At 41.3% G+C, this 144,179-nt stretch overlaps 1 pseudogene; it reads left to right on the forward strand.

The window, feature by feature from the left end:
- Positions 1-40,711: 40,711 nt before the first annotated feature.
- LOC148020087 (uncharacterized) lies at positions 40,712-112,945 on the forward strand (annotated as a pseudogene).
- Positions 112,946-144,179: the final 31,234 nt, after the last annotated feature.

Raw genomic sequence — 144,179 nt, forward strand, 5'->3', positions numbered from 1 at the left:
CTTCCAATGCATAATCTTCGTCATCTCTTTTCTTGAAAATCTTGATTCTTTTTCCAGCAATAGGCACTCTAAGCACTGTCCCATCCAATTCTGTCAACTCATATGTTGCATTATCAAAAACATGTCTGACTATGTACGGCCCAAACCATCTTTTCACCATCTTCCGAAGTGCAGTATGCTGATTTTCAAGGCTACTATCAAAGATAATACCCAATCTCCCTCTTCTATTGCTCTAGGCCGGAAGCGATGCTTGCTATCAAACCTGTCCTTATTTCTTAGTCTAGCAACCTTCAACCTGTCAATAGCTAACTAAATATCCTCTGGCCTTCTCTCCAACTGTCGAATCCAAAGAGCTAAGAGCTTCTCTCTCGTCAAATCCTCATGCCAAGGTAAAACTGACCAAGTCAAAGCACAAGTCTCAGTCGGCATAACCGGTTTCTGACCATACATCAACTCTGCAGGCATATATCCTATGGTAACACTGTGAGTCGTATGATCAGCCCACAGAGCAAATGGAAGAAGTCTCGGCCATTCTCCAATCCATCCTTTGCATGTTTTGGCTAATGCTTTCACTATCGGCGGATGCCCTCTTTCACTCTTCCCATTTCCCTCTGGATTGTATGCTGTGGTTGGAGCCAACTTGATTCCTAGCTGAGAGAAAAACTCCCTAGCTTCATCTGCATCCAATTCACTGCGATCCGCAGTGATCTTACCCACACAATCATACCTGCAGAAAATTTCTTCCAATAAGAACTTACACACTGCACTAGTGGTCTTCGTTCTCAAAGATCTGTCCTTAACATGATTGGTAAGATCCTCTCTAGCCAAAACAATATACCTCATCTGCCATAGACCCATAGGCATAGTAACCAAATCAACTACCCACTTATAATGAATGCATAGCAGATAGGTCGGATGAAGCTCATCTCGATGACGCACTACCGAATACATCTGACAGTCTCTACAAGTCTCAACAAAGTGAGAAACATCTCTATACATGCCTTTCCACCAATATTTCTCCTTGATTTTCTCATAAGTAGCCCACACTCCTCTATGACTAGCCCAAGGACTCTCATGAAACTCCCTCATCACCTGTAACTGTGTCTCTCTATCGCAGACAACCCGCAAAGGTAATCCGCCTCTTTTCTTTGGATGCTTCCAAAGAAATCCATCCTTGAGAAAATAACCATAGGCTTTCCTTCTGATCTTCTTGAACTCTTCATCTGTCTATTCATCTCTTTTGCTTAATGTACTAAGGTACCTGCCAATCTGCAACTAATCTCCAACATAGAGTTCTTCTATGAAAGCCACAATATCATAAACATGGCAAACATGATCAACCATAATGGCTGAAATTTCTGCATCATCCTCTTCTGCAAGTAGAGTTTCCTCATCATCATATCTGGCTCTAGATAGCATATCTGCCCACTGGATTATCCTTCCCTGCTATGTGTTTAAATTCCGGATTTAATGACTTGATGTATGCAATCCATCTCAACATAGCTATATCCGGAGTAGAGCAACTCGTAATCATACCAATCAATGGCAAGCAATCTATCTCTACCACAACTGAAGCTCCAATAAAGTACTCCTTGTCACATTTAAGAGCCGTAACAATCCCCAGTAACTCCCTCTTGATTTGCGGATATCTCCTCTGTCTCTCGTTTAGGACTTTTGCCCCAAACCGAATAGCATACTTGTTTCCATCTGCATCATCTTGACCCACAGCCCAACCTATGCCAATTGGACTAGTGTCAACTGTCAATACAATAGGCCTTCCGCAATTATAATCCGCTTTCCCCTGAGTAGGGGCATTCTGCAATAACTTCTTCAATTTCCGCATGGCTCTAGTGTGGCTCTCATCCCAATAGAATTTCTGCCCCTTTCGAAGCAGCTGATATAAAAAATCTGCTATGTGTGCAAAATGAGGTATCCAAATCATACAAAACACACAAGCTCCAATGAATCTCCGTACCTCTGAAGTGGTAGAACAATACTCCGCAATCTTGTCTATAGCATCCACCTTATCAGGTGAGGGTTTCCTGCCATAATACCCACACATATGTCCAACAATGACAACCTCATTCACTCCAAAAACAGATTTTTGCCCTGAAAGTGTCAAGTTCACTTCTTCTAACCTAGCCAAAATCTTCTCACAAGCTGAAATATGATCAGCCACAAAGTATCTGCATCCTGCTCATTTAGACTCTCATTTTTCTCTTCTTCTGCACACCCCTTAATGGGCACATCATCCAAGAAAAGCATGGTAAGCTGAGGTATATAATCACGAAGAACCTTATGCATGGCATTCATCATATGTGCAACAGAATTAGTGGCACCTTGAGGTAAGGTACACATCCTGACAAGCCCAATAGGAGTTCTCATGGTGGTTATGTCCCTGCTTTCCAAAGCCAGCTGAAACTGATCATATCCTGAATACAAATCACCTAAAGAATAGATGGCACGTCTAGCAAATGCTTCTGCAAACTCATCCACAACTGGACCTATACCAACATTCCTGATAGTAACTCTGTTTACTGGCTGCATGTCCTGTATAAATCGAAGAGTACCATTCTTCTTTGGAACCGTAAACCACCTGTTTGAGTATGGTGCAGATGAAGGCTCAAGAATTCCCATCCTGATTTTCTCATTCAATAAATCAATCAGCTTTGGCAGGTGTGCCTTAGGCACTGGAATAGGTCGGAGATTCCATGGAATATGAGGAATAGTAAAAATCACCATAGGAGCAACAATATCCGGATTCACACATCCAATCTCATGCGGAAAAAAAGCAAATCCCCTTCCATGCCGCTCAAGCATCTCCTGAAAGCATTGCTTCTTTGTGGATAGCAAGAAATCACCATTTCCAATTTTCAGTTCAGCAAGAGTCTCTGCTGAAAATTTATGACCAATATGCTCCGGATTCCTCAAAATTGGCTGTTTGGCAGCCCTCTCTATTTGCTGATCACTGTCAGGTGGAAGCGGTACAGCTACCGGCTTCACCTTCTTATCCATAGTTTTGTATTTCGTGTCAACCCTGGCTTCGTTATGCTCTTCTGCATTACTCAAATCTTGCTGTAAATCAGCAATTCTGCACTCCAATGGCTGAATATCCTCAGCCCTCTGCTCTATGGACTGCATAGGAACAGCCCTAAACTCTGGATGCTGAAATATTTCAGCAATAAACTTTGTTGGCTGAAAATTTTCAGCCCTCTGTGTCTCTGTAAGCTGATCATAATCAGCCGGAAACTCTGTTTGCTGAATTACTTCAGCACTCAACACTTTTTGCTGAGCCACCTCAGCCTCTGACTCAATCTGTGACACAAAATCTGCAATTTCATGAAACATATCCAGGGATTGCACTAATACATTACTGTGACAACTCTGCATATTAGTTTTCAGCATATCTTCCATCTCTTCCATCGTATCTGCACAAATCATACTGTCATACATCCCATCTATGTGCTCATCATCCTCTAAAATTCCTGCATTTTTCAAAATTTTCTCCAACCTGCATATGTACTGCCTCGCAACTCTAGGCAACCTAGAAATCTTCTGATAGCTCATCGAACTATTTGCTGAAATCCCAACAAAACCGGAGGAGAAAACACTACTGCCAAGAGGCGAGAACTCCAATCTCCTCTGCTCTGTACCACCGTCGTCTCGCGAAACGGCGGTACCTAATGAAAACCCGAATCCCTCATAGTGGGCAAAGGTGCATCTCTGAGAGTATCCCTGTTTCTAACATGGTTCACACACACAGTCATAAACTGAACTGCTCTCATACCATCTTTACTGCGAATCCGTACATAAGCAGATCCATCATCCATTACCTTTGTTTCCATGAGCATCTCTGTGATGAATGGCTGTCCAAGAATTATGGGATAAGAGCATGAATCCTGCACAAAGAAATGGAAATCCTCCTCTACATCTCCAATAGAAACCTTGACACTGGGACATGCAGCATACAAATCACCTGCAGTGTTATTGGCGGCTCTCATATGCCACCCATGCTCTACATCCATAGGCCATCTGTTACTCTCATAAACTCCACGAACTATGAGATTAATCTCTGAACCATGATCCACCAATGCAACATAAGGCACCTGTTTCTCTCCAATCTTTACCATCGTCTCTGTAGTTGCCCTAGCCCAATGACTCCACGAAAAGTGACTATGCAGTATCAAGACAGGCTCATCAGTTTCAGCATAATGCATAGGTTGAACCCTCTTCTCTACCTGCGGAAAAATAGAAGCATTCTCAACCATAACCTCATTCTCATCCTCATCCAACTCTCCAATCAAAACTCCCTGTGTCTCTTCCTCTTCAGGACCTCCTGAAACTGATCTTGAAACTCTCTTTTCGAGATGCCCAAAACCTCGGAAATAGTGAAAGTCACCTCACTGCCAAGTATCTTGTCATTAAAGATTTTCTTCATGTCTGTAGATGTCTCAATATTGGACATCAATCTAAACCCTGGTTGCTTTCTCTCTCTAGGCTCTTACCTCTTTTCTCTCTTTTGAGCATCTTCCATCTGTCGTTCTGGCCCTGGTCTCAAAGACGGTCCTACAGTAGGTGGAGTAACAAACTCACCCCCTCTAGTCTTTTTAGTTGCACTTGGATTTTCTTCATCCCTCTTACGCTTCTCCTCAACAAGTACATCTGCTCCTTGAGACTTAGCCAAATAAGCATAAATAGAGTACCTGTCAACAGGCGAATCCCAACCTGTCTCAGATTTGATGCTAGAGCCTGCACTAGTCAAAATAGTTTGTTGAATTTTTCCCTTGTTTGCAGTCTCCATAGCATAAGTCCATAGTGCGGACTGAGTCTCTGATCCCTTCTCAATCTGGACTCCATATGCAGAAGCATCACCTCTAGCTGTCACATAAGAAGTACGCGCAGCCATGTCATCCACTAACTTCTTCATTCCACCTTTACCAAAGTTGGTAGCAAGCGGAGCTCCTGTTTCAGTCAACCAAATCTTACCATCCTGTCCCCAAAATACCAAATTCTTCCTCCTTGCATCCTGAAAATATTCACAATCCCTGCAATGCTGATGGTCCGTACTATCACACCAAATACATCTCTGATCTCTCCTAGGTGCACTAGTAGCACTCCTAGGTGCAGTTGGAGCACTAGAAGAAGTAGTAGGCGCAGTCGAAGCAAACTACTCTTTCAACTTTCCCACCAACTCCGCTTTAACTGACTCCAGTGTCAAATCCGTTATGCCTTTGATTATGTCATCAAGAGAGATAGGCATCGATGGAGCGGATGGTTTTGGAGCAGAAGGTGCAGGCATCGGTCGTGGAACAGGAGGAATAGGAGCAGTGGAAACAGTAGGCACTGGCATAGGCCAAGAAACTAGCTGAGGAGGAGAAGAAATAACAGGGATAGAAGCAGGCATAGGAGCAAAAGAAGGTGTCGGTGTCATAGAACCATTCTGTAGGCGGGTCTTCCATATCCTCCTCTTGGTCAAAGTCGAGACTGCATCTTGGGCATCCTGCCAATCCGTTTTAAGTCCCATAGGCTTCGTGCGATCCTCAAGAAGCTCTCCCAATTCTTCCTGAAGAGCAGGATCTGCAGCTTGCAAGAAAAGCTCAACTTTTTCAACATCCAATGCTCTTTGTTCAATGGCATCAAGCTGACTATACCTCTCTTCTAATTCCTGAATCAGCTCTAAAGCAGCTAAACCTTTGTTTGGCATGTAGACCCACTCTCGGAATGACCGCCATGTAGCCATCCCAAAGTCCTCAAGGAAATACTCTTCTTTCCGAGCCTTCTTAAAATCTTGCCAATGTGTATTTTGAATAAAAAGATCAGCCACTTTTGCCCTCAAGGCGGGTGTGACAAGACGAAGGAAGTACTTACTCATAAGTCCAGTTGGAACTCCAAAAAACCCCATCTTGATCTCATATGTCTTCAAATATGCTGAAACATTACGGCCATCAAATAGCTTCTTCTCATTCTCAACTGCTTCAATCGCCTTAGTCGCGCTGTTTGCATTCTCCTGCTCCGAATATAGTTGCCTTTGCTGAGACAACTGCTGTTGATGCAATTGTTGCGGCTGCTACATATACAATTGTGTCTGCTGATTTTGAAGCTGCATATACATGGACATATTCTGCAAAATCTGCTTTAGATCATCTATTGAAGTACTTGACGTAGCAGTCATTGAAGGAGCTGAAGTAGAAGACGCAGCTGGAATTGTAGAAGAGGCTGAAATAGATGCTGAAGTATCTCCCATCCTGAAATTTCTGCGACGCTTTCACGTCGGGTTCACCAAAGATGTCAAAGGGTTTTGAAAGCAATGTCGCGACTTTAGAAGTCCTTGATTATTTTCAAGATAGAAGATCAAGCATGTGAATAAGCAAAAGCAAAGTAACAATTGTATTACTGTCAAGATGTTTATAAAATTCAAGATGAATTCCAATCTGTTCACTTCACTGGCTCTAGATCACTCGTTTTAATTCAGGCTTGGTTTAACAAGTTTTACATATTGAAAGTGCTGTTTGGGAAGACCAGAGTATGCTCCAGCATTACATTCCTCTTCCATAGCTTGTCCACCTGAGCTAAAGTAATTGCAAAAAAGCTCTAATCTTCAGAGTATAGTATTAGCCACAGAAGAATCTGCATATTGTGGGCTTTCTGTTGAAAGTTTGTCCTCTATCCTTTTTTCCTTTTCTTCCTCTTTACGATTGTGCCTTTGCTTGGCCTGCTTTTTCTTTGTCTCTTATCTTTTTTAGAGGTGAAGGTGCTGTTGAAGCCACTCGATGCACTGTTTCAAAGAAGCAATGACAGTCTCTACATTCAAGCTTCCCGAACTGCGTGTGCCTCTCCCTCTGCTTGGTAAACACTGAGTTTGATCTGCTATGTTTATCTTCCTCCTAGATTCATTAGCAACATCACTGTAAGATGGTATGTAATCTAAAGAGCATGTGGATGAGATGTCATCAAGAAGGGCTTGATGATTCCGACTAAACCTTCCATTTCTGCACACCCCCACAAAGCAGCACTCGCTTCAAGGCATTGACCTCCAGACCTGCATTCTCTACAAGCTGACGAACTTCATGGTTACGTCCCTCAGATACCACAATCCGCAATCTACTCTTTGTATCATCTCTCTCCACATCTAATAGCTCAACCATATCTAGAATGCACCGCGCTCCTTGTACTATGGTGCCATCAGCAATTGCCTGAAGTTGTCTCTTACTAACTCTGGTGTCCACGGTAGCTATATATTGTTTAGTAAAGCCAAAAGAAGGATGAGAAACTATGCTGTTTGATATTTCACCTCACAGACAGCTGCTGGTCTTCTTCGATCCATATTCAAGTGTCGCCACCACTTTTGGCATTGCATCTCCCCCTCCTATAGTTCGTGGTTCGCTCCAACGTTTTTAGCACGGATAGACCGCTTTTTCCCACAACCTCCCCTTGTGTGGGTTTGGTAAGGAGTCGATTCCTCCGTTCTGCAGTCCCGGTTGTCTACTTTTTTTTTCTGTCCACCCCAGAAAAGCTTCCCCTTCCGATTAATAAAGCGGTTGGCTTTTTCTTTCAGCCATTAGGTGATACATGTCAAAAACTGCTGCTGCTACATTTTTGGCAACATGTTCTAGGTTTTCTCTGATCTCCTCATTTTCACAATCAGCATTTTCTGATGCATGTACTGAATCTGAATCATAAATCGGAAGAAGAGTTTTGTCCTCCAAAACTTCTGGTGCTTACACTTGGCTGAACGGAAAAATGCCAAAAGTACCCATCAACCCTGTGTGTGTTTTATCATTGCCGGTAACAGCCTCCCTTCTAGTATAGGAGCTCACAACTAGTTTTGCGAAAGGATCCATTGTGGAGGAATCAGGGTCATTTGATAACAATGGACTGTCAGTCCTCCCATAGCTGTCACTGGGTACAAACACATGTTTATCAATCAAGCTCTTGTTGCTACCTTTCTTGCTTATGTTGGAGACCTCAGAACCAAACGATTCATTGTGACGTCCAGTCATGTTGCCACTAGATGATTTTATATGCCCATCTTCCCCTATCAAATTGATTGTATAATCAGAACCATTTTTATTTGACTGCTGGTCATTGTCATTACTGCCTAGATAGGACATCAAGTTCCCTATCAACTTGCCCTCCTTCTTTCCCTCTTTGGCTTTTTCAGAGAAACAGAAAAATAGCAATCCTTTTCCCACATTCTACATATCCTGAAAGCTTCGCAGTCTAAGAAACTGTGTTTCAAACTGGTAGCGTGGCAAAAACTTGGCAGCATCTCCATGAAAACCACATCTGGTATACATTTCTACCAGCATGTTTCTGCACAAGGATTTCCCCTTTCAAATCCCCTTTGAATTATTTCAGCATACATTTCATGTCCTGTTTCCAAAGCTCATGTAATGCTACAAGTTTTCAAGTTGTAAAGATAAATAAAAGCATCTAGACGTACCTCTTCATCAGTCCCATGTTCAGCATATCTTTTTGGTGGATTCCACATCTCGGATGCGCACAGTACGACAATGACGTCTCCTGTAGCCTCTCTCTTCCCACCCACTAAAGGGGGGTTTTTATTGGCCAAGGGGGGAGAGAAGACCTTCCCCACGTGGGCTGTGCATGCAGCCCACTACTCCCTCTTGTAACCTATCTCTCCCACCTAGCCCATCCTCTTCCCTCAGCCACGCATCGGCCGGGGGAAAATTAGCGAAAGAATTTGCAATTTATTAGCACATTATCCACTTAATCCCCTCCCAAGAGGGTGTTTACCCGCGGTTTGCGGATTTGAACCTCTAGGTTCAGTTTGCCAATGCGGAGGTCACGATTGCCACGCATGCGGGTTACTGAATAAATTATCAGCAATTTCCATACGGAAGATGCCCTTGCACAGGGTTTATGCGGTGTGCGGGAAGTTGGGTTTAGTAATATTTTTTGAACGGGAATATTACAGAGGGTTGTTTAGTTCACAATCATTTGTGTCAACCATCAGCGGAATGAGGATTCCTTGAGGGATTCCCCTCTTCCAGCAGGAGAGCCTGGTTTTTGCTAGGTACCAATGTCTTGTGAGATGATGGTGGTACGAGACAGGGAAAGCTCTCACCTCCTGGCAGAGGCAATTTTTCATCAGATGTTTATGGTGTATCTACTGAAAGTAATTTGTGTTTTAAGAATATTTCGGACATGATTAGAGTTGCCAAGAAATATTTCAAGAGAAAAGAGAAAGAATTGAAGCTTACAGGTATTTTACAAGATGAAGATAGGGTACATGGTCTTTATGATGGGCTATCATGCTCGGATACTATGGAGAATCTTTCAACATTGCTAAAATTTGAAAATCAAGAGTTGTCATATCTCTTACAAGGCCATTCTCTAGCAGTGTATTGTGAAATTGCTGATTTTATGCTTCAAGAAAATTTGGATGTTGAGAATTTTCAACAAAAAGTTTTCTGTGCTGAAATATTTCAGCAAAAAGAGTTGGATGATGTTTATACATAGAAAAAATTCTGTTTATCAGGGTAGTTTCAACAAGGGCTGAAATTTGTAGGTTGTAGTAAAGAAGCCAGAGTATAGTCAAAAGATAAGATAGTTGACAAGAAGGTTAGACCATTTGCAAGACCACTACCATTGGGTACATGGATGAGATGATTAAGAGAGCAGCTATGCACCCTCCTTTATCAGATCCTACATGTATTGGACATACGTTTTTAGCCGAGACACTAAAAGAGATGAAGATTAGGACCATAGACTTTTTGCTTCCAATAGAGGCCAGATGTTTCGAGGAGATGTTGAGCAAGCATGGGAGAGCTTTTGCTTTTTTCCCACATGAGATTGGATGCATTGATCCTAGGGTTGTGGCGCCTATGGTTATTTTGACCTTTCCGCATGTTCCTTGGAATCTATGGCCTATTCCTGTGCCTAGGGCTCACTTGCCCAAATTGGTGGAGCTTTTGAATGAGTGCATCAAGATGGGGATTCTAGAACCATCTTCAGTTTTATATAAGTTTATATATTATTTTCAATGAGCAACTTATGGGCATCACATGGTCTTAGGGGGATGCTGGGTGGATGTGATCACTAGAGGACATTGATGATACAAAGTCATTACTCACTTTTTTTCCTTTTATATATGATAATGAACCTCCTTCATGAGATAATATTGACTCTTTAAATCAAGATTCAAAACCTGCACCTACTAGTATTGATGATGACCTTTGCATTGATCTTTATGTTGATCTTTCAATTGATAATGAGCATGGTACTTGTTATGATTATGATGCCATATCATCCCCACAAAAGGAACAATGGTAGGAGGCCATTGAAGTTGAGTATGAATCTCTTCTCTCTAAAGGTACATGGGTTCTAGCTAAGTTACCACCTGGAATACTACTATTAAATGCAACTCGATTTATAATAATAAAACAAAATCAAGTGGAACATCTGACAAATTCGAAGCAAGGCTACTTGCCAAAGGTTTCTCACAAATTACAAGAGTTTATTATCAAGAAACTATCTTACATGTTGTTCATATTACTAGTATTCGAGTCTTGTTGGTTTTTGCTATTGAGTTTGATTTGGAGGTTCACCAAATTGATGTGAGAATTTCTTTTCTTAATGGTGATTTAAAGAAGAGATCTACATGCAGAAACCAGAGGGATTTATAGCCAAACATAAGGAAAATATTGCTTGTAGATTTTATCAACCACTCTATGGTCTCAAACAATCTTTATGAGCTTGGTATCAAAAGATTAATCTCTTCCTTACAAAATAAGGTCTTATCGCTTGTTCTTTAGATCTAGAGAGTTTCGAATCTATGAGCTCAATTGGAATCCCAAGATCTAGAGAGATTTGAGGAAGTCATATGAGCATATGTTGAGGGTTTTACTTGGTCTTATATTGACCTCAAAGGTATTAAAGATGAACTTTGTCAAGACTACATTAATCTGGAACCAACCACAAAACATGTATGCCAGTGTGAACAATGAACCAATCCTATGTATACGGAGCTAGAGAAGGTTGAGATTACTAAGCTTCTTGATAGATGATTTATATATCCTATTCCATATAGTGAATGTGTATCTGCTATTGTGGTGGTATCAAAGAAGAAGAGTGAGAAAATTCATAGTTGTGTTGACTATAGAAAGCGTAATAGCAAAACATGTAAATATCGTTTTCCTTTGCCATTTATAGATCAAGTACTTGATATGGTTGCAGGCCATGAGCTATATTCTTTTATGGATGAGCTTAGTGGCTACAATCAAGTGGTTATTCATCTTGAAGATCAATCTATGCTAGAGCATCACCCCTTTTTTTGTTTGTTTTGGGTATTTAGAAAAGGTTCATGTCTTGCATATTTCTTAAACTACTATATCATTCAAAGAAATGGCACAAAACTATCACAAAGGCAATTAGATTGACCAACAATTTTAGCTTTACAAGATAGGAGGTTTGGATAACATCCTTGCAAGATCTATCACAAGAGGTAGAAAACATTTTGGATTACTCACTATTCTAGCAACATAGATGGACCTTCTCTTTTAGGAAACTATCATAAGATGAGATGAGATCTCATTATAAGGTAGCCAATTAAATCATGCATATTGTTTTCACCACCCATAAATACATGGAAATATACTTGCCATCAAGATCTAGAATAGCATGTCCCTACGGCCCATGTTCTAAATTTGTATCGATGTTGTCTAAACTATCTTACACTCAATGCCAAGCTACACATGTTCAAAAGATAAAGAACATCTTCCTTGTAGTTCCATGCTTGAGTGGATGAAATAGAGGAAACAATATCACCCCCATGTCCAAGCATGATCCCATGGTGAAGCTCTACACCAAGGATATCTCCAAGAGAGAGATAACTATTTTGCACAAGGGAAAATCCCATGCAGTTCTAAATGTTTATCAATGTTGTCTAAACTATTTGGCACTCAATGCCATGTTAAAGATATTCAAAAATATTTGTAACATATTGCCTCTACTACCATGCTTTAGTACATCAAAGAGAGGAAACAATCTCACCTTTGAGTCTGGGCATGAGCATAGGACCAAGATCATGCATAAGAGCACAAACAATCTCACACTCAGGTTAATGCATGAGTGCATAGTGAAGCTCTACACCACAGAGATATCTAATAGAGAGATTTCTATATTACACAAGGAGAACTCCCATTTCTGGAATTTGTATCCGTGTTTTCTAAACCATATTGCACTTGGTAGCATAATAGAGATACCAAAAAAGATCTAGACTATCTTGCCCCTAGTGCCAAGCTTGAGTGCATCAAAGAGTGAAAACAATCTCATCATTAGGTCATACATGAGGGTAGGGCCAAGTTTGTGCATTCAAGAGGAAACAATCTCACCCTCAAGTCCCCAACCAAGAGATTTCCAAGAATATTTGGAACATCTTACCGCTATTGTGAGGCTTGAGTCCATCAAAGAGTGGAAATAATCTCACCCTTAGGTAGGATGAGTGCAAGCCCAAGCTGGGGCATCAAAAAGTGTCAACAATCTCAACCTTGTGTCTATACAACATGAGCACATGGACAAGCTCCACACCAAGGGTATATTCAAGAGAGAGATGACTAACTTGCACTATGAGAGCTTGCATGTCATGAATTTGTGTTGGTCTTCCCTAAGTATATTGCACTCACTGTTTGGCTAGAGATATCCAACAAGACTTGGAACAACTTGGTCCTAGTGCATGGCTTGAGTGCATCATCAAAGAGAGATGAAAATCACATCCTCATGTTCAAGCATGAGCACATGGTCAAGAACTACACCAATGATATCTCCAAGGGAGAGAGAACTATCTTATATAAGGAAAACTCCCATATTGTGAAATTGTATTGGTGTTCTCTAAACCATCTTGGACTTGATGCTAAGCTAGAGATCTCTTGCAAGATCTTGAACATCTTTCTCATAGTGCCACACTTGAGTGCGTCAAAGATAAGAAAAAATCTCACCTTCATGTCTAGGCATGAGCCCAAGGCAAGGCTCTACACCAAGGATATCTCCAAGAGAGAGATAGCTATGTTGGCAAAAGGGAATTGCCATGTTCTAAATTTGTAACAATGTTGTCTAAGCTATCATTCACTCATTATTAGAGATATTCAATAAGAGTTAGAACATCTTTCCTCTATTGCTAGGATTTAGTGCATCAAAGAGAGGAAACAATCTTACTCTTAGGTCCAAGCATGAGCACAAGGCAAAGCTCATGCATCAAAGAGCAAGCAATCTCACCTTGAGGTTGAATCATGAGAATAGGGCCAAGGTCTACACGAAGAAGATCTCCAAGAGAGAGACAACTATATTTCATAAGGAGAATGCCCATTTCCTAAATTTATATGGGTGTTCTCTAAACTATCTTTGATTTAGTGACATGCTAGAGATATCAAAAAATATTTGGAACATCTTGCCCCTAGTCCCAATCTTGACTACATGAAAGAGAGAAAAAAAATCTCACCTTCAGGTCTGAGCATGAGGATAGGGCCAAGCTTGTGCATGAAAGAGAGGAAAAAATCTTCCGCTCAAGTCGAGCTATAAGATATAAAAAAAATTTGGAACATCTAGCACCTACTGGTAAGCTTGAGTGCATCAAAGAGAGAGAACAATCTCACACACTTAGTTCAAAGCATGAGTGCAAGGTCAAGCTAGTGTATCAAAGAGGGCAAACAATCTCACCCTGATGTTCATCCATGAGCACAAGGCCAAGCTCTACACCAAGGAGATCTCCAAGAGAGATATAACTATCTTGCACAAAACACCATATTAGAGATTTTGAAAAATTTTCAAGTTCCATTTTCAAATAAGTGATAAATATTTGACCACGTGGCTAAATCTTGATCCATATTTGAAATTGGGATTTGGAAAGGTAGCTTATATAGTATTTAGGGTAGACTCCACCTTTAAGTAAGACAACAAGATTTGAGCATATGATCAAATAATGAAGGTACTGGGAATTCCCAAAGTGAATGGAAATTCCCAAATTTCCTAATGTAGTGTTACAAGAAAAACTCCCATGTCCTAAATTTGTATCGGTCTTCTCTAAACTATCTTGCACTCACTCCTAAGTTAATGATATCAAACAAGACTTGGAACATTTTGCCACTAGTGAAGGGCTTGAGTGCATCAAGGAAAGAGAAAAATCATAACCTCATACTCAAACATGAGAGTAGGGCTAAACTTTGCACCAAGGAGATCTCTAAGGGGGAGGGGTAACTATCTTGCACAAAGGAAAATTGCATGGCATGAATTTGTATCAGTATTCTCCAAACCACCTTGCCCTCAAGGCCCAGCTATAGATTTCCAAAATATGTGTAACATCTTCTTTGTAGTGCCACTCTTAAGTGCATGAGAGAGAGGATAGAATCTCACCTCAGGCACATGACTACATGGTGAAGCTCTACACCGAGGATATCTCCAAGACAGAGAGAACTATCTTGCACAAGGGGAAATTCCATGTTTTGAATTTGTATTGATCTTGTCTAAACTATCTTGCACTCAATGCCATGTTGGAGACATTCAACAAGGCTTGTAACATATTGCCTCTAGTGCCAAGCTTTAGAACATCAAAGAGAGGAAACAATCTTACCCTCAAGTCTAGGCATGAGCATACGACCAAGCTCCTAGATCTAAGAGCAAATAGTCTCACCCTCAAGTTGAGGAATGAGTGCATGATGAAGCTTCATACCAAGGATATACCTAAGAGAGAGATAGCTAAATTGCACAACGAGAACTCCCATTTCCTTTATTTGTATTGATGCTTTCTAAATCATCTTGAACTTAGTGGCATGCTAGAGATATCAAACAATATCTAGACCATCTTGCCTATAATGCCAAGCTTGAGTGCATCAAAGAGAGAAAAAAATCTCACCCTCAAGTCTTAGCATGAGGATAGGGCCAAGATTGTTCATTGGAGAGAAAAAAATCTCACTCTCAAGTCTAGCCATGCTATTTTCAAAAATATATGGAATGTCTTGCCCCTATTGCCACGCTTGAGTGCATCAAAAAGAGGAAACAATCTCACACTTAGATTTAGGCATGAGTGCAAGGTCAATATGGGGCATCAAGGAGAGGAAACAATCTCACCCTCAGGTTTTGGAATGATAGCAAGGCCATGGTGGGGCATCAAAGAGAGTGAAAAAGCTTACCCTTATTTCCATATGTATGAGCAGACATCCAAGATCTACACCTAGGAGATATTCAAGAGAGAGATGAATATCTTGCATTAGGAGAGCTCCCATGTTGTGAATTTTGTTGCACTCAATGCTTGGCTAGAGATATCCAACAAGACTTGGAACATCTTGCCCCTAGTGCAAGGCTTCAGTATATCAAATAGACAAGAAAATCACATAGTCATGTTTAAGCATGAGCACATGGCCATGATCTACACAAAGGATATCTCCAAGGGATAGATAACTATCTTGTATCAAGGAAACTTCCATGTCTTGAAATTGTATCAATGTTCTCTAAACCATGTTTCACTCAATGCTAGGCTAGATATTTCCAACAAGAACTCGATTATATTGCCCCTAGTTCCATGCTTGCGTGCATCAAAGAGATGAAACAACCTCACCCTCATGTCTAGGCATGATCTCAAGGCGAAGCTCTACACCAAGGATATCTCCAAGAGAGAGATACCTATTTTGCACAAAGGGAACTCCTATGTTCTAAATTTGTATTGATATTTTCTAATTTATTTTTCACTTAGTGCCTCAGACACATTTGTCACGTGACACAATATTCACAAGCTAAATACATCATTGTGGCCACTGACTATCTAATGAAATGGGTAGAAGCACAAGCTATGAGAAAGAATAACTCTAGGATCACTGCTAAGTTCCTATGGGAGCAAGTGATCTCATGATTTTCCTGCCCCATCGAACTAGTCAGCCGACAAGGGCACACACTTCATCAATGAAGTAATAGCTCACCTCCTGTCCTCCTTCCTAATCATCCATAAAAAATCCTCACTTGATTACCCACAAGCAAATGGTTAAGCTGAATGGACAAATAAAATCCTAATAAGCATCATGAGACCAAGGTAGTCTTTGCTTCACACAATGATTGGGATAACAAATTGATGGCCACCTTGTGGGAATTCTTCATACCAAGCCTCAGGATTGCCCTTCAAGAAAGATGGGATGGGAAGGGGGCATGGACATAACACTTGATTGAACTTGAATGCTTAATGGAAACCCGATTTCTAGCCACCCATGCACTCATATGCGAGAAGGCAAGATAAAAGACTGGTTTGACAAGCATGTTAGGCAATGTAGCTTCAAACAAGGTGACTTAGTACTATTATACTCAATCAAGGGATATAAGCAAAAGGTGAAGTTTCAGGGATACGACCTTTTAAGATTCGAACCATCAACCGAACTGGGAACGTCAAACTAGAAACACTAGAGGGTGAGGGCATAGGCTTCTTTAATGGCAGCCACATAAAGAAGTATTCCCCTCCCACGCACCCATTGCATAAATCCCCCAATGCTAGCACCCCCTGTCCACGTAAGAGTAGCCACTATCATTGAGGTGGACGGTGAGGATGAGGAAGCAGTACCACCAGCTTACCTATGCATGACAGTCACTACTAAACACACATGCACCATCAATTCATTGATCGATGAGGGAGCTGATTTTAATATCTTGACTCATGACCATTGGACCCAAATTGGCAAACCATAGTTGTAGAGCCCACTAATGCTAATCTCACTTGTTATGGGGAGGCCAACCCTACACACTGTTAGGAAAGTGCAAGGTTGCAGTTTCTATTGAGTTTGAAAGTGTGACGATAACCTTCTATGTGTTGCCCAACACTAAGAATGCAGCCATAGAATCATTGTTAGGATGAACTTTCAAGAAGAAAACTCATTGCAATGATCGCAGCATATCCACCTAGCCATGGGCAACGTTCACATTATTACAACTTTCAATAAGGGTGGTGCAAACTCTTTTCAAGACCGCGAAGCCACCGGTAGAGGAATCCACCGTCAAGACTAAGGAGGGAGGTCGTGACTTGTCACAACCTACCAAGCCTCAATGCCAACAACCCACTTGAACCAACACTGATACCCATGAATCCCAATTCAAATTGGTACCTAAACATAGAGTGCAACCTAGGAATAGAAACCCATGGCCTCACCAAGTTAATGATCTATACTCAAAACCTAGAAAGCCAAGATGAAACTATAAACATCAATGTACCATTGAGCCATGATAGGTCCCCAAGGTCTTATTGCACGCATAAGACTACTATGCGGGTAACACCTGGATTTGGCTGCCTAAAGCCAAAAAAACCAAAGGCTCTACTCAAGTTCCAACCTCAAGCTTGACCACACAAAGCATCATGCCCAAGACACTCACAACATAAGAGAATCAGGCTGCTAAGTCCATAGAACCTCCAAAGTCTAACTCAGCAGGGCCTGAATCAATCCATCGTCCAAAATTGCAGCCTGCTACTAGCAAAATGCCTAGCTCTAGTGCTGATGATACCCCTTAGATTTCAAGTGCATCTAATAGCACGATAATCGCAACTACCTCCAAACCCATCGAATGGGAAACCAAGCTCCAACCTAAAGAGAAACCCAAACTGCGACTATTAGCTACTGAACTCTGTAGTCCTATTAAGCCTCAACCACCCACCGGCCTTCGATCCTCTTATGAGCGATGATTAATTCTCACCTTGGCTGCGGACTTAGCTAAAAATACTAGGGACGACTTGGGTGCTTGCCTCCGACACTTGGATGCTACCTTCATGACATTGGCTAAAATCTATGATCTACTAGACTTAGGCTGCTTACAAGAACCTATAGCAACGGAAGTATGAAAACTCCCTTGCTTTTGGGAGGAGTCAGAATTTGTATTCGTTAAAGCTTCTGAAGCAGCTGAGGAGTTGATTGCAACCGAGTTACCTGAGGAACAAGCAATCAAACAGTGTCTCATTACATCATATAGCAAGAACACGATCAAGGCCACACACCAAGAAATTGAGAACTTGCAACAGCTTGCTGAAAGCAACTCTCCCTTCTTATGGAAATGGTATGCTCTATGACCGCAATGGGAGCTAGACGAATGCCAAAATAGTGACAAACATGGAGCAACAATGCGCAATCAAGGCATTGGAGTATGATCCCACCTATGTAGCCCCAACTTCATATAGAATATTGACCACCCTCTGTAATCAACCCCTCGAAGAACGCATTACAGGACTTCCTTATTTAGATCGCATCCTCATTGAGGAGCAGTTGTATGTTGCTAGCCAATTGGACTCCGGTGACTTCTTACTTGAGGTCCTCACTTACATTACACATGTAGGCATCCACCCTTCCAATTTAGATGGCTATGCTAATTTAGAATATAATCCAAATTTCTATACCTAGCTCATGCAAAAGTAAAATACTAAGACAATTTGTTGAAGGACCTTCATCCTCTAACCCTTTAATCCTAGGAAGGATTCTTCTCATTTCAGGGGAGAAAGGGTAAGGTAAATCAAACCAATCACATAAGGATTATTTTTATTTTTTTTAAAAGCACACATTGCAAGAGTAGGATGAAACAACTTGTGGTTGAGAAAAATGTCAATAAAAGTGAAAACAATAGACCACTAGAAGGAAAAAGTCTACTTCTGCACTCAAACATTTCAATTCGGCAAGTATGTACTCATTTCTCGTTGCTTGTAATTATTCTGGAAAACATTAATTGTGAATATAGCTTCATGATAGGCACCCATCATGGCAGGCCAAGAAAAGGCTAACAAGCTGCCTTTTTTAGACGAAGAACAAGCAAGATACATGCTTTCAATGGAAACACGAGCCTTCAATGACTTGAAATTCTGGCATATCTTCAACCTAAAAGACGTTGCCATTGAAGAATGGGCGGTGAGTTAGATCATTGAGCAATGCAATCTACAAAAATACTTGGAAGCAGTGAGCCAGGGGTGGACTACTTCCAATGTGCAAAGTTCTCGAATACTTTCCACAAAAACTGCGGCACCATGACTATGCATGAGGAAGAGGAAACTCACCAAGTGTAGACTCAATTGACCCCAAAGCTTCTAGAAAAGACATTGGGACTGGCAAACAAAGTAGAAAGGAAGTCGAAGAGAGATGCATATGCCTTGCTAGGGATGGACAAGGTAAAGGTCCACACCAACGACAGCATCAGCTTGGTGGATATTCCTGACCCCGAAATTCAACTCCAAGCCAAGATAGTGTTAGCTATATATAGTCTGTCTATATATAGCTCCCCAGGTGCCCTCTATATATTTCTATCATGTGTGCTCAGTTGACACAATTCTGGAGTTCCAGTTCTGGTGTCTCATATCTCTCTTCTCTCCTCTCTTCCTTTCATCTCTCGTCTTCATCGCAGTTTCCAACATGGTATCAGAGCGAGGCTCTCTCTTCTCTCCTCTTTGGGAAAAACTCACAGAGCCCGTGTGTCGAAAACATTCCCAGAGATAGTATGGGCTCCAAATTCTGCTCCTTTCTCGACAACGCAGACAGAGAGATCGGTATTGTTCTGCTGGCAGAGCTGCTTGATTTTGACGGCAGCAGAGAGACCGGTCGGACCACCTCCTACGATGACCAAGTCATAGTTCATGCGCTCTCGAGCCTCACCGGATTGCGAGCAGAGGCCAGCAGGTCGCTGCCAGGGGTAAAGCTGCTGCAAGGGGGGACATCCCGCACCTCTGCGTGAGATGCATAAACTCAGTCGATGCATCCTTTATAATTCAAGTGAATCACAGCAATTCTGAACTTCTGAGGGATTGAATTGCAATTGCCCTTTTCTCATTTGCTTCTTTGTGTGGCTGCTTTCTGACACGGCTGGCTGTCTGTGGTGGTAGGCGGGTTGCTGCACTTTGACTGGAGAGAAGGGAGCGAGGAGCTTCGACAGGAAAAGAGGAGAGATGACTTCCGACTGAGAAGCGGCCCTGCTACTACGATCTAAAGGGGGGCCTGTTGTTAAGGAGGGGGGTAACGATTCTACAGTAAGGAAGGGAGCAAATAATTGCACGAACAAAGGAGGATAGCATAAGGAAGAAGGCGGCTCTCCTGGAGTAAGGAGGCCTGCTATGAACAGAGGCTCCAGGGAATCGTGTGCTATAGCCGGTTACAGAGGTTGGCTTCTTTTGATTTCTCGTGTGGCAGAGACTGCATCGTTTGTGGTCTAGGCATATGCAGAAGGACGGATCTGCATGAAGGAGGAATGACCTTTCAACAATATAGAAGTGTGATCATGAGGAGAGGAGTTTTTTGGGACGATTGAATCTTGTAGAGAAGGGCTAGATGATGATGGAGGGTGGTTTCATCAGCAGAGGGACGCTTGACTCACTAGGCTGGCCTGTCAGTAGCTCTGGTTGCTACTCTGTTCTTCTTCCGACGCAACGAAACGTCTTCTTCATCGCATGATGGCTCTACCATTCAGAACTATCAGAAAGTGGTCTGTGAGCCTTCATAAACATAGCCAACGTTCCTGAGCGTGCATCGCTACCACATGACAGCGTCTCAATCAACAACTCACCTCCCGAGAACAGCATATTGCCACTCTTGGATTGCACTCAGGATTTTAAACTTGAACCTCAAGAAGGCTACTGAGAAAGATCGCTCACATGAGAGCGTCTCAATCAACAACTCACCTCCCGAAAACAGCATATCGCCACTCTTGGATTGCACTCAGGATTTGAAACTTGAACCTCAAGAAGGCTACTGAGAAAGCAGAAGTGCCCTTTGAAACCTTGAATAGGGGAGCGACTGTGTCAACACAGGTAAAGTGTGGTTTCTTCTATCTGTCTTCATAATCTTAACAGCACGCATGGACCGTAGCAGTGTTAGCTATATATAGCTAACACGTAAAGTCCTATATTAATGATGCAATACAGTTCTGTTTGTTGGTCGTGGATGGTGATGCACAATCAGATCATTATTAAGAGTCCTCTAAAAAATTCTTCATTTAGCTGCTGTTTAGAATCACTTCCAGAGTGGGCTTTCTTGCAAACTCAAAAGCTTGTGGAGAAGCCAACCCACTTCCCAAGCTGATGACACATTATTTCGTTTATATTCTTTGCAGCTGATGAGCGTCTATATTCCAGCTGATGACACATTATTACGTTTATATTCTTTCCAGCTGATGAGCGTCTATATTCCAGCTGATGACAAATTGTTTTATTTATATTCTATTCATGGGGCCCCACATGTGTTATGTTGTCTATAGAGCGGCGTCGCGAACCGTCTCTATAGACCTTGTGTTGTTCTAATGTCACTGTAACATTTTTCTTTAAGTTTTGATGTGATAGATATAATGCTTACATCCCAAGTTCACTTGAAGGAATTTCTTGGAGATTTTATCTTTTGCAATGATGTCGCTTATCCTTATTTTACATGTTGTATATTTAGGAGTGATAAAGCTCTATTTAGGAGTGATAAAGCTCTTTTGATACCTTTGAATAGGCTGTTGTAATATAGGAGTGATATAGCTCCTTCTCTGTTGATGTTGTAATTCACGAGTGATGTAGCTCCTTTGATGCCTATGAATAGGCTCTTGTAAGTTCAACCTTGTAATTTTATATTTTGAATATTAATATAACAGTAGGCCTTATATAGAGTTGCGGGTTTTTCCCTTGAGCCTCCAAGGGTTTTTTCATCCATAGTAAGGGACCTTTATTTGAGCGGGGGTGTTAGCTATATATAGTCTGTCTATATATATGTTAGCTATATATAGTCTATCTATATATAGCTCCCCAGGTCCCCTCTATATATTTCCATCATGTGTGCTCAGTTGACACACTTCTGGGGTTCCACTTCTGGTGTCTCATATCTCTCTTCTCTTCTCTCTTCCTTTCATCTCTCGTCTTCCTCGCAGTTTCCAACAGATAGTGCACGTTGTTTTCTAGCCAAAGATACAACACCATAATGAGCCACATCAACGTTCCCCTGCTAGAGAATGTTGCAACAAGGTTGCTAGATGAGGTGAACCTTAACAATTTTTTGAGGAAGACCATTGAGACCTCAGCAAAATCCTTGGCAAGGAGAGGACAACCTATCGGAGGAGAATCTTTCGCCACCAAAGCTAAAAGGAAAGATTTGTCTTCAAAGGCTATAGTCATTGGATTTGGTGGGGTCCTCACTGCGATCATCAAGGAAGCCTTAGGATAGAGGCAGGAAGAGCAAGGAGAAGGGGTGGACGAAACACCAGGCAGGTGGCCACCTCACCAGGAATGGAAAGCATAGTCTAGTAAAAGGACACTGAGCGAAGAAGAAGAAAGCAAGGAACAAGAAGAGCAAACTAGCGAGAAAAGGCCAGGAAGACGAAGAAGAAAACTACACAAGAACAGTAGGAAGAGAAGAGGACGAAATAAGAAAATGTGAACTTGCAAAAGGCCCGCAAGGAGTCTAGAAAGGCTGAGGAGGACAGGAAGAGAAAGCAGTAGGAGGAGGAGGAGGAGAAACTGAGAAAAAAATAGGAGAAAGACATGGCCCTTGCCATGCACTGTCGGAGGGATCTTTATCGAAAGGTCGAATCCAATGGGGATCAGAGGTAGAATGAAGTAGAGATAGGAGATGGAAGAGAAGAAAGAGAATAGACAAGAGGTAAACACAACAAAGACAAAGCACAATGAACTGAATCAATATGTATTGAAAGAACCTAGAATCTTTGCAGTACTCAGAAGCAATCTCCAGGCATTAGATCTCCTTGAGCTTCTTCGTAGAACAAAACATGCATCAAAATTACAGCTCCTTCTCTGTTGCTTCGAACCCAATTATGATGTCTCCGTTGGCTCCAAAAGGGGGGTAAAACTCCAAGACACTTGATCACGGATCTCCCAGATCACTCCTTCTTCTTCTTTCCGTTCAAAGTGCAGTTTTCAGCCTATTTACAACGATCGCGACACACGCATTTTGCCAATCTATCTTTTTTATGAAAAATCTCATAACTGACTGAAAAAGTAACTAGCTTTTTGAATGCAATCCTAATCTAGAATCTTATTTAACTTTTTTAGATTTTTACAATAAATAATATAAAAAATAAGCTAAAATTATCCAAAAATCTAGTATTTTTGGATAATCCATACAACTCACACTAGTACTAATGACTGAGGTCACATTGACTCGATCAATAAGAAAGACGGATGATGATGCATTCTATGCTTTTTCACATTGTGTCCGCATAGAATCACGACATCCACCCCCTCTGAACCTGCACATCCTCTGGTATGTGCCAAAATCCTAGTTGTCACCAGATTCTGAGTCCTCCTCATCCTCTGTAACCATATCCTTTGCTTCTTCATCTTCCATATTTTCCTGGCTATCTCTTGTATCATGGCTGCCATTCTCTTCCAAATTTGGCAACTCATAGGGAGTAGATTCCTACCTCTTGAATAATTTGATTCTTTTCCTTGCTACCAGAAGTTTTATGGTTGTTCTATCCAGCTCATTTAATGCATAAGTAGCATTGTCAAATACCTGTCTTACCACATAGAGTCCAAACCATATTTTGGAAACTTTATGCATGGCACTATGCTAGTTGTCTAAATTGCTATCATATACCAATACCCAATCCCAATCTTGTATAGTTCTTGGTCTCAGTCTATATCTTTTGTCAAACTGTTTCCGGTTATTTATCCTTGCTACCCTTAATTTTGCAAGTGCTGCCTCTATGTCTTCTGACTTCCTTTCCAACTGTCTAATGTGTAAGGCCAACAACTCCTCTCGATTCAACTCCTCCTGCCAAGGTAGCACACTCCACGTGACTGTTATCTCTTCTATTGGCATGATAGATTTTTGATCATACATCAATTCTGCAGGCATATATCCTATAATAGCACTATGAGTTGTTCTGTCAGTCCACAAAGCATAAGGGAGAAATTGTGGCCACTCTTTTACCTTCTCTTCACATGCTTTTGCCAATGCCTTTACAATGCTGGTTGTCTAAATTGCTATCATAAACCAATACCCAATCCCAATATTGTATGGTTCTTGGTCTCAGTTTATGCCTTTTGTCAATCTATTTCTTGTTCTGTATCCTTGCTGCCCTTAATTTTGCAATTGCTGCCTCTATGTCTTCTGACTTCCTTTCCAACTGTCTAATGCGCAAGGCCAACAACTCCTCTCGATTAAACTCCTCCTCCCAAGGTAGCACACTCCATTTGATTGTCATCTCTTCTATTGGCATGATAGGTTTTTGACCATACATCAATTCTGCAGGCATATATCCTGTAACAGCACTATGAGTTGTTTTGTCAACCCACAAAGCATAAGGGAGAAATCGTGGCCACTCTTTTACCTTCTCTCCATATGCTTTTGCCAATGCCTTTACAATAGGTGGATGACCTCTTTTACTTTTGCCATTTCCTTCACGGTTATAGGCTGAAGTTAAAGCAAGCTTTATCCCCAACCATGCAAAGAAATTATGAGTTTCACCTGGATCCAGCCCACCCTATTTGCAATAATTTTTCCACACAGCCATACCGATAAAAGATCTCTTCTAAGATAAAAGTACACACAACATTTGTTGTCTTAGTAAGTAAAGCTCTGCCTTCCACTTGATTAGTCAAGTCTTCACGGGCAAGTAGAAGATACCTCATTTGCCAAAGACCTATGGGCATTGTGACCAAATCCACACCCACTTTAAATGAAGAGATAATGGATATGTGGGCTACAATCCATCCTTATGTCTCACAGATGAATACATTTGACATGTCGTACATGTTTCCACAAAGTGAGCAATATCCTTATACATACCCTGCCACCAATATCTTTCTTTGATCTTTGCAAAAGTACCCCAAACACCTCTATGACCAACCCATAAGATTTCATGAAATTCTTGCATAACATTTACTTGTGAAGCTGTGTCACCCAAAACTTGCAATGGCATACCCTATTTCTTTTTAGCATGTTTTCATAAGTATCCATCTTTTAAGAAAAACCCATAGGCTTTCCTCTTGATCTTCTTAAACTCCTCATCTAACCATTCATCTCTCTTTGTTAATGTACTAAGGCATTGATGAATTATCAGCCACTCTACTGCATATTTGTCTTCCAGAAACACTTCTACACAAGATGTAAAACATCTAAAGTGTCTTCTCTTTGCTGTCCAAGCTTCTGTTAGTGCTATAGAAACACGTTACATTGCTAAATTCACTCTTACAACATCATTTTCAACCATAAGAAAGTCATCTTCTTCCTCCTCATCCATCATCCCATCTTCATTCTCATAGAGTGCTAGAGATAACATGTCTTCCATTGGGTTATCTCTTCATGCAATATGCTGAATTTCAAGGGTTCAAAGATTTGATGTATGCAATCCACTGGAGCATAGCAATGTTTGGGGTAGCACAACTAGTAATCATACCCAATACCGACAAACAATCGGTCTCAATGACTACATGAGTACCCATAAAATAATCCTTATCACATTTAAGGGCTGTAACAATTCCCTGTAATTCTCTTTTCACCTTTGGATATCTTCTCTATCATTCACTCAATATTTTAGTACCAAAGTGAATTGCATATATTTGCCCTTTCTCATCATCTTGCCCAATTTCCCATCCAATCCCGATTGGGCTTGTATCAACAGTAATAATGATAGGCTTTCCATGTGAATACTCAGCCTTTCTCAATGTAGGAGCAGATTTTAAGAGTTGCTTCAATTTCTTCATTGCTTTCTGATGCTTCCTTTCCCAATGAAAACTCTGACCTTTCCTCAGAAGCTGATAAAGAGCATCGGCTACATGTGCAAAGTGAGGAATCCATATCAAATAGAACACACATGCACCCAATAATCTACACACCTCTAATACATTCATGCAAACATCTTGCATTCTATCAATCCCATCTATTTTTGCTGGTGATGGTCTTCGCCCATAAGGCCCACACATATGGCTAACAATCAAAGCCTCTTCAACTCCAAAGACAGACTTTTGTCTAGAAAGAGTTAAATGCACCTCTTCTAGACACATCAAAATCCTCTCACAATCCACAAGATGGTCTGCAACAAACTGTCTACATCCATGAGCATCCATCTCTTCATTATTTTTATCCACTACACACCCCTTGATTGGAACATCATCCAAGAAGGGCATTGTCAATTGTGGTATAAAATCCCTGAGTACCCTCCTATTCATAGCGTTTGTCATGTGTGCCACTAAGTTTGTTGCACCCTGTGGGAGAGTACACATCCGTACTAGCCCCAAGGGAGTCTTCATGGTTGTGATATCCCTGTTCTCAATTGCAAGCTGAGACTGATCATAACTTGAGTAAAGATTACCCAAATAATAGATCCCTCTGCCTACAAAATCCTGTGCAATTCATCAACCACAGGACCTTCACCCACATTTCTTATGGTCACTTTATTGACTGGTTGCATGTCTTGAATAAATCTCAAAGCCCCATTCTTTTTAGGCATAGTAAACCAACGCTTTGAGTATGGGACTAAAGATGTCTTGAAGGATACCTAAAAGAGAGAGAGAGAAGGAAGAAGACTGTAGAAGAGAGAGAAGAACAGAGCAGAGGACAGAGAAAGACTAGGAGAAGAGAGAGAAAGAAAGGAAAAGAGAGAAAGAGGGGGGAGAGAGAGAGGAATCCATGGGAGGTGAGAGTGAAGGTGAGGAGACATATTTGTATTTATCAAAATGGTACTCTAATCAGGTCCTAGTACACCTTAAATACGCCATCAGTGTAACTGGGTATTCGCATGTGCTAACCTCATGTTAACCCCATGTAGAAGGAGACCTAAAAGAGAGAGAGAGAGAGAGAGAGAGAAGGAAGAAGACTACAGAAGAGAGAAAAGAAGAGAGAAGAGGAGAGAGAAATACTAGGGAAAGAGAGAAAAATACTAGGAGAAGAGAGAGAAAGACAAGAAAAGAGAGAGAAAGAGTCCGGGAGAGCGGGAAGGTGAGGAGATAGATTTGTATTTATCAAATGGTACCCTTATCAGGTCCTTGTACACCTTAAATACCCCATCAGTGTAACCGGGTATTTGCATGTGCTAACCTCATGTTAACCCCGTGTAAAATCCTCTAATCCCATTCTTTACATTCCATCCCGACCCAGAAGGTTTTTGCCCTCAAAAACAAAAAGAGGATGTATTGGTATGGCTGGGTGGGGCAAGGGGGGGTGAAAACTTCTGGAACAGTGGCCTATGAGAATGTATGCAGTGTGAGAATGAGGGAAGAAGGTAACTCAGTACAAGGATAGGTACCAATTCCAAACAAGAAGGGATGGACAACATTGGACAGCATGCTGTCCCAAACAGGCCTGTAGTGGAAAAGTGATCATAACTTGCCATGGGCAACTCCAAACGAGACGTTTTGCCTGAGTGTACTTTCAGCCCAGGTAGGCCATGCATGGGTTCAATTAATGTAGGCCCAAAATTATTTGAAAACAAATGGCTGTCTACTACAAAATAGGCCCAAATTGAGTTGTTCTTCAATCAAGGTTGCCGCCTCAAGGTGAGGGAGCTGCACCGGGGGAGTGCTGATGTAGATAGAGTTTTTTCCAACCCTCGGGATCAAATGGATAACCTGCATGGTAAGCATCACCAGCATACAGGTCATCCATGTAAGCATGGGTCTCTGCACTACCACCGGGATCAAATGGAAAGTGGTTATTCTTTCCATGTATTCGGTTACCATCCACAAGTAAAGCTGGAATGGTCAGTACCACTAGCTGTTGCATCGAGTCTGCCATAAGCATCATATGATTAAGCTCAATCTGCACTTGGATGTTGTCAATAACACATGGGGTTGCAGAAGCTGAAAAGTGTACTGCATCAAGCCTTATATGTGACATGTGTACCGACTGAAGGGTCTCCTAAAAGGACATGTTTTCTTGATCCGTAATATGAGCATGATCATTAAGATCTACATGATCTTCTTTCTTGAATGAAATTTCTCCTTGCTTTGGACCCACATCAAAATGGACTTCAGCAAGATATTCATATCCTTGGCATAATGATATTCGAATACAAATAGGAGTTTTGCATTCTGTGCTCTACATTTGTCTGGATGATCACAAGATATCGGGTTAGCACATCGATAGCATAAGCCCGCAACATGCAGTTCTCATATTGTATCACTAGTAAGGTGTGTAATGCATTTAGCCTTCGATAGCAATCTACACACATGCTCATCACCATTGGTCAGCTCAGTAGTAATTGTGACATGCTATTCAGAGTCATCTTGTTGCTTATGTACAATAAATGACTACCCATGACCATAATGCTCATGATTTCCATATGGAGGGTCATACCAATGTGGCTGCTGCTCATAATGATACTCATTTTTCCATACTACATATGGTGATAATAGCCCTATTGCTCATGTACATCTATTAGCTATTGACTATTACCAAAATTTTGGCCATATTGTTGCCCATAAACATGCTGCCCAAGATTGCATGATGACTGTTCAACATGACTACAATGGTGTCATTGCATCCTAAGTTGACCATAAATATGATGAGTGGCAAGTCCATGAGCATAGGTATTGGCATGATCCTGGTCATAATCACTGGCTTGCTGCTCCTGCATTGCATAAGAATCTCCATCTACATGCTAATGACTATTACCAAAACTTTGGCCATATTGTTGCCCATAAACATGCTGCCCATGTAGTACATGCAAACCAAACTGAACATTGGGGCCTTGCTGCCCAAAACTGCCATGTGCATGCTGCCCATTACCATGTGCATGCTCCCCATGGGCACCTTGCATACTATGCTGCCCAAAATGTGCATTTTTCCCTTGCATATAGCTTCCACTACAAGGGAGCTATCGTCCCAAGGATGGGATGGAAGGGTTCATCACGAATGAGGGGAGGATGGGCTCATCATGTCGCATAGAGGGCTCGCCCAGCTCATAGGTGCTATGGAAAAAACCATGGGTGCTACCAAAACCTTGCTGGCCACATCCCGTCTCCAAGGGGGGAGGGCGGTTGGTCTCCCGGGGAGGGCCATACTCCTTGGGCTAAGCCAAGGAGGGTGAGAGGGTGGAGATGAGGGTACCCATATGCTCTACGAGCAAGTCCATCTTAGCCATCATCTTGCTATGACACTGATCTTGGTGGTTTTCCATCACCCTATGGCAGTGTTCTAGCTCTCAATGCCGCTTAACATAAAGGGTCTCATGTTGGCATAGTGTGTCGTTAAGCATAGCAAAACGGTCCGCCATCTGAGGGGCACCTTCTTCAAGCATGTCTTCACGATCCTCTTGGGTGAAGCTAGGATCATTCATAGATACACGAGAATCTTTGATCTCGCACTGGAAATCTTCTTGGGCCTTTGCTTTTCCCTTGTGGCCTTCCATCCTAAGTGCTCCACTAGACCCCCGTTGTTACAAAAATGGCAATATCTTGAGCTAGGAAGCTCCAATCATTGAGCTTTTTGATTCAAATTAAAATTCTCAATCCCTTCTAGGAGGATATGTAAAAATATCTTTGACAGTAAATGATCAAGGCTTTGCTATAATTGACTTTTGTGGGCTGATTGTGTAGGATTGCTGCTTGTCCCACAGTACCTCTTAGCACAAATTGGATGTATCTCCCAAATCGTAGGGTGGAATGGGGAGATTTGTGGCACAGATAGAAGGGTACTACCTCTTCAAAATGAGCTATGGGGTTCAAGCTTAGTAAATTAAAAGGGCTTTTCTGTAATTACTTTTGTCAGCAGTTCCCTGAGTCTGCATCCTTGCAATACTTTGCAACTTCCATGCATCACTGTGCATGGAAACCATTGCCAATATGAACCAAATCCTTGCTGATTAGGGATATTACATTGCCAAAAAGAGCATAACCTTACCATACATGACATCTAAAGACCAATCATAAGCATCATTACCAAGATTTCCAATCAAAGACGTAGGCATACCCTGTGAGTACCATTGCCACTTGTATAAACATCTTCATACCAACATGAGCATATAAGTGCCACTATCAAGAGAATCAAAGTGCAAAGTCTTAGCTTTGCAACTAAATCACTGCACTTTAGGCATACACCCAATGATTTCTCACACATCCAATGCATTCCAGTGCTTCAAATCCCCTTGAATCTAAAGCTGGTAGCGCTTTTCCAATTTCCTTTTCGTTGGGTAGATCAATAAGCTTATGTGAGGCTTTGGTTTTCAAAGAGACCTATCTTAGTGAGTGCAACCTACCCATAATATGGCATCCAAGACCGATTGAAATCAGTAAGACTTTGAAATCCTACCTCGAGTATTATAACTATTATTTTGTGGTGGATTTTCTTGCCATAATTCAATGTCATATTGTGCTTGTGGTTTCCATGGTGTGTTGACTATGGGTGTCAAATGCTCTAGTCGAAACTCTTTCTCTTTCTCCTCTCTCTTCTCTCAACCCTTCTCTCTCCCCCTATCTCTTTTCTCTCTCTATCTCTCTTTATATTTCTACCTCTCTCACTTCTATCCTCTTCTTCTCTAACTTTACTCTCTCCCTAACTCTTGTCTCTCTCTTCATCTCTATATAAGTAGTCGTAGTTGTGGTCGTGGTCGTGGTCATAGTCGTAGTCACAGTCGTGGTCGTAGTCGTAGTGATAGTCATAGTCATGGTCGTGATCGTGGTCGTAGTCGTTGTCATAATAGTCATAGTCATAGTCATAGTCATAGTCGTAGTCGTGGTCGTGGTCATGGTCATGGTCATAGTCGTGGTCGTGGTCGTCATCGTCATAGTCATAGTCGCAGTTATGGTCGTGGTCATAGTCGTGATCATGGTCGTGGTCGTGGTCGTGGTCGTGGTCGTGGTCGTGGTCGTAGTCGTGGTCGTGTCGTGGTCTTTCTCATAGTCATAGCCGTGATCCTTAAAGAAAATGAGAGAGGGGGAGGAAGAGAAAAAAAAAGAAGGAACGAGAGAGAGGGAGAGTAAATACATACAGCATAATAAAGAAAGAGAAAAAGAGAGAGAGATGGAAGAAGAGGAGAAAAGTTTAAGAAAGAAAAAAAGAATGATAACAAAAACAAATTGTTTGTTGTGACATAGACAAAATGGAAAACGATGAAGGTCTTTTTGTTCAAGATCGCGAGGCGTATCTTAAACAACATGTCTCATGTCTTTGCTCTCAATGCAAGCTGGCAATTAGAAGAAAACATTGATTGTCTATAGAACACGTACAACGCTTCGGCGAGTTTCAATCTGAGATCATTGATCAGGCGATTGCAGATTTTCAGCAAATGGTAAGAAAAGTCAATATCAATCATGCATTGTACTCACAAGCTAATTGTATACCATATACAAGAAGATTGGGTGTGGTTGGGAAATTTTCTATCCAGGGAGGTGACGTCTCGTCCCAAGGAGGAGTACCCTTTGCGGCCAATTAGAAGAGTTTGTGGGCGTGTGATGGATGGAGTGCATGAGCTAATCCACCACTTGCAAGGCACTATCCAATCTATATCGTCAAAGCCAGAGGAGACAGGCAGCCTTCCAGACCTACCTACAATCTTGGAGCCTGAGATGGAGGCAATGATCGATGCATTGATTCCCATGGATGTTGAGACTTCTGATCCGCTTAGAGAGAAAGCATCCATATCATTATATGATGGGTACCAAGTATCTTGCCTGAAGACACTGCTTGCACTCCTAAGTGTGTAAGAAAAATACGGGTGGAGCGATGCGAGTGTGATCGAGTTGTTTAGGTACCTTGTACGTACGCTTCGTTGATTTCTTTTTGGCACTATTATTAAAAACATTTGTGCTTTTCAAGGTGTTTTATGATTTTTTTTAGGTTATTAAAATATCATATATTATCACCTGCAAATACCATGCCTAAGTCTCGTGATGATGCATGACATGTTTTATGAAAGCTTGGCATGGACTACAACAGCATCCATACATGTATCAATGATTGCATACTGTTTCGAGGAGAATACGAAACTATGGAGACATGTCCAAAGTGTGGTGCTCATAGGTATCGATAGGACTTGCAAGGGCAAACCATCCCTCAAAAAGTTCTCAGACACTTTTCGCTTATCCCCCGCATAAACCACATGTTTCATACATCCGGCATGGTGAGCTTGACAACGTGGCATGCACAGAATAGGTCCACAGATGGAGTTCAACGAATATCAGTGGATTCATGCGCATGGAGCCACATTAACTCTACCTTCCTAGGCTTTTCCAGAGAGTAGAGGAATCTTCGGATCGGTCTTGTAATGGATGGCGTGAGCCCATTCGGTCTGCGCTCAACTTCTTACAGTGTGTGGCCTATAGTCCTTGTCAACTACAATATCCCTGCATGGCTTTCTACGAAGAAAGAACATCTCATCCTTAGCTTACTCATCCCCATCCGCTACAAAGTCAAAAATATGGACATGTATCTTCGTCCATTAGTCAATGAGCTTAAGATTTTGTGGGAGGAGGGGGTCACCATGCAAGATATGAGCAAGCACGATGGTCAACGGTCCGCCAATATTCGAGCCATTCTCATATGGAGGATGCATGACTTTGCGGGATTCGGAGAGTACTTAGGTAAATAGGCTTCCATTCTCGTTGGTAATATTTATATTTTATCTCGTTCAAGTTTGTATTCATTGGGTCATGGTGTTGGAATAGGTCTGGTTACCTCATGTTATTATGCATGTTCATTGTGCGGGCCACAGTTAGACTCCCGAAGGTCACAAACCATGAAGAAGATGGTATTTCAAGGACATGCCGCTTTCTTGCCAGAGGGTCATGAACTCAGGGAAGGTTTTCTTGGACGACCTCCAACGCGTATGAGTGCCGCAAGCTGGTACAAGCTGAAAATAGTCCACGCAGAGTCACATCCAAATCGAATGCAGCAGTTCTCAGTTTTCTACAAGTTGCCATATTGGACCCACTTACAGGTCAACCACTTGTTGGATCCCATGCATATTTTCAAGAATGTGGACAGCTTGCTATGGGACCACATCACAGGAAAGAGAGACACTACAATGGCACGAATGGATTTGAAGGAGATAGGTAAGATGGAGGTACTTTGGATGTAGTTGAGTGCTGATGGTCGCGTGTAGCTACCTCACACTCCTTGGGTTTTGTCCACTAAAGAAGAGCGCATTGTGAAGCAAGTAGTCAAGTCTATCCGCACTTTGATGGGTATGATGTATTCTCTCAGGTCTGCATCTTCTAAAGACGACCAATTATCAGGGCTAAAATCCCATGACTGGCATAAGATATGTCAGTTTTGTACTACGAATGGATTGTAATTGGCATGCCCATTTTGCTATTCGGAGTGTAACCATTGTTCATAATGCTTTCTCATTTGTGGAAGTTTGTACTACCAATCGCGATTGCAGGATGCCTTTCTCGAGAAATACACGGGACCATTTACAGGTTGTTGACTTTGGTGTAATGGATCTCATAGAAGGAGAATAAGACGTCCTCTATTGAATCCGCGAGGCAGGGAACAGTGGAGACGATCTGTCTCTTTGAGAAATACCAACCTACCAGCATGCTCACAATACAAATCCACCTTCTTGTGCATCTTGTAGATGAAGTGGAGATTGCTGGACTTGTCCATACGTGATGGATGTTCTTCTTGGAGTGCTTCGTGAAAACCCTAAAAGGCTTTGTGCGACAACGAGCTCAACCACAAGGTAACATGGTTGAAGGTTGGTTGGTGTTTGAGGCGCTAGTGCATATTTGACAATGGCTACGAGCGATGGATCTAGACAACAAAATGCTATGGTCACTGAAGGACGATGATAGACTGACTGGAGATGTGGTGGTTGGAAATGGGGTAGAAAAAAGAATGGATGCTGCAATGGAGGAGAAGGTTGAATTGCTTTTGTATGTTGCACCATGCTTCTATGGAGACGTGGCTCGCCAAGTACTAGATCGCTAGGCAACATCAAGAGAAAGCATGATCTGAATTTCGATGTAGTACACGCCATCGACCGATTTGATATTGCGAGGGCATGGAGGAGATGCCGCGGTTCATGTCAATGCAATGGTTGCATGGAGCTTTGACCGCAGTGTCTCGCGAAGGGGCGGAGGTCTCAATGGAGGAGTGGGAATTCTCGAGGGGATGTAGTCCAAAGGTGATGACGTGTTTAGGATTTGTCATATAAATATTTTATATGCAACAACTAATTTGATTGTTTCAATGTACAATACAAAATATATAGTGTAGCGTGGCACGAACGATATTTTCGCGTGGAGCGTATTGACAAAATGTGCTCCACAATGGACTGTGGTATCATGGCAAGGTTTGAGCAGGAGAGCCGACGACGAGCAACGGATCCAAACAAGGTTATAGATGAGATGGAGTATTTTGGAAACTTGCAAAGTATTATTACAGTGGATTATTGTAGCTTCTCCATGATACTATTTGATGTGCAGTGGTTCAAAGTTGTACTTGAAGGAGCTGGAGCATCAGTTCGACGAGGTCCATCTAGATTTCTTGAAATAGATTTCGAAAAAAAATGGAGGGATTTGCACGATACCTTTGTATTGCTGATCCATTGTGAACAAGTGCATAAACTCATTTGTTTGTTAATTGTATTATGACATGGTACATGTTACAATAGTTTAATCTCTCTTGTACGTATTTGTGAACAGGTAATCTTCTATCCAAACCCACGACAATCTCGATGGTGGTATGTTATACCTTCAGCTCCCTGAAGTGAAAGAGTATATGATCAAAGCAATGTTCCAAGCATAGATGAGGACAATATGCAAATAGAGGGGTCGATATTGCAAGGGGTGGAGGCCACCGAAAGCTTGGAGCATATAGAGGAGCCAGGATTGGCTAATAATGATGGAAATACAGGAGTCCAAGAATTCTTTGAGAATGAGGTGGACTCATCCTTTTGTGGTGACATATCTATTGACCTTCCAGTGCATGCGGAGTTGTGTTAGGATATTGACATGGGACCATAGGATACTTCATACTTGGAGCATCCACTTACTTAATTCATTGATTAATCACTTATAAGGGTACATAAGATATACCTTCAGCTCCCTAAACTGAAAGAGTATATGATCAAAGCAATGTTCCAAGCATACATGAGGACAATATGCAAATAGAGGGGTCGATATTGCAAGGGGTGGAGGCCACCGAAAGCTTGGAGCATGTAGAGGAGCTATCATCGGCTAACAATGATGGAAATATAGGAGTCCAAGAATTCTTTGAGAACGAGGTGGACTCATCCTTTTGTGGTGACATATCTATCGACCTTCTAGTCCATGCGGAGTTGTGTCAGGATATTGACATGGGACCATAGGATACTTTATACTTGGAGCATCCACTTACTTAATTCATTGACTAACCACTTATAAGGGTACATAAGATATGCATTTTGAGTGAGATCATTTTTTAAAGATTTATATTATCATGCTTTGTATGATTTAAATTGATTATGCTAACATCATTTTTTGTCTATGCAGGTGACATTTTCAAGATGAGTCGAGGGATGAGCGATAAGGAGTTGCAAGATATCTTCATGCGCATGTCTCCAGATCAGATCGTGAGATTCAGAGACATGGCAGACCAGGAGCTATCTCGGACATCATTAGGCCGCTCTACTAGATCTACTTCGGTGCGATCAGATGCTTCAGCTTCGAGCAAATGAGGTCGACGCTCCAGACTTTGGGCCAGAGGGAGGGAGTGCTTCAAGGTTAGGGGGGTGCTGTAGAGATAAGGAGGCAGTGAGCCCGTGGTCAGCATGGGATACAGATGCGACTCGTCGCTCTCGTAGCGGTTCCAGGGAGCGTGGCTCAGGTGGATGTTGTGCAGGCACGGACGCGGTGTCTTCGTCTCATTGTTTTGCTGGAGTTGCATCACCTCCAGGATTTATCACACATGTAGGGACGTCTACTCCAATTACTCCGGATTTTTCTCAGTTGTCTGCAGGTAGCACCCCTATGGGTGCTACTCTAATAGATATTACCTCAATCGGTACACCGGATGTACAGGGGTCTCTTGGATATGCCCAGGAGTGTGGATGCAGATGGGAGAGGACCCATCTTGGGCATACCCCATGGGGATATGCCTATCTTGTCGATGATAGGTTAAGAGCCATCATCATGAATGATGAGGGGAGGAGGGTAATGGCTCACATGAGAGAGTTGTGCCAACAGTTTTTTCAGTGCAATGTCCTAGATCATTGGAAAAACATACCGGAGGGGAGCAAGGACTACATAGTAGCATCCTTGCATGAGGAGTTTCCGGTTACAGCCTCAGTAGATAGATTTTCTACGGGCTAGATGATGGATTGCATGCGCGCATATAAGTCACACAGATGATTAGACGCACGCAAGGCACTCAAGAGTGGGGTTGCAAAGTACGAGTGGCTAGATGTGGACGACTGGCGCCGATTGAGGGAGGAGGCTACATATTCTCCACAACATTGGAGTCAGCAGCGCGAGGCGGTGAGGGCATGACTAGAGGCCGGAGTGGTCCATCATCTTGGGAGTGGCGGTTACACGACATATCTGGAGGACTTTGTAAGTTTTCTTTTGTTTTGCTTGCTTATTTTTTTGCAATATCCTTTGTACTGACAATCATATTTCTAATAGTTAGTATTTTATTTTCTTTATAGCACTCCATTATAAATCGTGATCCGACCGGCCTTGAGACTCGATATGCAGAGAGGCACAGTCACACTATATTGATCAATCAATTGTATAGACGCGGCGGCCCCGTAAGTCACTCGTCTTTCTTGTCTGTAGTTACCATGTTTAATTAAAATGCATTATTGTATGGTGGACTGATGTGTTGTTGTTTCTTTTTTTGCAGAGTCCATTTGATGCTCCTTTACGGCGGGACAAGCTTTCGGATGGCGAGGATATGTAGCTCGCCCTTGGATCCCTAGAGCTCACACACCCTTCTTTTTTGGTCGCCTGATCTGTGTAGACATTTTTTATGTAGTAGTGATATCTTTTCATGATTGTGACAGTCTCTTTCATTATGCGATCATGTATTTATTTCATGTATCAGTATTATGATTTCAGTACACTTTGTTTTTCTTACACCAACATTGTACACAGTGCAGAAACTATTTTGTATGGCCCAAATAAAGCACACAGTGTTATATGTGGCAGGGCAGCTGCCCTACCACAAATTTTTTTCCCTATTACCATTGCTATTAGCGTCGCAAATTTACCTGCATGCATTGTTATTGGCATCGTTATTAGCATCGCAGAGCATCGGTATCAGCGTCATTATTTGCATCGGTATCAACGATACCGACGCAAATAATGATGCTAATACCGACGATGATACAGACTGTTCTATGGCATCGCCAATAATGATGCTTTTTGCGACAACGTGGGCAAATTTTGTTATTTACATTTTCATCCCTTTTAACGTCGGTATAAGGCCTATATCTTATAGTGTTAGTGGTAGCCCTAGCCCAATGATTTCTTGTGTAGTAACTTTCAGGAATAAATCCTAGAGTCTCTTCTCCATATTGTTGCATTTGACTTAGTCCACCATGCATATTGCTACAAGACAATGCATTTTCAGCCACTTTCTTTTCTTTTGCACATGCTGTCCCTGATTAGTAGCATCCTGCATAGATAATTTAGTACACTTACTTTATGCTCATATTCAGCCCGAATATCCAATAAGCCAGTTTTCTCTTCAAATTGTAGGAATGCACTAGTGGTATCACCAAGAAACTGACGCTTCCTATTAATTATGTCAATGATCTTATCATGAAATTCTCGCTTGGCGATGCCAAGCACCTCTCCCAAGGTGAATTCCACCGGACTGTTTAAGATCCGTTCTTCAAGAACCTTCTTAAGATCTGTGGTTGTCTCAATGTCAGATTGCAACTTATATCCTGGGTGCTTGCTCTTCTTTTTTCCCTCTTGTTTGTTATCTTGTTTTTGCTCCTAACTGTCCTCTTCCATAACATGCTCGGGAGATGGGTGATTTGCAGCTTTAGGCTGATCCAAACCTCTTCTTGTCATTCTTTTAGATGTCACTACAATATCTTCATCTCTTTTTCATTTTTGTTCCACAAGTACATCCATGTTTTGTACCTTTGCTAAATATGAATACAGTGAATATGCATCTACCGGTGATTGCCAACCAGTTATGCCGCGAATGTCTTGCCCTGCATGAGACATTTCACTATTAGTGGCCTTTCTCTTTTCAGCTGCATGTAAAGCACGTGTCCATATTTCAGTCTTTGGACCAACCATCATTCGGTCATGCATTCTATCCAACTGTAGACCAAAAGTAGAGGCATGTACCGCCACATAAGCATTTTGAACAACCAAGTCTTCCAACAACTTTTACATACCTCCCTTTTCGAAATTCAAAGCAAGAGGAAATCCAATTTCTTGTGCATGGATCTTGCCATCTTTCCAAAAGATGAGCTGTCGTACCAAGGTCTCTTGATAGGCAACACAATCTTTTCTCTCATGCTACAAACTCTCACACCACATACATCTTTTTCGTGGCTTAGGGGCTATTGCCCGTCCCCTTTCCTCTTGTCCTTTTCCATCCAATTTTGCAACCTTCAATTGAAGATCCCGCATGCCTTTGACCAATTCATCTAAGATTTCTTCCCTAACAAAGGGAACAATAGCAGGTACAGCCATGGAGTTAGCCATAGAACTAGGTGGCTTACTAGATACATCAACTGTCTTGCCCATAACAGTGGGCAAGCTAGAGACATGTAGTCTTTCTCTTCTTCTATGCTTCTTCACAAGTGCAGTAACAGCTTCCTTGACATGTCTCCACTTTATTTTCAAACGTATCTCTGTAGTCTAATTCTCTAGCAAATCATCAAGCTTCTCTTGAAGCTCAGGATCAGCTACTTGTAGAAACAATTCAATTTTTTGACTTGTAAGAGCTTGTTGTCCTGTAAGATCCAACTACTCAAATTGACTTTCAAATTCTCTTAACAATTCTATAGCCACAAGACCCTTATTGGGTTATAAAATCCACTCCTGAACCCTCCTGAAAAGTCTTGCATGTAATCAAACTGGCATCCTCGATGCAAAATTCTTCCCTGAGTGTCTTCTTGAAGGCTACCCAGTCAGCATCCTACAAGTATAACTCAGGAATCTGTGCTTTCATCTCATGAACAATAACACGTACAAAATACGGGCTCCATGCAGATTGAGCCACCCCAAAGAATTCCATCTTCTGAGCATAGGTATGTACATATGCCGACACATTCCTACCATTGAATAACTTCATCTCACGCTCAACTGCTTGCAAAGCATTCATCACAACACTTTCTATTTGAGCGGAAGCTTGCATCACATGTTGTTGTTGTTGTACGTGCATAAGCATATTCATATTTTGCATCAACTGTTGCAAAACATCACTAGAGATTGTATTCGAAGGTTCTCCCATCTTATGTTTCCTTCTTTTGACAACCTTTCACTTTGAGTTCACCAATGTTGGAGGGGTTTTTGTCGAAAGGTCGAATCTACCAAGGATCAAAGGTAGAAAAAGTAGAGATAGGAGATGGAAGAGAAGAAAGAGAATAGACAAGAGGTAAACACGACAAAGACAAACCACAATGAACTGAATCAATATATATTGAAAGAACCTGGAATCTTTGCACTACTCAGAAGCAATCTCCTGGAGCTTCTTTGTAGAATAAAACATGTATCAAAATTACAACCCCTTCTCTGTTGCTTGAAACCCAAATCTGATGACTTCGTTGGCTCCGAAAAGGGGGTAAAACCCCAAGATGCCTAGTCACCGATCTCCCAAATCACTCCTTCTTCATTCCGTTCAAAGTGCAATTTTCAGCCTGTTTATAGCAATCGCAATGTGGGCATTTTCACCAATCTGTCTTTTTTATAAAAAAATTCATAACTGGCTGAAAAAGCAACTAGCTTTTTGCATGCCATCCTAATCTAGAAGCTTTTTTTAAATTTTTAGCTTTTTACAATAAATAATATAAAAAATAGGTTAAAATTATCCAAAAATCTAGCATTTTTGGATAATCCATGCAACTCACACTAGTACTAATGACTCAGATCACATTGACTCTCTTGATCAATAAGAAAGTCGGATGATGATGCATTCCATGCTTTTTTACACTGTGTCCGCATAGCATCACGACAATGCAAGTCCATTGAGCAGCAATTCAGGCATGATGAGCCGGAACCGATGAGCCCCATGAGAGACAAAGGGAGAACTCAAGTGCCTATGTGCATGGGTTGGTGCCACCTATATCGCAAGAAGGCCAGGTCAAGGCCCCAATCACCCCCATACCCACCCTCCTGACGCCCACCATCACCCTCGCAATCTGCACTCCCAATTCTACGACCCACGTGGATGCCAACAACCTAATGGCTTGGGTCCAATACTTTGTGAATAAAGAAATGGGCCAAGGAGTAGGAGAAGGAACCCCATGGTAGGAACCAAAAGGTCAGCTCTCGTAGATGCTGAGTCGAGGTGAGACCCTAAGAGGAAAAAGGTGGTAGGCTCTACAACCTCCATCCTCGCAACAGGAGGAAGCCCAAAGAATATGATGAGTACATCAAAGAGCTTTTCTCTCAAATAGAGAGTGCGAAGGAGGATAAGAGAACCAAGATAGGAGAACTTGAAGTTGAAAAGGAGGCCATGGTGGCCTTCGAATTGGAAAGAACATGCCAAATGACCATGGCCCAAAGAGAAGTCAATGAGCTGAAGAGTAGCTACAAGCTAAGAAAGAGATAGAAGCTGAATGGCAGGCGCTCTTGAATGGAGAGACTGAGGCCACACAACGCCTACGATAGCACAATGAAGAGATTGTAGCACTCTACGAAGGTCTGCAAGCTCAAATGGAGAAACTCACTAAAGCCACAAAAGAGCGGGAGGAGTTGAGGAAGGAAAGAGCTCGCAGATATGAAAGACGTGTGGAGAAACTAACCCAAGAGGCTACCTTGGCACAGGAAGAGCAACAAAGGCTAAAGGTAGCAATGGAAGATCAAGAACAAAGGTTAACAATGCTAGCCCAAAGGCAAGCGGAAAGCCTCAAAGATATGAACAAGAGGGTAGAGTAATGGGCCAATCAAAACAAAAAAGGGGTCAAATCCTTCACACGCTGCCTTGCTCAAGATGAAAAAGAAAAGATACTCACTGAAAGGAGAGAAGAGGCTACCCAAGTGAGCTTCCACACCCAACAGTGCACCTTCCTGGAAACCCTATTGGATGCCACTAAGGCAGAGGAGGGAGATGCCATGGAGGTAGTGAAAAAGAAACTAGGGGTGGCTTGTAGGGCACTGAAGGCCGAACTGTAGATGCTGCCACACTCGAGTGAGGTTAGTCCATGTTGAATATGAGGGATCTAGAGCATGGAAGATGTAGAAGCTATGGAGGTTGAAAGAGGAAAAAGAAACTCATAAAGACATTGACCCTAACTAGGAAAAATTGTTACACAAGTGAATTAGGTTCCAAGATTGAGACTTGGACTTATAAACACAATCTTGTGTATTGACAGTGACAGGACACTTTACTCGAAATAAAAGAGTACTATCATTGCTTTTGAAAAAGAGTGCAAGTACAATGCTTTACAGGAATTGAGTAGTGGTACTTTCTCCTCCTATCCATATGGGATTCTAGTCCTAAGCCCTCACCGCTTCTCACAAAGGGACTAAAGTAGGTGTGATTGCAAATATCTCAACACCCCTCCTCAATCACAAATACAAGTACAAAGTGTATAGAGGCTTTAGTAAAAGCAACACATGCAAAGTGTGGGCACACCATAAACATGGCAACACTCTAGAGGCTATCGCAGAAAGGCCAAGTGTGGGTACCACAAACATGATGGACATCCAGAGGTTGTAGTTGGGGCCTCACAAAGTGTACAGAAGCTATAGTACAAGGCTAACTGAGGAGTTTACAAGTTTATATTTGAGGCATTAGAGCTAGGAAATACAAAACTAAAAAATTCTATCTGAATAGAAGGGTTGATGAGGTTTGTCCTTATCCTAGTGGTCTTTTTCTTCTTCTTATTCCTTTGCTATTTTTTCTTATTCTTCTTTGACTGTAACTAGATAGGCCTTTTGGGACCTCTTTTTGGCATGGCAGAACTTCTTAGTGTGTGCGGTCCTTTTGCAGAAGTCATAGAAGAGCTGATCCTGCTTGCCTTTGTACCTATTGCCAACATATAATGCATGTTCATCTCTAGAGGTACCTAGTTCTTCCTTAGTTTTTAGCTTCTTTTCCTCCTCTAATAGTGATGCCTAGATATCAACAAGTTCAGCGTTTGACATATTAATTAGAGTTGTTGATACATTATTGTATTTAGGAGACAGACTCTTAAGTAGAACACCGATGCAAACATCTTCTTCCATTTTAATGTTGATTCTTGCAAGTTGGGTTAGAAGTCCTTCCATGTAATTTAGATGTGTGGCAAGTGATGTGCTAAACTTCATTTCAAGCCTAAACAACTCAATCAGGGGATCATACTTTGATTATTTATACTTTCCACTGAACAAAGTGTCAAGTCTCTTCCATGTATCCTGTGAAGTCTCACAGTTATCCACTGGTGGATATAGTTGTTTTTTAGCTCCAGTTTGATAATGGCCTATGCTTTGTCATCACCTTTCTGCCAGGTAGCTGCTAGGGTAGCATCCCGGGGCTTCTTCTCTTATCCATTAGTAATGGCCTAGAGACCCTTCTTCATCAGGATGAGTTTGATGTGGGCTTGCCAGGTGTGAAAACCGACCTCGGGGAAGTCACTATATGCATATCCTCTACATCACATGCATTCAAGGCCTATTTATAAATATCCTTATCTGTAAATTTTTCCTCACTAAAACATAACCCTTTTTTATTCAATCTATAAATAACCCCTTTATATTGCACCCTTTTATATGTAAAATATCTATAAAAATGGTATTTTAAAAATACATTATTTTGAACCCACGTGATGTACACATATATTCATGAGTAACTTACCCGAGAACCTGACCTCTTTGAAGTGAGCAGTTTGAGAGTCTTTTCCCATGTTAGAAGGCTGGAGCAACAACAAATCAACACTATATTTTAGTAGGAGAAGAGTTGAGTATAAGTTCCTAGAAGCACTAGGTAAGTGTCAATGGACACTATGTCCATGGATCTTTAACCTTTCAAAAAATCCTTTAAGATATTTCAAAACCCTAGTCTTCATAATTTCCGTAGAGAATCAATCTTGAAACCATCAAATTGTTCAGTAGTAGAGTTGATTTTTAATGTGTCAAAAGACACAAACAATGGTAGTGTGGAAACACACTATGTAGGTACTATGATTGAACTTGATGTTAAGCTTTGTTTCTTGCTTCAAGTTTGCAAGATCTTTCGTCCTTAGTGATTTGTTGCCCAAATGTGTGCTAGTGATTGAGTAAGAACTCTGAATCAAGTGGCAAGAACCGAATTGACTAAGAATAGTTAGAAAAATGAAGTGGTTTTGAGCTTGAGCTCAAAAGCTATGGCTTCTCAACTTTAGGGTTTACTGCAACGACCACTGGTTTGCATGGTATATGTGGAAGCTATGGAGGTTGAAAGAGGAAAAAGAAACTCATGAAGACATTGATCCTAACTAGGAAAATTTGTTACACAAGTAAATTAGGTTCCAAGATTGAGACTTGGACTCATTAACAGAATCTTGTGTATTGACAGTGGCATGACACTTTACTAGAAAGAAAAGAGTACTATCATTGCTTTTGAAAAAGATTGCAAGTACAATGCTTTATAGGAATTGAGTGGTGGTACTTTCTCCTTCTGTGCATATGGGATTCTGGTCTTGAGCCCTCACTACTCCTCATAAAGGGACTGAAGTAGGTGTGATTGCAAATATCACAGCATCCCAAGCTTGAAAGAATAACACCATTATCTCCTATTGGCAGGCTTAACCTCACAATAAGTGGATGCACTCGGGTTCCTCGAAGAAGAGTATTAATATCCAAGCCGGCAGACGGAGGATGGCATGAACTTTGAAACGGGACCACATGAAGAAGAGCTTGTCCCATGGCCTCCTTCTTCAAGGCCTGAAGAGCAGCAACACGCAAACATATCTGTAGAAAGAAAGGTGGAATTGAGAGAAAGAAGGAAACAAATGGAGGGGGAGACAAGGAGAAAACGGAATGCTAGTGGAGTGAGAGCACCCTAGACACTTATCCCACCATGTGTGGATGACACCCCAACAAGCTTCCATGTTGATCTCATAATCTGGGAAAGGCAAGAAATGGCCAGGAGCCCCTTCGACCTCAACTTCCAATTTCCCACAACCCTGCATAGAATGTTACCCATCAAGGTATTAGAGGAGGTGATTATCGTCAGAAGTAGGCACACAGACAAAGATGGCTAGAGGAGAGAGAGTAGAACCCCACATTATGGGCCATAGAAGATGTTGATTCTTGGCAAAATAAAGTTTTTGAAGTACCACGATCTATGCTTGGCTATGAATGCCAACCTACATGGAGAAAAAGGGTTTTTGACACCAACTTGGATACTTGGATGGCCTTTTATAACACTCGACCCTTCGATCGTAACGACCCAACCTTTATGCCCTACCCTCAAAGGCTTGGACTGGACTCTGATTCCAGTGTCCACAGCCGTTATGACTTCCCTATAATCTATAATCCTCATTATACTACATATGAAAATGCCCTCATCTTCATGTCAGAGAACTTTTTATGATACTCTAATCCAATTCACTAATGAATTCTCTTCATGCCTTGGCCTTGCCTTTATTACCACTTGTAATTACCTTAGATTGGTTAGGATACTCCTTAGGCAAGACCCCACTCCATAGGAGTGTGGCCTCCCAATACTCCATTTTGATCCTAATGCTATAGATAGTTGCACGATGGCTCAACTAATTACGCAAGCCACTCTATTGCCTTCATTTTGCTAAGATCTTCTAGAGGACATGAATGATAGTTGCTTCACCCACTGCAATCATCCATTCCTCTCCACCACCACCCTTCAAGTCTGCCTAAACCTCAAGGAGTATCTCTAAAGTCACTGATTCCTTAATAAATCTATTAAGCCCCCTTCTCCACCTCACTCTGATGATGAAGATTAAACTTCCATCACGATTATGTAACTTTATTATTATTATTATTATTAAAAAGAGGAGAAATAAATAGGAGAAAGTAAAGAAAAAGAAAACGGAAAAGATATCACACGTTGCCACCGCAAGTTGCACAACCACCATAGCCACTATATTAGGGGTCCTCAAGCTAGGTGTGCCCGATGGCCTCGGTCGGCCCGCTCCATTCGTAACCCCCTAGCCTCATTTTGATCCCCCACTTCCTGCTTAGGACATATCAAGGGCAGGACACACCTAGGGAGGTAACACTCGCCTATGGTTAGACCTATCACCCTAAGCTAAACGCAATGCACTTCCCTTATGCACAAACTAAGCCCTCACATGAGTGGAAACACCCATGCTTGTTGCTTCCAGTCCCACTAGCATGCACACAATGCACCACATGACAATGGAGAACACCCCTATGTAGTACACCTTCTTTTCTTCTCAGGTAGTATAAACAAAGGACCCAACCACTGACCTGAGAGACCCCATCATCCATGCAATGCATTCCCCATATTATGTGACAATTGTTGAGATATCGAGCTCCACTCATGATATGTCAGGGTGACCGTTGTGCATTTATGTCACCGACGTGTCAGTTGCAGATGCGGTTGGTACACCGCCCATGAATAATAGCTACATGACAGCTATCCTTATCTACTCTAGTTCGGGGCTCAGTTTGTATGCCAGCTTAGTTAGTTGAGTTTGGTTTGAGACCCATATATAGGGTTCTTCTATTTCTTTGTACTTGAGTTCTTTTGGCTTACACAACTAAGAAGAGGGAAAATTGTTTTCAACCTCCAACCTTGTGTGTATTCCACCATTGTGCAAGCAAGAAAGCTACAAGTGAGACTCCTTCCTTCTCTCCCACAAACTTGACATGGTATCAAAGCCTTGTTCGTGGTAAGGAGCTCAAGAAAGCAAGCCAAGCTCGCGGTGTTCTGGTAAGAGGAGCAGTGTTGCTTTCATTTTCTGTTTTGGGAGTAAGCCTCTGCAGGCAGCACAGCCGGAAAGTGCAAGAGTGCATTGTCTCAGGTTGAGACGCCCTTCGCGGTGAAGCAAGAGGGCAGTATATGCTGCGGGCAAGGGCTTTAGCCCTTGGCGACCCTGTTTTTTTTATTTGAGGCCGTTTCGGGGCCTGTTTTGAAGGCGGAAGTTTTCTACATGCACTCAGGAAAAGGCCCTGTTTTATGCTGTGCGACCACTGTTCTACAAGTCGGTGAAAAGTTACCACAGAAATTGCATCGTATGCTTGTGTGCAGAGATATTGGGAGTTATAGAATCATCCTTGGTTCCTGTTTATGCAAAATCGTCACTAGGAAGTGACTGTGTGGTCAAATACCACTTTCGCCAGTTTTGCAGATTTGCCCTTGTGAGGGTGAAGCTGTGTTTTTTGCAGTGACATAATTTTTTGCAGTGTTCTGTAATGGCATCTGATTCTTTTTCACAGATTGTAACTAAAAAGCTTGACAAGAATAACTTCCAAGCATGGAAGTTTAGAATGACGAATTTCCTTATGGGAAAAGTATATTGGGAATTTGTTGCAGGAAATGAAGAAGAACCAGTTCTTCCTGATGTTCCCAATCAATAGCAAATACAGGCATTTAAAGCATGGCATGAGAGAGCCAGGAAAGTTATGTATTGGCTGTCTATCAGTATTTCAAACTCTATGATTGTGCATATTCATGATGCAAGTAGGCCAAAGGAGGCATGGGATACCTTGTCAAAAATGTATAGCATAAATACGCAAGCCAGGAAAATGCAGCTCAAGCAAGAGTTGCATAATGTGCAAAGAGAAAGTATGAGCATCAATGACTACCACATGAAGGTGAAGAAGATTGCAGATGCACTTGCTTCCATTGGGTCGCCAGTGGAAGATGATGATTTAGTTTCTGTGACCTTGAATGGTCTAGGAAAGGATTATGCACAGTTTCGGACATCCATTTCAGTTCGTGAAAGATTTCCTGATTTTGAGGAGTTGATTGCTCTTCTAATTTCTGAGGAGCAGAGAAATGGTGGTGCATCTTCTTCAGGAGGAACTTCAAAAGAAACTGTCTTCTACTCAAATGCTGGAAGAGGTAGAGGCAGAGGTAGAGGAGGCCGATTTGGAGGCCATGGTAGAAATCAGAATATGCAGCAAACTCAAGAAGACCAGTCCTATGGAGGAGGACGTGGTAACTCTAGAGGCAGGGGGAGCCAAAGAGGTCGTGGTGGATGGCAAAGAGGCCAAAATGCAAACAGTAATATTGAATGCTACTACTGTGGTAAAATGGGTCATATGGCTAAAGACTGCTATAAAAAGCAGAATGACATCATGAATGGAAAACTGCAACAAGGGAATTATGCATCTTCTAGTAGATAGGGTGATGACAGAAATGAGCATTTGTTTATGGTGCAGCACATGAATAATTCTGTGACAAGTGCAGAAGAAAGCAACGATGTATGGTATGTTGACTTAGGTGCATCAAACTACATGACAGGTCATGCAGAATGGATGGAGGATGCAAGAAAAATGGAAAAACTAGGATTTGTGGAGACTGGCGATGATACTGCACATCCTATTGTGCAGATTGGAAAAATTCCTTTGTCTATGGAGGATGGGAAAAAGAAATACCTGTCCGATGTATTTCATGTCCCGAATATCACCAAGAATCTGGTTTCTGTTGGTCAAATGGTTGAGTAGGGCTTGCAGGTCAGATTTAATCCTCATGGATGCTTTGTTGAGGATATGAAAAATAAAGGTCGCTTGATAGCAAAAGGAAAGAAGAATGGCAGAATGTTTATGTTGGATGCAGACATGTCTGAATTGAGTGCAGCAATGTTTGCACATGGGACCGGTGTAGTTGCAGATATTGATATCTGGCATAAACGCATTGGTCATGTTAATGTACAACGACTTAAATCAATGCAGGCCCAAAATATTTTTGCAGGATTGCCTAAATTCAAGGTTGCAAAAATGCATAAGGTATGTGAAGCCTATCAGTTTGGAAAACAAGCAAGGAAACCATTTCCTAGACATGTTCAAGAGAGTAAGAAGCCATTGGAATTAATCCACTCTGATGTGTGGACTACTAAAGCTGCATCTCTTGGAGGCTGTCATTATTTTGTCACTTTTATTGATGACTATAGCAGAAAAGTTTGGGTGTATTTTATGAAAAAGAAAAGTGAAGTTTTTGGGCATTTCAAAACTCTTAAAGCTATGGTTGAAAAAGAAATAGGCCTGCAAATAAAATGCCTAAGGTCAGATGGAGGGGGAGAGTACCTCTCAAATGAGTTTGTAAGGTTCCTGCAGGAGCATGGCATAAAGAAGCAATATTCATGTAGTCATACCCCACAACAAAATGGAATTGCAGAAAGGAAAAACATGCATGTTGGAGAGGTATCTCTTGCCATGCTCAATGAAAAAGACTTGCCAGATTTTTACTGGGCTGAAGCAGTTGCTACAGTAGTCTACATAATGAACAGGACTCCCACTGCAGCAATACATGGCATGACTCCAGAGGAGAGGTATACTGGTAGGAAACTAGATATTTCTCATTTGAAATTTTTTTGTTGCATTGCCTATGTTCATGTGCCAGATGAGTTGAGATCCAAGTTGGATCCAAAAGCTGAGAAGTGCATCTTTATTGGTTATTCTCTGCAGCAAAAAGGGTATAGATGCTATAACCCTTCTACTCGTAAGTTTACAGTGAGCAGAGATGTTGTTTTTGATGAGATGAGTAGCTGGTATAAACCAGTAAATGTCATTGATAATGTAGATGCACAAAATGGTAATGCTGCACAGAATTCACAGCAGCAGTCACAAGATATTAGTGGACCTGGAGCGTCCTCTAGCAGTGGTTCACATTCTTCGCCATGGACAGGCAGATTGAGATCAGGAGAATCTTCTCAAACCAATGCAGATAGTGGTATGCAGGTATCACGAAAAGGAAAAGAGAAGGTAGATCAGCCCATGTTTGATGTGAATGCAGGTCACTCTTATGTGGATGGTGAATCCAGTGGCTCAAAACAGAGCATTGATGATGAGTTGGGTATTCCTTCTATTGTTACACCTGGAGTAAGGAAGACTAGGGATGTTTTGAGAGCACCTGGGAGTGAACCTACTTTGCGCAGGTCTACCAGAGTTAGGTATCCTGTGGATAGGCTGAAATATGATGGATTTACAGCCATTCACTATGCATATATGGTCAAAGTGATACAGGAACCAAAACCCACTTCTTTTGAGCAAGCCATGGGAAAAGAAAAATGGGAGAAAGCCATGGATGAAGAAATGGATGCCTTGGAAGCAAATGCTACATGGGAGTTGGTATCCTTGCCTAAAGGTAAAAATGCAATTGGCTGTAAGTGGGTTTATAAGGTGAAGCACAATGCAGATGGTTCTATGAACAGATACAAGGCAAGATTAGTAGTCAAGGGATATGCACAAACATATGGCATTGATTATGAAGAAACATTCAGTCCGGTTGCAAGGATGGCAATGGTAAGAGCAGTCATTGCTATGGCTGCATCAAAGAAATGGTCTTTACATCAGATGGATGTAAAGAATGCCTTCTTGCATGGTGATTTGCAAGAAGAGGTATATATGGAGCAGCCACCAGGTTATGTGCATGCGGTTCACCTTGAGTTTGTTTGCAGGTTGAAGAAAGCATTGTATGGCTTGAAGCAAGCACCTAGAGCATGGTCTGACAAGATAGGACAATATCTTGTCACTATTGGCTTTCATATTTCCAAGGCAGACTTCTCACTTTATGTGAGAAAAACAGAGAAAGGTATTATGCTGCTTGTCATTTATGTTGATGATTTGATTATGATAGGTGACAGTGATAAAGATATCCTTCATGTGAAAATGCTATTGAAGCAGAAGTTTGAGATGAAGGATTTGGGAGAGCTGCGTTATTTCTTGGGCATTGAGGTGATTAGATCACCAAGTGGAATACAGCTCTTGCAGAAGCAGTATGGATTGGACATGCTGTCCAAATATGGGATGACAGGCTGTAAGCCTATTTCACTTCCTTTGGAGTAAAATGTGAAGCTGATCGCAGATGCAGGTGAGATTCTGGAAGACCCTACTATATACAGACGCATAGTAGGAAGCTTGATTTATATGACTATTACCAGGCGAGATTTGAGCTATGCTGTTGGACTAGTAAGTCAGTTTATGCAAGCTCCAAGGAAACCGCATTTGGATGTGGCTAGACGCATACTCAGGTATGTGAAGTCCACATTGCAGTATGGACTACTTTATGAGACTGGGGTTCAGATACAGTTGCATGGATACACTGATGCTGATTGGGCTGGTAGTATTTCTGATAGACGATCTACCAGTGGATATGTGTTCTCTTTTGGGAGTGCTGCAGTCACTTGGAGCAGCAAGAAACAGCCTACAGTTGCCTTGTCAAGCACAGAGGCTGAGTACAGGGGCGCAACAATGGCTGCATGTGAGATAGCTTGGTTGCATAAGCTACTTTATGATATGCATCAACCTACAGATGGGCCAGTTGTCATTTATTGTGACAACATGAGTAGTATACACTTGGCAAATAACCCAGTCTATCATGCTAGAACAAAGCACATTGAGGTGCATTATCACTATGTTCGGGAGAGGGTTTTACTAGGTCTTATTGATCTAGTTTATGTCAGCACAGAGGATCAGGTAGCTAACATATTCACGAAGGCATTGGGCACAGAGAAGCTGCGCAAGTTCAGAGACCTGCTTGGTGTGCAGGAATTGGGATTGAGCTCGAGGGGGAGTGTTGAGATATCGAGCTCCACTCGTGATATGCCAGGGTGACCGTTGTGCATTTATGTCACCGACGTGTCAGTTGCAGATGCGGTTGGTACACCGCCCATGAATAATAGCTACATGACAGCTATCCTTATCTACTCTAGTTCGTGGCTCAGTTTGTATGCCAGCTTAGTTAGTTGAGTTTGGTTTGAGACCCGTATATAGGGTTCTTCTATTTCTTTGTACTTGAGTTCTTTTGGCTTACACAACTAAGAAGAGGAAAAACTGTTTTCAGCCTCCACCCTTTTGTGTCTTCCCCCATTGTGCAAGCAAGAAAGCTACAAGTGAGACTCCTTCCTTCTCTCCCACAATCTTGACAACAATGTCATCATGCCAGCAAAAGAAAGCAGAGGCACACTGAGGCAGCCCCAATAAAAAAGTGAATGAAGAAGCTCATTTGAAATAGCGCAAGAGAAGGCAACCGCGGAGGGCCAAGAGACGGATCCATCTAACACCATATTCAATTTTAAAGATGGATCCACCCATCTGCCTCTCTCCCCACCGGGATCCATCCAATACCATCGTCAATTTCAAAGACATAAATCCCTTCAACACCAGGTATCATATCCAATGCAATGACCTTTTAGTTCCATAAATCCCTCCAACACCAAGGATTATATCCAATGCAAGGGCCTTTCAGTTCCATAAATTCCATAAATCCCTCCAACACTAGGGATCATCTCTAACTCAATGGCCTTTAAGTTTCATAAATCTCTTCGACACACCTCCTAACACAACTTGTGCACAAACTCAAAAAGCCACTTGGCTACTCTAGCAACAGAGCTCGACTCACGAACCAACAATGTTGAGATTGAGAGAGGCAGAGACGGAGTGAGGAGCAAGCATGCTCTCATCTTCTTCATTCATTCATACTCTCTTAACCACACACATAGAGTAAGTGTATACAATAGTACTAAGGTCCATAGGACCATTTGCACTAGGTCTGAGACCACCAAATTATTTAATGTCCCGCACTTTGCTGATACAACTGGACACGGCTAATGTCGGTCATACATACTAACAGGAGAATAATACGAGCTTGATATGCTAACACTCCCCCTCAAGCTCAAATCATCTGATGAACTCTAAATAGTTTTCTAAAACTGCTAAACTTATCTTTACCCAAAGGCTTGGTAAAGATATCTGCAACTTATTCATCAGTCTTCACATACATAAGATCTACTCTCCCTGCAAGAACCATCTCTCTGATAAAATGGTAGTGTACCTCTATGTGTTTTGTCCTGGCATGGTATACTGGATTTGTTGCCAGGAGTACACTATTGAGATTGTCACATAATAAGGTCACTAGAGCATCCACTTGAATATCCAAATCAATCATAAGCTTGAGCAGCCATGAAATCTCACATGCTGCCAATGCAACACCCCTGTACTTTGCCTTAGTACTAGACAATGCAATCGTTGGTTGCTTCTTGCTGCTCCAGCTAATCATGCCACTTCCAAAGCCAAAAGCATAACCACTCATAGATCTGCAATCATATGAGCATCGTGCCCAATCTGCATCTGTGTATCCAACTAGTTTCAAGGGCTTATCTCTCATATAGAGCAACCCATAATCTATAGTGGACTTAACATATCTCATAATCCGCCTAACAGCATCCAAATGTGGCTTCCTGGGCTTTTGCATAAATTGACTTATGAGCCCAACTACATAACTCAAATCTGGCCTAGTGATGGTCAAATAGATCAAACTTCCAACCATCTGCCTATACATAGTCATATCCTGAATTTCAGCTCTAGTGCTAATGTACAACTTGACATTCTGATCAAGGGGTGTATCCAATGGTTTGCATTCAGCCATGCCATACTTCTTCAACATTTCCATGGCATAATGTTTCTACACCAGCCATTAACCATTTTCAGCCTTGATTACCTCAGTACCCAAAAAGTACAACTCACTGAGATCTTTCATGTCAAATTCAGATTTCAGTATCTTCATTACATGCTGTATGCCGAAGTCATCATTACCAGTGATTATCAAATCATCAACATATATGACCAGCACTACCAAGCCACTGTCAGTCTTCTTTGTAAATAGGTTGTGATCAGCCCTACCAACAGTAAATCCCAACCTCTGCAAGTAGTTACAGATCCTAGCATGCCAAGCTCTCGGAGCCTCCTTCAGCCCATACAGTGTCTTTTTCAGCTTGCATACATAATGCTGAAAATCAGGGTGAACATACCCTTCTGGCTGAACCATATAGACATCCTCTGCTAAGTCACCGTGAAGAAATGCATTCTTAACATCCATCTGTTGTAATTTCTAGCCTCTAGCAGCAGCCAAGGCAATCACAGTGCGTATGGTTGCCATCTTGGTAACAGGGCTGAATGTTTCCTCATAATCAACTCCATACTGTTGGGCATACCCCTTAGTAACCAGCCTGGCTTTGTACCTTTCCACACTGCCATCTGACTTGCATTTAATTTTGTAGACCCATTTGCAGCTAATAGTATTCTTTCCTTCAGGCAGTGGCACAAGATCCCATGTCTTATTTTTAGCCAAGTCATTCATTTCTTCATCCATGGCTACACACCAATTTTCATTTTCCACTGCTTCAGCATATGTACTTGGTTCTTTGATCTCCATCACTTTGTCATGTAAGCATAATGCTTTGCAATGTAGCCACTATATGTCAACTTGTCAACAGGGTATCTGACCCTCTATGAGCATCTAAGCTGTGGTGCACTGCTCGATTCCCGTCTCTCATGAGGCAGAATGTACCTGCTCTACCTTGCGCCAGGCATATAGACAGTCAGAATACCAAGTTCACTGTCTAAAGTGTTAGTAGACTCATATCTAGAAGTCATTCTACCAGGTGTCATCATCCTAGATATATCCTGAATAAATTTCTCTTTTCCTTTGTCTCCCCCTCACTAACATACTGGTGTTAGTGGATAGGGAGCTCCTCAATCTCCCTGTCCACGGGGATGCTGTCTAACTACTAGGTCCTATCATAGCAGTGCTCTACTGCATATCAACTGTGGATACATGAATAGACGGCATATCTCATGGCACTGTAGCTGATGACACATACCAAGAACCCATCTCATAAAAAATAATATCCTTGCTCACCAAGGTCTCCCTGGTAGAGGGATCATAGCATTTGTATGCCTTCTTCTCCTGCGAATATCCAATGAAAACACACTTATGCGCTTTTGGATCCAACTTCTTCCTTTTTTCATCTGGAATATGCACATAAGCAAGACAGCCAAAGACTTTCATGTGACTTACATCCATCTTTTAGCCATACAGCTTCTCAAATGGTGTCATCTCATGAATACCTGCAGTGGGAGTCCGATTCAAGATATACATGGCTATCATAATAGCCTCAGCCCAATAATAGAGCGGCAGCTTCTTCTCATTCATCATGGCACGAGCAGCTTCCATCAAGACCCTATTCTTTCTTTCAGCTACCCCATTCTGTTGAGGAGTGTAGCTGCAGGTAAGCTGCCTCCATATGCCATTTTGAGCCAAAAAGTTATCAAACTCATTTGATACACACTCCCCACCGCTATCTGATCTCAAGCAAGAGATATAACAATCAAATTCCTTTTCAACCTACTTTTTAAACTGCTAAAAAATAGCAAACACCTCATCCTTTGTCTTCAGAATGTAAACCCAAGTATAGCGACTGTAATCATCAATGAATGTCACATAATACTTCGAGCTTCCCATGGATGCATTATAACACCATATTTGGGAATATGGGAATTTCCCATAAGTTTGGGACACATGGTCAAATCTTTGGATTTGTTATAACTTGAACACTATAACTCCAAATCAAGCACTCTATAGCTCAATAGATTTCGTTTTTCAAGCGCTTTCCAATGATAGGTCACATCATATGGTTTTGAGAAACTTATGGGCATGTTATCCAGGTGCCACCTTTTTAGTATTCAAAAAATGGGAATTGGGAGATTCCCAAACTCACTAATATTGTGTTTTATGGGCTGGCCCCCAAACATCAGAGTGCACTATCTGCAACGGGTGTGTACTCTGCCTTATATGCCTAACAAATGGCAACCTTGACTGCTTACCAAACTGGCAAGCATCACATACATGACCAATATCTGAATATTGGAACTTGGGTAAACCTATAACAAAGCTGTTTGTTCTGCATAGTTTGTAGCCTTTGCAAATTTATATGCCCCACTCTCTTGTGCCAAATTTCTAAGTCTCTGATAGTGCCAAAACCATGGGCAAACATAGCTGAATTCAGCTCTGCCAAGGTAGCATCAAGAGTAAACATTCTGCCATTCTTGTGACCGCGAGCTATCAACTTGCATCCATTACGAAACTCTTCAATAAAGCAACCATGCTTGTTGAATCTAACCTGCAAGTTCTGCTCCGCAACAGACAGTAGGTTCTTTGTAATCGAAGGAACATGCAATATATCATGCAATTTTTTCTTTTTGCCATCATGAACCACAAGAGGCACTTTGCCTTTATGCTCAATGCTATGCTGCATGTCATAACCTGTACAGACATGGCCATTTTTTTCAGTTACCATATCAGTGAACCAATCACCATGAGGAGTCATATGGTTCGATGCCCCTAAATCAATGTACCAAACTCCATCATTAGTGCATTTTTCAGCAACTCTGTCTTTTACATACTACATAGCAAATAATCTATCTCGTGAAGTATCATCTGCTTGACTAGATGTAGCAAAATGTCCATGTTGTTTGCCTTTCTGATTGCCCTGCTTCTTCCAACAATCCTTGGCAATATGCCCATACTTCCCGCAGTAATGACAATCCTTATCCTTGTTCGGATTGTCAGATGGACGCTGCTGTTGCCAGGAGCCTCTATCTCTAGGGCTAGATCTCCCCCTTCCTCTAAAGTTTCCACCACCTCTTGCATTCGATACCTGCTGGTTGTTATTGCCATAAGATGCATTTTGTTGGCCTCCTCTACCAGATCCATAGCCTCTACCACGGTTTCCACGGCCGCGTTGATTGGAATAGAAAACTGCATCCTTGTTTTTAGAACTGCTAGATCCTGTAGCCAAGCCAAGCTTAACCTCTTCATGGATAATCAATGCAACCAACTCATTGAAATCAGGCATTTCAGCCCGCATAGACAAAGAGGTGTCAAAAGACTTATACTCAGGCCCCAAGCCATTCAAAGTTATAGCAACCATGTCTTCATCTTCAACCTGTGAACCAACATATGCCAATTGATCCGCAATGGTCTTAACCTCTGTGACACAATCCTGTATAGATCTACTCTTCCTCTCCATGTTGTTGAACTTCTGCTTCAACTGTATCTTCCTGGCACTTGTGGTTGTGCCATAATACTTGACCAAAATGTCCCATGCATCCTTAAGGAAGCTGTAGTTCATTATCTGCATTACCATGGCATCTGAGATACATAAAGAGAGCCAGTGCGAGACTTTACGAGCTCTTTCTGTCCAAGCTTGGTGTAATTGTCTCTAATTAGCCATAGGTTGATCTGGGAACTCAGGTTGTTCAGCTTCTGCTCCAGTCACCAACTTCCAATAGCCTTCCCCTATTAAGAAGTTCTCCATGCGGAACTTCCATATGGTATAATTGTTACTGTCAAGCCTTTCCCCCACTATTTGGTTTATGTTCCGAGTCCTCTTTGTATTAGTGCGCGGAGTTGTGAGCCCGGGATGTGCCTAAAATTTTCCAAAAAATCCGAAATTTAGGGAAAAAATATTTAACATCGAAGGTGGCAGTTGCAGCTAGGACGATTTTAAGCACCAAGTGAAAGACGGCTTTTAAAAGGCGCCCGAGCAATACTTGCAGATTTTTGATAATTTTTTCGACTGCCATGCAGGATATCAGGAGTTTCCAGTCAATGCGGGATGCTAAGCCAGATGCCCAGGATTTTTCAGAGCTCGAATTGGATGCCGGACGGGAAAATGGCCACAAATGGAGCAAGATATAAAGAGGTGGACCAAACCTTGGCCAAAAGGGAGGGTGCCCTTTGGGGGATTTTAACCCCCCTTCAAAATTTGATCAAAAGACATGAATAAAATCGTGGAGAGAGAAGAGATATGGCGACGTGATGCAGCGTCGAAATTTGCGCCCTTATTCTCTCACATCAAGCATGGAGGTTGAATACAACCCATCTGACCGACATTACCCCTCATTTTCTCCCTCTTGGCTCAGCATATCGCCACCCTTCGTACGAGCAATGGCTGTCCGGATGAAGAGAACAAATTCTAGTATTTCTCTCTCCTCCCTCTCTCTCTTCCCTATGGGTTGTTCATGTGTGCCATCTTGATGAAGGAACCGGGGAAGGAGGATGAAGGAAATGGTGATGGAAATTGATGGAGATGCTGAAGATTGAAGTGCATCATTGGATTGAGAGCAATGGACGCTCCGTTTGCTGATTATGCAATTATTCAAAGCGTCTCGGGTTACGTAAAAACACGATATGACCATTTTTATGAAGAAAATGAAGGATTTTTTATAGTTTATGATGATAATTATGTTCTTATTAGATGAAAACTTGTTTGTGGGCTTTTTGCATCATGATAATTACAGTTTATAAAAAAAAATTGGATTTGCAATGATTTACATGTTTTATTTAATTCTCATAAACCCGAAATGCGGTTTTTAAGTGGTAAAATGGTAGTTTTTCCGTTTCGGGTGGATAAAAGGTGTTCCCATGGGGGGAATATGGAAGATAAATTGAATGTTAGTATGCTGAAGTGAGTGGAATAAGAAAAACCAAAAAAATATTATATTTTATTGCCAAATAAATCAAGAAAATCAAAAAATAAGGAAAAAAATAAAAATACGTCTTGGAAAAATAAGAAAAAATATAATAATTGTTTGTGGATGTATGGTAGTGGTAAAGCATGAGGTTTGGCCTCAGTTTGCACTATCTCTTTGTCAGAGTTTGTGATTTACTGCTTTCTATACATCAAAATATGGCAAAATGAACCTCTACATCTATGCAACGGAAGCAATACCTAAACGTAGGGGGTTGGGATGTTTGAATGGTGTGATTTGCATGCTGATTGTTGCTAATTTTTTGATGCATACCATGACATAGAGTTCGTGTTATTTTTATTAAGAGGATAGTAGCACGAGTGTTATCTCGGTGCTATCATTTTATCGCCGCAACGAGTTAGTAAATGCAATTAAAAACCTGGTTGTGCACAACGTCGCTGATTTGAAAATGATGTTTGAGCACTTTAGAATCATTCACTTTTACATGTGCACGAGATCATGGTATCGGAATAAATCCTGGATGCATAGCACCTGTTTTCAATGACAATGACTACGTTGAGTGTGGAAAGGCATCCTAAGCCACAGGATAGATGTTCGGTTCTTGGGGGATTATTCGGTGAGGAAACATGGTATATCTCTTGGAGATGTTTGAAATAAAGAGTGGAGTTTGTTCGTTTATTTTATATGTTGAGCACTGCATCAAGGGGCCAATCCTTGCGATGTAGGAGAGATCCAGTGGGGCCACGGTGTTTCTACCAAGAGGTTGCCTCCCATGTTCTGATTATCGTGGTATTTATTGCCAATGTGTATGGGTTCTCCCTCTGTGGAGTTTATAGAAAGGGAAACGTTGGACTACAAAACTACAAAACTATAAACGCATAGAGTAGGCTTTAGGGCAGTTTTTCCTTTAGCAGAGCAGATAGACGCTCCTGGTCCGTGAGGCCGTGAAGGTGTGTTTGTCTGTCATGAGCATAAGGTTTGGCTAGTGCCATAGCCAGTGCCGGCCCATTTCTGGTCCCGTCAGTGGTGCGTCTGCCGGAAGCTGCCAATAAGTGGTGGTTCTGGAATCTAGGGTTTTTACGGACCAAAAAGTTGGTTTATGTTCTCTGACAAGGACCGTCAAGCCGAAATACAAAAAGTGGAATGAGCTGAGAGGGCTAGACAGCGGTTGGAGATTGTAAGTCACTATTCTCCTCAAAGGAGTAGCCTGACACGCATAAGAGGTAGTGGTCTTAGTAACCTTATTGCTGCACATAGTCCTTTAGGTGCAAGAGGAAGCGCAAGTTCTTCCTCTCTTCCATCAAGTCAACCCACTTCAAGTGGGGGTGTGATTCCATCAATTCATACTCCTATTGTCAATCCGATTGTCGTCATGGCACAACCCATTGCAATTCCTACAGGGATGCCGGATTTTCCAGCTTTAGGAGTTACTTTGTCCATTTTTAATGGGTTAGCCGAAGAAGATGCGGAGTTTCACATTTGTGAATTCCAAAGACTAATGTTTAATTACTGTATCCAAGATGAGGGACCTCTCATGATGTTCTTTAACATGACATTAAAAGGAAGGACTTCGGTATGGTATCACAACATAGAGACTGGAACCATAACCACAATCGACCAATTTTACGTAGCTTTCCGAGGAGAATATGCCCCTGAAAGAGGAGGACAATATTGGTTGCGTGTGTTGAATGTAATGTGCCAAGACTTCCATGAGAATGTGAAAGCCTATGCCAAGAAGCTTAAGGAAGTGTTTCGTAAGTTACAAACTTACATTCCTATTCCACCGGATGCCCAATTGCAATACTTTTTGCATGGATTGGATGTCAATATTCAGGTGCAATTGAGCAGTGTGGCTTTGGCTGATATAGACACCGCTATTATGCGGGCAGAAGGAGTAGAGTCACGATTACAAACGGCCTACTCCTCTCGAATAAATCTTAATGTAGGCCTAGTACTTGGAGGCAATTTACCGTTGATAAATGGAAGTCAAGGGATGCCTATGAATAACCCTAATGGGAGAGGAAGCATGGTTCAAAATGTACCTTTGCTGCCAGCTCCTCCCAGTGTGACTATGCCTATGGCTTGTCAGTTGGCTCCACCAAATGTTGGAGGCCAAGTTTCAAACCCTAATGTTGTTCCTGTGAGTCAACAACCAATGCCCAATCAAATTTTTAGGCCAATGGAACGACGAATAGATGATCAAGGCTATGAGTCGAGCGCCTCGAATGTCCTTGGCGAAGTTAAGGATATGATGAAGTAGTATACTGACATGATTTCTGAAAAATATCAGCAAATAGATGTTGACGTCAATTTCCTGAAGAACCAGCAGAATCTGATAGGGAGTCGATGCCCTGAAGAGGGTGGACCCTCAAGATTCAGCTGTAAGTGGTGTGGTAGACAACATTTCCCTAGAAACTGTCCAAATGTTAAATGTGATATTTGTGGGAAGTCGGGCCACTTAGCCGCTACCTATTGGAGTAAGATTAGTTCCCTCCAACAAGGGAGTAAACAGTCAGGCCCAGTTAATCATAGAGCGCAAGGTAATAACCTACTGCAAAATGATGGACCAAGATAAATATTGCAAAGGGGGAAGGCCATTATAGAAGAGTTGCCACAAGGCAATGGAGTCAGCCTTCTCAAGGCTATACGCGTCAATGGCGCTGAAATCTCTAACCTACGAGCCATGACAAGAGGCCAAAAGGCTAAAGAGGGTGATAAAGATAATGTAAAACTAATTGAGGGAAACCCTAAGCAAGGGGATAAGGGGACGCAAGTCTTGAATCCTGGCGTGGAAGGTGGACCTCTAAGGCCTGTTGACAAAAAATTCGATCCTAAGAAGGATGAGAAAGTGCCAAGAAAGAAGGCAATAGATTAAAAAAAGCACCAAAGCCGGTCTCAAGACCAAAAGAAAGAATGGTTTGGCGAGAAAAGAGAGCTTTGGCTACCTATCATGATTTCGATTTAGCAAGTTCTCTTTGTGAAGTCAAACTAGATGTAAACCTCTTAAGTTGATTAAATTATCTCCAGGAGTACGCAAGGAATTCAAGAAGATCCTGCATATTGGGTATATTGTAGAACCTTTGGGCATAGCACGAGTAGGGGAAGATTGGTTTGATCATGCTGAAAAGAATTGCCCTAGGGTTCCAGCATACGTGGATGGAATATTAGTAAAGCATGCCATTGTAGACACTAGGTTCTCCGTTAATATCATGAGTTCAGAGTTGATGGAGAGGTTGGGTCTAGGCATCCAAAAAGACAGCTCCACCCTTCTTAAGATGGTTAATGATAGTCTAAGGCAACTAGAAGATTGCGCTACTAAAGTTCATGTTATAGTCGCAAATGTAGAATGCTTCTTGGACTTTAGGGTGATAAGATTTGCAGGACGTCCTAGCTATCGAGTCTTGCTAGGCAAGCCTTGGATCTTACGAACAGATTGTCAAGTTGATATACCCTCCGATCGAGTGGTTCTAGGTAGAGGTGCTAATCGAATAATAGTTGATGCTTACCCTGAGTCTCCTTAGAGCGAGAGAGCTTCTCTATCCTCTACTGAATTAGAAATAGCAGATGATCCATCTGGTAGTGAGACATCATCCAGTGACAAATCTAGAGAGGAGTCCACTACAGAGGATATTTATCAAATAACTCTAAATGAGCCAATAGAGCCGCAAGTTAGAATAAGAGACGCGGATGTGATTGAGTTAGACCTTGGCACGCCGAATGATTTTCGGCCAATTAAATTAGGCTCCATGCTCAATTCAACAGAAAGGGAGGACTATGTGTCCCTGATTCAAGAATTCCGCAACATCTTTACTTGGAGTTATGATGAGCTGAGAGGCATTCCTCCCAGCCTGGCTATTCATACTATTCCTGTAAAAGAAGGTAGTCGTCCTCTGTGTCAGAAAGTAAGGCGTATGCCTTTTGAATTGAGGGACACGCTCTTTGAGGAGTTACAAAAGTTACGGAAAGTTGGTTTAATTTTCCCTATAGTGCAGCACACAAAATGGTGTTCACCAGTTGTTATCAAAAAGATGAAAAACAACCAGATCCGACTATATGTAGATTTTAGAGAGCTGAATAAGTAGCCGGTTAAGGATTACTATCCATTGCCATTTATTGACTAGATTTTGGATCAATTAGCGGGTAGGGAAACATATTCGTTTATGGATTGCTTTGCGGGTTATAACCATATGGCAATTGCAGAAGAGGACAAAACACCATATTGGGGAATATGGGAATTTTCCATGAGTTTGGGACACATGGTCAAATCTTTGGATTTGTCATAACTTGAACACCATAACTCTAAATTGAGTGCTCTATAGCTCAATAGATTCCATTTTTCAAGCGCTTTCCAATGATAGGTCACATCATATGGTTTTGAGAAACTTATGGGCATGTTATTCGGGTGCCACCTTTTTAGTATTCAAAAAGTGGGAATTGGGAGATTCCCAAACTCACTAATATTGTGTTACAAGTTGAAAAGAACTTTCATTACTGTCTTTGGTACTTTTGCATACCATGTGATGGCCTTTGGTTTGTGCAATGCACCTAGATCATGGCAACGAATCACAGACGAGATCTTTGGTGACATCTCCCTAGATGAGTTGAAAGTATTTATTGATGACCTAGGGGTAGCCACTGTAAGGGAAAGGATGTTGATTATTTTAAGAAAGTGCTTTGAGCGCTGCAGACAATTTTGTATCACTCTTAACCCACGAAAGTATGTCTTTGGAGTGCCTTACGGGCTATTGCTAGGCCATGTGGTCAGTTCAGTAGGAATAGCAACTGACCCTGAAAAGATCAAGGTTATAGTCGCTATGAGTCCACCACGCACTCCGAAAGAGGTATATAGCTTTCTGTCATCGATAGGATACTATCGGAGGTTTATAAATGCCTTGGCAGAAAGGACATTGCCACTAACGAACTTATTATCCTTTAGCTGTCTATCTGTATGGAGCGACCCTTGTCAGGTAGCTTTCAAGGATGTAAAACATGAGCTAGTAAAAGCACCCGTTTTAAAAGTACCTAAAATAGACGAGGTGTTTTACATATTTTTAGCAGCCACCATGCATAGTATTAGCTACTCTTTAGCCCAAATCTGGGAGAAAAAGTGGTATCATCCGATAGCTTTTGCTAAAAATTGGGCATATCAAAGATCAACTACACCTTCATGGAGAAGTTCTGCCTTGCGATGGTCTTTGTGACTAAAAAATTCAGGCACTATATCCTCTATGAGAAGATAGTTTTCTATACAAAGGTGAAAGGGCTTAGATTGCTTATGAACAAGCTACAGCCACCTGATCGTTAGGCAAAGTGGTTAATCACTTTACAGGAGTTTGATTATGAGATTAAGAGTAAGCCACCGAGGTTGCAGGGGATTGTCGAATGCCTTGTGGATTTCGGGGAGCCAAAAGAGACTTTGGCTGAACGAAGTGATATTGAAGAAATGTTTAAAATTGATACAGCTTCTATTCCATCTTGGTATGTTGCTATCATGCATTAACTATCAACGGAAGAGACTGGAGCTAGTTTATCAAAATCAGAAAAGAGGAAAATCGGACAACACGCTTTGAAGTTTTCCTTGATCGCAGGAACACTATATCAACAGGGTGTTGATGATATCTATCGCCGATGTGTGATGCCTGATGATATCTATCGCCGATGTGTGATGCCATGACTTTGCATGTAGAGGGCACTTCGCGGGACGGTTGATGGCACAGAAAGCTTTAAGAGCTGGATATTGGTGGCCATCCATCTTCCAAGATTCCTTTAAGTATGTTAAGAGATGTGATACCTATCAAAGACATGATAGTAGAGAGAATAGGAGACACCCACTTACGCTTATCATGGCTATCCTTCCATTTGAGAAGTGGGGCATTGACTTTGTGGGTCCTATCACCCCGTCGTCAACTACCCAGAAGAGGTACATTATAGTAGCAACTAATTATTTCACAAAATGGTCAGAAGCATGGGTGACGAGGCAGGACAATGCAAAAGAGACTGCAAGTTTTCTTTTAGAGCAGATTATTTGCCGTTTCGGTCCACCGAAGGAACTAGTGTCAGACCATGGAACCCACTTTTTGAATAAAGTGATCAAAAGGCTGACTGAAGCTTGGCAAATCAAGCACAACAAAATGACCCCTTATAATCCGCAATCCAACGGGCAAGTCGAAAGTACTAATAAGTAGCTTGTGGGTATCTTGTTTAGAATAGTCTCTGAGAAGAAACAAGACTGGGACAAGAAGTTGTATTTGGCAGTATGGGCGTACAATACAACGTTCAAGCGAGCTACCAATCATACTCCATTTAAATTAGTTTATGGGAAAGGGTGTGTGTTACCCCTTAAAGTCGAGTTGCCAACCATATGGTTTGCAATTAACCACTCTTTGGGAGATGAGGATGCACTCTTTGAACGTTTCATGACCATAGCCCACCTGGATGAACTGAAATTGCAAAGCTTATTACACCAGGAGATAGCTAAACGTCGGATGAAGCAGTTGCACGACTTTAAAGCAAAGAAGTATACCTTTAAAAAAGGGCAATTAGTTCTATATTACGATGCGCATAGGGAGTGTTTCCAAGGAAGCTGGAACCTAGATGGATGGCCCCTACAAGATTGTTAGGATAGGGAAAAATAGGTCTATGGCTCTACTAGCTGATCTGCGGCGGGAGTAGAATTTAAAAATAAGGTTAATCTTAATAAGATTAAACCTTATTACTTTTAAGTATGCTAATACGGGAAAATGCATTGCAGGTCAATGCTCGGGCTGATTTGGGACCTGCAAAAGAGCTTAAAGCTGGTTGATGGGGTGGTTAATTCCTTATTTGGAGCACCCATATCTAGAGCAGAGATACCATCAGGGGAAACTCATCTGGTGGAGCAAAGGATACAAAGTGATTGAGCAAGAAGACAGAACCTTTGTGTGGGAGATTAAAGTCTTTTGCCATCACTGCTTACGAATGTTCACAAGTATCCCTGTTGAGTTTAATGAAGAAGGTGGGCTGGAGCCGTCAGTTCATCCTCTAAACATGCTAAACTTTGACTATCATAATTACGACTAGAGGAGTTTGTGATGGTAGGCTGTGTAAACCCATTGTGAATGTATACGTTATATTTTGACAGAGCGTCCAGGGGCCCTAATAAAAAGGGAGTGTTGGAGTAGTAATCCAAGATCCCCGACATCGAGTTACAATGAAGTTAGCTGCTTATCTCAAGGTAGGATTCACTAACAATATGGGGGAGTATAAAGCCTTGATTATAGGACTGCATATTGCCAAACAAGGTGGTATTCGATGGTTGTTAGTAAAAGGGGATTCCCAATTGATCTTGAATCAGCTAGATGGGACATACACAATGCGGAACCCCATCCTTTGTATGTATCATCGAACTGCAATGACCCTACTTGAGGAGTTTGAGAGAGTATCTCTTCAGCTGATTCCACGTTACTAGAATCGGTTTGTGGATTCACTGCAAATCTTGCTTATGAAGAAGACCTTTTCTTTAACTGTGGTCCTAGGTTGGATATTGCTATCAATAATGAGACAGGACCCGGTCACTTGTGGGGAATGTTATCAAAGCATGCAATATATGGCAGGCGATGGTTGATATGGGTGATGCAAAGAGTAGCCGAGACCAATCTACCGTTTTTATCCTACACCCATAGGTTGATTAGACAACATGTTATGCGTACACCTCTCGCTATATATGCAGGAGGGATGGGTCATAACCTTATGCATTTAGTTTTGGGCTGCGAGTCCTATTTTTCCTCCTTGGAAAGGAGCATATTATTGTATATCTGTACTATTTCGGGGAGGGATGTGTAGGCACTATTCTGTTTTATTTCATTAGGCCAAGAGGGCTGACCAATTTTTGTAGTGAAATGTTTTATTTCATTAGGCCAAGAGAGCCAGTTGTCTGTTTAGTACTGGTGCGGTTAATGGTTTCTTATTTTAGTCCTGTGCTAGACAAGTTCAAAGAAGAGCTTGGAAGGAGCCTATGTCGTGTGGAAGCTTCTCGTGGCCCTATCCAGGTGATATCTCTCTTTTTCGAGTATCGTGTTTTTATGCTATATGTGTCTGTGTACTTGTAGGGGATTTTTCTTTTCTTGTTGGGGACCGACGTCCAAGGCATGAAGTCCAGGTTTAGGTTAGGTCTGTCTGAGGGAGGTCTGAGTAGTTGTTGCCTCCTGTAAAGACATTGCCAGGCATTAAAGACCTGTTTTAGAAGGCAGTTCTAGTGACCCTGTTCTACTAGCCTGCTAGGTAGCCGTTCTAGGAGTTCTTATTAGTTGTGAGGCAGTTAGAGAAGCCTGCCAGGAAACATGATGATGATAAAGAGGAAAATAACCCTGAATATCTGAAAGATAATAAATATATACAAAGGTGTGTAAAAAGGGGTTCTAACCCCTATAAAAATAGAAAAGAAAAGAAAGGAAAATTTATAAGTAGTTGATCATCGCCTTGCAAAGGCCTGGTAGGTTCCTGGGGACGAGTCAGACCCAAGGCCAATGCCTTGTCTTCCTAGGATTGGCGTCTTGCTGGAAAAGAAGAAAGGAAGGAAGGTTGGAGCGAAAATAAAGTAAGCGTTAGAAAAGGATTAAGTGTCGCCTTGCGAGGGCTTGGTAGGTTCTTGGGTACCGAGATAGGACTTGAGGCTGATGCCCTATTCTCCTTGGGTCACTACGCTCAGCTCCCTCCTTTTTACATGCCCGAGTATGGGAAACTAAATAATTAAAAGAAGAAATGTGCTAAAAGAAAATACTTCTTGATCAGGCTATAGGAGTCCTCGCCTAGTAGGAGCTCCTGGTTGTGTTATCCTTAGTTAGGTACGTAGTTCAGACCACCACTTAGGGCGACTTCTTTGATAGTTCTTTTTAGTTTGGACGTGTTGGAGTAGTCGGTTAGTGACTAGCTTCGGACCTTCTATTAGATTATGCTAGGCATACTCCTGGTGGATTTCATGCCTTGGTTTTGTCAGGGGGTAGGGTGAGCATTGTGCTGTGTTTTAATATGTATTTATTTTGTATCAGCTTGATGCTTCCTTTGGTTGTTTTGTGTAGATCTATTGTGGGATTCGACGGGCTGAGTCGCCCTATCCCGTCGTCGCCAATGACAGGGGAGTTTTGAGCCCGGGATGTGCCTAAAATTTGCCAAAAAACCCAGAATTTAGGGGAAAAATATTTAACATCGAAGGTGGCAGTTGCAGCTAGGACGATTTTAAGCACTAAGTGAAAGACGACTTTTAAAAGGCGCCCGAGCGACACTTGCGGATTTTTGATAATTTTTTCGACTGTCGTGCAGGATGTCAGGAGTTGCTAGTCAATGCGGGATGCTAAGCCAAACGCCCAAGTTTTTTTAGAGCTCGAATTGGATGCCGGACGGGGAAATGGCCACAAATGGGGCAAGATATGAAGAGGTGGAGCAAACCTTGGCCAAAAGGGGGGGTGCCCTTTGGGGGATTTTAACCCCCCTTCAAAATTTGATCAAAAAGCATGAAGAAAATCATGGAGAGAGAAGAGATATGGCCACGTGATGCAACGCCAAAATTTGTGCCCTCATTCTCTCACATCAAGCATGGAGGTTAAATACAACCCATCTGACCGACAATACCCCTCATCTTCTTCCTCTTGGCTGAGCATATCGCCGCCCTTCGCACGAGCAATGGCTGTCCGGATGAAGAGAACAGATTCTAGTATTTCTCTCTCCTCCCTCTCTCTCTTCCCTATGGGTTGTTCATGTGTGCCATCTTGATGAAGGAACCGGGGAAGGAGGATGAAGGAAATGGTGATGGAAATTGATGGAGATGCTGAAGATTGAAGTGTAGCATTGGATTGAGAGCAATGGAGGCTCCGTTTGCTGATTATGCAATCATTCAAAGCGTCTCGGGTTACATAAAAATACGGTATGACCATTTTTATGAAGAAAATGAAGGATTTTTTATAGTTTATGATGATAATTATGTTCTTATTAGATGAAAATTTATTTGTGGACTGTTTGCATCATGAGTAATTGCTATTTATCAGAAAATTTTGGTTTTGCAATGATTTACATGCTTTATTTAATTTCGGTAAACCCAAATTGCGGTTTGGTAAAATGGTAGTTTTTCCGTTTCGGGTGGAATAAATCAAAAAAATAAAAAATAAGGGGAAAAATAGAAATACATCTTGAAAAAATAAGAAAAAATATAATAATTGTTTGTGGATGTATGGTAGTGGTAAAGCATGAGGATTGGCCTCAGTTTGCCCTATCTCTTTGTCAAAGTTTGTGATTTGCTGCTTTTATACATCAAAATATGGCAAAATGAACCTCTACACCTATGCAACGGAAGCAATACCTGAACGTAGGGGGTTGGGATGTTTGAATGGTGTGATTTGCGTGCTGATTCTTGCTGATTTTCTGATGCATACCATGACATAGAGTTCGTGTTATTTTTATTAAGAGGATAGTAGCATGAGTGTTATCTCAGTGCTATCCTTTCATCGTCGCAATGGGTTAGTAAATGCAATTAAAAACCTAGTTGTGGACAAGCATGTTGTTGATTTGAAAATGTTGTTTGAGCACTTTAGAATCATTCACCTTTGCATGTGCATGAGATCATGGTATCGGAATAAATCCTGGATGCATAGCACCTGTTTTCAATGACAATGACTATGTTGAGTGTGGAAAGGCATCCTAAGCCATATGATAGATGTTCGGTTCTTGGGGGATTATTTGGTGAGGAAACATGGTATATCTCTTAGAGATGTTTGAAATGAAGAGTGGAGTTTGTTCGTTTGTTTTATATGTTGAGCAGTGCATCAAGGGGCCAATCCGTGCATGTAGGAGAGCTCCAGTGGGGCCGCGGTGTTTCTACCGAGAGGTTGCCTCCCATGTTCTAATTATCGTGGTATTTATTGCTAATGTGTATGGTTTCTCCCTCTATGGAGTTTATGGAAAGGGAAACATTGGACTACAAAACTACAAAACTATAAATGCATAGAGTAGGCTTTAGGGCAGTTGGTCCTTTAGTAGTAGATAGACACTCTTGGTCCGCGAGGCTGTGAGGGTGTGTTTGTCTGTCATGAGTATGAGGCCTGGCTAGTGCCATAGCCAGTGCCAGCCCATTTCTAGGCCCATTTCTAGTCCCATCAATTAGCCATATTGTACCAGTGATGGGACCTAAAATGGGCCGACACTGGCTATGGCACTAGCCAGACCTCATACTCATAATAGACAAACACACACTCACCGCCTCGCGGACCAGGAGCGTCTATCTACTGCCAAAGGACAAACTGCCCTAAAGCCTAATCTGTGCGTTTATAGTTTTATAGTTTTGTAGTCCAATGTTTCCCTTTCCATAAACTCCACAGAGGGAGAACCCATACACATTGGCAATAAATACCACGATAATCACATACATGGGAGGCAACATCTCGATGGAAACACTGCGACCCCACTACAGCTCTTCTACATTGCAGGGATTGGCCCCTTGATGCGCTGCTCAACATATAAAACAAAAGAACAAACTCCACTCTTTCATTTTCGAATCCAGGAGATATACCATGTGTCCTTTCCAAATAATCCCCCAAGAAACGAACGTCTATCCTACAGCTTAGGATGCCTTTCCACACTCAACGTGGGTCATTGTCATTGAAAACATGTGCTATGCATCTAGGCTTTTTATTACGATACCATGATCGTCATGCATATGCAAAGTGAATGATTCTGAAGTGCTCAAACATCATTTTCAAATCAACAACGTGCTTGTGCACAATCAGGCTTTAATGCTTATTCTCTAACCCATTGCAGCGATGAAAGGATAGCACCGAGATAACACTCGTGCTACTATCCTCTTAATCAAAGTATAACGAACTCTATGACATGATGTGCATCAGAAAATCAACAACAATTAGCACACAAATCACACCATTCAAACCTCCCAACCCCCTACGTTTAGGTATTGCTTTCGTTGCAAAGGTGTAGAGGTTCATTTTGTCATGTTTTAATGTAGAAAAAGAAATAAATCACAAAATATGACAAAGAGATAGGGAAAACTGAGGCCAAACCTCATGCTCTGCCACTACCACACATCCACAAACAATTCTTATATTTTTCCTTTTTTTTCCAAGGTGTATTTCTATTTTTCTCCTTATTTTTTTCATTTTTTTGATTTATTTGGCAATAAAATAGGCTATTTTCCAATTTTTCTTATTCCAATCACTTCCACATGCTAACATTCAATTTATCTTCCATATTCCCTCCATGGGAACACTTTTTCCCTACCCGAAACTGAAAAACTACCATTTTGCCACTTAAAAACCGCATTTCAAGATTACGGGAATTAAATAAAGCATGTAAATCATTGCAAAACCAAGATTTTCTAATACACAGCAATTACTCATAATGCAAACAACACACACACAAATTTTCATCGAATAAGAACATAATTATCATAATAAACTATTAAAAATTCTTCATTTTCTTCATAAAAATGGTCATACTGTGTTTTTACGTAACTCGAGACGTCTTGAATGTATGCATAACCAGCAAATGGAGCCTCCATTGCTCTCAATCCAATGCTGTGCTTCAATCTTCAACATCTCCATCAATTTCCTTTATCACTTTCTTCATTCTCCTTCCCCGATTCCTCTTCCAAGATGACACACATGAACAGCCAGGGAAAGACTAGAATTTGTTCTCTTCATCCACACAGCCATTGCTCACGCGAAGGGCGGCGATAGAACCAGCAAAGAAAGAGAAGTTTCCCCCCATGGTTAGTTGCATAAGGTCTTCACAGCTTGGCATTCGTGATTATGAAGGAGAGGGCGAAAAATGCACCGTTGTCTGCATGCCATCACGCTATGTTTTCTTTACGTTTTGTCATCAAGGATGCATAAAATTTTGGGGGGGGGGGGGGGGGGGGGGGGGGGGTCAAAGGCTCCCAAAGGGCACCCCTTTTGGTCCTCTCAAATATCCACCTTTTCGTATCTTGACCATTTATTGGCTCCTTCTTCGTCCTGGCTCCAATTCGAGCTCTGAAAAATCTTGGGCATCCGGCTTGACATCCCGCACTGACTAGCAACTCCTGACATCCCGCATGGTAGTCGGAAAAATTATAAAAAATCCACAAGTGTCGCTTGGGCGCCTTTTAAAATTTGTCTTTCACTTGGTACTTAAAATCGTCCTAGCTGCAGCCACCGCCTTCGATGTTAAATATTTTTCCCCTAAATTTTGGATTTTTTGGCAAATTTTAGGTACATCCAGGGCTCAAAACTCCGCTCTCATTGGCGAGCACGGGATAGGGCGACTCAGCCCATCGAATCCTACAACAGATCTGCACAAAACAATCAAAGGAAGCATCAAGATGATACAAAATAAATACATATTAAAACACAACACAATGCTCACCCTACCCCCTAACAAAATCAAGGCATGACATCCAGAAGGAGTAGGCCTAGCATAATCTGATAGAAGGTCCGAAGCTAGTCACGGCCAAAGCAAAAAGAACTATCAAAGAAGTTGCCCTAAGTGGTGGTCTGAACTACCTATCTAACTAAGGACAACACAACCAGGAGCTCCTACTAGGCGAGGACTCCTATAGTCTGATCAAGAAGTATTTTCTTTTAGCACATTTCTTCTTTTAGGTATTTATTTTCCCATACTCGGGAATGTAAAAAGGAGGGAGCTTAGCGTAGTGACCCAAGGAGAACAGGGCATCGGCCTCAGGTCCTGTCTCGGTACCCAAGAACCTACCAAGCCCTCACAAGGCGACACTTAATCCTTTTCTGACGCTCACTTTTATTTTCCCTCCAACCTTCCTTACTTTCTTCTTTTCCAGCGAGGCGCCACCCCTGGGAAGACAAGGCATCGACCTCGGGTGTGACTCATCCCCAGGAACCTACCAGGCCTTCGCAAGGCGATGATCAATTGCTTCCAAATTGTCCTTTCTTTCTTTTATATTTTTATAGAGGTTAGAATCCCTTTTTACACACCTTTGTATATATTTATTATCTTTGGAATATTCAGAGTTTTTCCTCGATATCATCATCATTTTTTCCACTAGCATGCTTCTCTAGCTGCCTCACAACTAACAAGAACTCCTAGAACGGCTGCCTAGCAGCAGGCTAGCAGAACAGGGTCACTGGAACGGCCTTCTAAAACAAGTCCTTTCGATGCTTGGCAATGTCTTTACAGGAGGCAACGACTACTCAGACTTCCCTCAGACATACCTAACCTACACCTGGGACTTCATGCCTTGGACTCCGGTCCCCAACAAGAAAAGAAAATCCCCTACAAGTACACATACACATATAGCATAAAAACACACGGTACTTGAAAAGGAGAAATATCACCTGGATAGGGCCACGAGAAGCTTCCATGCGACAAAGGCTCCTTCCAAGCTCTTCTTCAAACCTGTCTAGCACAAAACTAAAACAAGAAACCATTAACTGCACCCGTACTAAACAGACAACTGGCCCTCTTGGCCTAACAAAATAAAGCATTTCACTACAAAAACTGACTGGCCCTCTTGGCCTAACGAGATAAAACAGAATATCCCTCCCCGAAATAGTACAGATATACAATAATATGCTCCTTTCAAAGGAGGAAAAATAGGACTCACAGTCCTAAGCTAAATGCATAAGGTTATGTCCTATCCCTCCTGCATATATAGCAAGAGGCGTACGCATAACATGTTGTCTAATCAACCTATGGGTCCAGGATAACAACTGTAGATTGATCTCAGCTACTTTTTGTATCACCCATATCAACCATCGCCTACCATATATTGCATGCTCTGATAACATTCCCCACAAGCGACCGGGTCCTGTCTCATTATTGATAACAATATCCAAACTAGGACCACAGTTGAAGAAAAGGTCTTCTTCATAAGCAAGATTTACCAGTGAATCCGCAAACTAGTTCCAGTAACGTGGAATCAGCTGAAAAGACACTCTCTCAAAATCCTCAAGTAGGGTCATGGTAGTTTGATGATACATACAAAGGATGGGATTCTGCACTGTGTATATCCCATCTAGCTGATTCAAGATCAACTGGGAATCCCCTTTTACTAACAACCGCTGAATACCACCTTGTTTGGCAATATGCAATCCCATAATCAAGGCTTTATACTCCGCCATATTGTTAGTGAATCCTACCCGAAGATAAGCAACTAACTTCATCGTAACTCTACGTCGGGGATCTCGGATTACTACCCCAACACTCCCCTTTTTATTAGGGCCCCTGGATGCTCTGTCAAAATATAATGTGTACGTCCACAATGGGTTTACACAGCCTGCCATCACGAACTCCTCTAGTCGTAATTATGATAGTCAAAATTTAGAATGTTTAGAGGATGAACTGACGGCTCCATCCCACCTTCTTCATTAAACTCAGCAGGGATACTTGTCAACATCCATAAACAGTGATGGCAGAAGACTTTGATCTCCCACACAAAGGTTCTGTCTTCTTGCTCAATCACTTTATATCCTTTGCTCCACCAGATAAGTTTCCCCTGATGGTATCTCTACTCCAGATATGGGTGCTCCAAATAAGAAATTAACCGTCCCATCAACCAGCTTTAAGCTTTTTTGCAGGTCTCCAATCAGCCCCAGCATGGACCTGCAATGCATTTTGCCATGTTAGCATGCTCAGAAATAATAAGGTTTAATTTTATTAAGACTAACCTTATTTTTAAATTCTACTCCCTGCAGTTCAGCTAGTAGAGCCGTAGACCTATTTTTCCCTATCCTGACAATCTTGTAGGGGCCATCCCATCTAGGTTCCAGCTTCCCTGGAAACAGCTCCCTATGCGCATCATAATATAGAACTAATTGCTCTTTTTTAAAGGTATACTTCTTTGCTTTAAGGTCATGCAACTGCTTCATCCGATGTTTAGCTACCTCTTGGTATAATAAGCTCTACAATTTCAGCTCATCCAAGTGGGCTATGGTCGTGAAACGTTCAAAGAGTGAATCCTCATCTCCCAAAGAGTGGTTAATTGCAAACCGTATGGTTGGAAACTCGATTTCGAGGGGTAACACACACTCTTTTCCATAAACTAATTTAAATGGAGTATGGTCGATAGCTCGCTTGAACGTTGTATTATACGCCCATACTGCCACATACAACTTCCTGTCCGAGTCTCATTTCTTCTCCGATACTATTTTAGACAAGATACCCACAAGCTGCTTATTAGTACTTTCGACTTGCCCATTTGCTTGCGGATTATAAGGGGTCCTTTTATTATGCTTGATTTGCCTCAGTCAAGCTTTTGATCACTTTATTCAAAAAGTGGATTCCATGGTCCGACACTAGTTCCTTTGGTGGACCGAAGTGACAGATAATCTGCTCTAAAAGGAAACTTGCAGTCTCTTTTGCATTGTCCTGCCTTGTTGCCTGCGTTTCTGACCATTTTGTAAAATAATCAGTTGCTACTATAATGTACCTCTTCTGAGTAGTAGATGACAGGGTGATAGGACTCACAAAGTCAATGCCCCACTTCTCAAATGGAAGGATAGCCATGATAGGCGTAAGTGGGAGTTTCCTATTCTCTCTCTGCTGTCACGTCTTTGACATGTATCACATCTCTTAACATACTCAAAGGAATCTTGGAAGATGGACAGCTACCAATATCTAGCTCTTAAAGCTTTCTGTATCGTCAACCATCTAGCAAAGTGCCCTCCACATGCAAAGTCATGACACTCTTCCAGGATGAAAGAAACCTCATCAGGCATCACACATCGGCAATAGATATCATCAACACCCTGCCGATATAGTATTCCTGCGATCAAGGAGAACTTCAAAGCTTGTTGTCTGATTTTCCTCTTTTCTGATTTTGATAAACCAGCTCCAGTCTCTCGTGTTGATAGATAATGCGTGATAGCAGCATACCAAGATGGGATAGAAGTTGTATCAATCTTAAACATTTCTTCAATATCACTTCCTTCATCCAAAGTCTCTTTCGGCTCCTTGAAATCCACAAGGCATTCCACAATACCCTTCAACGTTGGTGGCTTACTCTCAATCTCATAATCAAACTCCTACAAAGTGATTAATCACTTTGCCAAAGGATCAAGCGGTTGTAGCTTGTTTATAAGAAATCTAAGCCCTTCTGCCTTCGTATAGAATACTACCTTCTCATAGAGGATATAGTGCCTGAATTTTTTAGTTGCAAAGACCATCGCAAGGCACAAATTTTCCATGTAGGTGTAGTTAATTTCTGAAATGCCCAACTTTCGACTAGCAAAAGCTATCGGATGATACCACTTTTTCTCCCAAATTTGGGTTAAACAGCAGTTGATACTATGAATGGTGGCTGCTGAAAATATGTGAAATACCTCGCCCCTTTTGGATGCTTTTAAAACTAGTGCTTTCACTAGCTCCTGTTTCACATACTCAAAAGCTACCTTACAAGGGTCGCTCCATACAAATAGACAGCTAAAGGATAATAAGTTTGTTAATGGCAACGTCCTTTCTGCCAAGGCATTTATAAACCTCTGATAGTACCCTATCGATGAAAGAAAGTTGTGTACCTCTTTCGGAGTGCGTGGTAGACTCATAGCTACTATAACCTTGATCTTTTCATGGTAAGTTGCGATTCCTACTGAACTGACCACATGGCCCAGCAATAGCCCATAAGGCACTCCAAAGACACACTTCCGTGGGTTAAGAGTGATACAAAATTGTTTGCAGAGCTCAAAACACTTTCTTAAGATAATCAACATCCTTTCCCTTATAGTGGCTGCCCCCAAGCCATCAATAAATACTTTCAACTCATTTGGGGAGATGTCACCAAAGGTCTTGTCTGCTGTTCGTCGCCATGATCTAGGTGCATTGCACAATCCAAAGGCCATCACATGGTATGCAAAAGTACCAAAGACAGTAATTAAAGTTGTTTTCAACTTGTCCTCTTCTGCAATTGCCATCTGGTTATAACCCGCAAAGCAATCCATTAAAAAATATATTTCCTTGCCCGCTAATTGATCCAAAATCTGGTCAATAATAAATGGCAATGGGTAGTAATCCTTAACCGTCTGCTTATTCAGCTCTCTAAAATCTACACATAGTCGGATCTGGTTGTTTTTCTTCTTCCTGATAACAACTGGTGAACACCATTCTGTATGATGTACATGGAAGATTAAACTAGCTTTTCATAACTTTTGTAACTCCTCAAACAGACCGTCCCTCAATTCAAAAGGCATATGCCTTACTTTCTGATGCATAGGACGACTATCTGCTTTTACAGGAATAGTATGAACAGCCAGACTGGGAGGAATGCCTCTCAGCTCGTCCTAACTCCAAGCAAAGATATCGCGGAATTCTTCAATCAAGGACACGTAGTCCTCCCTTTCTGCTGAACTGAGCATGGAACCTAATTTGATTGGCCGCGAATCATTCAGCATGCCAAGGTCTAACTCAATCATGTCCGCGTCTCTTATCCTATCATGCGGCTCTATCGGCTGATTTAGAGTTATCTAATAAATATGCTCTGTAGTGGACTCCTCTCTAGATTTGTCACTGGATGATGTCTCACTACCAGATGGATCATCTACTGTTTCTAATTCAGTAGAGGATAAAGGAGCTCTCTCACTCTGAGGAGACTCATGGTAAGCATCGACTATTACTCGATTAGCACCTCTATCTAGAACCACTCGATCGGCGAGTATATCGACTTGATAGTCTGTTCGTAAGATCCAAGGCCTGCCTAGCAAAACTCAATAGCTAGGACGTCTTGCAAATCTTATCACCCTAAATTCCAAGAAGCATTCTACATTTGCAACTGTAACATGAACTTTAGTAACGCAACCTTTAGGTTGTCTTAGACTATCATCAGCCATTCTAAGAAGGGTGGAGCTATCTTTTTGAATACTTGGACCCAACCTCTCCATCAACTCTAAACTCATGATATTGACGGAGGACCCAATGTCTACAATAGCATGCTCTACTAATATTCCATCCACGTATACTGGAACCCTAGGGAAATTCTTTTCAGCATGATCAAACCAATCCTCCCCTACTCGTGCTATGCCCAAAGGTTCTACAATATACCCAATACACAGGATCTTCTTGAATTCCTTGCGTACTCGTGGAGATAATTTAATCAACTGTAAGAGGTTTACATTTGGTTTGACTTTGCAAAGAGAACTTGCTATATCAAAATCATGATAGGTAGCCAAAGCTCTCTTTTCTCTCCAAACCATTCTCTCTTTTGGTCTCGGGACCAGCTTTGGTGCTTCTTTTTTAGCTCTTGCCTTCTTTCTTGGCACTTCCTCATCCTTCTTAGGATCGACTTTTTTGTCAACAAGCCTTAGAAGTCCCCCTTCCATGTCAGGATTCAGGACTTGCGTCCCCTTATCCCCTTGCTTAGGGTTTCCCTCAACCGGTTTTGCATTATCTTTGTCAACCTCTTTAGCCTTTTGGCCTCTTGTCACGGCTTGTAGGTTAGAGGTTTCAACATCATTGACCCATACAGCCTCAATAAGGCTGACTCCATTGCCTTGTGGCAACTCTTCTATAGTGGTCTTTCCCCTTTGCAATATTTGTCTTGGTCCATCATTTTGTTGGAGGTTATTACCTTGCGCTCTATGATTAACTGGATATGGTTGTTTACTCCCTTGTTGGAGGAAACTAATCTTACTCCAACAGCTAGCAGCTAAGTGGCCCGACTTCCCACAAATATCACATTTAACATTTGGACAGTTTCTAGGGAAATGTTGTCCGCCATACCATTTACAACTGAATCTTGAGGGTCCACTCTCTTCAGGGCGTCGACTCCCTATCAGACTCTACTGCTTCTTGAAAAAATTGACATCAACAGCTATTTGCCGATATTGTTCAGAGATCATGTGAGTGTAGTGCTTCATCATATCCTTAGCTTCGCCAAGGACATTAGATGCCTCGACTCATAGCCTTGATCGTCTATCCGTTGTTCCATTGGCCTAACAATTTGATTGGGCATTGGTTGTTGACTCATATGAACAACATTAGGGTTCGAAGCTTGGCCTCCAACATTTGGTGGAGCCAACCGACTAGCCATAGGCATAGTCACACTGGGAGGGGCTGGCAATAAAGATACATTTTGAACCATTCTTCCTCTCCCATTTGGGTTAGTCATAGGCATCCCTTGACTTCCATTCATCAATGGTAAATTGCCTCCAGATACTAAACCCGCATTAAGATTTATTCGAGAGGAGTAGGTCGTTTGTAATCGTGATTCTACTCCTTCTGCCCGCGTAATGGTGGTGTCTATATTAGCCAAAGCCACACTGCTCAATTGTACCTGAATATTGAAATCCAATCCATGCAAGAAGTATTGCAATTGGTCAGCCGGTGGAATATGAATGTAAGTTTGTAACTTACGAAACACTTTCTTAAGCTTCTTGGCATATGCTTTCACATTCTCATAGGGGTCTTGGCGTGTTACATCCAACACACGCAACCAGTATTGGCCACCTCTTTCAGGGGCATATTCTCCTCAGAAAGCTGCATAAAATTGGTCAATTGTGGTTATGGTTCTAGTCTCTATGCTATGATACCATACTGCAGCCCTTCCACTACAACAAAAAGGCCTCATAGACGTACTTTTAAACACGATTTTTGAATATAGAGAAAATCTTATGGGCGCGTCTATCCACCCGTCTATTTGTGCGTCTACTATTTTGCGTCTATAATCGCATGTATGAACGAATTTGCACGCAAAAAGAGACGCGTAATAGATGCACATATACACACGCGAATACATGCGCATAATAAAACAAAATTACTATTTATTTAATTCATTTTACGCATCTATTAGCACGTCTATTTGGCAGTTAGACGGGCATATAGACGCGCTTTTACAAGCACTGGTAGACGCGAACGGAAAACAAAAAATCTCATTTTTAAAAAAAGATATTTATTTTTTTTTTAAATTTGAATTATGGAGTGTGTAAGCGCGTGTACTCTGCACTATAGACGCGCGTATAAACACAGATTTTTTGAAATTTAAACGCGCGGATAGACGTGCATAATAGAACTGGAAAAAAAAAACTAGAGAGCAAAGCAACCACATGCTCTTTGGTTTTTTTTTCCCCCTTCCATACATCAGATTGTGCATTTGGGAAAAAGACAATGTATCTTACGAGTACGAGAATTGAAAATAAAAGTCCATGTATTCATTATAGATCAAAAGCATTTACATGGGAAGTTTAAGTGCTTGCGACCTAAAGCATGGCCGCAAGTAGTAGGCTCAAAGATGGATCATACATATACAAGAAAACAAGGCCTCATGAGGAGGTATGGTGCTTCTCTATGAATATGAAGAAGAAACATCTTCGCTAGTACCACCATGGCTACTAGCGTCGCTATCCCCCTCCTCGCTATGCTCCACATCTGGGTTTGCCTACACACACAAAAGATCAAGGTTGCTTACATAGACATGGTGGAGAAAAAGTTATAATTAGCTATACTTGGGTAAGAAAAACATACCTCCTCTGGCTATCAAATCCTCATGGCCCGGTTGTATTGGTCCTCAGTGAGGATGAGACCCTCCTCATAGAAGTGAAGCCATGTGGCTGTGCGGTTATGGCCTCGATAGTAACCTACCTCTCTAGGAGTAGGTATCCTACCAACGATAGTAGTCTGCAAAACAATTATGATATATACAAAAAATTATGAGTCACAATACATTAGAACAAATTATATAAAGAATTGAAAGAAATATAAATTTTAAAAAACTAGAAATCAAAATATACTTACAAACTCTACCTCCCACGACTCTCTGCCGCCCAATCCATAATGTGACTATCCTATGGTTTCCATTTGGATCCGTCGCGCCTTTGTGTGCTGGCGACTCTTCACTTTCTCTGTTGCTTTCTTCTTGGCTTTCTTCCACTCTATGGGGTGGCACATAGGTGGTTGGCTATAGGCTCCACGTCCCTCCTCCTACCTCCGCATTGAGTCCTTGGCGCGTGTCATGAGGTGGGATCTTTTGTTGTGAAGCATATCCCTCACTTTTATGCGTCCCCAATCATCCGAGAATCGCTGACCCTCAGGATTTGGGTACCTCCTATGGACTGCCCTCAACACCTCCTGCCACAAGCCGCTTTTCTGATTTTTCAAGGCAACGAAACAATCTTTATACATTGCATGCACGACGCTTCTCATGTACGCCATTACATCCCTTCTTTCATCATCATGGAAGATGCCACCAGCATCTGTAACTCTATAGTACTGGCATACAACCTCCTCTACGTGATCTACTGGTGAGGGTGATCACTCGCCACCTCCTAGGCAACCCCCACACAAGCCTCGTCCTCCCCCTTGACTCTCCCTCCTCCCTCTCTATCGACTACCCTCTGCCTCACTGGATGTACATGCTTCTGCAGATGCACGTGCTTCTGCAGATGCTTGTGCTTCAGTCGATGCACGTACAGGTGCTGCGCGTGGAGTACCTGTATATGGAATACCTGCATGTGGAGTACCTACATGTGGAGTTTGGGAAGTAGTACCAGGCAAAGACGTCAGAGGCGTTCCAGACATGACATTGAACACCTCGTCCGCTATGGGAGAGCGGCCAAGATATCTGGTCATCTCTCCCATGAAGTCTTCCCTACTAGGAAAACCTCCAAAAAATGCATCGATCCCCCTGCCAAACGAGGCCAATGTATCATTCATGCGATCCAAATCCGGGTCATTGCTAGATGAACCAGGATACAACATCTGCAAAAAAAACACAGGAAAAAGACAAATTTGTTTGCATACAAAAAATCATATATTACCTACATTTTCAAATAGCTTTCTTTAGACATTGAGCATAAAACCTAAGTGCTAATGCTTCTCATAAACAAGAAAACTGATAAACACAAACATGGGATTGGTCACATTCATCATTGCAAAAATATATTATTTTTTATCAGAGCTGGGAGAGCTGGCGCGTGTATAACCACGTCTAAATTGCAGGTTAGACATGCCCTCAGACGCGCCCCAAAGTCTGTCCAATGCGTCTATATTCTCATCTAAGATGCAGCACAGACGCGCTGTCAAACGCAAATTCCAGGTCAATTTGCGCGCGAGTGTATCCTCGCGTGTAGATTGACCTACACATACGCCAGCACACGCGCTCTAAGACGCGCCCTCAGACGCAATGAGAGGAAACATTTTTTCGCATCTATACCTGCGTCTACACTAAAATGTAGACATGCTATCAGATGCGCTCAGTCGGCTGATTTTAGCCCAACGACCGCCATTGATAATTTACAAAATGCAATATATAATGGAATCAAAAATCCTAAATACACAGACAGAGAAGAGAGAGAAAGAAAGAAACACAGAGAGAGAGAGAGAGAGAGAGAGAGAGAGAGAGAGAGAGAGAGACTCACCTTGGGTGTTTGGTGTGGCGGGTGGTGCCGCTTCTTCCTTCTCCTTCTTCCTCTCCTTGGTAAGTTACCCTCCCTTGATGCTTGCTTGCTTGCTTGCTACTTCTTCTTGTTCTCCTCTCTCTTGTTCTCTCTTTCTTCCTCTCCTTGGCTTTCCTTTTTCCCTTCTTGTGTATTTGAAATGAAAGAAGAGGTGAGTCATGAGGAGGTGAGGCATGAAGAGACTGCATGTCGGCTAAACGCAAGCTTCAGAACCACAAAAAATGCAGGAAAGGAAAGGCGCAGTTTGAAAAGAAATGATTTAAGTATGGTTTGAATTTTGACGTGTGCGTCTATTTTTGTGTGTATATGTGTGTCCATTGTTTAGATAGACGCGAGTATAGACGCAAACATAGACGCGAAAATAGACGCTAATATAGACGCGTACGTAAACGCAAATATAGACACGCATTTAGGCTTTATTATTAAATTTTTTTAAAAAGATAAGTTTTGATAGTGAAATCTTATCATAAGTTTTAATATATTCATGATGATTTTTGTATATTTAAAATTGATATCTTATGTAAACATATGAATGACAAATATTTTGATGTTGTCATGAATTAGATTTAATCATGTCCTCGTCATCACCTAGTGCGGTGCATGCTGATGAGTCAATGAGCACATCCTCAAGTGAGGATGAAACATTGTGTCTTCATAATCAAGATGCATGGCTACGACGAAAAATTAAATGCATGTGTGATCGTTGTCCAGGGTGTATTTTTCGAGCACGTCGAATTGCAATGTCACACCTCAGCTTGTATGGAGAATGGAACCGAGAAAAATCACTGGTATTCATTGTTTTTTTTACCACTAAGATTGCTAGTCTATGATACGGGAATTATATATCAACGTACATGAAACTCCCTTTTGTGGTTGAGCAGGATGCGGTGCCATATCCTCAGATGCTCCCTCTTGAGCGTCGAGAGGCTGCAAAACGTCGACGCAAGGAGGCAAAGTCTTCAAGAAGAGTAGAGACTCACGACCATGATAGTAGCCCTCATGAAATGCCCCATCAAGTCGTAGAGGATGAGATTTTGGACAACATGGTACACCATCTATTTTCGCAACCGGTTCAAGGAGAAGGTCACTCTACGAAGCCAGATGATCCACTATATGTAGCATCATCTACTCCGTTGTATGAAGGTTGTACGTACTCCATTCTTCGTGTGTCCCTCGAGATACTTAACTTGCAAACAATTTATGGATGCGTTATTGAAGTAGGTATCAATTTAGTAATGCTAGTTTGGATGCGTTATTGAAGTAGGTATCAATTCAGTTTGGCTTATGAATCATAATACTAATTGTTCTATTTTGAAATCAGACAGAAATATATGTTGGTGGTTTTTTAACTCACTTTTAAAAATATATGTAGGTTATTATCACAAATGCTTCCAAAAGGAAACAAATTGCCAACTAAGAGAGAGCAAGAAAGACATTACTTGACATCTCTAGGAGGCCTGGATTATGTCAAGATCCATGCATGTGTCAATGATTGTGTCTTATTTTGTGGGATTCATGAGTTCGCACGAGAGTATCCTGTTTGTGGCGAATCAAGATACGAAGTGGAGATGAAGTCAATGGATGTGTCTCGTAAGGTTTTGTGACATTTTCCGATTGTTCCACGTATAAAACTTATGTTCAAGTGTAAGTCTATTGGAAAGCTCATGTCATGGCATGCTAGTCATCGTTCAAGTGATGGAAAATGGAGGATCCCTGCAGACACACCGGCATGGCAACATATAGATAATTTGTGGCCCGTTTTCAAAGAAGAGCCAAGAAATTTGAGATTTGGTTTAGGTATGGATGGAATCAATCCATTTGGCATCAAAAGCACATCATACAGTGTATGGCCAATGGTATTGGTGAACTATAATATTCCTCCATCCATGGCAATTAAAAAGGGACATGTAATATTGTTCCTTCTGAACTATAATATTCCTCCATCCATGGCAATTAAAAAGGGACATGTAATATTAAAAAGCATAAGGTAAAAAACATGGACATTTACTTAGAGCCATTGATTGAAGAGTTAGAAATATTATGGGAAGGTATTGAGGTGCAAGATACAAGTGCATCTGCATCTTCTAGAGATTTCACATTGAATGCCATGTTGTTGTGGACCATGCATGACTTTCCAGGATACGGAGAGTGTTCAGATACATGTATATAGCTCTATATTTGAAATTCAAGACTTGAATCAATTGCATTTTATTAATTCACTTGTTTTTTCACGTTTAACCACGTCAGGATATCATGCATGTCCTATTTGCTGTCCCTCTCTAGTTTCCTCTAGGCCGGCACGTTTAAAGAAGGTTATCTGCGACAATCATCATCGATTCCTTCCTATTGACCATCCCAAATATGTTCTCCCTACTAATGGAATGACTCCACAATCTCTAACCATTCGAGATTGGAAGGAGAGATGGATTAATACCGATAGCCACCCTCCACTCGGCATGAGTCGGTAAGAAGTGCATTCTCGATTGACTTTAAAGTATTTAGCATGATGAATTGTTTACATAATATATTGTTTGTTTATTAGGTTCTCTATATTTTTTCGTCTTCCATATTGGACTGAACTCAAGATCAATCACCTATGGACCCCATGCACATATTCAAAAATGTTGTATTTACATTATGGGATCACTTTATAGGGGCTCGTGATTCAGTTAATGTAAGGGAGGATTTACATAACATTGGTTCCATGAGACGAGCCTGGCCATGCATTGGACCCAGAGGAGAGATTGAGCTACCCCACACACCTTGGATGTTGTCAAAGAACGAGGAAAAAATAGTGAAGGAACAAATATATAGCTTTCGAACACCCACAGGATGTATGAGATGTCTCAAGAGAGCTTTCATAAAGAAAAAGAAAAGAGGTGTGGAGCAACTATTTGGTTTGAAGTCCCACGATTGGCACAAAATGATTCAAGTAAGGGTATCTCTAACCATGAATATAGTAATTAGTGGAGTAACTATGTGTAAACTTTGGGGTATGATGACTTTTTCCTCAACTAATAATTTGATCTATGAATATTGTTTACATTCACTTCGTACTTCCTACTAGCATATCCCATTGTGTATCCAAATATGTACGTGATATCATTTACAAGATGGGAGAGCTTGTGAGGTGTGTATACATTGTATTTTTTCATTATATATCTTTGAATTTCTACACCAAAATAAACAATTCTCAAATATATCTTGACAGATACGTGAGCTCAAAGGAAATTGATCCAAACACATTGCAAGATGCTCGAGTATTATCTGTTGAGGTGGTTTGTTTGGTGAAGGAAAATTTTCCTCGATCCATTTTGACTAGTCAATTACATTTACTCGTACATTTGATTGATGAGATCGCACTTTGTGGGGCAGTTTATGTAAGGTGGATGTTTTTTCTTGAGTGCTTCATGAAAACCTTGAAAGATTTTGTGAGGCAAAAAGCACGGCCTGAGGGAAGCATGGCTAAGGGTTGGTTATTGCAATCATCTCTTGTTTATATCTATGAATATCTTGCTAAACTGGATCCCTCTCAACCACAACTATGGAAAGATGATAAAGACTTGAGGATGACCTCTATAATACCTCAAGGAAAAGGAATGAGTAAAGTGCTAACAAAAGAAGAACTTCGTAAGTTAAATAGTTTTTTTGTACTCAATAGTGATATAACGAGCAAATGGGTGACACTATATAATGAAGCAAGGGCAAGAAGAAAAAGCGAAAGACAAGCATTTTACACCAGATATGGACGTAATGTCTCATTTTCAAATCATCTAAATGCGCTCCCACATCATATTGATATAGATTGGTTACATGAGAAAATGGAGAGAATGGAAAAAGAGGAGGAATTAATATATCTCAAGAAGAGTGGGAATACGCACACTACAAGGGAATGGGGCAATAGCGACGCCGATTAGCGACGGCGGATATCGGCGTCGCTATATGCGTCGCAATAGGCATCGCTATATGCGTCGCTATTTGCGTCGCAAATACGACGCAAATAGCGACGCATATAGCGACGCCAATTGTGACGCCGCAGGGAAAAAAAGCGCGGCCGAAACCAGAGCGCCGTTTTCATTTTGTTTTCTTCGCCTTTTGAGAGCGAGAGCGAGGGAGAGAGCCAAGGCTTTGTGAGAGAAGAGGAGGAAGAGACTTGCCGCCGCCGTCGCCGCCGCCACCCTCGTTGTTCGCGAAGGAGAGGAGGAGCCCTCGTTGCAAAGAGAAGCCACCCACGCTCGCCATATCTAATTGGTGAGTCTCCCTCTCTCTTTCTTTTACTTGTTGAAGGTTTAAATCGTTCTCTTTTGTTTGTTTAGGAGAGGAAATGAAAGAGAAGGAGAGGGAGAGGAAGAGAGAGGGAGAGAAAGAGAGGGAGAGGGAGAGAAAGAGAGGGAGAGTGCATTCTCTCTCTCTCTCTCCCTTTTGCTTGTTTAATGTTTAAATTACTTTCTTCTTTGCTTGTTTAGGAGAGGAAACGAGAGAGTAAGAGAAAAAGAGAGGGAGAGGGAGAGGGAGAGGGAAAGAAAGAGAAAGAGAAATAGAGGGAGAGGGAGAGGGAGGGGGAGGAAATAGGAGAGGGAGAGAAAGAGAAAGAGAGGGAGAAGGAGGGAGAGTGCATTCTCTCTCTCCCTCCCTCTCCCTTTTGCTTGTTTAATGTTTGAATCACTTTATTTTTTGCTTGTTTAGGAGAGGAAATGAGAGAGAAAGAGAGTGAGAGGGAGAGGAAGGGGAAGGAAATGAGAGAGGGATAGAAAGAGAAAGAGAGGGAGAGTGCATTGTATCTCTCCCTCTCCCTTTTGCTTGGAGGATGTTTAAATCACTTTATTTTTTGCTTGTTTAGGAAATGAGAGAGAAAGAGAGATAGAGAGGGAGAGGGAGAAAAAGAGAAAGAGAGGGAGAGGGAGAGGAAGAGGGAGGGGGAGGGGGAGGGGAAGGAAATGAGAGAGGGAGAGAAAGAGGGAGGGGGAGGGAGAGGGAGCGAGGGAGAGGGAGAGGGAGAAAGAGGGAGGGAGAGGGAGAGGGAGGGGGAGGGAGGAAATGAGAGAGGGAGAGAAAGAGAACGAGAGGGAGAGGGAGAGGGTGAGAGAAAGAGAGGAAGAGAGGGAGAGGGAGAGAAAGAGAGGGAGAGGGAAGGGAAGGAAATTTAAGATAATATACGTATTGATAATGGTATGCAATGTGCTTTGCATATGGCCACGTACTTCATCAAAATGAACCCAAAATTATTGTTATAGAAGAAGAAACCCTTAAATTGAGTATAGGATAATTTCTCTCAGGTCTTATGACTATGAGTAGAATTGATTGAAATAAATTTTATTACTATAGTTATAAAATTTCATAGATGGCGCGCATTAATTTTAAAATGGATTACTTATACTCAAAGCCGAGATATAACAAAAAATTATCTACCGGGACAAACAAATCGTTGAGCATGATACAAGGCCGAGATATAACTCGGAAAATCTCTCGACTACTATATACAATGCAAGGTTTTTGGTCAACTTGCAACTTGACGTACATCTCCATAAAGCTATCCATTTAAGCCTTGTTTGCTGTAATGTAGATAAGATGGCAAACGAAGAAGGTCCTATTGTTCAAGACCGCGAGTCGTATCTTAATCAGCGTGTCCCATGTCCTTGCTCTCAATGCAAGTTGGCAATTAGACGAAAACGCCGATTGTCTATAGAACACGTACGACGATTTGGCGAGTTTCAATCTGAGATCATTGATCAGGCGATTGCAGACTTTCAGCAAATGGTAATTTGAAGTTAGCATTTTTCATGCATTGTACTCTCAAGCTAATTGAAAACCATACACAATAATATTGGGTCTTGTTGGTAAATTTTGTATCCAGGGGGGTGATGTCTCGACCCAAGGGGGAGTGCACCCTTTGCGGCCAATTAGAAGAGTTCATGGACGTGCGATGGATGGATTGCAGGAGCCAATCGACCATTCGCAAGGCCCATCTATACCGTCAATGCCAGAGGAGACAGACAACCTTCCCGACTTGCCTACAATCTTGGAGCCTGAGATGGAGGCAATGATCGATGCATTGATTCCCATGGATGTTGAGACATCTGACCCACTTAGAGAGGAAGCATCCATACCATTATATGATGGGTGCCGAGTATCTCGGTTGAAGACATTGCTTGCACTCTTAAGTGTGCAAGCAAAATACGGTTGGAGCGATACGAGTGTGACTAAGTTATTCAGGTATCTTGCACACAGACTTCATTGTTTTTTTTTTTAAACAGTATTATTGCAAACATGGATGGATTTTTCAAGGTGTTTTATGATTTTTTCAGGTTATTGAAACACCATGCCTGAGTCTCGTGATGATGCGCGACATGTTTTACGGAAGCTTGGCATGGACTACAATAACATCCATGCATGTATCAACGACTGCATATTGTTTCGAGATGAATACGAGACTATGGAGACATGCCCAAAGTGTGGTGCTCATAGGTATCGACAGGACTTGCAAGGGCAGACCATTCCTCAAAAAGTCCTCAGACACTTTCCGCTCATCCCCCGCATAAACCACATGTTTTGCACGTCTGCCATGGCAAGCTTGACAACGTGGCATGTGCAGAATAGGTCCACGGATGGAGTGCAACGAATATCAGCAGATTCGTGCGCATGGAGCCACATTGACTCTACCTTCCCAGGCTTTGCGCGAGAGCCAAGGAATCTTCGGCTCGGTCTCGCCATGGATGGTGTGAACCCATTCGGTCTGCGCTCGACTTCTTACAGTGTGTGGCCTATAGTGCTTGTCAACTACAACATTCCTCCATGGCTTTCTACAAAGAAAGGACATCTCATCCTTAGCTTGCTCGTCCCGGGCCAGTACAAAGTAAAAAATATGGACGTGTATCTTCGTCCATTAGTCGATGAGCTTAAGATTTTGTGGGAGGAGGGGGTCACGGTGCAAGATATGAGCAGGCGCAATGGTCGGCGGTCAGCCAACATTCGAGCCATTCTCATGTGGACGATGCATGACTTTCCGGGATTGGGAGAGTGCTCACGTGAGCAGACCTTTGTTCTCGCCGGTAATATCTATATTTTATTTCATTCAATCAAGTATTCACTAGGTCGTGGATCGCCTTGCAGGTCTCGTTACCTCAGGTTATCATGCATGTCCATTGTGTGGGCCACAGTTAGACTCCCGAAGGTCACGAACCATGAAGAAGATGGTATATCAAGGACACGCCGCTTTCTTGCCGGAGGATCATGAACTCAGGGAAGGTTTTCTTGGACGACCTCCAGCACGTATGAACGCTGCAAGCTGGTACGAGCTGAAAATGGTAAACCCGGATTCACATCCAAATGGAATGCGGCGGTTCTCAGTTTTCTACGAGTTGCCATATTGGACCCACTTACAGGTCAACCACTTGTTGGATCCCATGCATATTTTCAAAAATGTGGGCAGCTTGCTATGGGACCACATCACAGGAAAGAGAGACACTATAGGGTCACGAATGGATTTAAAGGAGGTAGGTAAGATGGAGGCGCTTTGGCCGCAGTCGAGTGCTGAAGGGGGAGTGCAGCTTCCTCGCGCTCCCTGGGTTTTGTCTACCAAAGAAGAGCGCATTGTGAAGCAAGTAATCAAGTCTATCCGCACTCCGACGGGTATGATGCGTTCTCTCAGGTCCGCATTTTCTAAAGATGACCAGATTTTTGGGCTAAAATCCCATGATTGGCATAAGATATGTCAGGTTTGTGAACAGAATGGATTTTAATTAGCGTGGACATTTTGAAATTTGAAAAGTGACCATTATTCTTAATGCTTTCTCATTTGTGGCAGTTTGTCCTACCGATCGCGATCGCGGGATGCCTAACTCCAGAAATTCGCGGGGCCATTTACAAGCTGTCGACTTTGGTGCAATGGATCTCACAGAAAGAGATTAAGACGTCCTCTATTGAATCCGCAAGGCGGGGAGCAGTTGAGACGGTCTGTCTCTTTGAGAAATACCTGCCCACTAGCATGCTCACGATACAAGTTCACCTTCTTATGCATCTTGTGGATGAAGTGGAGATTGCTGGACCTGTCCATACGCGATGGATGTTCTTCCTGGAGCGCTTCATGAAAACCCTGAAAGGCTTTGTGCGACAACGAGCTCGTCCGGAAGGTAGCATGGCGAAAGGTTGGTTGGTGTCAGAGGCGTTAGTGCATATCTCACAATGGCTACCAACGGTGGAACCAGACAATGAAATGCTATGGACGCTCAAGGACGATGACAGGCTGACTGGAGATGTGGTGGTTGGAAATGGGGTAGAAAAAAGAATGGATGCCTCAATGGAAGAGAAGGTGAATCGCTTTTGTATGTTGCACCATGCCTCCATGGAGACGTGGCTCGCCAAGTACCAGATTGCAAGGCAAGATCGAGAGGAAGCACGAGCTGAATTCCGACGCAGTACACGTCACTGACCGATTCGATATCCCGAAGGCATGGAGGAGATGCCGCGGTTTATATCAACACGATGGTTGCATGGAGCCTTGACCGCAACATCCAGCGAAGGGACAGAGGTCTCAATGGAGGAGTGGGAGTTCTCGAGGGGATGTAGTCCAAAGGTAATGAGGGGTTTAGAATGTGTCGTATCTAAATTTGCTTGCTACATCTAATTTGAGTGTTTCAATGTGCAGTACAAAATATATAGTGCAGCGTGGTCGCGCGGACGGCATTTTCGGGTGGAGCGTATTGACAAAATGCGCTCCACAATGGACTGTGGTGACATGGCAAGGTTTGAGCAAGAGAGCCGGCGACGAGCAACGGATCCAAACACGGTTGTGGATGAGATGGAGTATTTTGGGAATTTGCAAAGTATTATTACGGTGGATTACCGTAGCTTCTCCATGATAATATTCGACGTGCAGTGGTTCAAAGTGGTACTTGGAGGAGCTGGCGCAACAGTTTGACGAGGTCCATCTGGATTTCTCAAAATAGATTCCGAAAAAAAATGGATGGATGTGCGCGACACCTTTGTGTTGCCGGCCCATTGTGAACAGGTGCAACTAGGCATTTGCTTGCTAATTGTAATACGACATGGTTTATGTCACAATGGTTTGAAGACGGTTTGTAAGTGTTTGTGAACAGGTAATCTTCTATCCAAATCCCCGACAACCTCGATGGTGGTATGTTATACCTTCAACTCCTCGAGGTGCGAGAGTATACGATCAAAGCGATGTTTCAGGCATAGATGAAGAAAATATGCAAATAGAGGGATCGAAATCACAAGGGGTGGAGGCCACCGCAAGCTTGGAGCCTGCATCGGCTAACAATGATGGAAATACAGAAGTCGTAGAATTTTTTGAGAACGAGACAGACTCGTTGTTTTGTGGTGACATGTCTATCGACCTTCCAGTGTATGCAGAGTTGTGTCAGGAGATTAACATGGGACCATAGAATACTTCATTCTTGGAGAATTGTATTACTCAATTCGTTGTTTAGATCTTCCATAAAGGTAGATAAGATATGCATTTTAAGAGGGATTTTTCAAAAATGATTTTATTAATGTGCTTTGTATAGTTTAAATTGATTATTCTAACATTATTTTTTATATGTGCAGGTATCGACATTTTCAGGATGAGTCAAGGGATGAGCGATGAGGAGTTTCAGGAGATGATGGCACGTATGTCTCCAGATCAGCTCGCGAGATTCAGAGAGATAGCAGATCAGGAGCTGTCTCGTTCTTCGTCAGGGCGCTCTGCTAGATCAGCTTCGGCACGATCAGATGCTTCAACTTCGAGTAGACGATCTCAACGCTCGCGACTTGGGCCAGAGGGAGAGACTGTGACTACAGGAGGATCAGGGGGGTGCTGCTGTGGAGACACAGACGTGGTGTCTCCGTCTCGTCATTCAGCTGGAGCTTGGTCACCTCCAGGATTTGTCACACCTGTGGGGACGTCCACTCCAGTTACTCCGGCTTTTGCGCAGCCGTCGGCAGATGTCACGCCTTTTGGTGGCACTCCTTTTGGTGGCACCCCCTCTGGTGGCACTCCTTTTGGTGGCGCACCCTCTGGTGGCACCCCTTTGTGTGGCACTCCGGGAGAGGGTACCCCCGTCGGTACACCGAATGTTCAGGGGTCTCCTGGATATGCCCAGGAGCGTGGACGGAGATGGGAGAAGGCCCATACAAGGCACACTCCTAGGGAATATGGATACCTAGTGGATGGCAGGTCAGGAGCCATCATCATGAATGTTGAGGGGAGGAGGGTGATGGCTCGCATGAGGGAGTTGTGCCAACAAGTTTTTCGGCACAACGTCCTGGATCATTGGAGGAACATACCGGAGGGGAGCAAGGAGTAAATAGTAGCATCCTTGCACGAGGAGTTCTCGGTGCCAGCCGCAGTGGATAGATTCTCTACGGGCTGGATGATGGATTGCATGCGTGCATACATGTCACATAGATGATCCGACGCACGCAAGGCAATCAAGAGTGGGGCTCCAAAGCCCAAGTGGTTAGATGCTGACGACTGGCACCGACTGAGGGAGGAGGCTACAAATTCGCCAGGACGTTGGAGTCAGCAGCGGGAGGCGGCGAGGGCACGAATCGAGGCTCGATCGGTACATCATCTTGGGAGTGGCGGCCACAGGACATATTTGGAGGACTTTGTAAGATTCTCTTTTGTTTTGCTTATTTGTTTTTTTGAGATATTCTTTGTACTGACAATCATGTTTCTAACAGTTAGCATTTTGTTTTCTTTGCAGCACTCCATTACAAATCGCGATCCGCAAGGCCTTGAGACTCGATATGCGGAGAGGCATGGTCTCAGATCATTGATCGACCGATTGTATAGACACAGCGGCCCAGTAAGTCACTCATCTTTCTTGTCCGTAGTTACCATGAGATATTTGAATGCATTATTGTATGGTGGATTGATATGTTGTTTCTTTTTCTGCAGAATCCGTTTGATGCTCCTTTACAGCGGGAAGAGCTTTCGGGGGACGACGATTTGTAGCTCGCCCTTGGATCCTTAGAGCTCACATACCTTTAGTTTTTAGTCGCCCGATCTATGTAGACATTTTCTATGTATTAGTGATATTGTTTTATGATTGTACCAATCGCATTTTATGCGATATCATGTATTTATTTCATCCATCAGTTTTATGATTTCAGTATACATTCTTTTTGTTTGCAAACGCTTTGTATGAAGCAGTGCAGAAACTATTTTGTATGGCTCTCATACAGCACACAGTGCTATATGTGGCAGGGCAGCTTGCTGCCCTGCCACAAATTTTTTTTTTCTCTGTTACCGTCGCTATTTGCGTCGCAAATTTACTGCACGCGTCGCTATTGTCGTCGCTATCAGCATCACAAACTCTCTGTAACCGTCGCTATATGCGTCGCAAATGTACAGCGACGCATATAGCGACGGTTATAGCGACGATTCTATGGCGTCGTCAATAACGACGCTTTTTGCGACGACGGGGGCAAATTTTGTTGTTTGTATTTTCGTCGCTTTAAACGTCGCTATAAGGTCTATATCTTGTAGTGGCATGAGGTTACTTATCAAAGGTGAGACATACTATCAATTAATTTGTTTCTATAAGTTATATTTTATATAAAAAATTGACATGTTTGATCTTAATCTTTTACTACTAGTGCACATTATTCAATGCTATTTGGTGTGAGGGTAAACATCTTCGAACTCAACATATAGATGAAAACATAAATACCCAAGATTGTGGTGTCCTTGCTCACTTCGAGGATGCCAATGGTACCATGGAAGGTTATTGTGGCTTGATCCAAGATATTCTGAAGCTTGACTTCAGACGATTCTTTATATATGTACTGGATGTGAAGTGATTTAAAGAAGTGGTAACAAATGGTGAGCATTGCACAATCAGACGTCATCCAAGTGGTTTTGTAATCATTGACTCTACAAAAATTCACCAAAACAAGAATGACACATTAGTACTACCTTAACAATGCAAGCAGGTATATATGCAAAAGCTAATTTTTTTATATGTATACATGTCATATATATACACAATATAACAAGTATTTAAGTTTTTTGCTTTTGTTTTTCAAATACAGGTTGTGTATTTGATGCCAGGATGCATATTTCACGGTGGATTCCGTGAGGTTTTACGGTGGATTCCGTAAACTTTGTTGACCGGGGCTCATACACAAAGTGGATTCTTTGTGCGAGAAGTTGATGGGGACGCCTATCTTTTTCGGGCATTTCATTAATTTAGTGTGTACATGGGTGATTCCATAGCAGGTGATTCCGCAAAATACATATTAAATTAATAAACCTTTATGAGTTTTGAGTGCGCACTCGTAATAAATTAAGGTTAGGATTAATTTCTAGCCAGTTGATTTATTTATGTAGCTGAAGACTGCTAGGTATTCACTTTTGTCGATTTAATTGTATTATTTTACTAACAATTGTGAATGCTTCAGTTGATGTATAGAGATAGCAGTAGTGGCGGAGGAAAGCATTGGAGGATAGCGTGTATTTGAGTTATTACTTATATTTTGATGGGCGCATAACTTAGGCATGGCGCCTATATTTTGTCGCAGCTATTTATTGAGGCGTTGGATATTTATTTATTATTTTGTATGCACATGGGCGCACGATTATGATATTTGTATTTGGACATTGTATGGGGTATGCCTGATTCTTTGGGCGCCGCCCATTAGCTTTATTTCTATTTTGTGCTAAAGCAAACTCAAAACCCAAAAGCGTGCTATTTTGTAATTTGGGCTATTATTTGAGCTTGAAGATGATTAATACATAAAATACATGCTTTGTGGAACGCTCACACAGGGCATGGGGGGAGATTGCACCCAATTGGTCTCTTGTTCATATCGTGCATGCTTTTTACCTTGAGTTTTGTGCAAAAAGTAGAGTTCTTTTGTTCTTGGGGACCTTCCGACATTCACTACGCAAGCATACATCATCCGATCTGCGCACCAGTGGTATCAGAGCGAAGCTGAGATCGAGAGCTTCCAATCGTTACCCATCTTGTGCGAAGGCGGAGCTCCTGGAACGATCAAGCTCTACGATCAATCTCATCACGAACGGTCGATACGGGTGGATTCTTGGCGGTCAAGAACCTCTGTTTCCAACCTCTGATCGCAAAGGACGGGCCTGCAACAGCGAAGGACCACTCCTACATCCTCTTCTACAAGTCGTGGATACACAGAGATAAGTTTCCAAATTCCATAAGCTTAAAAGCTTAAGTAAGCTTAATAAGCTTAATAAGCTTAGTATAAGCTTAAAGAAGCTTATAATTTCAAAACATTGATCAACGGCGATAGGGCGAAATATTTTTGAAAATTTCGCATGAAAAAAACGGGCCCCCCCTCACGATTCAACGTTTTTTTTCAGACTACTAAGCTTAAGGCTTAGTCACTTAAGTCCTCAATCACATAAATCTTTACAAACTCTGCAAGTACAGCAAGTCTCATAAGTTCTGCCACTACTGAAGTTAGTCAAGTAATCTGAAGTCAAAACTAACTTGTGTTCAAAACTCCTATAAGCACCATTCTTGTGCAGAAGCTCCGAACTGCAAAGTTGTTCTCTGGAAGGTACTGTTCACATATGCAGACTTGTTGAACCAGTTTCAGTGCACACAGAAGGTAAAACACAGATTTTTCAAAGATTATAAATTCCACAATAGCCAAAAACGAAGATTGTGAAAGCCACACACAAAAATATATAAGCCTTGTATACCCAATCTTGAGCTACGCTCATCCCGTAATTGGATTTTGAGAGTGTGAGGTCTTTTGAAGTTTTGTAGGATGACGGAACCACATATGGATGATTTAATAGCTGAAGGCGATCTTCCTGAACCTACGATGGAGTAAAAGCTGGATTTAATTATGATGTAGTTGAATGAAGAACGATAAGCTCGGCAAGCATTGCAAGTTCAATTGGCTAATTTACAAAGATCGACTAACAGGAACCACAATCTTAAGATCTTATCTGACGTACCATCGATGCGACTCTCGAAGCTCAATGCATCTGCAAAGAAACAAAGATAAGTAAAAGAAATTTCAAATTTCGTACTTTCAATGGCACTTGAGATGGAAAAATTGTTCTTGCATTCATCAGTCAGTTTGATGATTACTTTCATGAGGAAACATACACAGAAAAAGATAAAATCAAGTGTGTCACTAATCATTTAGTGGATAGAGCATCTCTTTGGTGGACCGTGGTTCGTAAGAGCATAGATTGTCCCACTACCTGATGAGAGTTTCAAGAAGAAGTTTATGCAAAATTTCCTTCCTTCACAATTTCATGAAAAAGCCATAAAGCAATGGGACCTTCTTCAGCAAAGAGATCGTGAGCCTATTCCTCAGTACACCGAACGCTTTTGGAATGCATTACTCCAGTTACGCATGCTTGAAGACGTACCTGAAGTGACACACAAGCGCAAGTATATGTCTGGATTACTTGGGCATTACTACGCTGAAGTCAGTATGTTCAAGCCTGCAACTCTTGAAGACGCAATTTCTTTAGCTCATGACACTGAAGACAAGCTTCGAGGAAGAGACAAGCGTCCACAGCAATTTCAAGCCAATGGTAACTATGGATCTAAGCAATTCAATTCAAATTTTAGAAGATCTAATCAAGGTCGATTTCCTTCATCATCTTTCTGTAAGACTTGGGAAAAACCACCTGCTTTACCATCCAATACCAATCAAAACCCCAAGCCAATTTCACTGCCAAATCCTAATATTCCTAGACTTCTTGCCATTGCAAACAATGTATCTAAAGCCAAACCTATAGTGTGTTACAAATGCCACCAACCTGGACATCTAGTAGCCAATTGCCAATCGAAGAAGCCACATGTCCATATCAAGTATCTTGGAGCAATGGAAGGTGACGAACATGAAGAAATGCCTGATTTCACGGAAGATGAAGACGACATTACTACTCCTTCAGATACTTTACTAGGTATGCCAACTCCACATTCTTTATTGATATTGAAATGTTTAGTGCATGAAAAAGAAAAGATTATTTTGCATGATGATGGTAGTACTCATGATTTTATTTTTGCAAAGCTAGTGAAAGAATTGAAATTACAAACTGTTCCTACGCATTATCGCATTAAAGCAGCATTCTTAGTCACAAGGTATAATGGAATACAAGAGGTGCATGATTTAGAAATTCAAATTGGTGAATACACTGAAAGAAGGAATTTTCTAGTTGTACCATTACAGTCCAGTGATATTATTTTAGGTATGCCTTGGCGTCATCAGCATAACCCTGATATAGATTATTCCACACATTCAATTAATATTCATTTTCAAGGAAAACATATTACATTGTATGGTATGCATGCATCTAATGCTTTTCCACTGCTTTCTCATACTCAAGCTAAACGTGCATTACGCAAAAGTAGTAAATATTATCTAATCTGGGTGAATGAGCTACAAGTTAAACAAAAATATATGCACCCTAGGCATAAAGAATTTCTTGCACAATTTAAAGATTGTTTTACAGAAGATCTACCACCTGGTTTACCTCTTTCACGTCCTGAAGACCACAAAATAGATTTAATTCCTGGTACACAACCACCTTGTAAAGCACCATATAGGCATAACCAGATAGAGCAAAAAGAAATTCAAAATCAAGTTGAGGAATTACTAAATAGAGGATTGATTAGACCTAGTAATTCTCCATTTGGTGCACCTGTTTTGTTGGTAAAGAAGAATAATAATACTTATCGTATGTGCATTGATTATTGTGCTTTAAATAAGATCACCGTAAAGAATAGATATCCAATTCCTAGAGTCGATGACCTTATGGATAAACTGCAAGGTTCTGCCATATTTAGTAAAATAGATCTTAAATCTGGTTATCATTAGGTGAGATTAGATAAGTTTGATATATTCAAGACTGCATTTAGAACACAATTTGGTCATTATGAATTTTTAGTGATGCCTTTTGGATTGACTAATACACCTGCTACATTTAGTAGAATGATGAACCGTATATTTTTGAAATATCAGCATTGTGTTATTGTATTCTTTGATGATATGTTGGTGTTTAGTCAAAATGAGAAAGATCATTATGAACATCTGTCCTTGGTTTTCAAGTTGTTGAAAGATAATCAATTGTATGCTAATCCGGAAAAGAGTGAGTTCTTTCAAACAGAAATTGAATATTTAGGTCATATCGTATCATCACATGGTATTAAGGTTGACCCTAAGAAAATAGAAGCAATATTGAACTGGCCTATACCTAAAAATGTGCATGAGTTACGATCTTTTTTAGGTCTTGCTAGTTTTTACACGAAATTTGTGCGAAATTTTTCATTACTTGCTTTGCCTTTGACTAAACTTTTAAAGAAAGGTATTGTTTATCATTGGTTTGATAATCAACAAAAATCCTTTGATTTATTGAAACAGGCATTAACCCATGCTCCTGTATTACAACTGCCTGATTTTAATAGACAATTCTTTTTAGTAGTTAGTGATGCTAGCGGATCTGGAATAGGAGCCGTACTTATGCAAGATAATCATCCCATAGCCTATTCTAGTTGTAAACTGAAACCCTCCGAACTTAAATATTCCACATATGATAAAGAATTATTAGCTGTGGTACAAGCTTTAAGACAATGGAAACACTACTTAATGGGTTCTAAGTTTATGATTAAGACTGATCAACAAAGTATTAGACATTTACTTAGCCAACCCCAAATATCTGACTGACATATCAAATGGGCAGCCTTTATTCAGAGTTTTCATCCGATTATCCAATAAACACCATATTGGGGAATATGGGAATTTCCCATAAGTTTGGGACAGGTGGTCAAGTCTTCGGTGTTTTCATAACTTGAACAATATAACTCAAAAATGAGCACTCTATAGCTCAATAGATTCCATTTTTTTAGCACTTTCCAATGATAGGTCACATCATATGGTTTTGAGAAACTTACGAGTATGTTATCCGAGTGCCACCTTTTTAGTATTCAAAAAATGGAAATTGGGAGATTCCCAAACTCACTAATATTGTGTTAATATCAACTAGGTAAAGAAAATGTAGTGGTCGATGCATTAAGTAGAAGACCCACCATTCATAATATTTCTGTTATATCATTTGATTCTTTAACTCCTATGAAAGATACTTATCATCAGGACATTACTTTTCATGCTGATTGGAATAAATTAGTTCGAAATAAATGGATTCCTATTGATTCACTGTCTTATAATGATAGATTCATGTTTTATGAAAAGAGATTATGTGTTACAGTTCCATTTAGATCTTTTGTTTTGAATGAGATTCATTGTCCTCCATACCAAGGTCATAGAGGTATCATATCTACTTTACGTACATTAACTGAAGATTTTTATTGGCCACATATGGACACTGATGTATCTAACTTTGTTTCTGAATGTTTGATTTGTCAAAGAGTTAAAAGACATCATGGTAAACAGTGTGGATTACTTATGCCTTTATCTATTCCATCAAGACCATGGGAACAAATTTCTATGGATTTTATTATTGGTTTACCTAATACTAAAGCTAACCATGACATTATTTGGACTATAGTAGACAGGTTTAGTAAACAAGCATATTTCATTCCATGTAAGAAAAATTTAACAGCATCTCAGGCAGCACAATTGTTTTTGAAAACCGTTTTCACTAATCATGGATTACCAAAAATTATTATTTCTGATCGTGATTCTAGATTTTGCAACAACTTTTGGATTACTTTGTTTGCTAATCTAGGAACAAAAATTGATTTCTCATCTACATTTCATCCTGAAACTAATGGACAAACAGAAGCCACTAATAGTACTATTCTAGATCTTTTAAGTGCTTACACTATTTCTAAACCGCAGACATGGGACACACATTTGCATTTATTGCAGTTTGCATATAACAATACACCACAAACATCTACAAAGAAAGCACCGTTTGAAGTGATTTATGGTTATAGATTGTCTATACATGTTGCATCTTTATCAAATAGAATTCAAAGTGCTGATGATATTGCTACTATGCACGCTACTATTTTTTATGAGGTTAAAGACATGATTGCCAAAGCCCAGCAATCATATACAAAACAAGCCAATAAGAAAAGACAAGCAATGAATTTCAAAGTTGATGACTATGTTTGGTTGAGAATAGAAAAACATAGATTACAAAGTGTACATAAACACCCAATTGTGAAATTAGCACCTAGATTCTATGGACCATTTAAGATCATTCACAAAATCAACGACAATGCATTCAAGTTAGAATTACCACCTCACTAGAAAATTCGCAACACATTTCACATTAGTTTATTACGACCCTTTAGAGGCCAATTACCTGTACACCCTGTTTATGAAAACCCACCTTTGTTAGATGAAGAGACTGAAATACTTGAACCTGAAGCTATCATAGATACTGACTTTATGACCACTAGAACTGGCCGAAGATATTCTAGATATTTAGTCAAGTTTAAAAACCATCATGTAGAGGAAGCCCAATGGATGCATGCTAGAGACTTAAATGCTTTTCCCACTCTGTTAGCTCCACATTGAGCTAATAGCAATTGAGGTCAATTGCTATCCCACTCCGGGGGTATGATGCTAGGAGGCATATTTCATGGCGGATTCCGTGCCACGGTGGATTCCGTAAGGTTTTACGATAGATTCCGTAAACTTTGCTGACCGGGGCTCATACACAAAGTGGATTCTTTGTGCGAGAAGTTGATGGGGACACCTATATTTTTTGGGCGTTTCATTAATTTAGTGTGTACATGGGTGATTCCATAACAGGTGATTCCGCAAAATACATATTAAATTAATAAACGTTTATGAGTTTAGAGTGCGCACTCGTAATAAATTAAGGTTAGGATTGATTTCTAACCAGTTGATTTATTTATGTAGCTGAAGACTGCTAGGTATTCACTTTTGTCGGTTTAATTGTATTATTTTACTAATGATTGTGAATGCTTCAGTTGATGTGTAGAGATAACAGCAGTGGCGGAGGAAAGCATTGGAGGATAGCGTGTATTCGAGTTATCACTTATATTTTGATGGGCGCATACCTTAGGCATGGCGCCTATATTTTGTCGCGCCTATTTATTGAGGCGTTGGATATTTATTTATTATTTTGTATGCGCATGGGCGCACGATTATGATATTTGTATTTGGACATTGTATGGGGTATGCCTGACTCTTTGGGCGCCGCCCATTAGCTTTATTTCTATTTTGTGCTAAAGCAAACTCAAAAGTCAAAAGCGTGCTATTTTGTAATTTGGGCGATTATTTGAGCTTGAAGATGATTAACACATAAAATACATGCTTTGTGGAGCGCTCGCACAGAGCATGGGGGAAGTTTGCATCCAATTGGTCTCTTGTTCATGTCATGTATGCTTTTTACCTTGAGTTTTGTGCAAAAAGTAGAGTTCTTTTGTTCTTGGGGACCTTCCGGCATTCACTACCCAAGCATACAGCATCCGATCTACGCACCAGTATCATCCAATGGTAAACAATAACCGATGGTGGTATGGCATCCCTATATCTAATCGTTCAAAACCAATATATGGTAATATTACCGACATAGAGATAGTAGGGTCATTGTCATTGAAAACAGGTGCTATGCATCCAGGACTTTTATTCTGATACCATGATCGTCATGCACATGCAAAGTGAATGATTCTAAAGTGCTCAAACATCATTTTCAAATCAGCAACGTGATTGTGCACAATCACGCTTTAATGCTTATTCTCTAACCCGTTGTAGTGATGAAAGGATAGCACCGAGATAACACTCGTGCTACTATCCTCTTAAACAAAGTATAACAAACTCTATGACATGATGTGCATCAGAAAATCAGCAACAATCAGCACGCAAATCACACCATTCAAACCTCCCAACCCCCTAGTTTAGGTATTGCTTTCGTTGCACAGGTGTAGAGGTTCATTTTGTCATGTTTTAATGTATAAAAAGCAATAAATCACAAACTCTGACAAAGAGATGGGGCAAACTGAGGCCAACCCTCATGCTCTGCCACTACCATATATCCACAAACAATTCTTATATTTTTTCTTTTTTTTCTAAGACGTATTTTTATTTTTTCCATTATTTTTTTCTTTTTTTGATTTATTTGGTAATAAAATAGGTTATTTTCTGGTTTTTCTTATTCCAATCACTTCAGCATACTAACATTCAATTTATCTTCCATATTCCCCCCATGGGAACACTTTTTCCCCACCCGAAACATAAAAACTACCATTTTGCCAGTTAAAAACCGCATTTCACGATTACGGGAATTAAATAAAGCATGTAAATCATTGCAAAACTAAGATTTTCTAATATACAACAATTACTCATAATGCAGACAACACACACAAAGTTTCATCCAATAAGAATATAATTATCATCATAAACTATAAAAAATCCTTCATTTTTTTCATAAAAATGGTCATACCGTGTTTTTACGTAACCCAAGACGTCTTGAATGCATGCATAACTAGCAAACGGAGCCTCCATTGCTCTCAATCCAATGTTGTGCTTCAATCTTCAACATCTCCATCAATTTCCTTCATCACTTTCTTCATTCTCCTTTCCCGATTCCTCTTCCAAGATGGCACATATGAACAACCCATAGAGAAGAGAGAGAGGGAGGAGAGAGAAAGACTAGAATCTGTTCTCTTCATCTACACAGCCATTGCTCGCGTGAAGGGTAGTGATAGAACCAGCAAAGAAAGAGAAGTTGCCCCCCATTGTCAGTTGCATAGGGTCTTCACACCCTGGCATTCGTGATCATGAAGGAGAGGGCGAAAAATGTGCCGTTGTCTGCACACCATCACACCATGTCTTCTTCACGTTTTTTCATCAAGGATGCATAAAATTTTGGGGGGTGTCAAAGGCTCCCAAAGGGCACCCCTTTTGGTCCTCTCAAATGTCCACCTTTTCGTATCTTAACCATTTGTTGGCTCCTTCTTCGTACTGGCTCCGATTCGAGCTCTGAAAAACCCTGGGCGCCCGCCTTGACATCCTGCACTGACTAGCAACTCTTGACATCCTACACAGCATTCGGAAAAATGATCAAAAATCCACAAGTGTCACTCGGATGCCTTTTAAAAGTCATCTTTCACTTGGTGCTTAAAATTGTCCTAGCTGCAGAGCCGCCGCCTTCGATGTTAAATATTTTTCCCCTAAATTCCAGATTTTTTGGCAAATTTTAGGCACATCCCGGGCTCAAAACTCCGCTCTCAACCAGATACTATTTAGTCACTGTCTGACTTCCTGCAAACCAACAAGTATGACTGACCAAGTTCAATCCTCAACTATTTATGATAGTTTTTTGCAATTAATTGCAGTAAAAAACGAGGGTATTTCAGCCTAATGACAGCTAAAAATAGTCCACAAACCAGTGGTCTAACTCATAAGTATAACAGTCAATACATATGCTATGGAGTTGCTTCAGCTTAAACTCCTGCAACCTCACTGCCAGGGTAAATACATACAATCTGAAAACTGTAAACTGTGAGTAACCAGCAACAATTTCAAGGCCAAAATCAATGTGTATACATGTCATACATGTTCCAAACCCTCCAGAATATCTGCTGGTACATGTAATAGTCCAGTCATAAGCATATGGGTACAAAATAGTGCATATCCAGCAAGTCCAAGTGACATAAATCTACTCACAGATTGTATACAGCCAATGAACTATCAAACCAAGATGTATTTCAGCCCAAGAGATCCTCAAACCACTTCATACATATGCCACTGAGTGTACAGGTTAATACATGACCAAACAAGCATCCGCAGACACTCTATTTGTAAGAGGAAATGTCATATAATGCATTCACTATTTATGGCCAACCAATACCCTGTGAATACATTTGTTTCCAGATTCAGACTTCAGTTTTTAAGAGCTTTTAATGCTGATATCAATGCTTATAGCATTCAACAGCCATATCCTGTACCATACAACTCCCTGTAGATAACAAAAGGCATGCACTTCTTCAAGGCCAATGAGTATATATTGATGATAGTTTATGACAGTTTTCAGCCTGTCATAAACTCACTAATCTCAAATAATTTCAGCTCCAATGCATGACATCAAGTCTATATGTTTTGCTGGCATATACATGTGCTTCAATGATGCTTCTGAGCATGTTTGAATGCTCCTGTCTCATGTTAGAGATGCATACCTACTGTACGTTACTTGTATACAGTAGTCCATTATTTATTCCAGATCTGTGAACAGTCCTTCAAGCTCATTAAAGAGTCCATGATCAAGTACTAACATATCCAGAACTTCAATGGCCTTCCAAAGAGCATAGACAAGCTGTGTGTCAGTCTATGGATGATGGAGATGATGATTTGCAGACCATGGAGGTATCAACACAAACAGACATAATCACGCTGTTTTCAGATCTTGGACTAGCCGTTAATGTTGATGATAATGATGATGATGAGCACTCAAACGTGCTCAAGGATGCTCCCAAAGACTCCGAGACAAGTCTTCACCACTGCCATGAAGCATAGAGTCTCATATGAACAAATGCATACCTTAGAGAAACAATGGTAGCGTGTTTGGTCTTGAAAAGTCTTGATCTTCAACTCCTGCAAGTCTTCTTGACTTCCTCCTGCTCTAGAGAGCTCGCCTATGGCTCTGATACCATGTTGAGATTGGGAGAGGCAGAGAAGGAGTGAGGAGCAAGCATGCTCTCATCTTCTTCATTCATTCATACTCTCTTAACCATACACATAGAGTAAGTGTATATGATAGTACTAAGGTCCGTAGGACCATTCACACTAGGTTTGAGGCCACCAACTTATTTAATGTCCCACACTTGTTTATACAGCTGGACATGGCTAATGTCAGTCATACATACTAATAGGAGAATAATATGAGCTTGATATGCTAACAAACAAGTGCCATGGGAATGGCACTCAACTAAGAGGGGAGTAATGTTAACCCTCAAATGAACAAGGTGGAAAATCTAGATAATCTAAAGCAAAAGACATGGCTAATGCAAAAGTGGAATGGAGAATGAAGGCGCACCAAGAAAAATGAGGAAACACAAGAACTGTAAAAAAGTTCTAAATCAAAGGGAGCCACTCAAGAAAAAGTGCAAGTCAATAGTTTTGTAAAAGAGTGCAAGGTGTACCATGATTTATTTTAAGAGCACCAGGCTATGACCTGTACTAATTACAAATGCAGATGGGCGATACGAAGGAAGCTAGGAAGATAGGAGAACAATGGAAAAAAGGGCCTAGGCTATGGTCGGCCATGTAAAAAGGCGATGACTGCCCAAATGGGATTTAGGACTTTATATATAAAGTTCCAAAGATGAATGAGAGCTTATTCTTTTGGTATGTGGCAATAGTAGATCCACCTTCTTCTCTTCTTCTCTTCTCTTGATTTCTTGTATGTGCTTGAGGGAGGGATTGTGAGAGTGTGAGGGAGTGAGTGTGTGAGAGTAAGGGATCAAGGAGGTGAAGCTCTCCATCATCTCCTCTCTTCTTCTTCTCTCCTCTTCTCTTCTCTCATGTGCGGCTATGGAGGATGGAGCTTAGAGGTGGAGGCTTGAGAATGCTTGAGCTTGCATCAAAAATCATAGAGCTATCAAATTGCTTGAGAGGGGAAGTAACTTGATCGGGCATCAAGTTAAGCTTACTACACTCGTAGAGAAGGATAGCACGTCCACTATGTGAGAGGCAGCCATTAGTGCTCGCTTGAAATTTTTGAACAATAAGTGGTCTGTGGGTCTTGGAAATTGAGCTTGAGCTCACCTCTACAAGTATGCTCTATCAACAATTCGATACAACATTTAAGCAAGTCTTTAAAACTAAGCAAGTAGTGCCTCTACCAAAACCATTTCACGTGAAGAAGGCTCAAAAACAACTAAATGAGAAAGTTCTACAACTAATTGGTGAGCCAATGCATCTAGAAAATACAAACATATTGAAGTATGGTTCCAAAGAAGTTGCATTTGTATTGAATGCATCCAAAAACTTTGTATTGGATATATGTAGGATTCAGATTGCTATGGTCATTAGGGGAAAAAACTTGAACGTGTGAATATAGCACTTATGAATCAAGCATTGGATCCCGATAGGGATGAAAACTATCCTTTATACTTCAGTGTACAGTTAGAGAATGGAATATGGTGGCTTGTAGCATTTAAAGTACTAAAGGAGGACCATGAATCACTTATAGTTTTTTTAAACCTCACTAATATATTCAATGTTATTCAACAGCAAAATAATGGAGCAATTTTACACATTGAGGGGTTTGGGAACTATCAATTTAAATAGCATCTTGCAGGTGATTTAAAAACATTGAAGTGTATGTTTGGTTTATCAAATTTACTGAATGCAAAATTTCTATGCATATACTGCATGCGAACTAGGAAGAAAGGGAAAGATGGAAAGAAATAATGGCTTGCCCAAGGCAGGACAACAAGATGCTCCAACACATGATCAAAAAGTCGTGAGAAATGGAATAGTAATTCCAATGGATCCATATTGGCGACCTATTTTGGAAATACCACTAAGAAGGGTGCACTTTTGCACATTGTATTTTTTGGTTAGAATAATTAAGAAGCTAGTATATGAATATATATGCTTTGCATACAAGATGTAGCATGTGTCAGAAGATGATGCTACATGCAAGAAGGTAGAACAAGTCCTCTCTAAAGTTGGATTGCATGAGGGCCAATTAGAAATAAAAAAGGATGAGAATAAATGGGGAAAGAGTGGAAATATCCCTTGTAAACCATGATTTGGCGAACTAAAGGCTAGGAGGTTTATATCTCCACCTCGAGATGAGGAAGGCAATATAATTGTAAAACAACCAGAGAAGTATGAAGCATGGAAAAAGTTGCACATTGTTGTTTTGGATCGGAGCAATGGGGGACAAGCGAGGATTGCAAAGGCAAAAGTGTGGATACACCTAGATAGATTAGCAGCTCTCTTGCAAAAGTTCAGGTTTAGGGATGGTGATGCCAATACATTTAAAGAGACAGTTGCTAATTTTTATATGTCCATGGTGGAGGCATGGAATACAAAGAGTATAACACACTACATGGTCAGTATTGTCACCATTACAAAAAAAATTCATCATTTCGATTTAGTTTGTGTTTCTAATCTCTCTTTTTGTGCAGCATATACTTGAAGCACATGGCCCATACTTTGTAGATCAAGGAAGTTTGGCAGTATAGTCAACTCAAGGCATGGAACGATCTCATTGACAAGCTCGTTGTGCTTTTCAAAAGGCAACTGATCATGGAGTTGGCATCAATGATTCCAATTCTATGAGGCAATTATTACAATGGTGGTATAGGAGATTAGAGATACGATAGGACGAAAAAGAAAATAAGTCCAAAACCTCTTAAGTAAAATTTATAAGTAAGGCAATATGTGAAGTGAGAAAAGCAATATATGAAAACAACACAACTAGACAATGCCACACAGAATGGTTGGCAACCCAAGAGAGGGATGGCAAGAAATGAAAACCTAGATAAAGATAATACTTTTGATGCATTTAGAGTCCATGAGAGAAAATAGGTACCCAAGATATATGGCACATCAATACTCCGATCTTTAACATGAGATGTCTTGTAAATTTTGTTTAAAATTTTGAAGGTTTGTCACTATGTTTTTCAAAGTCGATTTCGAACTATATTTTTTAATTTTAACGTTCATTAACACCACAGTAAGTTTAAAAGTTTCATACTTAAGTCAAGTCTCTCCTTTCATTTTTTCCCATTACTCTTCACTCTACCCTCCACCTTTCTATCCTTCATCATCACAATCATGGCACGTTCCAAGCTTCCTATCAAAAAGATGCCTGCAAGAGCAAGAGCTCAATACTCTTCCAAATCTAGTGAGCGTACTGTGAGTGACAAAGGTCCCTTGGTGGCCAACAACGATGGCCCTACTGTAGCCAATATTGGTGGTGTTGTTGTGTCCAACAATTGTGGCCCTAGTGTAATCAATAATGATGGTTTGCCATTGTCTAAAAATGGTGGTCCACATGCTCTAGTTGCTCCACCTCCCACTACTACTCCAAGTGGTAATACACATCCTTCAACACATAAGAAGTGAAGATGGAGACTAGGCACACCTGCGCTACGTGAGATAAGAAAATTCCAGAAGAGTGCCAACTTCATTATTCCTAAGGTACCATTCTCTAGGTTGGTGCAAGAAATACATCATAAAAACTCATGGATATTAAAAAATTGGCCCTATTCAAAAGTCTTTGGGACACCTATTTGGAGGCTTGCATCTGGGGTCTTGAATGTCCAAATTCACAGCCCCAGATGCCACAGCCTTTGGACAGGTTTCCCAAAGACTTCTAATGAGGCCAAAATGTTTTTGGGTAGTTGATGTACCCTATAAGAGTCCACTGGTAAAATTTTACGGTTAATCGGATCACTGGTCATATTTTTCCAAAGTGTGGATATATTAAATTAAGTTTAAGGGTATTTTGAAAAAAAAATTGTAAGTTTAAAGTTTCATCACATTTTACACATTTCACTTTTGAGTTTTGAGTTTTCTCTCCTAGAAGACATGGCACACACCAAGCAAGCAGATTGGAGACACCCCCTAGAAATCCTATACACATGCCACTTCCCCTAGCTCCACCACCACCATCATGCCAGCATCACAAGCATTGTTGGAAGCTAAACACATTGGCTCTTCATGACATCTACCACTACCAGAAGACCATGCACATCCTGATACCAAAGGATTCATTTCAAAAGCTAGTGCCTAAGTTTATGGATAGCATACTCATTAAGAACAGCAAGAGGCACTTTGGAGATGGAACACGCTTGCAACAACCCAATCATTCGATTGCCCAAGCTCTCCTTGCACTACAGGAAGCTGTCGAAGCTTATGCCATTGACTTGTTCGAAGACTCGATCTATGCAATAGTACATGCAAGGAGAGTCATTGTCACTGATAGGGATTTGTGGATAGTGAGGTTCTTCCGGTGATGGAAGGATAGTCCTCGCAGAGGTCAACAATGATAGGGATATACTACCAAAACATATACGTAATGTAGCTTCCAAAGAGATTTTGTAAAACCCTAGATGTAATGGATCCCATGTAAAATACTATAAATATGAATAATAAAAATTTAGCACGTCTTATTTTTATTTATTCGTTTATTATTTATTTTATTTATGTCTTTGAGTTATTGTTACATGCATTCAAACGAATAGATGTTGAGTACAAATTCGATAAAGCACTACGTATTAAATTTAGGGTACGAATCGTGTTGCGTATAAATCCAATAAATAAACATAACATTCAAGTAAAAAACAATAATAAACTATGTATATGATAAACTACATTGCACACAAATCCAATAAATATTGGTTTTCATTACTTCAAGAGAAGATTACAAATTACATTACATTGATGATGAGATATCATTTGGCACTAAGTACATCTACTCTCTCCTAGGCTTCTTTTAGCTAGACTCCCCATGGCCAAAGCTATTCTTGATCATAGGTAGTAGAAACACATTTTGCCCTAGTAGTTCCTACCTAATGACATTGGGTTCTTCAACACCAGCAACCATGACATGCGCCACCATGGAAGAAAGTGGCCCACACCTAGTACTAGAGAATAATTAGAGAAGCTTTGAATGTCAAAGTAACACTACTTTCTTCAAGCTAGAGTTCATTGGGATGGTCTTGAAGGGCCCAACCTTTGTTAGCGCCCTCAAATTCAAGAAGTTTTCAGCAAAAGCTGGATAGCATATCTTATGGAATACAATAATGTCCTCACAAGCTGGCCAATATAACCCTTTAATGCCGAGTCTTGCACCCTTCCTCGGCTACTAGATCGGCCACCTTATCTAGATGAAAATTCATCTATATAGACAATATCCTGCATCACATAAGTTTAGTGTCAGACTCACTATGTCATACTCACTATGCATGGAGTGTGGTAAAGATATATACATTGGATTCCCATAAAAATGTACCAATAGGGCCTCTAGGCTAGATTCAAGCTTGGAGATGTGAGCCTTCGACCACAGCTACTCTGGCGACCCGATCTCAGCAAAATTTTATGTCCACACTCTCAATTCCCTAGAGGCCCTAGTGGTAAATTTTTATGCAAATCTGATAACATTAATCCGATAACATTATCTTCTCGGCATCATCTATCTGTTGCTATAATGGAGCATCGAGGTCTCCTCCTGCAACTAGGCCACCCTCCTCTCTCTCTTGGGAAGGTATTGCATAGTCGGGTTGAGGTCCAAATATGCTTTCTTGCAATTGCTCGAACTCATTATCTGAGATCTCATACTATAGAGCTGCATTATCAATCTACTCTTGGATGCTCACAATGGTAGAGATGTCATTGATACTCGTGCCATCATATCAAGCCACCTCATCAACATGTACTGGTGCATCTTGTATATCAAAATCTATAAAATCATTAGGTTCATCACACACCATGATACAATATAGCTATTCTTCCCTTAGCTCCAAAATTTTTAGCACATCCTACATAAGTAAATATTCCACCGCCTCGATGATGATAGCATGGAGAGAAGAAAGGGGTGACTCATCACTTTTCAGTGTCTCTACAGGGCAAGGAGGTGGGTGCACAATGGCTAAGCTTTGTGTTGCCTCTACTCTCAAATCGAGTGTGATTTTCTCAGGCTCCTTCTCCAAATACTCTAGTTGTGATCGAGAGGGTGTGTTGATGTCTTCCTCACTGTCCTCTTGCATCTTAGTGCACAAAATATATATGGAAAATGCTACATCATCGTGCTCAATGAGATCCATTGTGGCATGGTCCTCGACACTGTTCTGGCATAGAGATATTGCCCCACATGTACGGCGGCTTGATTTATTACCTTTTCATGGCCTGATCCAGCATGTAAACTATATAATAAATCTATGGGGACCCATCTGAGAGTATATTTTGGAATAGAATAGGTAAGAAGGGTTTCCGCATCACAAGACGATGCCAATATACTAGAGCTAGGGGTCTACAATGGAAAGCCAGCTCTCTAGACTCAAGGTCATGCAAAACTTAAGGTATATTTGGTCTCCTATGTGTGCATAAACTGTGGAGCTAATCCATGCGATGAAGATGGGAGTGGTAACCATGGCACATAAAGAGAGAAGGAAGGAGAGCACAAGTGTAGGAAAGTAGAGAATGAAAGAGAAAATGAGTTTGGAGTTATAGCTTTTATGTGGAAAAGCACATTGTTTACATGTCATGGATTGCTCACTACGAATCCTGTCTTTTCTATTATCTAACTTGAAATAGAAGTTGCAGAGGGGCTCATTGGACATTAATTGGATTTCTTGTCTCAGAAAAGAAATGGACCAATGGCTCTTTGTGCTGACCACAAAAGGATTATGACAATTCCACAAGATAACCACATCTATGAGAGTTGTATGTGTCTCATCTTGCGTATCTTGATCGAAGCTTATCCAAGTCGCCATCTTCTATATCAAAAGCAAATGCATAGAGTTTTTCTGGTGGTGAAATACCTGCAATAAAAACAAAAATAATGGTAAGTAAATATGAATAACACAACAATTCATCTAAGCAAGACATATGTCAGTTAAATCAAGGCATTCAAAGTAGTAAAAAATATTTACCTGAATGTGAGATCAGATTGGTTGACTGTGCACTCAATTGTCTCATCAAAATGTATTCTTTTGACTTGCCAAGACTCACCCAATAGCTGACTCATCCATTCCTCTGATGGACACTTACATTGATAAGTAATCTTTGTTTTGTTCGGAACATCACATGAACCAGACAAATGTGCAAACAATTAGAATGGAATAAACTAACTAAGATGCATATCTTTGGAGCCTATGATGGGTTTCATAGCACTATTGATGTTAGATTTTATCTTGGACTTACATGCTCTTGACAACTCCAAGTTACCAATCAACCATTCACCACTATATAGTGGCGGCAATGGGACATATTGTAATTTCTGACTTTCTACTACATACAATGAATTATAAAAAAATATATTTTGAGTTGCAAGTTGAATTGCAGAGTTATTATCATATATCAAAGAACCTATGTCTTCATGCCAAACATGTATCTTGTCGCTTAAACATTCCACATTCTGCCATTCATGCAAAGTTGATGGATATAGAGCTGCCAGTAAAACAAGATTGAATTAAAACACTGCAAAGATTTAAAAAAACAACTTTGATTCAAAATAATAAACAATGATAAAATTTTAAAACTTACTATTTTATTTATAATTTGCAATGTAGTTCTTGTGGTGTACAGAGATTTGTTTGTGCGTATAACGATGTTGGATCAATACTTGTGTTATTGTACTTGTTCCATAAAACACTTTTTTGAACTCTAAAATTCTACCTTTCCAATGTTTGCTAGGATTTGCAACATCCTTATCTGACCTTGAAACTCCCTTGAGTACTTGGGTGCATCAAAATCCAATCCAAGTTATGGTCCTTATCAGAAACCCAATAACTGCCACTATCTTTCCTATTCAAGACCTCCAATGCAAGTATGTTACTGATGTTTTTCCTCTGTGAAGACATCTATGATGACCGAATCGAAAAGTTACCTATCCGCATGTGTATAATTTGCAAATGTTCTCTCCAAATGAAATGAAATTTAAATGGCACTACAAGGATATAGAAGAATAGTAATGTCCATTCCCAATGCAAATCAATGGTGTCGCTATTTGCGTCGCAAATAATGACGGTACTCAGATGAAAAAAATGAGCCAAAATCGAAGTGCGACATTTTGCACGAAAGAGCAAAAGAGGAAGCGAAAGAGAGAGCGAATTACATCGTGCGCTTGAGAAGGAGAGGGAGAGAAAGAGGGAGAAGAAGAGCTTATCACCGCTGTCATATTGCTGCACATTCGAGGTGTGAAATCCACCTAAAAGTTGTGTGTGGGGTTTGATACTTTGTACATATTTAGTTGTTGTGATTATACTTTTGTTCTGCGTAGGCAGTATAGTGAAGAGGGTTTGGAGCAAGAGGAATTTATCAATAATGCTCTGGTTGACATGTATGTAAAATCTGGTATACTTGGAAAAGCCCAAGAAGTATTTGACAATATGTCAGATCAAGATGTCGTACCCTGGACGACACTTATGACAGGATATGCTAAACATGGCTATGATAGAGAAGCATTGGAATTCCTTGATGAGATGACACTCAAAAGCATCGGTCAGGATGCTATTACTTATGTGTGTGGCTTGAAAGCTTATGGCAATGTGGAAGCCATAGAAAGAGGTCAAGAGATTCACTTGGAGGTTACAAAGAAGGGATTTGATAGAGATCTTATTGTTGGCAGCACTCTAATCGAAGTGTATGGCGAGTGTAGCTCACTTACAAATGCATAGGCTATTTTCGACAGGTTGCCAAGTCGAGATGTTATGTGCTGGAATGCTTTAATTGCTGGCTATGCACAACATGGGCAGGGTGAGGAAGCAATCAACAGTTTCGAGAGAATGCAACATGAGGGCCTCTCTCCTGATGCACAGACCTTTGCTTGCATTTTGAAGGCCTGTGACAGCATAGGAGCAGCTGAAAAAGGCAAAATAATACATGCTGAAATTGTAAGAGGGGGTTTGCTGGGAGGAAATAGTGTGCTTGGGAATGCATTGGTGGATATGTATGTTAAATGTGGACCACTGTGGGAATAGGACAGAAATGTGAATACCCTATGATAAATATGTGAGGTTACGTGAGAGAATCTTGCATGACTTGCACTATCATAACAGCAATGAGGATGAAAGTGGACCATCTATAAGGGACAACTTGTGGAGCCAGCAAGCAAGTTCAGAGTCTGCCCAGGGGCCTTAGAACCATGGAAATACCACATCGAAGCGGAAATTATTAATCACATTTTCTATTGTAGGCATTGCCATTGTGATAGGAACCTTTTTGGCATTACGGGAGGTCCACGGAAGGATTTTCAAAAAAAAGCAGAAAGGAAGTCGCTTTACTGGTTGGAAACGGGCAATACTGGGGGAGAAAAAGCAACTAATACAGGGATCTGGATGACACAGAATGGTAAATTGTTTTGGAGAGCAGTGATTCTGAAGATGAAGCTGATGATAGCAATGTTGCTGCGAAGATCAGTGATCAATTTTCAGTTAAAATCCTTTTGAATACGAAAACTGTTATCATGGTGCAAGATGCTCAGCTCTAAGGCACACACTTTACTGGCAACACGGAAATCTTGGGCTGTCTTCTATCAGCTTTTCTTGGATGGACTGAAAGGAAGCAACGCTCGTGGTCGAGTCGTACATGGTCGATGCACCACAAGTCTTCACTGAGGAAGAGACCAGGTCTTCTATGGAATCTGTTATAAAGTGTAACTTTAGATTACTTAATGTGTGACTCATGGGGAGATCCGAGAAGGTATGACCAGAGAGGTGCGTGACGCATGGTCAAAAAGCACTGAGGTGTTGGAACTACTGGATGATGATCGACATATTCTTGCATACCGAGTTCTTGCCACTGATTCGCGCCTGAAAGATTACGGATCTACTCTCTCACTTCATCCGGAAGTTATTGATGGAAAGGAAGGTACAGGTAATAGAAAAGGGATTGAAGTAGTCTTGTTGTGGGAGATCTTTCTAGTAAGGCTCAAGAGGTTGCACTACGGTCACATCCAGACATTGTCATAGCTACACCAGGGCACATGATTGATCACTTACATAACAGCCAGTCAGTTGGCTTGGAGGACTTGGCTATTTTTGTGCTAGATGAAGCAGATTGGCTTCTCGAGCTTGGGTTTCGTAAAGAAGTTCATGAGCTGACTTCACAATATGATTGAGAAACTGGCACAATTCACTGATATACGAAGTTGTCTCTGATCTGACGGGCCAGGCCAGGGGTATCAAATTGATGTGCCAGCATTCAACAGTGGGCTGAAAGTGCATAATGCGGAACTACCAACGGCCATGGAGTGGATGACAGCCTCGCTTACGTCTGCTGTATGCTCCAAACTGACAGGAAAGCATGATCATATGTATTGGTTGTCATGACAGAATTTACAATTGCAGACAAAGATTGAGCTGGATCAGAGTCGATGTGAAAGGGGAGCAAAAAAACGAATACTGGGTCTACTGGCAGGAGGTGTAACTTGAGACCTTACTTCACTCCTTTGTTCCAGGGAAGAGTTTGTTAAGGATTTGAATCAAGAAAGTCAAGGATAAGTTCTCTGAACTTGGGGATGAAAGATCACCTGCACAATGTACTATGCAATTCGCTTGTACTACTCCTGGTATTATGGCAATTGTGACAGGGATGTCTAAAATTTTGCATGTCATAGAGAATTGCTGAATCATCAAGTGTGCAGCGACAAGCTGTGGTTGAGCATATATTACATTCACAGGTTATGGATGTATGGAGGATTTTTTACTACAGTCTGCCAGGGAATAGCTATATTCTCACACATGGATCTGCCTTCAATTTATAGGTCATTCAATCATAAACCTGCTTCAGCAAACCAATTACTTCTGAAAATTGCTAATCTTTGAGATGAGAACTTGTGCTTTTACAAGTCCTACTTTTCAGTTTATAGAGGTGTAAGTAATGGATCCATCTTGGAATTTCTCAGAAGTAATGATCCTCTTGTTTTCTGGTAAAAGGGATCAATCGTGATGTTGGCCATTCAGATGCAGTTATGATGTGTATGAGTTGTCTTTATATGTTTAACAGCTGAACTTAACATGGAATGTCAACTTAGGAAGGAAAGACAGTCAAGTAGCATATACGTTCCTTGTTGCATCTAGGCTACCATCTGCAAGAGAGTCTTTGGATACTATTGTGACCAAATTTGCTGCAGTAGAGTTTGATGAAATAAAGGATGTGGTGGCCCTGTCTGGTGCACATACATTTGGTAAATCAAGCAGTATGCTTTCTTACAGACTTTGGAAAAGCAACAACAATGAATAATTCTGAACCACAAGGTTTGAGCAGTTCAATCAAATTGTCATGATTTGAAGAGCTATTCTCAGTTTTTATATTGCTCTTGAGAGGGTGGAATAGTTTTGTCAACTGTTGCAATCACAAATACTTGAGCTTGTATACATGGCATGGGTCGATTGCATAGATCACATGTGGTTTGTTATGATGTTTCTCTATGCTTAGAGATAACTTGGCAGTAATACAATTGTTACTTGGCATCATATTTGTCTTGATTGTTTGCTTCGATTGATCTTCTATCCTGAAATTAATCAAGGTCCTCTGTGGTCGCGACTTTGCTTTCGAAAACCCTTTGACACCGCTACCACCACCATTTGCAAAGAAGAGGAGGAAGTGCACGAAGGGCAAAGAGGAGCCGCCGTCGCAAAGAGGAGCTACCGAATCCATCCTAGGACCTTTTCGGTGAGTGCATTGCTCCCTCTTTGTTTGTTTTTGTTTTTTCTCTATTTCTTTTACTTGTTTTTGTTAAAACTGATGTGTATTGAGAGAGAAATAGAGAAAATGAGAGAGGGAGAGGAAGAGAGAAAACGAAAGAAGGAACGAGAGAGAGAGGGAATAAACATGAAACATAATAAAGAAAGAGAGAGATAGAGAGAGAGAGAGAGAGAGGGAGGGAGGGAGAGAGAAGAATGAATGGATAAAAAACAAAGAGAGGGTAAAATTGTGTTCTTTAATTTCTTCTTTTCTTATTTTTAGTGGTAGTGGTAGTGGTAGTGGTAGTTGTTGTAGTTGTAGTGGTAGTGGTAGTGGTAGTGGTAGTGGTAGTGATAGTAGTAGTAGTAGTAGTAGTAGTAGTACTTAAACTTATTCTTTTCTTGTTTGTAGTAGTAGTAGTAGTGGTGGTGGTAGTAATAGTAGTAGTAGTAGTAATAGTAGTAGTTCTTTAATTTCTTCTTTTCTTGTTTGTAGTAGTAGTACTATTAGTACTGGTAGTAGTAGTAGTTCTTTTTTTTTTTTTTGTAGTAGTAGTAGTAGCACACAGAGAGAGAGAGAGAGATGTTTTGTTAAAGGTGCATCCTGGGTGTGTTCGATGCTTCGGAAAGGTGAGGAGTAGTAGTAGTGGTGGTGGTGGTGGTGGTAGTAGTAGTAGTAGTAGTAGAAGTAGAGAGAGAGAGAGAGAGAGAGAGAGAGAGAGAGTGAGAGTGAGAGAGAGAGGTTTTGTTAAAGGTGCACCTTTGATGTGTTCAAGAAGGTAAGTACTACTAGTAGTAGTGGTCCGGTGCAATACCAGCGGACGGAAAGCACTCTGACATAGGGTAGCCACTCCCTCATCCCCATACATAGCATATTAGACTTTGCATATTGTAAACCTGGCATGTGGAGACTTTACATACGTTAATTTTGTTGAGTTATAAGAGAAGAAATCCCTTCTGAAACAATTTAAGAAAGAAAAAAAGAATGATAACAAAAACAAATTGTTTTTCGTAACATAGAACAAATTGAAAAAGATGAAGGCCCTGATGTTCAAGATCGTGAGGTGTATCTTAATCAACATGTCCCATGTCCTTGCTCTGAAGGTAAGTTAGTAATTAAACGAAAACATCGATTGTCTATGGAACAGGTATGATGCTTCAATGAGTTTCAATCAGAGATCATTGATCAAGCCATCTCATATTTTGAGCAAATGGTAAGAAAAGTGTATATCAATCATACATTGTATTCGCAAGAAAACTAATTGAATATCATATACAAAAACATTGGGCGTGGCCAAACAATTTATTATAGGGAGGTGACATCTCATCCCAAGGAGGAGTCCACCCTTTGATGCTAGTTAGAAGAGTTCGTGGTGGGCGTAAGATGGATGGAGTGCCTAAGTCAATCCACTGCTTGGAAGATACTACCCAATCTATACCGTCAATACCAGGGGAGACAATCAACCTTCCAGAATTTTCTACAATCTTGGATTGAGATGGAGGCAATGATTGATGCATTGATGTCCGTGGATGTTGAGACATCTGGTCCGCTTAGAGAGGAAGCATCCATACCATTATATGATGGGTGCCGAGTATCTCACTTGAAGATACTACTACTTACACTCTTAAGTGTGCAAGCAAAATACAGGTGGAGCGATGTGAGTGTGATCGAGTTATTCGGGTACCTTCTACGTACGCTTCGTTGATTTCTTTTCGGGACCATCATAAAAAACAGTTGTGCTTTTTCAAAGTATTTTACGATTTTTTTTCAGATTACTAAAGTATCAGATATTACCACTTGCAAATACCCAGCCTGAGTCTCGTGATGATACACAACATGTTTTTCGAAAGCCTGGCATGGACTACAACAGCATCCATGCATGTGTCAATAATTGCGTATTGTTTTGAGGAGAATACGAGACTATGGATATATGTCCAAAGTGTGGTGCTCACATGTATCGATAGGACTTGCAAGAGAAAACCATCCCTCAACAAGCTCTTAGACATTTTCTGCTTATCCCCTGTATACATCACATATTTTGTACATCTGGCATGGCAAGCTTGACAGCGTGGCATGCACAGAATAGATCCACAGATGGAGTCCAATGAAAATCAGTGGATTCACATGCATGGAGCCACATTTACCTTTCTAGGCTTTGCTCAAGAGCCAAGGAAACTTTTCTCGATCTTGCTATGGATGGCGTGAATCCATTGGGTCTGTGCTCAACTTCTTACAGTGTGTGGCCTGCAGTCCTTGTTAACTACAACATCCTTCTATGCCTTTCTACAAAGAAAGGACACCTCATCCTTAGCTTGCTTGTTCCCATCGCTACAAAGTCAAGAATATGGACGTGTATCTGGTGCGCAGATCGGACGCAGGTAGCTCACGTAGTAAATTCCCAAAGGTCCCCAAGAACAAAGCACTCTACTTTTTAGCACAAAGACCAATGTAAAAACAAGCACGACATGAGACAAGAGACAAATTGGGTTCAATCTCCCCCATGCCTTGTGTGAGCGCTTCACAAAGCATGTATTTTATGTATATTTCCAATCTTCATGCTCAATAATAGCCCAATTACAAAAATATGATAAGCTTTTAGCTTTTGAGTTTGCTTTCTACAAAAATAGTAAAATAAAGCTAATGGACGGTGCCCATAATGTCTGGCACGCCCAATCTCAATGTCCAAATAGAAATAACATATCCAGGCGCATAAGCGCATACAAAATAATAATAAATAATCGATGTCTCAATAGACATAACAAAATATAGGCGTGGCACCTATCAAAATCTAGTCCAAAAGTCGAAAACCCGCTAGACTCCAATGCTTTCCTCCGCCACTGCTGCTATCTCTACACATCAACTGAAGCGTTCACAATCGTTAGTAAAATAACACAATTAAACCGACAAAAGTGAATACCTAGCAGTCTTCAGCTACATAAATAAATCAACTGGTTAGAAATAAATCCTAACCTTAATTTATTACGAGTGCGCACTCTAAACTCATAAACTTTTATTAATTTAATATGCATTTTGCAGAATCATCCGCTATGGAATCACCCATGTACACACTAAATTAATGAAACGCCCGAAAAGGACAGGCGTCCCCATCAACTTCTCGCACAAAGAATCCTCTTTGCGTATGAGCCCCGGTCTATGATGCCAGGAGGCATATTCCACGGTGGATTCCGTGAGGTTTTACGGTGGATTCCGTAAACTTAGATGACCGGGGCTCATACGCAAAGAGGATTCTTTGTGCGAGAAGTTGATGGGGACGCCTGTCCTTTTCGGGCGTTTCATTAATTTAGTGTGTACATGGGTGATTCCATAGCGGGTGATTCTGCAAAATGCATATTAAATTAATAAACGTTTATGAGTTTAGAGTGCGCACTCGTAATAAATTAAGGTTAGGATTTATTTCTAACCAGTTGATTTATTTATGTAGCTGAAGACTGCTAGGTATTCACTTTTGTCGGTTTAATTGTGTTATTTTACTAACGATTGTGAATGCTTCAGTTGATGTGTAGGGACCTTTGGGAATTTACTACGTGAGCTACCTGGTGCGCAGATCGGACGCAGGTAGCTCACGTAGTAAATTCCCAAAGGTTCCCAAGAACAAAGCACTCTACTTTTTAGCACAAAGACCAATGTAAAAACAAGCACGACATGAGACAAGAGACAAATTGGGTTCAATCTCCCCCATGCCTTGTGTGAGCGCTTCACAAAGCATGTATTTTATGTATATTTCTAATCTCTACACATCAACTGAAGCATTCACAATTGTTAGTAAAATAACACAATTAAACCGACAAAAGTGAATACCTAGCAGTCTTCAGCTACATAAATAAATCAACTGGTTAGAAATAAATCCTAACCTTAATTTATTACGAGTGCGCACTCTAAACTCATAAACGTTTATTAATTTAATATGCATTTTGCAGAATCACCCGCTATGGAATCACCCATGTACACACTAAATTAATGAAACGCCCGAAAAGGACAGGCGTCCCCATCAACTTCTCGCACAAAGAATCCTCTTTGCGTATGAGCCCCGGTCATCTAAGTTTACGGAATCCACCGTAAAACCTCACGGAATCCACCGTGGAATATGCCTCCTGGCATCATAAAAGGACAGGCGTCCCCATCAACTTCTCGCACAAAGAATCCTCTTTGCGTATGAGCCCCGGTCATCTAAGTTTACGGAATCCACCGTAAAACCTCACGGAATCCACCGTGGAATATGCCTCCTGGCATCAGTATCTTTGTCCATTAGTCGATGAGCTTAAGATTTTGTGGGAGGAGGGGGTTACCGTGGAAAATATGAGAAAGCACGATGGTCAGCAGTCTGCCAATATTCGAGCCATTATCATGTGGACCATGCATGACTTTGTGGGATTCGAGGAGTCCTCAGGTAAGTAGGCTTTCGTTCTTGTTGGTAATATCTATCATAGCTCGTTCAAGTTTGTATTCACTAGATAGAGGTGTTGGGACATGTATGGTTACCTCACGTTATCATGCATGTACATTGTGTGGTTAGACTCTCGAAGGTCATAAACCATGAAGAAGAAGGTATATCAAGGACACGCCGCTTTCTTGATGGAGGGTCATGAACTAAGGGAAGGTTTTCTTCGACGACATCTAGCATGAATGAACGCGCAAAGTTGGTACGAGCAAAAAATGGTCCTCATGGAGTCACATCCAAATGGAATGCGATGGTTCTTAGTTTTGTACGAGTTGTCGTATTGGATCCACTTACAAATCAAGAGAGACACTGCAGGGGAACGAATGGATTTGAAGGAGCTAGGAAAGATGGAGGCGCTTTGGTCATAATCGAGTGCTGATGGTCACTTGCAACTACCTCGCACTCCTTGGATTTTGTCCACTAAAGAAAAGTGCCTTGTGAAGCAAATTATCAAGTCTATCTACATTTCGACGGGTATGATGTGTTCTCTCAAGTCCACATTTTCTAAAGATGACTAATTATCAAGGCTAAAATCCCATGATTGGCATAAGATATGTCAGGTTTGTATTACAAATGGATTGTAAGTGGCCTTTGTATTTTGCTATTTGGAGTGTAGTCATTGTTCGTAACACCTTTTTATTTGTGGAAGTTTGTACTACCGATCGTGATCACAGGATGCCTTACTCCAAAAATACGCCGTGGGAAAAACAGAGGAGGATGGACGATGGAGGAAAGCGGGAGAGGGGAGCCTTGCTTTAAGGAAAAAGGAGTCTATTTTGGTGAAGGAGGAGATCAGGGGAGCTCTAAACGGGAACGCTATTGCGACGAGGGGAGGACGAGAAAGAGAAAAGGGGAAAAACTAGGCTATTACTCACCTGCAAGTTGTTTTTCCACAAACAGTGATCCTTCTAAATTTCTCAGATTGGTCGCAGATTTAAGGTTACAGTACTTGCAGTATCAACGGGGGGCATGTAGAAGAAGTTGATGATCCCAGAGTGCGTTTTGAGATCAGCACGAACAATAACATACAAGGATTGGAGATGTGCTTGGTTAAGATAGCTGACAAGGCACATGAAGTTAAGTTTGCAGTTCCTCTACTTCGATTAGATCTGAGCCAACTCAAGGGGCAGAAAAGCAGACGAATGGGAAAGAAAGCTCTAAATTGAGAGACAGAGTGCTAAATCCCTGCACAGGAGACGAGATTCCATCCGGTTCACACACAGAAAACTCGGTGATGAAGTTATACGAGTCTCGGCTCTCGACTGCCACATGCTGGTACATATTACACAGGACGACCTGCTAATCGACGGACTGCAGCATGTTGAAGGTGGTTGCCCAAAGGGTGATCTCGGAACTGAGGTAGCCGAGCTGCCGCTTCTCATCAACGTTCCGCTTCTCTCTCTGAAGACATCAAAGAGGTCCTTCTTGAGCCGGAAGGCGGTCTGGACGTCTACAGGCGACTGAGGACTGATTGAAGGACGAAGGTGGACAGGACAACGGAAAGCCGACAAAGGTGACGAAGAAAGCATCTGATGAAGAAGATAATGGGACGACTGGATGGTATTGTAAGCCGGCCTGGTGCATCTATGGAGGCGAATTAGGCCGTGTTGGAGCTGTGAGTCTTCGTTGACATGATTCTCACAATGAGCTTTTGAGCAGGGTGACTTGCTCATCGACTGGTGCTGCATGCGGCAAATCAGCTAGACCTTCATGGCAATCAGATGGCAAGAAGAGCCATTGCGATGGCAAAGGTTGCAGCTCCCTGTATGGCATTGAAGATCCTTGATGTTGCCATAAAATGCCATGGTGGAACAGGAGTCTGCTCAGATTTTCCACTGGCTCATTTGTGGACGTCTGCTCGAACACTGCGTATTGCTGATGGGCCAGATGATTCATCTACAAACAATAGCAAAACTTGAATTGAAAAGGTCAAAGCTTTAGGCAACAATATTCTTCTGCTAAGCAGAGCAATTATCTCTGCATTATGAAAAGGCTTCTAGCAATCGCCCTAATATGGAGAATCGCTAGCTGACATACCCCGTTCATTGAAGCAGAAATAGCAGAATTCAAAAGTACCATGTTTATTGAAGGAAGAAATGATAATAGAGATGATCAATCAGCACCCTGCTTATTGAAGCGAAATTAACAAAATTTAAAAGTTTCCTGTTCATTAAAGGAAGAATGGATAACTGAGATGTTTAAAATCAGGAACTTGTTGATTGAAGCAGAATTAACAGAATTGAAACGGTACCATATTTACAGAAGCATAAGTAGCACAATTCAACAGCTCAGTGATTATTGCAGGCCATTTGACAGCTACAATCAGGCAAAATTTGGGCTGGCTATACCAGGACTTCACCCAGCATGACTATGGGCAGTCTTAAGCAGATGTTCTCTCTTGTCTCTCCACAAGAGTATCAAGAATTGAAGGTCTAGAGAATTGCTCAAGGCTTGTGGAGCTTTATTTGTATATCAATAGAATACAACATATCAAGAACACATCCCACCTTACGAATCTTAAGATTCTCTGGTTGTCCAATAATTCTATCAGTCAGATTGATGGGCTAGAAGAATGCATGAGGCTGAAGGAACGCAATAGTGCTCAGAATTCTATTAGCCAATTTTGGGAGGTGTTAAATATGAAGTCATTGGGAAGCTTGAATCTTTCTCCATCCGACATAGGGTCTTTCAAAATTCTTTCATCTTCGCCTCTTTGCTGATCTTCTATCCAGAAATTTATCCAGGACTTCTGTGGTTGCGACATTGCTTTCATAAACCCTTCGACATCTTTGGTGAACCTGACGTGAAAGCGTCGCAGAAATTTTAGGATGGGAGACACTTCAGCCTCTATTTCAGCTTCTTCTTCAACTCCAGCTGCGTCTACTTCAGCTCCATCTATGACTGCTGCGTCAAGTACTTCAACGGAGGATCTAAAACAGATTTTGCAGAATATGTCCATGTATATGCAGCTCCAAAATCAGCAAACACAAATGTATATGCAGCAGCAACAACAATTGAATCAACAGCAGTTGTCTCAGCAAAGGCAACTCTATTCGGAGCAGGAGAATGCAAACAGCGCGACTAAGGCTATTGAAGCAGTTGAGAGTGAGAAGAAGCTATTTGACGGGCGTAATGTTTCAGCATATTTGAAGACATATGAGATCAAGATGGGGTTTTTTGGAGTTCCTGCTGGACTTATGAGTAAGTACTTCCTTCGTCTTGTCACACCTGCTTTGAGAACAAAAGTGACTGATTTGTTTATTCAAAATACACATTGGCAAGATTTTAAGAAAGCCTTGAAAGAAGAATACTTCCTTGAGGACTTTGGTATGGCTACTCGGCGGTCATTCCGAGAGTGGGTCTACATGCCAAACAAGGGTCTTGCTGCTTCGGAGTTGATTCGAGAATTTGAAGAAAGGTATAGTCAGCTTGATGCTATTGAACAAAGAGCATTGGATGTTGAAAAAGTTGAGCTTTTCTTGCAAGCTGCAGATCCTGCTCTTCAAGAAGAATTGGGTGAGCTTCTTGAAGATCGCACGAAGCCTATGGGTCTTAAAACTGATTGGCAGGATGCTCAGGATGCAGTTTCGACTTTGACCAAGAGGAGGATATGGAAGACTCGCCTACAGAATGGTTCCATGACACCTACACCATCATCTGCTCCTATGCCTACTTCTATCCCTGTTATTTCTTCTCCTCCTCAGCCAGTTTCTTGGCCTATGCCAGTGCCTACTGTTTCTACTCCACCTATTCCTCCTGTTCCACGACCGATGCCTACACCTTCTGCTCCAAAACCATCCGCTCCATCGGTGCCTACTTCTCTTGATGACATAATCAAAGGTATCACAGATTTGACACTTGAGTCAGTCAAAGCGGAGTTGGTGGGTAAGTTGAAGGAGCAGTTTGCTTCGACTGTGCCTACTACTTCTTCCAGTGCTCCTACTCCACCTAGGAGTGCTCCTAGTGCTCCTAGGAGAGATCGGAGATGTATTTGGTGTGATAGTACGGAGCATCAGCATTGCAAGGATTGTGACTCTTTCCAGGATGCAAGGAGGCAAAATTTGGTATATTGGGGGCAAGATGGTAAGATTTGGTTGACTGAGACAGGAGCTCCACTTGCTACCAACTTTGGTAAAGGTGGAATGAAGAAGTTAGTGGAGGACATGGCTGCACGTACTTCTTATGTGATGGCTAGAGGTGATGCTTCTGCATATGGAGTACAGATTGAGAAGGGATGAGAGACTCAGTCCGCACTATGGACTTATGCTATGGAGACTGCAAACAAGGGGAAAATTCAGCAAACTGTTTTGACTAGCGCAGGCTCTAGCATCAGATCAGAGACAGGATGGGACTCGCCTGTTGACAGGTATTCTATTTATGCTTATTTGGCTAAATCTCATGGTGCAGATGTATTTATTGAGGAGAAGCGTAAGAGGGATGAAGAAAATCCAAGTGCAGCTAAGAAGACTAGAGGGGGTGAGTTTATTACTCCACCTACTGCAGGACCGTCTTCACGATCAGGGCCAGATCGACAGATGGAGGATGCTCAAAAGAGGGAAAAGAGGCAAGAGCCTAGAGAGAGAAAGCAGTCAGGATTCAGATTGATGTCCGATATTGAGACATCTACAGACATGAAGAAAATCTTTAATGATAAGATACTTGGCAGTGAAGTGACTTTCACTATTTCTGAGATTTTGGGCATCTCAAAAAGAGAGTTTCAGGATCAGTTTCAGGAGGTCCTGAAGAGGAAAAGACATGCATTGGCTACCACTGATACACAGGGAGTTTTGATTGGAGAGTTAGATGAGGATGAGGATGAGGTCATGGTTGATAATGCTTCTGTTTTGCCGCAGGTAGAGAAGAGGGTTCAGCCTATGCATTATGCTGAAATTGATGAGCCTGTTTTGATACCGCGTAGTCACTTTTCGCGGAGCCATTAGGCTAGGGCAACTACAGAGACGATGGTAAAGGTTGGAGAGAAACAGGTGCCTTATGTTGCATTGGTTGATCATGGTTCAGAGATTAATCTCATTGTTCGTGGAGTTTATGAGAGTAACAGATGGCCTATGGATGTAGAGCATGGGTGGCGTATGAGAGCCGCCAATAACACTGCAGGTGATTTGTATGCTGCTTGCCCTAGTGTCAGGGTTTCTATTGGTGATGTAGAGGAGGATTTTCATTTCTTTGTGCAGGATTCATGCTCGTATCCCATAATTCTTGGACAACCATTCATTACAGAGATGCGTATGGAAACAAAGGTCATGGATGATGGATCTGCTTATGCACGGATTCGCAGTAAAGATGGTATGAGAGTAGTTCAGTTTATGACTGTATGTGTGAATCATGTTAGAAACATGGATACTCTCAGAGATGCACCCTTGCCCACTGTGAGGGATTCGGGTTTTCATTAGGTACCGCCGTTTCGCGAGACGACGGTGGTACAGAGGAGAGGAGATTGGAGTTCTCGCCTCTTGGCAGCAACAGTGTTTTCTCCTCTGGTTATGTTTGGATTTCAGCCAGCAGTTCAATGAGCTATCAGAAGACTTCTCGATTGTCTAGAGCTGCCAAGCAGTATATATGCAGGAAGGAGAAAAATTTGAAAAATGCAGGAATTTTGGAGGATGATGAGCACATAGATGGTATGTATGACAGTGTGATTTGTGCAGATACGATGACAGAAATGGGAGATATGTTCAAAACTGATATGCTGAATTGTCATGGTAATGTATTAGTGCAGTCCCTGGACATGTTTCATGAAATTGCAGATTTTATGTCACAGATTGAGTCAGAGGCTGAGGAAACTCAGCAAAGAGTGTTGAGTGCTGAAGAAATTCAGCAAAAAGAGTTTCCAGCTAGTTATGATCAGCTTTCAGAGAGACAGAGGGCTGAAAATTTTCAGCCAACAGAGTTTACTGCTGAAATATTTCAGCATTCAGAGTTTGGGGCTGTTTCTATACAGTCCATAGAGCAGAGGGCTGAGAATATTCAGCCATTGGAGTGCAGAATTGCTGATTTACAGCAAGGTTTATGTAATGCAGAAGAGCATAATGAAGCCAGGGTTGACACGAAATACAAAACTGTGGATAAGAAGGTGAAGCCGGTTGCTGTACCACTTCCACCTGACAGTGATCAGCAAATAGAAAGGGCTGCTAAACAGCAAATTTTGAGGAATCCGGAGCATATTGGTCATAAATTTTCAGCAGAGACACTTGCTGAATTGAAAATAGGAAATGGTGATTTCTTGTTACCCATGGAGAAGCAATGCTTTCAGGAGATGCTTGAGCGTCATGGAAGGGGATTTGCTTTTGTCCCACATGAGATTGGATGTGTGAATCCTGATATTGTTGCTCCTATGGTCATCTTTACTATTCCTCATATTCCATGGAATCTCCGACCTATTCCAGTGCCTAAAGCACACTTGCCAAAGCTGATTGATTTATTGAATGAGAAGATCAGGATGGGAATCCTTGAGCCATCATCTGCACCATACTCAAACAGGTGGTTTACAGTTCCAAAGAAGAATGGTACTCTTCGATTTATTCAGGACATGCAGCCAGTGAACAGGGTTACTATCAGGAATGTTGGTATTGGTCCAGTTGTGGATGAGTTTGCAGAGGCATTTGCTGGACGTGCCATCTATTCTTTGGGTGATTTGTATTCAGGTTATGATCAGTTTCAGTTGGCTTTGGAAAGCAGGGACATAACCACCATGAGAACTCCTATTGGACTTGTCAGGATGTGTACCTTGCCTCAAGGTGCTACTAATTCTGTTGCGCATATGATGAATGCCATGCATAAGGTCCTTCGTGATTACATACCTCAGCTTACTATGCCTTTCTTGGATGATGTGCCAATTAAGGGGTGTGCAGAAGAAGAGAAGAATGAGAGCCTAAATGAGCAGGGATGCAGGTACTTTGTGGCTGATCATATTTCAGCATGTGAGAAGATTTTGGCCAGGTTAGAAGAAGTGAACTTGACACTTTCAGGGCAAAAATCTGTTTTTGGAGTGAATGAGGTTGTCATTGTTGGGCATATGTGTGGATATTATGGCAGGAAACCCTCACCTGATAAGGTGAATGCTATAGGCAAGATTGCAGAGTATTGTTCTACTACTTCAGAGGTACGGAGATTCATTGGTGCTTGTGTGTTTTATATGATTTGGATACCTCATTTTGCACACATTGCAGATTGTTTGTATCAGCTGCTTCGAAAGGGACATAAATTTTATTGGGATGAGAGCCACACTAAAGCCATGCGGAAATTGAAGAAGTTATTGCAGAATGCTCCTACTCTCAGGAAAGCGGATTATAATTGTGATAGGCCTATTGTATTGACAGTTGACACTAGTCCAATTGGCATAGGTTGGGCTGTGGGTCAAGATGATGCAGATGGAAATAGGTATGCTATTCGGTTTGGGGCGAAAGTCCTAAACGAGAGACAGAGGAGATATCCGCAAATCAAGAGGGAGTTATTGGGGATTGTCACGGCTCTCAAATGTGACAAGAAGTACTTTATTGGAGCTTCAGTTGTGGTAGAGACAGATTGTTTGCCATTGATTGGTATGATCACGAGTTGTTCTACTCCGGATATAGCTATGTTGAGATGGATTGCATACATCAAGTCATTAAATCCGGAATTTAAACACATAGCAGGGAAGGATAATCCAGTGGCAGATATGTTGTCTAGAGCCAGATATGATGATGAGGAGACTCTACTTGCAGAAGAGGATGATGCAGAAATTTCAGCCACTATGGTTGATCATGTTTGTAATGTTTATGATATTGTGGCTTTCACAGAAGAGCTCTATGTTGGAGATTGGTTGCAGATTGGCAGGTACCTTAGTACACTAAGCAAAAGAGATGAATGGACAGATGAAGAGTTCAAGAAGATCAGAAGGAAAGCCTATGGTTATTTTCTCAAGGACGGATTTCTTTGGAAGCATCCGAAGAAAAGAGGCGGATTACCTTTGCGGGTTGTCTGCGATAGAGAGACACAGTTACAGGTGATGAGGGAGTTTCATGAGAGTCCATGGGCTGGTCATAGAGGAGTATGGGCTACTTATGAGAAGATCAGGGAGAAATATTGGTGGAAAGGCATGTACAGAGATGTTTCTCACTTTGTTGAGACTTGCAGAGACTGCCAGATGTATTCAGTAGTGCGTCATAGAGATGAGCTTCATCCGACTTATCCGCTATGCATTCATTATAAGTGGGTAGTTGATTTGGTTACCATGCCTATGGGTCTATGGCAGATGAGATACATTGTTTTGGCTAGAGAGGATCTTACCAATCATGTTGAGGGCAGATCTTTGAGAACGAAGACCACTAGTGCAGTGTGTAAGTTCTTATTGGAGGAAATTTTCTGCAGGTATGGTTGTGTGGGTAAGATCACTGCGGATCGTGGTGAATTGGATACAGATGAAGCTAGGGAGTTTTTCTCTCAGCTAGGAATCAAATTGGCTCTAACCACAGCATACAATCCAGAGGGAAATGGGAAGAGTGAAAGAGGGCATCCGCCAATAGTGAAAGCATTAGCCAAAGCATGCAGAGGACGGATTGGAGAATGGCCAAGACTTCTACCATTTGCTTTGTGGGCTGATCGTACGACCCATAGTGTTACCACAGGATATATGCCTGCAGAGTTGATGTATGGTCAGAAACCTGTTATGCCCATTGAGACTTGTGCTTTGACTTGGTCAGTTTTACCTTGGCAAGAGGATTTGACGAGAGAGGAGCTCTTAGCTCTTCGGATTCGACAATTGGAGAGGAGACCTGAGGATATTCAGCTAGCTATTGACAGGTTGAAAGTTGCTAGACTAAGGAACAAGGACAGGTTTGATAGCAGGCATCGCTTGCGGCCTAGAGCAATAGAAGAGGGAGATTGGGTATTGGTCTTTGATAGCAGCCTTGAAAATCAGCATACTGCACTTCGGAAGATGGTGAAAAGATGGTTTGGGCCATACATAGTCAGACATGTCTTTGATAATGCAACATATGAGCTGACAGAATTGGATGGAACAGTGCTTAGAGTGCCTATTGCTGGAAAAAGAATCAAGATTTTCAAGAAAAGAGATGATGAGGATTATGCATTGGAAGAATTTTTGAGAGAAGAGCAAGGACAAGAAACTCCAATGGAAGAGACAGATGATATGGCTGGATATCTTGTTGATCTACCGGAAATGCATAACGAAGAGATTGATTTGTTTGTGGATCTTGATGATAATGATCATGGGTAGTTGGCCCATCCGGAGGATGCGCAGGATTAGAGGGGGTGGATGTCGTATTGCTGCGCATTTGAGGTGTGTAAACCACCCAAAAGTTGTGCATGAGATTTGTTACTTTGTACATATTTAGTTGTTATGTTTGCTCTTTCATTCTATGCCGAAGATGGAGAGTTGTTGGATCGCATTCTCTCACGGGCGAAAGATACTCTGAGGAGGATGCAAAGGTTATTGTGGTGCAAATTTTGAACATAGTATCCTTCTACCACTTGCAAGGTGTTGTTCATCGGGGTCTGAAGCCAGAGAATTTTCTTTTCACAACGAAGGTTGAAGCTGCATCAATGAAGGCTATTGATTTTGGTCTATCGGTTTTTGTCAAGCCAGAGGAGAGACTTAATGACATCATGGGAAGTGCCTACTATGTTACACCTCATACAGCACAAAGGCTGATGTTTGGGAGCATTGGAGTTATTACTTATATTCTTCTTTGTGAAAGTCGGCTTTTTGGGGCTTTGCACTGAGTTGGGGATATTTCGGGCTGTAGAGAGCTTTATGGGCTGCTTTGTTTTTGCTTTTTCGGAGAACCTTAGCTTGGAATGGGGCTTAATCAGAAAATAGGAAAATGATAAAAAGAGAGGATCAATGCTGGATGGATTGGAGGGAAATCCGAAAAGGGGGGAAAGTTTTGAATGTGGGAAAAACAGAGGAGGATGGACGATGGAGGAAAGCGGGAGAGGGGAGCCTTGCTTTAAGGAAAAAGGAGTCTATTTTGGTGAAGGAGGAGATCAGGGGAGCTCTAAACGGGAACGCTATTGCGACGAGGGGAGGACGAGAAAGAGAAAAGGGGAAAAACTAGGCTATTACTCACCTGCAAGTTGTTTTTCCACAAACAGTGATCCTTCTAAATTTCTTAGATTGGTCGCAGATTTAAGGTTACAGTACTTGCAGTATCAACGGGGGGCATGTAGAAGAAGTTGATGATCCCAGAGTGCGTTTTGAGATCAGCACGAACAATAACATACAAGGATTGGAGATGTGCTTGGTTAAGATAGCTGACAAGGCACATGAAGTTAAGTTTGCAGTTCCTCTACTTCGATTAGATCTGAGCCAACTCAAGGGGCAGAAAAGCAGACGAATGGGGAAGAAAGCTCTAAATTGAGAGACAGAGTGCTAAATCCCTGCACAGGAGACGAGATTCCATCCGATTCACACACAGAAAACTCGGTGATGAAGTTATACGAGTCTCGGCTCTCGACTGCCACATGCTGGTACATATTACACAGGACGACCTGCTAATCGACGGGCTGCAGCATGTTGAAGGTGGTTGCCTAAAGGGTGATCTCGGAACTGAGGTAGCCGAGCTGCCGCTTCTCATCAATGTTCCGCTTCTCTCTCTGAAGACATCAAAGAGGTCCTTCTTGAGCCGGAAGGCGGTCTGGACGTCTGCAGGCGACTGAGGACTGATTGAAGGACGAAGGTGGACAGGACAACGGAAAGCCGACAAAGGTGACAAAGAAAGCATCTGATGAAGAAGATAATGGGACAACTGGATGGTATTATAAGCCGGCCTGGTGCATCTATGGAGGCGAATTAGGCCGTGTTGGAGCTGTGAGTCTTCGTTGACATGATTCTCACAATGAGCTTTTGAGCAGGGTGACTTGCTCATCGACTGGTGCTGCATGCGGCAAATCAGCTAGACCTTCATGGCAATCAGATGGCAAGAAGAGCCATTGCGATGGCAAAGGTTGCAGCTCCCTGTATGGCATTGAAGATCCTTGATGTTGCCATAAAATGCCACGGTGGAACAGGAGTCTGCTCAAATTTTCCACTGGCTCATTTGTGGACGTCTGCTCGAACACTGCGTATTGCTGATGGGCCAGATGATTCATCTACAAACAATAGCAAAACTTGAATTGAAAAGGTCAAAGCTTTAGGCAACAATATTCTTCTGCTAAGCAAAGCAGTCTTCTCTGCATTATGAAAAGGCTTCTAGCAATCGCCCTAATATGGAGAATCGCTAGCTGACATACCCCGTTCATTGAAGCAGAAATAGCAGAATTCAAAAGTACCATGTTTATTGAAGGAAGAAATGATAATAGAGATGATCAATCAGCACCCTGCTTATTGAAGCGAAATTAACAAAATTTAAAAGTTTCCTGTTCATTAAAGGAAGAATGGATAACTGAGATGTTTAAAATCAGGAACTTGTTGATTGAAGCAGAATTAACAGAATTGAAACGGTACCATATTTACAGAAGTATAAGTAGCACAATTCAACAGCTCAGTGATTATTGCAGGCCATTTGACAGCTACAATCAGGCAAAATTTGGGCTGGCTATACCAGGACTTCACCCAGCATGACTATGGGCAGTCTTAAGCAGATGTTCTCTCTTGTCTCTCCACAAGAGTATCAAGAATTGAAGGTCTAGAGAATTGCTCAAGGCTTGTGGAGCTTTATTTGTATATCAATAGAATACAACATATCAGGACTTCACCCAGCATGACTATGGGCAGTCTTAAGCAGATGTTCTCTCTTGTCTCTCCACAAGAGTATCAAGAATTGAAGGTCTAGAGAATTGCTCAAGGCTTGTGGAGCTTTATTTGTATATCAATAGAATACAACATATCAGGAACACATCCCACCTTACGAATCTTAAGATTCTCTGGTTATCCAATAATTCCATCAGTCAGATTGATGGGCTAGAAGAATGCATGAGGCTGAAGGAACGCAATAGTGCTCAGAATTCTATTAGCCAATTTTGGGAGGTGTTAAATATGAAGTCATTGGGAAGCTTGAATCTTTCTCTATCCAACATAGGGTCTTTCAAAATTCTTTCATCTTCGCCTCTTTGCTGATCTTCTATCCAGAAATTTATCCAGGACTTCTGTGGTTGCGACATTGCTTTCATAAACCCTTCGACAACGCGGGGTGATTTACACATCAAATTTAGTGCAATGGATCTCACAGAAGAAGATTAAGACATCCTTTATTGAATCCGCAAGGCATGGAGAAGTGGAGACAGTCTGTCTCTTTGAGAAGTATCTATCTACCAGCATGCTCATAAGATACAACCCACCTTCTACTACATCTTGTAGATGAAGTGGAGATTTCTGGACCTATCCATACGCGGTGGATGTTCTTCTTGGAGCACTTCATGAAAACCCTGAAAGGCTTTGTGTGACAAGGAGCTCAGCCAAAAGGTAGCATGGCTGAAGATTGGTTCGTGATTGAGGTGTTAGTGTATATTTCACAGCGGCTACCAATGGTCGATATAGAGAATAGTATGCTATGGTCGGTGAAGGACAATGATAGAGTGATCGGAGATGTAGTGGTTGGAAATGGGGTGGAAAAAAGAATGGATACTTCAATGGAGAAGAAAGTGAATCGTTTTTGTAGGTCGCACCATGTCTCCATGGAGACGTGGCTCGCTAGGTACGAGCAAGCCAGGAAAGATCAGGAAGAAGTGTAATCTGAATTTCGACATAGTATATGCCATCGACCGATTCGATATCCCAAGGGCATGGAGAAGATGTCATGGTTTATGTCAACACAATGGTTGCATGCAGTTTGAGTGTAGCGTCTCACGAAGGGGTGGAGATCTCAAATGAGAAGTGAAAATTCTCAAGGGGATGTATTCCAAAGGTGATGAAGTGTTTAGGATTTGTCGTATCTAGATTTTATATGCGACAACTAATTAGATATTTCAATGTATAGTACAAAATATACAGTGCAATGTGGTTGCACAAATGGCATTTCGGCGAGGAGCATATCGACAAAATGCACTCCATAACAAATTGTGGTATCGTGGCAAAGTTTGACTAAGAGATCCGACAATGAGCAACGGATCCAACCAACGTTATGGATGAGATGGAGTATTTTTGAAACTTACAAAGTATCATCACGGTGGATTACTGTAGCTTCTCCATGATCCTATTCGATCTGTAGTCGTTCAAAGTGGTTCTTGAAGGAGCTGGGGCAACAGTTTGACGATGTCCATCTGGATTTCTCGAAATAGATTCTGAAAAAGATGGACGGATTTGTGCAACACGTTTGTATCGTCGGCCCATTATGAATAGGTGCATGAACTCATATTTTTTTTAATTTTATTATGACATGGTACATGTCACAAAAGTTAAATCTCTCTTATATATGATTTTGAATAGGTAATGTTCTATCCAAACCCTTGACAACCTTGATGGTGGTATGTTGTACCTTCAGCTCTCCGAAGTGAGAGAGTATATGATCAAGGCAATGTTTCTAGCATAGATGAGGACAATATGCAAATAGAGGTATTGATATTGCAAGGGGTAGAGGCCACGGAAAGCTTGGAGCATGTAGAGGAGCTAGAAGAATCAGGTAATAATGATGGAAACACAAGAGTCCAAGAATTGAGAACAAGATCGACTCATCCTTTTGTGGTGACTTGTCTATCAAGCTTCCAGTGTATGCGAAGTTGTGTCAGGAGATGCACATGGGACCATAGAGTACTTCATACTTGGAGTATCCACCTACAACACCATATTGGAGAATATGGGAATTTCCCATAAGTTTGGGACACATGGTCAAATATTTGGATTTGTCATAACTTGAACACTATAACTCTAAATCGAGTGCTCTATCGCTCAATAGATTCCATTTTTCAAGTGCTTTCCAATGATAGGTCACATCATATGGTTTTGAGAAAATTATGGGCATGTTATCTGAGTACCACCTTTTTAGTATTCAAAAAATGGGAATTGTGAGATTCCCAAACTCACTAATATTGTGTTCTACTCACTTTGTTGACGAATTGCTTATAAGGGTATATAAGATATGTGTTTTAAGTAAGATCATTTTTTGAAGATTTATATTACCATGCTTTGCTTGATTTATATTGATTATGTTAACATCAATTTTTTTCTGTACAGGTGACCTTTGTGGATATTTGGATCCACACGATGAGTTGAGGGATGAGTGATGAGAAGCTAGAGGAGATCTTCACATGTATGTCTCCAGATCAAATGGCTTGATTCAGAGATATGGCAGACCAGGAGTTGTCTCAGACACCATCAAGCCAATATTTTAAATCTACATTGGTGTGCTCTAATGCTTCAGTTTCCAGTAGACGAGGTCGACGCTCCAGACTTGGGACAAATAGAGGGAGTGGTTCTAGGGGATGCTATAGAGACATAGATGTAGTGAGCTTGCAATCACCTCGAGATATACACATGCTGATCCTTGCTCTCGTGTAGGTTTGAGAGAGCATGGCTCACATGGTTGCGGAGGTACTGATGCAGTGTCTCCATCTCATCTTGCTACGTCACCTATCAGATTTGTCACACTTGTGGGGACGTCTACTCCAGTCACTTTAGCTTTTGGTCAGTCATTGTGTAGGTGGCACCCGTATGGGTGTTACTCTAAGAGATACTACCCTCGTAGGTACACTAGATGTATAGGGTTTAGATATGCCCAGGAGCATGGTCGCAGGTGGGAGAGGACACATCTTAGGCATAACCCAGAGGGGTATGGATACCTTGTAGATGATAGGACAAGAGCCATCATCATGAATGATGAGGGGAGGAGGGTAATGGCTCAGATGAGAGAGTTGTGCCAACAAGTTTTTAGACACAACGTCTTGGATCATTGGAAGAACATACGGGAGGGAAGCAAGGACTATATAGTAGGATCCTTGCATGAGGAGTTATCGGTACCTGACGTAGTAGATAGGTTTTCCACTGGTTGGATGATGGAGTGCATGCGGGCATACATGTCACACAAACGATCTAATGCACGCAAGGAACTTAAGAGGGGCCTCAAAGCCTGAGTGACTAGACGCAGATGAATGGTGCCGACTTAGAGAGGAGGCTACAGATTGTCCAAGACGTTGGAGAAAAAAACGCAAGGTAGCGAGGGCACAACTGGAGGTAGGAATGATCCATGATCTTGGGAGTGGTAGCCACATGACTTATTTGGAGGACTTTGTAAGTTTTTCCTTTGTTATGCTTGCTTATTTTTTTGTAATATCCCTTGTATTGACAATCATGTTTCTAACAATTGTATTTTGTTTTCTTTGCAACACTCCATTACAAACCACAATCCCACTAGTCTAGAGACTCAATATGCAGAGAGACATGGTGTCACTGCATTGATCAACCAATTGTATGGATGTGGCGGCCTGATAAATCACTCATCTTTCTTATATGTAGTTACTAATTTTAATTAAAATGTATTATTGTATGGTGGACTGATGTGAAGTTGTTTCTTTTTTTGCAGAGTTCATTCGATGCACCTTTGCAACGGTGTCGTGCTGCTACGTATCCGAGGTGTGAAATCCACCAAAAAGTTTGTGTGTGTGACATTCGTGTTTTGTGTATACCTAGTCGTTGTGTTTGCATTTTGTTTTGCATGTGGCTTGCGTGTTTGTGTGTGTATGAATCCTAGTTTTCCCATAAGTGTGTTTCGAGTTATCATCTTAAACCCGTGTGTGTGCTGGGACTTTGTTCCATTGTAAATAATATTATATGTGTGCATTTATCTTTGAGTGTGTGTGAATGAATGCTTGTGTGTGTGTGTGTGTGTGTCAAAAATATTGAACCGATGCCAAGGTAGTTTGCTGAAGCTGTCAAAGCAGTACAAGAAATCCCAGATCTAAGATAAGAAAAAAAAATACAAGAATGCCCTACAAGTGGACGACTAGGAGACTTGATGAATGGGTGAAGCAGGAATGACCCTGTTGACAAGCTTGGACTTGCCCTGATTAGTTCGACTGTCCAACGTAGCGGAGGCACAACTCAGCATCCTGCAATTGCCTGTGCCTGATAGCTTCAACTTCCAGAAGCTCCAGATCTAGATTTGGAACAAATGGGGCACTAGATCGGCTGCATTGTGAAAGGGATCCTTGTGTACGTTATCATGGAGAGAAGAAAATTTGGGTCTATTTGCATTCTGACAGGAATAAAGATGATTTTGATGATGATGGAACTGCTTCCACAAAGAGGAGCAGGTGGTCAAAGAAAAATGGGTTGGAACATATGGAGTACACCTGTAGGAACAACCAAGAGGTGTTCGACTCCGACACTAATGTAAACTATGCTAGTGCCAAGAAAGACACAGCTTATGAGATCTATCCTACAACAGTCTAGCAAGTTGGAAAGTATTGTAAGCAACAGGAACCATAGATACATCACATTGAGCATGCATTCCTTGTGAATACGGAAGTGAACCTGAGCTAGAAACTTCCGGTCTAAATCTTGATATGCCTTAGGTACCAGGTGCTCCTTTGGGACTCTGCTTTCTTGGCTTCCTTTGAGGGTGCTGCAAGTTATTTTTTACTTTTGTAAAAATAGGGGCTGATCTCTGCTTTTTGGAGGGATGAGTCCTGGATTTTTAGGGGGAAGCAGTGACATGGGATGAATTGTGACGACGATGCTAGATCTCGAGGTGACGGATGAAGATAATGAGAAGGCAATAACAAAGAAGGAGACCGATATCGATCGTCAGGCCACATGGTAAACGTGAAAGAGGGACGAGATGAGCAGATGATGATGACAAAGAAGTAACAGAGGATGAAGATGAAGATAGAGATAAAGGACGGCACGAGGTGACGACATTGTTGAGAAACAACATTAGCAAACACGAAGCTAAACAGGGACAAACAATGAAGCGCCATCAAGGGAGCGCATTGGCAAGCTCGATGAAGACAACCCTGCTGTAGCTTCTGAGGAAATGTACTCAGAAGACTCTGTGCTCTGCTTTGCATTCGTCACCAATTGTAGAATTGGATATGAGATAATCTCCAGAAGCATTCTGATTGGTTTGTGCAACACTTCATGCTCCCCAGTCTGCAACTCCAATCAGAGAGTGTTTTAGAGGTATTTTCAGTGTTACAGTGGAGCACTTGCAAGGTGACTCATGAGAGAGGAAATGACCACAAGAACCACTTCTGGGGTGACAGTCTAGAGAGTTTTGGACTTTTGTGCCTTGTTATGAACAGTCAGTATTTAGAACTTTCACCGTGAAGATGCTGCAGATGCTCGATGACTGTTGACTCCTAGAAGAGCAAATTGTGCAGAAACATTGACGGCAAACAAATTATTATTTGAGGAAATTCTTAGGACTCCCTAGATAGCCAATTAGATGGCTATTCGTCACACAACACATTGTATTTCAATCTAATTCATGCCACCCCTTTGGCTCTCTATTCATCTTCAGTTATTGGCAGCCTGCGTTATCTTTTTCATCAACATCATGGCTTTTCTAGAGCACAGCACAACAGAGAATTGAGAAAGGAGGCCTGTCTCCAGGAGGGAGGAACTGGAAGCTGATGCAGCTAGGATTCTTAAAGTTCAATCCCATGCTCCAATTACAAATGCTGAAGTATTGAGCCAGCTTGAGCTTGATGAAGATGAAGACATTCCTGTCTTGAATCTTCCTCTAAGAAGGAAAGGGAGAGCTTTGTCACAGGCCCTGACTGCACAAAAAAAACAGTGTGTCTAGTTCAGAGTAATAAAGAGAGGCAACATTTATCTCAGGATGAATAGTCTTAAGCACAACATGGCCATTTAACTCCTCTTTTTAACAAGGGGACTTTAGTAAATCAAGTAGCCACCGGACATGAGCCTTCAGTAGAAGGAAAGTGTAAGCTACAAGTTGCCTTTCCAGAAAGCACAGAAGTGGATTGCAGTCAGTAAAGTATTCAGTCTGACCATGGACAGTTTGATGTAGGATCTACAAATGTAGCAGAATTAAATCGGGTGGCCTAAAACCAGTGGATTGATCAGATTTGAATTCATCTTGTATTTTGTAAACATCTTGGCAGTAATACAATTGTTACTTGGCATCATTTTCTCATCTTGCTTATTCTCTTGATTGATCTTCTATCTTGAAATTCGTCAAGGTCCTCTGTGGTTGCGACTTTTCTTTTGAAAACCCTTCGACAGCGGGATGAGCTTTCGGATGGCAAGGATCTATAGCTAGCCTTTGGATTCGTGGAGCGCACATCCTCTTGTTTTTTGGTCATGTGATCTTATATTTATTTTATGTATCAGTCTTATGGATTCAATTATACTTTTCCTTCATGGAGATGAGCATTGTACACTTTACTATAACTCTTTTGTATGGCCCAAACAAAGCACGTAGTGCTATTTATGGCAGGGAAGCCCTGCCACAAATTTTTTTTTTCATGTAACCATCGCTATTAGCGTTGCAAATTTACTGTACGCGTTGCTATTAGCATCGTATTTAACATCGCAATTCGTCACTATAGGTGACGCATATAGCGATGATAATAGTGACTCTTCTATGGCATAACTAACATTGACGTTTTTTGCAACGACAGGGGAAAAATTTTTTATGAACATTTTCATCACTTTGAACGTCAGTATGAGACCTGTATCTTGTAATGTGGAGCAATTGAGAAAAAACATTGTACTTATAATTCTTTTCACAAAGAAGCCTAGAGATGTTGAGCAAGAAGTTGACTTATAACAAGACCATTGTTTCTTCACTAACAAATTCCTGGAGTACAAAAACAAAAGAAATATCAAGTTAAAGCATACATATAACTTACATAGGCTTTGTCCAAATGAGTTGAAACTTAACCATGGAGCAACAAAAAAAAGTGGCAAAGGAAAACTTATTATGCATATAGCTTGCATACATTTTTTTCAAACGAGATAAAATTTAATTATGAAGCAACAAAAAAACAAGACAACATACCTGTAACTTTGTTTACAAAGAAACTGTAAGGTATTGAAGAAGAAGTTGAGTGTTCAAAAGTTCATTGTTCTTGACTATAAGAGACTCCTAGAGTACCAAAACAAAAGAAATTACATGTCAGAAAAGGCACATAACTTGCACAAGTTTTGCTTAAACAAGATAAAACTTTACCATAGAACATCCATGGAAGAGAACAATATAGTTGTAAAGTTTTGTGAAGAAAATATCAGGGCTTTGGTAGAACAAGCTCTGCACTCATATAACATGTGAAACTCACCTTGCATTTGTGTAGAGGAAATGAAATTTCATAGGGTTATAGATAGGGAAAGCAACAATGAGGTTGCAAAATTTCGTCAAGAAAGAAGAAGCCGGGATAGAGATATGATAAATTTGAGTTCTACCTAAGAAAGAGGGGAAAACAGAAAAGGGAAAAAATGAAAAGTAAAAAATTATTTAAAAAAATAAAATTCAAGTCATAAATTTCCAGGAAGTGTCAGCATTGCATTCCCCACATTTCCCCTTACTTTATTGCTGAGGGAAGATTTGGGCCAAGATATGGCTAGAAGATTCATGTTACATGAATCTTGAATCCCAGCTCTTGCATTGTTTAGGTCTATATTTGTTTATTCACTCCTTAAGCGGCAAAAAAGAGTGTCCATATTTCTCCCAATGGATTGTCCTTTCGGTGGTGCTATATCTCCTGCTTTTGATGATTTTCCTTTTGGTATTGTCTTGAATTTCCATGGAGTTTTCTTCATACCTTCAAATGCAGTATCATCTTGCGTTTTTTCGGCATTGTATACTTGAGAGAGGTGTTGATAATTGAGTTTTCCAACTATGACATCAAGGTAATATAACTCCTCTTCATTGCTGACCCTTCCAAACAACATTCTTTACTTGTCTCTAGCTTAGTTCATTGTCCTCAATATTTTAGGACAAACAAGTGAGACGTTTTGAGGAATTCACTGGAAGGGGTGAATATATCAATGTACCAAGAATTCACATCAAAACATGCAAGATTCACTATTATGGACTCTTCCATAACTGATGCCTTTCTTTTCGAAGCCATCTATTTAACACATTGCAGAAGTTATTCACAAAACAATGATTTCCATTTAGACACAATCATAAATTCATAAAGATAAAATGAAATAAAACATAAGATTGGAACTAGCCATATGTAAAACAAATTTTAGCCATCCTATTGGGATGGTGAGAGTTGTTTAAAAATTATGCATACAATGTAGATAGAGATACTCCAAAAATGATGATTTCAATGTAGACAAAATAGAACTTCAAGAAGCCATATATGCAACAAATTGAAGCCATATCTCTTTGGATGTGAACTTGACATGCACTTGTGCCTAGACATGAGGGTGAGATTGTTTCCTCTCTTTGATGAACTCAAGTGTGGCACTACAAGCAAGATGTTCTAGATGTTTTGGACATCTCTAGCCTCTCATTGAGTGTAAGATGGTTTAGAGATCACTTATACAAGTTCATGACATGCAAATTCGTCTTGTGCAAGCAAGTTACCTCTCCCTTGAAGATCTCCTTGATGTAGAGCTTGGCCTTATGCTCATGCCTCGACATGAGGGTGTGATTTTTCTCTCTCTCTTATGAACTCAATCCTTGCACTAGGGGCAAGATGTTTCAAGTCTTGTCTTGATATATCCAACCAAGGACTGAGTGCAAGATAGTTTAGAGAAGACCGATACAGATTCAAGACATGGGATTTCTCCTTGTACAAGATAGTTATATTTCTCTTCGAGATCTCCTTGGTGTAGAGCTTGTGCTCTTCCTCATGCCTAGACATGATGTTGAGATAGTTTGCCCTATTTGATGCACTAGCTTGGCCTTGTGCTCATGCTTGGAACTAAGGATGACATTTTTTCCTCTCTTTGATACGATCAAGCTTTGTACAGGGGAAGGATGTTCCAAATATTTTTGGATATCTCATAGATCCACTTGAGAGGGAGATTTTTTCCTCTTTTTTGTGCACAAGCTTGGCCTTATCCTCATGCTAGGACTTGAGGGTGCTATTTTTTCCTCTCTTTTATGTACTCAAGACTAGTACTAGGGGCAAGTAGTTCAAGATCTTATTGGATATCTCTAGCATGTCACTAAATGGAAGTTATTTTAGAGAACATGAATATGAATTCAAGAAATGAGAGTTTTCCTTGTGCAATATAGTTATCTCTCCCTTGGAGATCTTCTTGGTGTAGGCCTTGAACCTACGCTCGTGACTCAACCTAAGGGTGAGATTGTTTTTTCCTTTGATGCATGAGCTTAGTCTTGTGCTCATGCTTGGACTTGAGGGTGAGATTTTTTCCTCTCTTTGATGCACTCAAGATTGGCACTAGAGGAAAGATGTTACGATTCTTATTGAATATCTTTAACATGGCATTAAGTGAAAGATAATTTAGAAAACATCAATACAGATTTAGAACATAGGAGTTCCCTTTGTGCAAAATAGGTATCTCTCTCTTGGAGATATCCTTGGTGTAGAGCTTCGCCTTGCGATCATGCCTAGACATGAGGGTGAGGTTGTTTCCTCTCTTTGATGCATGCAAGCGTGGAACTAGGGGCAAGATGTTGACATGAAGGTGAGATTGTTTCTTGTCTTTGATGCACTCAAGTGTGGCACTATGAGAAATATGTTCAAGATCTTGATAGAGATCTCTAGCTTGGCATCAAGTGTAAGATGGTTTAGAGAACACCAATACAAATTCACGATATGGGAGTTTTACTTATATAAGATAGTTCTCTCTCCCTTGGAGATATCATTGGTGTAGATCTTGACCATGTGCTCATGCTTGAAAATTAGGATGTGAATTTCTTCTCTATTTGATGATGCACTCAAGACATGCACTAGGACCAAGTTGTTCCAAGTCTTGTTGGATATCTCTAGCCAAGCAGTGAGTGCAATATACATAGGGAAGACCAACACAAATTCACGACATGCAAGCTCTCATAGTGTAAGATAGTCATCTCTCTCTTGAATATCTCCTTGGTGTGGAGCTTGTCCTTGTGCTCATGTTGTATAGACACAAGGTTGAGATTTTTTGACTCTCTTTGATTCCCCAGCTTGGGCTTGCACTCATCCTAGACCTAAGGGTGAGATTATTTCCACTCTTTGATGGACTCAAGCCTCACAATAGTGGTAAGATGTTCCAAATCTTCTTGGAAGTCTCAAGGTTGGGGACTTGAGGGTGAGATTGTTTCTTCTCTTGAATACAAAAACTTGGCCCTACCCTCATGCTTTGACCTAATGATAAGATTGTTTTCATGCTTTGATGCACTCAAGCTTGGAACTAGGGGAAAGATGGTCTAGATCTTGTTTAGTATCTCTATTATGCTACCAAGTGCAATATGGTTTAGAAAACACATATACAAATTCCAAATATGGGAGTTCTCCTTGTGGAATATAGCAATCTCTCTCCTAGATATCTCTTTGGTGTAGAGCTTCACTGTGCACTCATGTGTTAACCTAAGCGTGAGGTTGTTTGTGCTCTTATGCATGATCTTGGTCCTATGCTCATGCCTAGACTCGAATGATATTTTTTCCTCTCTTTGATGTAATAAAGCATGGTAGTAGAGGCAATATGTTACAAATCTTTTTGAATATCTTTAACATGGCATTGAGTGTCAAATAGTTTAGACAACATTGATAAAAATTTAGAACATGGGATTTCCCCTTGTGCAAAATAGTTATCTCTCTTGTAGATATCCTTGGTGTAGAGCTTCACCATGCGCTCATGCTTGGATATGGGGGTGCTATTGTTTCCTTTCTTTCATCCACTCAAGCATGGCACTACAAGGAAGATTTTCTTGATCTTTTGAACATGTGTAGCTTGGCATTGAGCGTAAGATAGTTTAGACAACATCAATACAAATTTAGAACATGGGATTTTCCCTTGTATAGGATATTTATCTCTCACTTGGAGATATCCTTTGTGCAAAGCTTCACCATGTGCTCATGCCTGGAGATAAGGGTGAGATTGTTTCCTCTCTTTCATGCACTCAAGCATGGAACTACAAGGAAAATGTTCCAGATCTTTTGGAAATCTACAGCCTGGCATTGAGTGCAAGTTGTTTTAGAGAATAGCGATACAAATTCATGACATGAAAGTTCCCCTTAAGCAAGATAGTTATCTCTCCCTTGGAGATATCCTTGGTGTTTGACACTCATGATTGCATATGAGGGTGTGCTTTTTTTCTCTATTTGATGCACTCAAGCCTTGCACTAGTGGCAAGATGTTCCAAGTCTTCTTTGATATCTCCAATTGAGGACTTAAGTGCAAGATAGGTTAGAGAATACTAAAAAAATTTCAAGACATGGGAGCTCTCATTTTGCAAGATAGTTATATCTCTCTTGGAGATCTCCTTGGTGTAGATATTGGCCATGCACTCATGCTTGGACATGAGGGTGAGATTTTTTATGCTCTTTGATGCACTATTGACCTTCTGCTCATGCTTGGAACTAAGGGTGACATTGTTTCCTCTCTTTAATGCACCAAACTTGGTAGTAGGGGTAGGATGTCCCAAATATTTTTGGATATCTCATAGCTTGACTTGAGGGAGAGATTGGCTCCTCTCTTTAATGCACAATCTTGGCCCTATCCTCATGCCAAGACCTAAGGGTGAGATTATTTCTCTCTTTCATGCACTCAAGATTGGCCCTAGGGATATGATGTTCTAGATTTTGATGGCAACTATATTTCCATGTATTTATGCGTGGTGAAAGCAATATGCATGATTTAATTGGCTAACTTATAATGAGGTCTCATCTCATCTTATGATAGATTCCTAAAAGAGAAGGTCCATCTATGTTGCTAGAATAGTGAGTAATCCAAAATGTTTTCTACCTCTTGTGATAGACCTTGCAAGGATGTTATCCAAACCTCCTATCTTGTAAAGCTAAAATTGTTGGTGAATCTAACTACCATTGTGATAGTTTTGTGCCATTTCTTTGAATGATATAGTAGTTGAAGAAATATGCAAGACATGAACCTTTTCTAAATACCCAAAACAAACAAAAAAAAGGGTGATGCTCTAGCATAGATTGATCTTCAAGATGAATAAACACTTGATTGTAGCCACTAAGCTCATCCATAAAAGTATATAGCTCATGGCCTACAACCATATCAAGTATTTGATCTATAAATGTCAAAGGAAAATGATATTTACATGTTTTGCTATTAAACTTTCTATAGTCAACACATCTATGAATTTTCTCACTCTTCTTCTTTGGTACCACCACAATAGGAGATACACATTCACTATATGCAACAGGATATATAAATCATCTATCAAGAAGCTTAGTAATCTCAACTATTGAAAAAGTTTAGCTTTAATACCTTTGAGGTCAATATAAGACCACCCAAGCAAAACCCTCAACATATGCTCATAAGACTTCCTCAAATCTCTCTTGATCTTGGGATTCCAAGAGAGCTCATAGATTCGAATGTCTCTAGATCTAAAGAACAAGTGATAATACCTTATTTTGTAAGGAAGAGGTTAATCTTTTGATACCAAGGTCATAAAGATTTTTTGAGACCATAGAGTGGTTGATAAAATCTGCAAGCAAGATTTTCCTTATGTTTGACTATAAATCCCTTTGGTTTCTCCATGTAGATCTCTTCTTTAAATCACCATTA

The sequence above is a fragment of the Lygodium microphyllum genome, chromosome 19, assembly GCF_053477565.2.
Source record: "Lygodium microphyllum isolate KBCC chromosome 19, Lygodium_microphyllum_v1.1.10, whole genome shotgun sequence".
NCBI lineage: Eukaryota > Viridiplantae > Streptophyta > Polypodiopsida > Schizaeales > Lygodiaceae > Lygodium > Lygodium microphyllum.